General features: G+C 51.8%; 6 protein-coding genes and 2 long non-coding RNA genes across 14 annotated transcripts in view; 5 read left to right on the top strand and 3 right to left on the bottom strand.

Moving 5' to 3' along the window:
• SLX4 (SLX4 structure-specific endonuclease subunit) overlaps positions 1–7419 on the top strand; it is a 19486-nt gene extending 12067 nt beyond the window's left edge. Inside the window, exons 12-15 of the mRNA XM_032591670.1 lie at positions 536–2730; positions 4866–4965; positions 5513–5833; positions 6394–7419. Of these exons, the coding sequence (XP_032447561.1) occupies positions 536–2730; positions 4866–4965; positions 5513–5833; positions 6394–6862 (3085 nt within the window). The 3' untranslated portion in view covers positions 6863–7419. The remainder of the gene's footprint in view (positions 1–535; positions 2731–4865; positions 4966–5512; positions 5834–6393) is intronic.
• A 2626-nt stretch (positions 7420–10045) lies between these two features.
• On the top strand, positions 10046–38703 carry NLRC3 (NLR family CARD domain containing 3). Of its 6 annotated transcripts, none has more exons than XM_030300632.1 (21): positions 10049–10136; positions 10303–10716; positions 19216–19308; positions 19694–19755; positions 20007–20208; positions 20305–22039; positions 23038–23124; positions 25865–25948; positions 26407–26490; positions 28115–28198; positions 29396–29479; positions 29888–29971; positions 30631–30714; positions 31249–31336; positions 31819–31902; positions 32385–32468; positions 34534–34617; positions 35030–35113; positions 35794–35877; positions 36257–36340; positions 36661–38703. In XM_030300632.1, exons 5-21 carry the CDS (start codon positions 20031–20033, stop codon positions 36742–36744), a joined length of 3180 nt encoding a protein of 1059 aa, XP_030156492.1. In that variant the 5' UTR covers positions 10049–10136; positions 10303–10716; positions 19216–19308; positions 19694–19755; positions 20007–20030; the 3' UTR covers positions 36745–38703. The 6 variants fall into 6 exon arrangements, with proteins under 6 accessions (XP_030156494.1, XP_030156493.1, XP_030156495.1 ...); XM_030300630.1 differs by having other exon boundaries at positions 10050–10136; positions 31249–31332; XM_030300631.1 differs by lacking the exons at positions 10049–10136; positions 10303–10716 and adding an exon at positions 14922–14961 and having other exon boundaries at positions 31249–31332.
• A 4646-nt stretch (positions 38704–43349) lies between these two features.
• CLUAP1 (clusterin associated protein 1) lies at positions 43350–81819 on the bottom strand. Of its 2 annotated transcripts, none has more exons than XM_030301047.1 (12): positions 81611–81819; positions 78626–78737; positions 77233–77317; positions 76209–76388; positions 73542–73637; positions 70760–70843; positions 65996–66129; positions 61867–62008; positions 57251–57323; positions 51179–51286; positions 48458–48513; positions 43350–44383 (listed from the first exon to the last, which is right to left on the bottom strand). In XM_030301047.1, exons 2-12 carry the CDS (start codon positions 78724–78726, stop codon positions 44237–44239), a joined length of 1206 nt encoding a protein of 401 aa, XP_030156907.1. In that variant the 5' UTR covers positions 78727–78737; positions 81611–81819; the 3' UTR covers positions 43350–44236. The 2 variants fall into 2 exon arrangements, with proteins under 2 accessions (XP_030156907.1, XP_030156905.1); XM_030301045.2 differs by lacking the exon at positions 81611–81819 and adding an exon at positions 81349–81487.
• On the top strand, positions 81516–87538 carry CE3H16orf90 (chromosome E3 C16orf90 homolog). Its single transcript, XM_030301543.1, has 3 exons — positions 81516–81606; positions 86553–86975; positions 87381–87538. Exons 1-3 carry the CDS (start codon positions 81516–81518, stop codon positions 87536–87538), a joined length of 672 nt encoding a protein of 223 aa, XP_030157403.1.
• A 3385-nt stretch (positions 87539–90923) lies between these two features.
• LOC115503654 lies at positions 90924–92264 on the bottom strand. Its single transcript, XR_003965471.1, has 2 exons — positions 92172–92264; positions 90924–92084 (listed from the first exon to the last, which is right to left on the bottom strand). It is a non-coding gene; the product is annotated as an uncharacterized LOC115503654 (long non-coding RNA).
• An 843-nt stretch (positions 92265–93107) lies between these two features.
• NAA60 (N-alpha-acetyltransferase 60, NatF catalytic subunit) lies at positions 93108–116692 on the bottom strand. The gene is given in 9 exon segments (XM_030299913.1): positions 93108–93227; positions 93230–93360; positions 94434–94670; positions 95724–95824; positions 97161–97290; positions 99211–99244; positions 99247–99270; positions 99273–99391; positions 116548–116692. Coding segments are annotated over 8 exon segments (726 nt in total). The 5' UTR covers positions 99319–99391; positions 116548–116692; the 3' UTR covers positions 93108–93204.
• A 219-nt stretch (positions 116693–116911) lies between these two features.
• LOC115503655 lies at positions 116912–120924 on the top strand. Its single transcript, XR_003965472.1, has 2 exons — positions 116912–117280; positions 120642–120924. It is a non-coding gene; the product is annotated as an uncharacterized LOC115503655 (long non-coding RNA).
• Positions 120925–124785: 3861 nt separating this feature from the next.
• On the top strand, positions 124786–137379 carry ZNF597 (zinc finger protein 597). The gene is given in 3 exon segments (XM_030299911.2): positions 124786–124908; positions 126690–127747; positions 127749–137379. Coding segments are annotated over 3 exon segments (1140 nt in total). The 5' UTR covers positions 124786–124895; the 3' UTR covers positions 127818–137379.
• The last annotated feature ends 2881 nt before the right edge of the window (positions 137380–140260 follow it).

The raw sequence follows: 140260 nt of genomic DNA, 5'->3' as shown, positions 1-140260 counted from the left end.
GCAGCCGGGAGGGGCAGCGTGCAGCTCCACAAAACGAGGGGAACCGTGTCCATCCGAGGCCGTGTCAGCCCTCGGGTGCGTCCTTGGGAGAGGACCAGCCTGCCCCTGGGGTTCTGAGTGTGCCAGTCAGACCACAGAGTGTTCAGGGACACGGCAGGTGGTGCCCCCATCGCCCCGGCTGACCTGTGACGGGTTCGCTGTCTTTGGTTTGCATCGGTCCAGAGCTCCGGGTTCCTCTCAGGGCAGCTCCAGCCGGGCCGCACCACCAGCTGCTGTCCTCCAGCTCGGCCCGATGCACCTTCCTGTTTGCGCAGCGGAGTCCAAGATCCCTTCCTTAAAGTCCCTGAGTTCCTTCTAGAGCTGAGTGGTGTGTGTGGGACGGGGGCTGCTGGGTGTGAGCATGGGCGCCGTCTGGAATAGAGCAGGGAAGAGGCCAGGACTGAGTCAACGGCTGTCCTCCCCATGACCCTCACCTGTGCCGGGGCACCGGCCGCTGCCTCTGTGGGGTAGTGATGCGTGGCGTTTCCTGTTGCAGGTTCGGCGTTAGCGAGCTTGTTCTTCTGTGCGAACAAGAGCCTGATGTGATGGGTTCAGAGGACAGGCCACGGAAGGAGAAGGAAGACGAGGACTGTGAAAGCCGGGCGGAGAACTTCCAAGAACTCTTGAGGTCCGTGTGGATAAAGGAAGAGGAAGAAGCAGAGGCTTCATTGAAATCCGAGGGCTGTGAAGAAGACAGAGAAAAAGTGGATGAGGCAGAAATGGAAGAGATTTATGAATTTGCAGCCACTCAGCGCAAGCTGCTCCGGGGGGAGAGCACTCCAGAGGTCAAGGAAGAAACGGACCGGTTCGGGGAGGATGGTCCCTTCTCTGCACAAATCTCATTAAGTGTTCAGGTTCACGAACAGCCGGAAAATGCAGAAGAGATGGAACTGTGTGACCAGAGAAGAGATGAGGCCCCAGTCAAATGGAAGAGCGTGGGACCGTCCACGCCCCTGCGACTCAAGGGCCATGGTGCAGATGTAGAGACAGCAGGGTCCCCAGAGGAAGCACTGGGGCGTCCCGGCTCCTCTCGCCCTTCTCGGGGCGGCCGGACAGGGAGAAAGGAAGGTGCGTTTTGGTGCTCGGCTGCTGCTGCCGCTGAACAGCCCTTTTCATCGACTCCCAGAAGATGCCCTGAACCGTCGCAGACAACAAGTGAACTCCAGGAAGACAATGGCACGGCCACGAGAAAGGGGGCGGAGAGTCCTTGTACCCCTGCCCACCGGCAGTCACCCCCGTTGCGCCCGTGCCTGTCGAAGCTCCTTCAAGGCAGGAGCCCTGGCCGGCCACGCCCTTGCCCTCGCCCTCATCACACCGGCCAGTCGCCCAGCGGAGCTTCTAGGGCGGCCTCCCAGGACTCACCATCCAAGCAGAGGAGGGGCAGGAGCCTCTGCAAGCTACTTAAAGATCCAGGCCTTCAGAAAGGCAAAGAACGTGGTTCCTTGTTGGAATGCAGAAATAAAGGGGCTCTGGTGTCCCCAGAAAAATCTCCATCCATTGACCTCACCCAATCAAAACCTGGTCATTTGAGCTCCCGATCTCAGAATACTCCATCCAGCAAGAACAGAGAAGATGAGATTATCCTTTTACTGGACTCAGATGAAGAGCTGGAGCTGGAACAAACCAAAACAAAGTCAGTTCTTGATGGTCCCCTGGAAGAAAGGAAAGTGCTAGAAGTTAGCACCAAGTCTTCTGAGCTGTTTTCCGTCATCGACGTTGATGCAGATCAGGATTCTTTCCAAAGCCCACCACGAAGAGAGGCGGAACTGCTGTGTGGGGAGGAGAGGCCGCCAGGGAGCCAGGGCTCAGGGGAGGGCAGAGGGACCCCTCAGCTGTTCTGTGACCCCGAGAGCGGCCCTGAGGAGGACAGCACCACAGACGCCTCATGGCTGGTGCCCGCCACCCCCCTGGCTAGCAGAAGCCGTGACTCTTCATCCCAGACCCAAATAACAGGCCTCAGGTCCAGGGCTTTAGTGGATCACATGGCCCAGTTCAAACCCTGGGCCTCCCTAGAAAACAGGGATAGACCCGAAGCTGCAAATACGTGTTCGATAGCCAGGCCCCAGATGTCGCCACCGCACTTGGGCCCCATCATCGCAGGAAGCCCCGACAGCAGGGGCCCATGCAGTCCCCACCCTGGGCGCCTCCAGCACTTTGCTCTTCTGGCGGCCTGTCCCATCTCAGGGGGCCGCGCCGATTCCACGGGGCAGCTCCGGAAGCGCTCGCCCCTCGGGCCCAGCCTGCTGAATCAGGCCACCGCGAGTGAGGTGGTGGAGGTGGAGGACAGCGAAGACGAGCGGGAGGTGGCCAACAGCAGCCCCCTGCCGGACAACGACCCTCCGATCCCTGTTGACGACTGCCACTGGCACATGGAGCCCCTCTCTCCGATTCCGATCGACCGCTTGAATCTTGAGCTGACGGGGCCCCTGAGCACCAGTAGTCCCAGCGGTTACGGCCACTCCCCGGCCCTCTCGGGCACCACCCCCAACCGAGGAAGCCTTGCCGGCCAAAGAAAGGCTCCAGAGAAGTCCCCTCGGGCCGGCTCGCCTGGGAGCAGCAGGCAGAGCTTTCTGAACTCCGCTCTGTGGGACCACTGGGATGAAAAAGAACAGACGTCTCCAGAGCTCCTTCCTGCGGCCCAGACGCCGAGTGCTGATGAAGCTCAGAAATCAGAAGGGTTAGAGACGCCAAGTGAGTAGCGGGGCGGGCTGGGGGGTGGGGTGGGGGTAGTTGGCTCTTACACTGTTTTACACTAAGGGGCTGGAGGGGACGGTGAAGACAGCGCAGGGCCGTCTGAGCCCTCCCTTCCACCTTCCGGCTCAGGGACAGCGGGCTTGCTTCCAGAGTACCCCTTAGCCAGTTCGTATCCTTGCCTGGGTCCTATGGCTCCCCTGGGCTCGAGTGAAAATTGCTGTCTTTGGACCCTGCTCGGGACTACTGAGCCAGCACTTCTGAAGGCCGACACGAACACCTCAGGTGCACCTCAGAATCGGCCAAGCGTGGTTCCCCCCGAGGTGAGACAGAGCTGCCGCGCCGAGCCCGCAGCTCCACTCCTGTGAGCACGCTCAGTGGAAGTGCAGTCAGGACCGAAACAGATCCTCGTACCCAAGTGTTCACGGCAGCCAAAGCGGGGAAATAACCCAGGCGTCCCTTAGCTGACGTGCAGGGGTAAAGGCAATGCGGTCCCATCCACGCAGTGGGGTATTATCAGCCACAGAAAGGACAGAAGTACTGACCTGGTACGTCATGGATGAACCTTGAACACACGATGCTCGGTGAGAGACCGGAGTCACGGGAGACCACATGCTGTGTAATTCCATTTCCGTGACACGTCCAGAGGAGACACCTCTGTTAAGACAGGAGCAGACGAGCAGTTGCCGGGAGCGGGGGCGCAGAGAGAATGGGCAGCGTGCTGGGTACGGAATTGCCTTTTCGGGGTGACGAAGATGCTTTGGAGCTAGATAGAGGTGGGGGTGGCACCGCACTGGGAATGTCCAAAGTGCCTCTGGATCGTTCACTTTAAAATTACACGTGAATTTGCATCTCACTGAAAAAAACAAGAGGTGGGTAAGTGGGGGAGGTCCTTCCTCATCGACCATCCCCCAGCCCCGTGGGGGGATGCCGTTTCCCAGCTCATTTCAGTCAGAGTCCCCCGTGCCAGTCCCTGAGGTGTTGCCGCCCACCCTGTCCCCTGCCGGGCAGATCCTGGGGGAGCCGGGAAGGGCAGGGTTGCACCAAGCACTGGCTGGTAGCATGGAAGCAGCCTGCGGACAGAGCGTCTGTGTGCGACCGGTGTTTCATTTCCTCCTAAAACCCGAGACCATCTGGGCCTTGTTGACCAGCACTCCCAGCATTGAATGGACTTGAGAATTGCCTGGAGAACGTCTTAACACATACACGGCCAGGCCTCCCACCCCACAGGTCTGGGGCTCGGCCAAGAATTTGCATCTCTAACCAGCCAGTTCCCAGGTGGTGCCGTGAGAACATCAGACGGGGGGGACCTCAGTCTGAATTTGAGGCGGGCTTCCACGAGGTGACAGGCTTTCTCAAATTATACAAAGACTTTTGTGCTTTTTTTCAGGAGACAGCCTGTTTTCATTGGAGTCTCAAAGGACTCCAAGCTCATAAAAAGGATAAGAACCAAGTATATTCCTAAGTTGTCCCGTTTGTCTTTAAAATACTGACTTCTTTTCTAAAATAACAGCTTTACTGAGCTGTTATTTACACACCATAAAGTTTACCCTTTAAGATGTATAATCCAGTGGTTTTTAGGACATTAACAATGTTCTGCAACTGTGAGGGGCTGGGTAAAACGGGAGGGAGAGTGGGAGGTGCAGGCCTTATTCCCAGGACGAATGAGTAAGTCCTGGGAATAAAACAGCACAGGAACAGTCAGTGGTCTAACAGTGCACGGTGATAGACAGTAGCTACGAAACAAAAACGAAACCATACCCCTCGGTGGTTTTAGTACATTAACAGTGTTCCGCAAGCATCACCACAAATCCCAGAACATTTTCATCATTCCGTCAGCAGCCACTCCCGCTGCCCCTTCACCCCAGCCCCTGGCAGCCATGAATCTGCCTTCCTCCCTGTTCCCGCAGCATCGGCATCGCACAAGGGCTGTGGCCCTCATCACGTGCCGTGCGATGCTTTCCGAAAAGACACAATTCTAGACTCAAACGATGAAGGGGTGAACGTACTGCTCTCATGCACAACGGTGGCTAGGCTTCCTTCGAAGGCAGGATTTCTCTTGGTGATCCTACTGAGCTCAAAAGAGGTAAATCCAGGTCCCTTGTGCTGATACGTGTTTCTTTTGTTCTACCTAGAAGGTGCTCATTGGAAGAACTTGCCCCCGAAAGTGCCCATAACCCCAATGCCAAGGTATTCCATCATGGAGACCCCGGTACTGAAGAAAGAACTGGATAGGTTGGTGTTGTTCTTGAAAACTTGCTCCTGAGTGGTCCACTCCCTCCTGTGAGCGTCCAGGCTTTAGTGAGGCCGGAGATGAAGGTCCTGCTGTGGGGCTCTGGTAGCAGGAGCCGCTGGGGGTGGGAGAGTGTGTGACGTCTGGCTCTCCGCACACTGTTCCCGGAGAAGCTAAGAGAGGAGACTCCGTCAGGTGATCCATCGGGTGACAGGTCTCCATGAGCCATGTGGATGGAAATGGGACACTTGCCTTAACAGTCTGAATAAGGAGATCTGATTTTTTAAAAGAACATCAAAACTATCACATCCCAATCAATGCTGCTCCTCACCTTGGGCACAGAAGGTGTTCTCACTACCACCATCGCTCAGAACCTGGGAATGGCCCTTCTGGAATATTCTGCAATGTAAGCTCAGTTGGCCTGCAGAGTAGACCTCTCTGAATGCTCACAAAAGTCAGGCATTTAAGATTTCAGTTACACAAAGCCATTAATTTGATTTGTTGATAACTGTTTGCTCTTTGCTGAAGTTCACCTGTTTCCCCATTCAGGTTTGGCGTCCGCCCTCTACCCAAACGCCAGATGGTCCTGAAACTGAAGGAGATATTCCAGTACACTCACCAGACTCTGGAGTCGGACTCCGAGAATGAGAGCCAGTCCTCACGGGTGCTCCTGGAGGCGCCTCACAGCCAGACCCAAGCCAGCAAGACGTCCAAGGGCTCCTCCCATCAAGAGAATCCTCCTGGTGGAAGCCTCCCTCCAATGAGCAGGGAGGAGCCTCCAGGCCCTGATGGTGACGCCCAGCTCCCAGCCTCCCAGGAATCAGTGGCCTCCTCCGTGGACAGCAGTGACGGCTCCTTTAACTCACAAAGGTAACGGGACCGAAGGACAGGGCGAGTGGCTTCATAAGTCCTCCAGCCAGTGGGTCCGTGAGTTGGCGGAAGCAAGCCCAGCTGCCTTCTGCATTTGAACTGTAGGAAACCCAGCTGGGGTTACGGGCAGTCCCCCGTGAGCCTCCTGAGCAGACCTCTGGGGCTCCCGTATCCTTGCCCTCAGGATACTCTCGTGAGGGGGCGGGGCTGGCCTTCCCGGGAGCACCTGTTGCTGCCGGCAGTAGATTCTGGCCGAGGGTAGGATCCTGCCCCCGCCGCAGCAAGAATGGCAGGATTGCAGCGGCCTGGAGCTTCCTGCCACCCTGGGAGGTCATCCGTGCCACGTGTTGGGCTCTGCAGGGGACACAGAAACGCTCTTTCCCTCAAAGAGACTCCTGGTCTCGGGGTGCTGGAGAGGAGGGTCACAAAATGTTTTTTGTCTGGTTCTTTGCAGTTCTTCCTGTGAGTTTGGAGTGGCCTTGGAGTCTGCAGGGGATGAAGAGGGTCAAGAGGAGATAAGTGCATCACACACAAAATGTTTTTTGTCTGGTTCTTTGCAGTTCTTCCTGTGAGTTTGGAGTGGCCTTGGAGTCTGCAGGGGATGAAGAGGGTCAAGAGGAGATAAGTGCATCACAGACGGCCGCCCAGGCGGCAGCCACGGAGGAGGCAGTGAGGCGCTACATTCGCTCCCGGCCGGCCCTCTACCGCAAGGTCCTGCTCTATCAGCCCTTTGAGTTGGCCGAGCTGCAGGCCGAGCTGAAGCAGCATGGCATCCGCATGGCCCTGGGGAAGCTGCTGGATTTCCTGGATGCCCACTGTATCACCTTCACCACCTCCGCGGCCCGGAAGGAGAAGCTCCAGAGGAAGAGGCGGCAGCCCGTGGGCAAGAAGAAGCGGGGCAGGGCCGCGGGCCGGTCCGCCCCTCCCCACCTGCGGCCGTCCGCAGCCTGTGAGCGTCTGCAGCCCCCCTCGGCGAGCCAGGACTCCACGGGCGTTTCGGGGCCTGGGGACCACATCAGCCCCCCGTGAAAGTGACGATGGCACCGAGGTGGTCGGCTTTCCCCAACTCCGTTTCCACGGTCCTCAGGGCCCCAGCCCCTTCCTCTTGTCAGTGCCCATGGTTTGTCTCCCTTTGTCTCCCTGTGACCCCGCCGTGGGCGGCCGCCAGCTAGCCAGGACGAGGTCTTTCGGGTACAGGGTGTCCTCGTCCTGAGGTGGACATCCAGGGCCAGCTTGCCCTTGCCCTGCCTTCCTTCTCGACACTTGGCCATAACCCCAGCCTCCACCGGCAGACCAGGTGCCCACAAGCCTGTCACTGCCACATGTTAGGTGCTCTGCTGGCCTACCCATCCCGCCTAGATACCTGTCATAGTCACCAGCAGTCTCCAAACTGGGCAGTGCGGGCGGGCCCGGCTTTGCCGGGTATGTGGGGGAAGCTATCTCCAGCCTCAGGAGCGGTGTGGAGTATGGGCGAGGGCCAGAAAAGAGGAAAGGTCTGGGTCTCTACATCCGTGTGAATGCCTCGTCTGTTTTAAATACGGTGCAGTCCATTTTATATGATGTGCAATAAAAACAAAAACGCTGTATAAAAAGTTTCCAGATACTACACTCTAGGATGAGGGAAGCTGGCTGGCAGCTGCCCCCACACCCACGTCTGCAGGTCTCTGTGACGGTCCTTCATTGCGAGGGGTGACCCAGGCCTGCTGGCTCATTGCTCTTTGGTTCTTAGGTAAGAGGCGTGTGCATTCGTTCATCCATGACTGTGAGTCCGTAGACCCACACTAAGCCCCTACCAAGCAATGAGCTCCAGCCCTCGATGCTCAAAGTGAGGCCTGGGGCCCAGCAGTGTCACCCCGGGGTGGGGGGAGGGGTTGTTACAGATGCAGGCTTGGGCCTCTCCAGACCCACCGAGTCAGAATCTGCATTTTACTACGATGAGTTTGCAAAGCCTGCCCTGGCCTCTGCGCTGGGCCCTGTGGAGAGAGGTCAGACACAAGCCATCAGTCATCAGACTAGGTCTAGTCATCAGCCAGACCCTGGCCTGTCCTGAGCTCGGTCAGTGCTCAGGTGGCCCCCAGCGATGGCCTCCTGGAAGAGGGGCATTGCGAGCTGGGCCTCAGGTGCATGCAGCATTCAGGGAGGTCAGAGGGGCTTCTTGAACACGTACTGTGTGTCCTGGTTTGTGCCCTCGGGAAGAGGGCCGGGCAGGGGTCAGAGGGCAGAGCAGGCTGCCAGGGCTCAGATCACGGCTGACTGACTGGAGACGAGTCTGGCCTGGTTTCGAAGCTACCATGTGTTTCTTACACCAAAGGCTTGCTCTCCTGCCCTAGTAGGGACTGTGTGAGGGAAGGGAGGTGGAGTTTGGGAAGCGGGAGGCGACTCAGAGCCCTTACCCGGCTTCACCGGCTCCTGCTGGAGACCCTGGACTGGGATGAGCAGCTTCGGATGCACTGCCTCGGGACAGGCCTGGGAGCCCTCAGTCCTCAGAACGCAGCCCAGGACGTCACCAGCTGCAGGAGGGGTTGAAACGGAAAAAGCCTTGGGCCAGGAGAGGGGTGGGGGGAAGGGAGCTCCAGTGGTAGGAGGCCTTGGCCAGGTCAGGTCTTCACCGCGGGCCCCGGGGGGCCCCAGGGGTCGGCAGTGGGCCCAGCAAGGGCTTGAGCCCCGAGCCTGAGCCCGTGCACTCTCGTGGCAGTGGGGGACCAGCCACAAGCAGAGGACTGGCAGCCTCCGGGAGGAGAGCCCTGAGCTTTCCGGACAGGTCACACCTGGCTGGGGAACGGGACAATCAGGCCCAGCTACCTGGTTGAGAAGGAAAACGGTGTGGAGGAGCTGCCTTATCCCAGCACCCGCGGTGGGGCTGGCGGAGCGGGGCCGGCAGTGGGCCTCCTGCTGCACAGCGGGCAGATGTTCCAGAAGCTCTGCCCTGCCTCGTGATGGGTAGTTAGCACAGATGAGAGCGTGCCGAGCCCCGGAGCAGTGGAAAACCAGGCGACACCCCCACTTTGTTTGTGCTGTGTCGAGACCTCCCAGGCCTTTCCCGCGTCCTGTGGCGGGCCTGGCCTGGGCATGGTCACTGCAGGCAATCAAAGGGGAGCCACGAGGCCCCCAGGGGCCTGTACAACACCCCACACCCACCCCACCCCCGCCAGAGGCCCCTGCTCCTGCAGGCAGGAAGCCTCGGGCTGTCTGAGTTGGGAAGGACTGAGGCCGCTGCCCGTCTGGCTTTCCCAGTTCCGGGTGGACAGCAAGCGCCAGAGACCCCGCCGCAAACGTACAAACGCCCAGAAGAGTCGAGAGGAAGGCCTCCTGTGTGTCATGGGCGGTCCGTTGGAGGTGGGGGAGAGTCCCGGGGGGACAGTGCCCCGAGACCCCCAGGGAGGAGGGTATTTCCTCCTGTGCTCGGGGACCACCTTCCCTGAGCTGTGGAGGGGGGAGCAGAGCAGGCCTCTCGGTGTCTTTCACATGACGGATACCCACCAAGCCCCTGTGGCTTCCAGCATCCTGTGGGCGGCCTGGTTTCAGACGCCTCCACTGCACCCTGTGGCCGGGCTACAGCCTCCGGTCTGCGCTCTGCGGGCCTGGAGCCTCAGCAGGCTTCTTGAGGAAAAACCTGTGCGTCTCCCCCAGCGCCTGGCAAGTTGCCGGGGGCCCCGAAGGCACTGGCACAGGGGAGGGCGGGAGGGGCACAGAAAGATGTCACCGCACGGAGCACTTCTGTCCTGCCACCTCAGTCCCCTCTGTTCCCCTCCCCACCCCCACACAGCTCTCGAGAACAGGCTGCTGTGAGCACACATCCCCTCCCACCTCCCCTCACCCTCAAGTCACGCCATCTGAACCCACCACCTTCCTGCTCTACAACCACTCATGGCTCCCGGTTGGCGTGCTTAGGAAACCTGAGGCGCAGGTCACTCGGCTCCCACCCGGCCACCTGCTTCTCTCCACGGCCCCACAGTGACCTGCTCCCTGACGCTGGAGGCTGTCCTGCACTTGTCCCCTGCTGTAGCGTTTCTCCTATTGTTCACTCTGGGCATGTCCTGCCCCCTCGTCCCTTCTTGGTCACTGCAGCCCACCTGCAGGTGCCCCGGTGAACTGCCACACTCTGCTGTCTCAGGGTGCGGCTCACCTCCTTTGGGACCACATCGCAGGGTACAGCTGGGTGGCAGGGGCCTGCTGGGCGTTAGAAGGAAGCAAGGGGGGCCCAACAGGCCAACGAGGGCCACAGCCGGATCAGAGCGCGCCAGCCCGAGTGAGAGGACTCCGTTCCAGACGGAGAAGCCAGCTCCCTGCTGTGTGGCCTTGGGTAAGTCACCGAACGTCCCCGCAGCTAGCCTGGTTTCCTCCCACCCCGCAAAAAGCAGAGGCCTGCTCGTGGTGAGTCCCTTCCCTGTGGCCTTGGCTGGACATCTCTCCTGAACATCAAACAGACCTGCAGGTCCCGGCGGGACCCCTGCCTCTCTGAATTACAGGGTGGTGACAAAGCCGAGCCGGGGCAGCCGCGGCTCATTGATTTGTCTGAGAAGCTGTTGGCTTTTGAAATGAGACAGGAAGGAGGGTTGAGGCGGAGCCCTGCACAGGAAGAGGTGAGGAGCCCAGCTGCCGTGACAGCCGGTGGGCTTGGGGGACTGCAGGAGCCGGCAGGCCGGAGCCCCCCTGCCCTGTGCAGTCAGTGCCTCCCCATCCCTTCCAACAGGGCTTTGCTCCCGCCCCGCACAGATCCCGAGGGCTCGGGGCCCAGCTGACCGGCCACAGAGAATCTCAGGACATCCTCGCCACCACGCAGCTGCCTCTGTCCCCTGGAGCAGGGCTGAGCCCGGGAGCACCAGGATGGAGAACCCTCGGCCCCCCAGTCTCGGCATCCCTAGGGAAATGAGGTCTGGGAGGTAAGTCGAGTCCAGGCTGCCTCAGTGCAGGATGGGGGAGGAGGAAGAGACTGCCGGCAGGAAGGACCGTGACTTTTAAGGCCTGAGTTGCTCTAGGGAGTGGTGGCTGGGTGGCACCGGGAAGGTGTCCCCATGGGGGCCGGGAGCTGCTGAGTAGGACTAGTTCACCGTACGGAATAAAGAAACATGTGCCCAAGGGCAGCCCACGATGGGCCAAGGGGACAAAGCCCAGCTCCCCAGGTACCAGTGATGGGCTGGGAGGAGCAGGAAGTAACCAGAAACCGCTGCAGGCATGCAGAGTGAGGTTGAGCAGCCGAGGGGTTAAACTTGGCATCGGCAGACCCGGGCTCCATCCCTGGCCTCACCTTCCACCTGTAAGATGGCAGTGACCATACCAGACCTGCCCCGGGGTCCTGAGGGCCCAGGGAGATGGCGCAGGCAGGCTGGGCTCTGGCACTCAGTGCCTGCCCCACAGACACCACCCTCTTGTTGGGTGAGCAGCCCCCAGGGGTCTCTTCTAGCCACACCTTTGGGTGGACGCGAGGCTCATCATTCTGAGAGGGCCAGTAACCAGAGAGGCCTTCTCAGAAGAGGTGTCACCGAGCTGTGCCTGCGGTGGCTGCTGGCCATGGGGTCCTCCCCACGGTCGGGCTCCTGGGTTCCTGGGGCGCCTCTGGGTCTCCTCCACGGGGACACACGCTTTCCCCAGGCCGGGGCCTCACTGTGGCCATCACAGGCCACCCTGTGGCTGGCTCCCGAGTAGGGGTGTAGGCCGGCAGCACCTCCTCTGTCCCATGGGCAGTGCAGTATGAGAAGGGCTGTGTCCTGCGGCAAAGCCACCGCTTCCTCCCACCTCTAGGAAAGGCTGCTTGGTCTCGAGAGGTCCACGGCCACGGTGCTGAGCCACCTCAAGGGGCTGAGAACTGAACTCTTGGGCCCTGGGAGGCGGGGCGGGGGCAGGAAGTCTCTGGAGACAGGAGCATCCGAGAGGCTGTGGCCTGAGGTGAGGGCGGCCCAGGCAGGTCGGCGCTGCAGGGTCCGAACGTACAGTCCCCAAGTGCGGGCGGGCAGAGAGAGGCTGGCTGTCTTGCAGGCCCCTGGGAGGGCAGCACGGGACAAGACAGGACTTGCCGGCAGAGCAAATGAGTAGATTGGGACCTGTGTCTTCTCTGGGATGCGACGTGAGCTCCGCTGTCCGTCCTGAGGGACGGGGACTGAGCGACACCAACGCCAGCGAGCACAGGTCCTCGGCTGCGTCGCACCCCACGGGTGAGGCTCTGGAGGATGTGGGGGTGTGGGGAAGCCCGCTCCAGGGGGCGGCCGTGGTCTGCAGCTGTCTGGCTGGCTGGCCCTGCCCACCACAGCTCAGAACGACTCTGGCCTTCAGATGGCCCAGGGCAGCCCAGACCACCCGCCCGTCTTCCCCTCTTTAAGCTGGTTGCAGGGCCTCCTTCCGCTCTCACTGAAGGCTGTCCGCACTGGACACGGCCTGACTGTCCCTGGCGGCGCGTGTGGCACTCGGGCCGTGGCAAGCTCCACCCTGCAGGGGCAGATTCTGGGCTGCACACAGGGCCTGTGCGCCCACGCGGCCGGGTAGCTGTCCCGTGGGGGGAGCACCCTCACTGGCCTCTGAGGTTGGCCCTGGGTTTTAAGGTATAAGCACATCCCACGTAATACTTGGGATATACTTACACTGAAAGAACGCTGTTTATGCGAAATTCAAATTCTAGTGGGTGTCCTGTGTCTTAATTTGCTAACCCCGGCAACCCTAGCCCTACGGTCAGCAGGGCAAGAAAGATGAGTGTCTGACCCGGAGGAAGTGTTGGCTCCCAACGCTGCTGAGAGGCACATGGGACTGGAGGCGGGGGCAGGGGGGAGCTCCCTCCTGCCACCTTCCCAGACACTACTCTGCCCTGCCTCTTCTCCCCTGCTGTTGTCCCTCCTCTGCCACTCGCCTGGCCTTTCTGGCCTAGCGGTTCCCAATGCTGGCTGCTCATTACAATCACCAGGGGAGCTCCAAAACACACACGCGTTGACTGGGCGCATGGGTGGCTCAGTCGGTTAAGCGTCTGACTGTTGATTTCGGCTCAGGTCATGATCTCGAGGTGTCTAAGTTTGAGCCCCACATCAAGCTTCGCGCTGACAGTGAAGCCTGCTTGGGATCCTCTCTCTCTGCCCCTACCCCATTCACACTCGCTCTCACCCTAAATAAATAAACTTAAAAATTTTTATTAAAAAAATACATACATGTTGAGGCCCTACCTCACACCAAATAAACCTCTAGGCGGTTGAGCTAAGCAGTGGCTTTTTAAAAATAGTTCTTCCTAGAACGACCATAAGATTCAGCAATTCCACTGCTGAGTATATAAACCCAAAGGAATCGAAAGCAGGGACCTGAACAGGTATTTGTACACCTGGTATTCGAACAGGTATTTGTTCGCAGCAGCATTTATTCACAAGAGGAAAAAGGCGGAGACAACCCAAGTGTCCATCGATGGACGAATGAATAAACAAAATGTGATCTAACTATAAAGACAGAACATGACTTAGAGTGAAATTTTTAGACGTGTTACAACAAGGATGAACCTGGAAAGCAGATGCAAAAGGACAAATACTGCATGAGGTCCCTAGAGGAGTCAGATTCGTAGTGACAGAAAGGAGAAGGCTGGGTTCCAGGGGCTGGGAGGAGGGGAAAGGGGAGTTAGTGCTTAACAGGGGCAGGCTTCCCATCGCGGGGATGAAACATTCCAGAGGTAGATGGTGGTGACGGTTTCACAGCATTGTAAATGTACTTAATGCCACAGAGTTGTACGCTTTAAAAATGGTTACAACGGTAAACTTCATGCTGTGTATATTTTACCCCCCCCCCACCACACACACACACACACACACACACACACATAGTGCTCTAGACACTGTCCTGCCAGAGCCGAGGAGCCCTGGGCCCGGCCCTTCTTCCACATGGTCCCCTCATTCCCCTAGCCACCACCTCACCCCCAGTAGCAGCAGGGGCAGGGTGTCACCTGTGGGTGTACCTGGACAACCAATGACAGGAAGCCATGTCCGCCGCCAGGCCACGCCCTGACATCACCCAAGCCAACAGCAGGACACAGGCCCTGCTGTCCTGGCCTCACGTGCTAAGAGGCTGCAATAACACTGCTTGGCCTTGGTTTACGCACATGGGGAGATCTGGATGGCTGCGGAGGTACAACTTACAGAGCGCAAAGTGAGCCCAGCGGGTTTTTACATCTGTAGGCACCTGTGTGTCTGCACCAATCGGTGATCATATCGATCGCCCAGATCAACGTATTCAAGGAGGTGACTACTGCTATTCTGACTTCTATCATGTCAGATTGGTTGGGCCTGACGTTAAACTCCCCATAAGCGGATTCACAGAGTATGTTCTCTTTGGGGTGACATTTTGTTCACTCAGTGTGTCTGCAAGAGTCAGCCACTTGAGTTTGTCAGCAGTTCCTTCGCTGTCATTACTACCTGGGACCTCATTGTTTCAACTTTACAAAAAATACATACATATACATATATACATACATATATATATATACATACATACATATACATACATATATATGTATACATATATATGTATGTATATGTATATACATATATATGTATATATGTATACATATATGTATATATATACATATATGTATACGTATATATACATATATGTATATGTATATGTGTATATGTATATATGTACATATATGTATATGTATATATATGTGTATATATATGTGTGTGTGTATACACACACACACACACACACATACATATATCCCATTCTATTGTTGATGGATATTGGCAGTTTCTCCTTTTTTTTTGGACACTATGAATAAAGCTGCTAGAACATTCCAATACTGTGTCTTGATGGATATAAACACTTGTTTCTGTTAGGTATACAGAGCCAGGCAGAGAATTGCTGCGTCACAAAAACATGCCTATTTGGCCTTATCACTACCAAACACTTCTCTGAAGTGATTTCACTTTGCATTTCTTTGATGACTAAGGGTATTATCTTTTGTGACAGATCTTCAATTTTTTGGCTCATTTTTAACTGGGCTGTTTCTTACTGATTTTTAATGTTTATTTTTTTTATTTATGAGAGAGAAACAGAGCGTGAGCAGGGGCGAGACAGAGAGACAGAGGAGGACACAGAATACGAAGCAGGCTCCAGGCTCTGAGCTGTCGGCGCAGAGTCTGACGTGGGGCTCAAACTCACAAAAGGTGAGATCATGACCTGAGCCGAAGTCGGACGCTCAACCGACTGAGCCATCCTGGCGCCCCTGTTTCTTACCGGATTTTTAAATGTACTGGAGACATCTCCTAGTCAGTAGTTTGCTTTCTCGCCCTTTTAAAACTGTCTTGTGTTGAACAGATATCCCTAATTTTAATGAATCCAAATATGGCACTCATTTCTTTCACGGTTAGTGTTTTGTGCTCCACTTAAGTCTTTACCTAGCTCAAGTTCCTGAAAGTATTCTGTAACTGTTCCTAAACACTTGGTGGGGCTAGCATTCACGTTTAGATCTATGATCCAGCTTGAATTAATCTTTGTGTGTGGTGGGAGGACGGGGGTCAAGGTCCATTTTCCGATAGGAATATCCCATTGGAGCAACACAATGTAATACAAAGACCATCTTTTCTCCCCTGACTTGCAGTGGAGCCCCTGTTGTAAATGTGCTGACCACACATGACGTATGGGTCTGTTTCGGGACCCTCTGTCGTATTGCACCGGGCTATCTGCCAGCCCTGTGCCAAAACCTACAGCTCTATACTAAGCCTTGATGTTGGGTAGTAGAAGTCGTCTAGCTTTGTTCTTCTTTCTCAAAATAATTTTGGCTGGTCTAGGGTCTTTTGCTTTACATATATGTTTTAGAATCAGCTTGCCAATTTCTACCCTCCCTTCCTCACCAAAAAAGCTTGCTGGAATTTTGATTAGGATGTCGTTCAATTTATCGATCAATTTGGGAAGAAATGACATTTTAATAATAGTAAGTCTTCCAATCCATGAACATGGTAAATCCCTCTTTTAGGTCTTCTTTCATTTCTCTTAGTATTGTTTTTAGTTTCCTGTGTAGGGGTCTTGCAAATTTTTTGCTGAATTTATTCCTATTTTTTTTTAATGCTTATTTACTTCTGAGCTAGAGACAGAGCATGAGCAGGGGAGGGGCAGAGAGAGAGGGAGACACAGAATCCGAAGCAGCTCCAGGCTCTGAGCTGTCAGCACAGAGCCCAATACAGGGCTCGAACTGATGGACCGTGAGATCATGACCTGAGCTGAAGTCGGACGTCCAACTGAATGAGCTACCCAGGCGCCCCTAGATATTTGCTTTTTAAATATTTCAAACTTTTACTTTCAATTTCATTGTTGCTAATAAGCAGAAATAGATATGACTTTTTTTTTTTTTTCAACGTGTTTTATTTATTTTTGGGACAGAGAGAGACAGAGCATGAACGGGGGAGGGGCAGAGAGAGAGGGAGACACAGAATCGGAAACAGGCTCCAGGCTCCGAGCCGTCAGCCCAGAGCCCGACGCGGGGCTCGAACTCACCGACGGTGAGATCGTGACCTGGCTGAAGTCGGACACTTAACCGACTGCGCCACCCAGGCGCCCCAGATATGACTTTTTTAAACCGACCTTGTGTTCAAAACCTTGCTAAGTTCATGTATTAGTTCTAATCAATTGTAGACTGTTTTGGATTTTCAATGTATATAATCATGTCAACTGTGAACAGTGAAAGTTTTTTTTTTTTCCTTTTCCAATCCTGAAATCTTTTATTCTTTCATTTTCCCTATTGCACTAGCACCTAATTGAAAAACCACCGGGGGGGGGGGGGAGGGCCTGGGGTGGCTGAGTCGGTTGAGCGTCCGACTTCAGCTCAGGTCATGATCTCGTGGTTTGTGAGTTCGAGCCCCGCGTCGGGCTCTGTGCTGACAGCTCGGAGCCTGGAGCCTGCTTCGGATTCTGTGTCTCCCTCTCTCTCTCTGCCCTACCCCTGCTCATACTCTGTCTCTCTCTCTCTCTCTCAAAAATGAATAAACTTCAAAAAAAAATTTAAAGAAAAACAACCAGGGCACCTAGGTAGCTCAGTTAGTTGAGCCTCCGACTCTTAATTTTGGCTCAGGTCGTGACCCCAGGGTTGTGAGATCCAGCCTCCTGCTGGGCTCCATGCTGAGCATGGAGCCTGCTTAAGATTCTGTCTTGACTTCCCTCTGCCCCTCTTTCTCCGTCCCTCTCCCCCACTGATCTCTAAATAAAAAAAATTTTTTTTAAATTGAATGTTATTTTTTTCACATTACCAAACTCCTTCATATGCAAGTAATATAAATATGTATTTGTTCCTAAGCTCTATATTATGTTCTGATGACTTCTGTATCTATTCTTGTGCTGACCCACCCTGTTTTACACAGCTTAATACACGTGGAAGATAGTATTCAAGAACCTAAGGTTGGTTCAATGTTAGAAAATCTGTAGTGTAGCTCACAGATTAAAGGAGACACTGGATATGAATCCAGCACGTCACTCTCTAGTGACTTCCCACCACACTTAGTACAAACCCAAACGCATTATGGCCATTATGACGGTGGGTGGGTCTCAAACGTCCTCTTATCCTGTGAGCCCCACCCCTACCCCCATTCACTGTGCTCCAGCAACTGGCTTTTTCTGCCCCAGTAATGCACAGGGCATGTGTACTTGCCGTCCCCCTAGCTCTGTGTGTAATTAACGCTTTCTCACTCTTCAGATCTCTGCTCCTAAGTGGCCTTCTCACAGAGGCCTTCCCTGGCCACCGTGACAGCCGACCCACTCCGCCATGCACCCTGTGTGTTTCATTCACAGCGTTAATCATGTCAGATGGCTCACTCATTCGCTGGGTTTCTTTACTGTCATGTGCCCCACCCGGATCACACTCACAGGGTCAGGACCTTGTCTAACTTGTTCCCTTCAGATCCCCCAGTGCCCACAGGCCACAAAAGGCCCTCAGTAAATACCTCCTGATTCAATGACTGAAGGGAAATAAATCATGTGGTTGGGTCAATACTGCTAGAAAGGTATTTGCTAATTTAACAGACATGCCTAATTTTTTAAATGTGGGGACGCACAAGGGGAACCTCAGTGGCTCAGTTGGTTGAGCATCCGACTTCGGCTCAGGTCATGATTTCACGGCTCGTGAATTCGAGCCCCAAGTCGGGCTCTGTGCTGACAGCTCAGATCCTGGAGCGTGCTTTGGATTCTGTGTCTCCCTCTCTCTCTCTGCCCCTCTCCTGCTCACGCTCTGTCTCTTTCTCTTAAAAATAAACATTAAAAAATTTTTTTTAATTAAGAAAAACGTGGGGACATACTATAAGAGGCAGGAGATTGTCCAGCACAAAGGCTGGTGTCAGTGAAGCCTTGGTTTCTCTGGCAACTCAGCTGCTCCCCAGCTGTGTCGCCTCGAGCCAGTCACTTAACCTCTCTGAGCCTCAATGTCCTCGTCCATAAAACGGGAGCGGTGACAATTTAATAAGGGTTGTTACAAGAAGTGAAATGATGTAAGTACAATGTTTAACAGATCGTCGTCTGGAGCACAGGAAGCCTTCAGGAGCAATCATGTGGCGTTATCTGAATGGTGCTAGGACATAAGGAAGCGAAGGAATCTTTTCCAAGAGGAGAGAACAACTTAGACACGATCACAAACATGAGGCCTGACGGCTTGGGCTCGAACCATGCCTGGGAGTCAGACGAGGATGCCCAGTGTGATTCCCGTCACTCACCACTGCGTGGGGGCGGTGGAGGGTCTGACCCACGTGGGAAAACTTGTTCAGGATAAGTGTTGCGATTTTAGGAAAGAGATGAAGTTATTCATGCTGCAGTAAGCATTCACTGAGAAATGATGGGAAATGACATGAATACTTAATATTTGATGGAAAAGGAGATACAACGCACCAAGACTGTCTTCCTCAGTGACACCCACACCGATCTATCCACATTAGTGAGACTTCACTCAGAACCCCATCTGGTTTCTTTTCCCCTTGGATTTGACGCCAAGAAGAACAAAAGAGGGGGGACAGCCAGGGGGTCCGAAGAAGAAGAAGGAGCGAGGCCTCCCCCTGGCCTCTTACGAACGCTGCCGGACTCCCTCAGCTGGGCTGGACACGGCCTGCCCTGAATTCATTGCACTACCTAACACTTCAACAGCGCTCCGGACGGAACGGCTGGAAAACGCTATTCTACTTGTTGTCAAGCCCCTTTTAGCATCTTCTAGGTAAAAAGGTTCACCCCGAGTTAGAGTGCCAGGAAAGCCCAGTGCAAGCACAAGGTCAGGGAACATGTCGGATCCTTGGGGCTGGAGTCAGGTGACCCCTCCCCTAAGCGACGATCGTTGAGACCCAGAGAACCGCCAAGCTAGAAGACACGGGCCAGACCCATTTCACTGAGCGGCTGGTATCCGGAGCGGCAGGTGTAGCCTCTGCTCAGCCCTGTCCTGTCTTCTCTCCTAGACCCCTGGGCGAGGGATGGCCGACCCCCACCCCCTGAGTTCGTGGGGCCCTGCCGGAGGAGCTGCTGTGGGCCGGACACCCCGCCCGCTGCAGGTGAGGAGGGGGCGGGGGCGCGCCGGGGGTCCTGGAGCGCCCACCGTAGCTGAGGGAGGGACACACGGGATCCACTCGGAGCCTCAGGGAAAGCGACGGGAGCAGGTGGGGCCCCGCACGGCTCCGCCTCTCGGTGGCCCCACACTGCAGCGCCCAGCAGAGAAGGGCGCTGCTGGGGTCAGGAGTCCCCAGGGGCTCCCTCCTGACTCACTCACCCCTCCCCTCCTGGCAACCACGGATGATCTTTTCCCTTTCTCCACAGTTTTGCCTTTTCCAGGGGGGTCACAGAGCTGGGCTCACAGAGCACGCGGCCTTTCCAGATTGACCTCCTTCATTCTCCCCTTCTCGGGAGCAGACCTGCTCTTAACCCCGTCTCCACTTCCAGGTCACAAATGAGGACAGCACAGCACGAGGAGCTCAGGCGGCCTGCCCGGTGCCACACAGCCAGTAAGTGGCGGAGCTCAGGTTCCAGCCTGGGCCCGGTTCTTATCCACCACGCTCCTGGCGTCAGGGACGACGCTCGCCATCCAGGAACGAACAGCCCTTCCTGGCCCTTGCTGGAGGCCGGACGGAGGGGGCCACCGGCAGCCTGGGGAAGGACAGGGAGTGGGGTCCCTCCCCATCCCTGGAGGCTCACTCACCTGTCCCAGGCCAGGGTGGTGATGCGGCACACGGCACCTCAGGCCCTCTCTTCGCAGCTGCTGGCGGCCATCGCGGACCCCATGAGGAAGCAGGAGGTGCGGACCGGCGGGGAGGCAGGCCAGGGCCGAGGCCCCGGCTCCCCGGCTGGGCAAGTGAAAGCCCTCGTGGACCTGCTGGCCGGGAAGAGCAGTCAGGGCTCCCAGGCCCCAGAGCCCCTGGACAGGGCGCCACAGGCCCCCCTAGGGCCTCACGGTGACGGTAGGCGGAAGGAGGGTGTCCCTGGGCCCTCCCGCTCCCCGCTGCCCTCCCCTCCCCCACCCTCCACAGCCCTCCCCTTCGGCCTCTGTCCCGCAGACTCGAGGACACAGAAGTGCCGGGAGGCTCTGCTGAACAGGGCGAGAGGCGGCCCCCCGCCCAGGCTGACCAGCCTCCTGCTGCTGGAGGGGCTGACAGACCTACAGCTGAGGGAACATGACTTCACACAGGTGGAGACCACGCGTGGGGCCTGGCGCCCGGCCAGGAGCCTCACCCTGGACAGACTCTTCCTGCCTCTGTCTCGGGTGTCTATCCCCCCCCGAATCTCCATCACCATCGGGGTAGCTGGCGTGGGCAAGACCACCCTGGTGAGGAACTTTGTCCAGCTCTGGGCCCGGGGACAGGTCGCCAAGGACTTCTCCCTGGTGCTCCCCTTGACCTTCCGAGATCTCAACACCCACGAGAAGCTGTCTGCGGACAGGCTCGTCCGCTCCGTCTTCTCGCACATCGGGGAGTCCGGCCCGGCGGCGGAAGCCCCACCCAAAACCCTCCTGATCCTGGATGGCCTGGATGAGTGCAAGACGCCTCTGGACTTCTCAAACACCGTGGCCTGCACGGACCCCAAGAAGGAGATCCAGGTGGACCATCTGATCACCAACATCATCCGGGGCAACCTATTCCCAGAAGTCTCTGTCTGGGTCACTTCCCGCCCCAGCGTGGCCGGCCAGATCCCGGGGGGCCTGGTAGACCGGATGACAGAGATCCGGGGCTTTGACGAGGAGGAGATCAAGGCGTGTCTGGAGGAGATGTTCCCCGAGGACCACACCCTCTCCGACTGGGTCCTGAGGCAGGTGCGGGCGGACAGGGCCCTGTACCTGATGTGCACGGTCCCAGCCTTCTGCCGGATTGCGGGGTCGGCCCTGGGTCACCTGCGCCACAGCGGGCCGGGGCCCCAGGACGCCGGGCGGCAGGCTCCGAGGACCCTGTGCGAGCTCTACTCTTGGTACTTCAGGATGGCCCTCGGCGGGGACGGGCAGGAGAAGGGCAAGGCGAGCCCTCGCATCGAGCAGGTGGCCCACAGCTGCCGCAAGATGGTGGCCACTCTGGGGCGGCTGGCCTTCCACGGGCTGGTCAGGAAGAAGTACGTGTTCTACGAGCAGGACCTGAAGGCGTTTGGCGTGGATCTCGCTCTGCTGCAGAGCGGCCTGTGCAGCCGCTTCCTGCAGCGGGAAGAGACGCTGGCCGCGTCGACAGCCTACTGCTTCACGCACCTGTCCCTGCAGGAGTTTGTGGCGGCCGCGTATTACTACGCTGCCTCCAGGCGGGCTATCTTCGACCTCTTCGCCGAGGGTGGCGTGTCCTGGCCCCGCCTCGGCTTCCTCACACACTTCAGGAGCGCGGCCCAGCGGGCCATGCAGGCCGAGGACGGGCGGCTGGATGTGTTCCTGCGCTTCCTCTCAGGACTCCTCTCCCCCGGGGTCAACGCCCTGCTGGCAGGCTCCCTGCTGGTGCAGGGGGAGCACCAGGGCTACGGGGCCCAGGCGGCCGAGCTCCTGCAGGGCTGCCTGCGCCCCGACGTGGCGGTGTGCGCCCGGGCCGTCAACGTCCTGCACTGCCTGCACGAGCTGCGGCACACGGAGCTGGCCCGCGGCGTGGAGGAGGCCATGCAGAGCGGCAGCCTGGCGGGGCTGACCGGCCCCCGGCACCACGCGGCCCTGGCCTACCTCCTGCAGGTGTCAGACGCCTGCGTCCAGGAGGCCAACCTGTCCCTGTGCCTCAGCAAGGGCGTCCTCCAGAGCCTGCTGCCCCAGCTGCTCTACTGCCGGAGCCTGAGGTGGGCGCTGGGGTGGGGGTGTGCGCGGTGCGGGTCGGAGGAGACAGCGGGGGCCTGGAAGGCCGTTCCCCTCCACCACGCCCCCCCCCCCCCCCCCGGTGTCAGCATCCTGGGGGCCGCCTGCAGGGCCACAGCACGGATGGCTTAAGGCAGCAGAAACTTGTTCTGTCACAGCTCTGGGGGGGCACGGTCCAAATTCAAGGGGTCGGCAGGCCTGAGCTCCCTCTGAAGCCTTCCTGCCTCGCTAGCTCGTGCTGTTCACTAGCAGTCCTCAGCTTGTAGACGCATCACTCCGATCCGGGTGGTCACACGGGCGCCTCCTCCGTGTCACCGTCTCCACGTGGTGTTCTCTCTGACAAGGACGCCAGTCGTACTGGCTTACGGGCCCGCCCCCCTCAGAATGACCTCATCTGGACTCATGACATCCGCAATCACCCTGGTTCCAGATGAGGTCATGAGCTTGAGGCGCTGGGGTGGCGGCGGGAGGTCAGAACACCGACATATCTTTCCGGGGAACGCGATTCAACCTACGGCCCTCTGTGAGCCACCCCTCTGCCGACAGAGGCCGCGCCCACTTACTCCACCACCACCCCTCCCGCCCATCACCCATCCTGCTCTGGACTTCAGTGTCCCTAAGACCAGGGCCGTCAGGACCTGAGAGCAGCTGCCACACCCTTAGAAGGAGAGCTAGCAGCCCGTGTCCCGCGGACACGTGATGTACGGGGCTGCCGGGGAGACGCCCTCTGCGCAGGAATCCTGGGGCTCACCACACCGAGGCTCCCGGCGTACCCTCCCGGGAAAACCTCGAGCCTGGCGGGCGCGCCAGCACGGGTCCCCGGGCCACCTCGTGGTGGGGGCTGCGTGGCGATGCAAACGTGGGCCAGGGAAGGGATGCCAGCCTGGGTGTGTCTGCTGCCCTGAGGGCGGCCCTTTGCCGGGGCCTCGTTCCACCCGCCTGCGGGCCGTGGTACCACTCATTATCGCTCTGCCTCCTGCAGGCTGGACAACAACCAGTTCCAGGACCCCGTGATGGAGCTGCTGGGCAGCGTGCTGAGCGGGAAGGACTGTCGCATTCAGAGGATCAGGTAACGCTCACCCGGGAGACCCCACCCGGGGTGCCTACCTGTCGCCTGGGGTCCAGGGCTATTTTCCCGTCCTCCTCTCTGCTCAATCGGCCAGAGGCGCTTGCAAGGAGAGGTGCCTTGGAAACACGTGGCTGCTTGTTTCTGCCCCTTCCGGAAAGTTCCAGAGGCTCAGGTCCCTCACCTGTAAGAAGAGGGAAGGGATATGGTGAGGGTCAGGTGCTCTGGTGGACATGGGAGCATTTCCGCAGATACTCAACGTTCCGAAGTACTGCGAGGCACAATGTTCTCTAAGCTCCTCTCAATGTTTGCCCTCAAAACAGTATTACAGGCACAGGATTGGCTCTTGAAATTAAATCAGAAATTTTTTAATTTAAAATTTGGATTTAAATTTGAACTTTTATTTAAACGAGTACAAAAAAATAAAATTTAAACATTGAATCTTTAATGGTGTGATGAGACACAAGTCTGTGTGCTGACGGCAAAATAGAGTTTCGTGCTTGTGAAATCTCCTGTGATCACATTTCCAAGTCTCAGTAACACTGAGGAGTGGGCTTGTGACCTGGGGGTGGTTAGAACTAGGGAGAGGAGTCTGGAGAACAGGGTCCAGAGAGGAATTCTTCATCCTCACTTAAGCCTCCCTCTGGGTTCAGGAATAATCTCTGAGAAAACAAACACAAACACGGAGTGAGTCAGGAGCCAAAAGAAGTCACGGAAGACAGTGGCGAGCGGTGGGCTGTGTGTGACCCTGTACAGTCAACTCTGTGCCAAAGGAGTGTAAACATGGGGTTAAAACGTATCTGTGAGTCTGGGGTCTCCGGGACCCCCCCCAAAGGTTTAATGATTCACTAGAAGGACTCACAGAACCCAGAAGAGCTGTTGTACCTGCACTTGTGGCTCAGGACATCAAAAGGATACGGATTTAAATGTGCAGAGGGAAGGGTGCATGAGGCGGGCCCCAGAGAGACAGGGGCAAGCTTTCAGTTGTCCTTCCGCTGTGGTGGTGCAGACAGGGCCCGCCTCCCCAGCCACCACGCGCAACAGCACACTTGAAGCGTTCCAACCAGGGAGGCGCACCCGGGCTTGGGTCCAGACATTTTACTGGAGGTGGGTCATGGGAAGCCCCTCCGGAGGTAGGGACGTCAGGCTGCCACTGCACGGCCCAAGGGCCCCAGGTAAACACAGACAGACTTATCAGGCAGGACATTCCAAGCGTTCAGAGGTCACCTCTCCGGAACTGGGGGCAAGGTTAACCCTTTCCTGCACATTCCCCCTTCCGGTTGTTGAAGCAGCTTCAGTGGGTTAACTCAAGGCAAGCGGTGAGGACGGGCCAGGCACAGAGGAAGCACTGGATGAGGGCCGGCTATTAGCAGGATCCCCTTGGGCTAGCAGCCAGAGATAGAAATGCAATCCCTCTGAAAGAAACACAGTAACGTTAATTAATTTCATTAATATTCTTCCTTCACGGGAGCCTTCAGCAAAATAGTCAGCTTCCAGAGTTTTGCATAAAGGAGTCTGGATAACGCTCAGAAAATATTCTGCACAAAAGCCAGAATTTCTTCTAAGGCCACGTGCTCTTCTTCCCCTCTCTGTAGTTGGTCCTCAGGGGCCACATCCCGTTTGAAAAGGCACCCTTCAGAAAACACACGCGGCTCATGAGATATTATTTAAAAACTCTTACAAAAGTCCTGGGCGGAGAGGGGACAGAGGTTCCAGGACTCGAGGACGGTTATGTAGAGGGCGGTCTGGATGAATGACCTTCAAACTCTACGCAACAGAATCCCTTTTAAAAGTGGCCTATCAGCCAGAATGCCCACAAAAGACGGGCACCCGGGAGCTTCTGGACAGAAAGAGGAGACGTGGAGGCCCAGAGCCCAGGCACGTGGTGCCCCCTCAGCCTCCGGGACTCCTAAAGCTGTTCTGAGGAACACGGGTTTTTGCTTTTTGTTGTCTTTTTTTGTTTTCAATGTTTATTTTTCCGAGAGACAGACAGATTGCAAGTGGGGGAGGGGCAGAGAGAGGGGGAGACCCAGAATCCGAAGCAGGTGCCAGGCTCTGAGCTGTCAGCACAGAGCCTGATGCGGGGCTCAGATTCATGAACCGTGAGATCATGACTTGAGCCAAAGTCAAGACACTTAACCGACTGAGCCACCCAGGCGCCCTGTTTGTTTTACTTTGAAGTTAATTCTATAGTTAGGACCATTTTCCTTCCCTGTGCTAGAGAAGGACAGGGGCCAGTGGTGAGCTAGTACTATGAATGCAGCCACAGTTCATGAGAGCAGGTTTTTAAAGTTTTAGGAACTTTTGCCAGCTGGGACTGCTTGAAATCGGCCGTGGTGAGAGTATTTACACCATGCAAATCGGCCAATGCTACAAATCAGTATTGTTGTACTTTTCCGGCACACTGCTGCCGGGGATCTTTGTGGGAAACTTCTGTAACTGCCCATGCTCTTTGCTGCCCTGTTTGCATAGAAGCTGTCGAACTGGATTCTGGCCAGACTTTGCCTTGGGCATCTTTGCCAGCGTGAGGGTCTGTCCCCTGCACTCTGGCCTTACCTTACTTGGCTCAGAGGCTTTCCTGGCCTGGGCGATTCTGCTCCAGGGCTCACGTCATCTCCACCTGCGTCCAGGCCCTCATGATGCTGGTGAAACCGGGAGGTTTGCATCACAAGCCTGGTGTCGAGGAAGAGGCCACGACAGTTGTAGACCTGCAATAACCACTCTTCTCCTTCTCCTTGGGCAGCTTGGCTGAGAACCAGATCAGTAACAAAGGGGCCAAAGCTCTGGCCAGATCCCTCCTGGTCAACAGAAGTCTGACCGCTCTGGAGTAAGTAGGACACCAGAGGCCAACGTTCTACCACTGGGACAGGGAAAGCTTGTCAGCCATCTTGTGAAGTCCCCCAGACCACACTGTCCCCTCGGTCGGTTGGAAGGACAGCAGAGTGAGCAAATTCCTGGCTCCTCGTCAGTTGTGGGGATCAGCCCAGGGAGGCACCAGAATTTTGGCCCTGAAGCTGGTATGATTCTCCTCTCCATACTTGGCCCAAGCCACGTCCATCAGATCCTGCTCCAACCCCCCCCGCCGCCCCCGCCGCCCCCCATCACATGGGGCCATACTGGGGAATTCCTTACTTGTTCACCTGAATAAGGATCTCCACAAAACACGAGATCTTAAACCCCGTTATTTTCAAAGAGCGTAGATTTAAAGGTCAGTGTAACTTCTTTCTTTCCTCCCTGGGAATTGGATAAAAGAAAACGGTTCTTTCTCTCTCTTCTTCCCGCCAGCCTCCGCAGTAACTCCATCGGACCTCAAGGGGCCAAGGCTCTGGCAGATGCTCTGAAGATTAACCGCACTCTGGCCTTTCTGAGGTACGTGCCATCTGCTCCACATCCCGATATAACCAGCAGAGGGCCCACAAAACCCTCTCCCAGGTGCCAACCATGGAGTGGGAGATGATTCAAAATGGCAGGCATGCTATACTGGCTCCTGTCTAGGTGGATGCCACATGATCTCGTATCTCTACAAGTTTCAGGTTTCAGTTCTTCTGTGCTCATTGTCCTTGTGTGTACAGCCTAATCCAGGGATAGAGGAAAAGGAGGATGCGGTTGTATAGAGGTGGAAAAGCAAAATAATCTATGAGGAAAACCTCTTGTCTTCCATCGAATGGGAAATCCAAGGCCATGGTGTCAGGATGTTTCCCTGAGGTGTTTTCCGGGACGCTGAAAGTGCCATTCTCTAGAATGTTCCTATGGTTTGCTGTGCTCCTTTTAGGATTTGTCATATGTGGTTGTATCCATCCTTAGTTGAGTGTGTACTGCTATTTGTTTCTTCATTTATGTATTTTTATTGGGGTGAAATTCACCACTTTAAAGTATACATTTCAGTGTCAGTACGTTCACAGTTGTTCCTTCATCACCTCTATGTAGTTCCACAATATTTTCACCACCTGAAAAGAAGACTGTATTCTTTATCAATCACCTCCCATTCTCCCCTCCCCCCAGTCCCTGGAAACCACCAATCTGCTTTCTGTCTCTATGTTTACCATGGAATCATACAATAAGACCTCTTGTGTCTGGCTTCCTTCACTTAGCATATTGCTTTGAAGGCTCATCCACATTGTGGCACATGTCAGTGCTTCATTCCTTTTTCTGGTTAAATAACATTCCGCTTTATGAACAGACCCCAACGTACCCATTTGTCAGCTCACGGACATTTGGGTTGTTTCCACCTTTTGGCTCTTGTGGATAATGCTGCTGTACACATTCATGTGCAAGCATTTGAGTACCTGTTCTCCATTCTTTTGGGTAAATACCTACCAGTGAAACTTCTCAGTAACTCTATGTTGGACCTTTTGAGGAAGCGCCGGACTGTTTTCCACAAGGTCCGCACCATTTTACATTCCCACCAGCAATGGGTGAGGGTTCCGATATTTCCACATCCTTGTTAACATTTGGAGGCTGTGGCTTTTAGCTGTAATTAAGACTACGGACGGGGCGCCTGGGTGGCGCAGTCGGTTAAGCGTCCGACTTCAGCCAGGTCACGATCTCGCGGTCCGTGAGTTCGAGCCCCGCGTCGGGCTCTGGGCTGATGGCTCAGAGCCTGGAGCCTGTTTCCGATTCTGTGTCTCCCTCTCTCTCTGCCCCTCCCCCGTTCATGCTCTGTCTCTCTCTGTCCCAAAAATAAATAAACGTTGAAAAAAAAAATTAAAAAAAAAAAAAAAAAGACTACGGACAACCTAGCTATCGTCATCCAGATAATATGCGCACCCTGTCCCCAGCCAGCAGACAAATGCTTAGAGACTCAGAGGGAATCCTTATGATTCCCTGGGAGAAACCAACTGTTCCCAAATCCTGTGTGGTGGGCAGCAAGGGCACGTAGTGGTCAGCTGCTACCCCCACCCCCTGGGCCTTGGTAACACTGTGGTAGGGGTCTAGGCCACCATTGGGCCCTCTCTTGTGCCATTGGTGATGTACCTCTTCCTTGCCTCCACAGCCTCCAGAACAATGCCATCAGGGATAACGGTGCCAGGTTTGTGGCTGAGGCCTTGGCCGCCAACCGGACCCTCTCTGTGCTACAGTAAGTGGACGTGCTGGCCAGCAGAGATACCCCCCCTTCTCCCCTCCTCCAAGGGCCTGTTTCCTGCAAGGAAGGATGATTGGGGAGACGGCCTGAGACTTCCGGGCCCATCTAGATGACCCCTGGAAATCTTGATGTCCACTCTTCCACAGAACAGGTATTGGGGAAATAATTAAAAATAAAGCCTCCTGCCAATGCAGAAAATCCTCTCTGCAAAGGTAGAAAAGAATGAAACAGTTGCATTATTTGAAGAATCAACCAGATTGCACTGCACATCATTGGCAATCCAGCAGCGAGCTGGCCAGGACAGAAAGAAATCTCACCCTTTTCTACAGCCAAGCAGATACAACCCACGGCACGTGTGTTCTCAAGATAACTTGTCCTCAAGTAAGAGGACTGGACAGCACCGTCTGTCACCCACAGTGTTTCCTCAGTTTGCCTGGTGGTTAAGGTAGTCAGCTGTTCAATGATTGCCTTTACCCAAAGGAAACGCCAGGCTCCTCGTGCCATTATGACAAGCAGACAATTACAACTTGGAGTGGTGCTACCTTCCTGGATGCGCTCCTTTCAGAGACGTGGTTCTGAGGTCCCTTGGGGGCCATCACTCTGGCAAAAGGCTTATTTAGCTTTTAAAAGGATTTATACGCTTCTCAAAGGGACAGATTTACAATCCCAAGTTTTCTCAAAGAAATGCTCTGAGGGAAAGGATCCCTTTTGGAACCAGGGAAAATTCCCTTTAGTTGAGACTGTATCTGGCCTTACACAGGACAGGTCCTGCCCTGCCTGCCCTTCTGGGATGCGCACAGAGGTTCTCTTGTAGCATCTCCCTCCTCCAGATTTAGTATGAAGGGAAGTAGCTTTCGGAGAAGAGCGGAAACGGAGGGTCTGCCCTAGGCAGGACTGCAGGGGTGGGAGGTAGGCTGCGGGCTGGTCGAGAGGGAGGACGACTGTTGAGTGTTGGGAGGGTTGCCTGGGCAAGGAGCCCAGCTGTCCTTGCCTCTGACCCCCCACACAACAGTGTCAATCTGCTGGCATCGTTTCGGCAATGATGCACAGACTGTTCCTAGAGCCCCCTCTGCCCACCCGGTGGGGAGAGCACCTGAGTCGTCTCTGAGCTCTCGCCCTTCCCCCAGACTGTCCCCAGAGTGGGAATGGCTGTGGCCAGCTTTGCTGAGGGACCCCTCCCCTCTCCCACAGCCTGCAGAAGAATACCATCGGGCCTCTGGGAGCCCAGCAGACGGCAGATGCCCTGAAGCAGAACAGGAGTCTGAAGGAGCTCATGTGAGAAATGCGGAAGGGCTACATTTGTATCCTCAGTGACCGGCACAGAGCCCAGCCCATCACAAATATTTGTGAGCATGGGGATGGATGGATGGATGATGGATGGATGAACGGATGGATGGATAGACGTGTGGGTACTTCACATGAAGTATCACAAAACCTCTCACCAAACAGTTGGCCCTGCCCCTGCTAGGGAGTCCAGACGTACTTTGCTAGGTTGATCTCTTACAGGCAGTTGGGAGTCACCTGCAGAGGCCACCAACCAGACTCAAGAACAGACTGTGCCCTGGGCACCCTTAAGACAACAGAGAGAGCACTGCCCTGGAGGGCTTCCTGGACCCTGATCCCCGGGGCCCACCCGCCAGGCTGCTCCAGAAAACCAGCCCACCCTTATCTTATCTCTTGCAGATTCTCCAGTAACAGCATTGGTGATAAAGGTGCCGAGGCCCTGGCTAAGGCCCTGAAGGTGAACCAGGGCCTGGAGAGCCTGGAGTGAGTCTGCCTGACCACACTCAGGAGTGGCCGTGGGCAGTGGGTGACATCCCTGGGGGGGTGACAGATGGGTCTAGGCGTCCCATCTAGAAGGTGGGCAGGTCCCGGAAGAGGGCTGTCAGTCAGGGCCACCACCCGGCCGGGATCCAGCCAACCGCCAACCCTGGGCACACTGTGATCTCGGTCTCTCTCCACGCCTACCTCACTGTTCCGCCCCACCCACCAGCTCCATTTCCCTGGACAGCAGAGGTTGGTGTTGGTTCTGGAGTTTCCAGAGTCACAAGCACCAAGTCCCCCTAGGCTGGCACTGGCGACTAAAGAGGGTTGCAGCTGCAGCAGCCTTGGTGGGGGCTGGGGGAGCTCAGCGCTGCTCCCACCCTGGCTGCAGACACAACGCAAACCCCTTCTCTGGGCCATTTGGAGCCACTCAAATCAAGGCAGAGTCTAAACTTTGGGGGCTGGTCACACTAGAGCCACCTGCCCTGACCTAGCAGGGTCTGGAACAGGTGGGGGATGGGGACAGGAAGGAGGGATGATGAGAAGAACACCCAGGGTCCCCCAACTCTGTTGAGCCCTACACCTTCAGTCCCCAAGCTGGAACAGTGGCTCCCTGGGGGTCCGGGACAACCGTCCCAAGCGCTGCCCCGTCCTGTTTGCAGCCTGCAGAGCAATTCCATCAGTGACGCAGGTGTGGCGGCGCTGATGGGGGCCCTCTGCACCAACCAGACCCTCATCAGCCTCAAGTAAGTCCCGCCTTCCCTCTCCGGCCGGGGTGTCCCTTTGGTCAAGGGGTCTGAAGGGCCTTTGGGACTTGGGAGGAAAGGCTGGGGCTGGGAAGGCCACTCCTCCCTCTGTGGGTCCGTTAGGAAGACATCTGTGGTTGGGCAGCTGGGTCCCGGAGCCTGTGGCATCCCACCCGCTCTGGAGGGCAGGGGACAGCAGGGGACAGCCGGGGTCCTCAGCTGGCCGGTTCTGCTGCTCCCTCTGCTACACGAGCTTGTGAGGCAGCCGAGCATGCTCGCCTGCCCCCGTCCCCTCACCTGAGGGCCCATCAACCGATCCGCTCCCTCCTGGGTGGCCCCACTGTCGGCAGTCCCACAGGGAGATGCTTGGCCGGCCGGGGAGCCCTGCCTGTCGGAGGCCCTTCGCACCCGATCGCTCAGGACGCCCAGGTCACCCCTGAGGTTCCTTGGGTTTGAGAAGCCTGAGTGCCAGAGGTCGTGTCCCCCAAGTCCCCACGTATCTGGTCAGCAGTTCAGGGTCTTCTCTCTCCCCAGCCTGCGAGAAAACTCCATCAGCTCAGAGGGAGCCCGGGACCTGGCTCAAGCTCTCTGCAGCAACAGCACCCTGAAAAATCTGGAGTACGTGAGTCGGGGGTGGGGTGTGCTTCCTACGGCCCCTTCAGGCCCAGGGTGACAGGGGGCTGCAGACCCTCGTCGCCTTGTCATTTTACAGGCTGGAGGGGGACCCGGTTGGGGAGGGGAACCAGGAGACCTGGCCTCTGGGGGCAGCCCCTCCACTCTCATGTGATAAGTAACCTGCAGATGAGGTTCGTGGGGACGCTGCCTGCCCCCGTGCCCCACTCCCCGTGGTGACGTGAGGGGGGCCAGATCTTCAGGGCGGCGCAGTACAGGGATCAGGAGTGAGTCCTCCAGGGGGGATGATCTGTCCCGGGACCCTGTCCCTGTGGCTGTCAGGAAGGCACGTGCTTGGCACACACCAGCGCTCAATCAACACGAGCTAGGTGGGTCCTCGGGGAGGAGGGGGCCTGGATTCCCAGGTGAGCAAGGACGGGGGCTCCACGCCAGCAGGCTCCTGCTTACTCGCCGCTGATCCCTTCCTCCCAGCCTGACAGCCAACCTCCTCCACGACCAGGGCGCCCAGGCCATCGCGCTGGCAGTGAGAGAAAACCGGGCCCTCACATCCCTCCAGTGAGTCTACGGTGCCCCCCACCCCTCCCTGTCCCCTCTGCAACGCTGCGGGGCCATCATACCCACTGGCATCGGGCTCCCCCACAACACGGACTCGGGGGCTTCCAGTAGGCTGCGCCCTGCCCCCCTCCAGCACCCCCCCCCCCACTCCCTGGGGCTGATCCACTGAGAGGCCAAAGGTGGGAGGTGGGCGCCCACCTCACGCCTCCAAGTGCCACAAGCCTCATGCAGGGGCCATTTGGAGTCTTCATTTGAGCCCGTCCCTGTGCCCACCCCTAACCAGAGAGTGCTGACTGACCCCTTGGGACTAGACCCGAGGCGGGGTGCAGGAGTTGTGTCCACCAGTGGCCAGGACCCCGTCCTACAAGCACTCCTTCCCTGCCGTCAGACTCTCGTGGGAGGAGTCCCCTCTTTCTGCACCTTCCAGAGCCTCCCGGGCTCTGCTCTGGCCCACGCGGTCACACGTGTCTGTGTCTGCCCAGCCTGCAGTGGAACTTCATCCAGGCCGGTGCGGCCAAGGCCCTGGGACAAGCACTACAACTCAACCGGAGCCTGACCGGCCTCGAGTGAGTGGGGCCTCGGCAGGGGCGGCGGGAAGGGCAGGGCGGCAAGGAAATCTGAAATCTCGGGGTCCACCAGGCACAAGGCTTGGCTCGTGCCAAAGGCCCTCAGCACACAGCCTCCTCTGCCCTAAGGCCAGCGGGCATGTTTCTGTTCTTAGCTGTTTTGTTGTTTTTTAAACGGCTTTGTTGATATGTAATCCCCCTACCACAAAAATCTACCCAGATAAAGCGTACAATTCGCTGGCTTCTAGTATATTCACAGAGTTGTGCGACCATCCCCACAATTGTAGACCATTTCCCTTAAACAAACCTTAAACAAACCCCCACACTCATCAGCGGTCACCCCCCATTGCCCCCGTGCCCCAGCCCCTGGAAACCACACGTCTGCTTTCTGTCTCTACGGAGTTACCTGTACTGGACACTTCACGTACGTGGGACTGAACAGCGTGTGACCTCTTGCCACCAAGGTCTTTCGTTCGGTATCAGGTTTCCAAGGTTCACCCAGGTTGCAGCAGGAATCAGGGCTTCATTCCTTTCTGTGGCTGAATCCTATTCCGCTGTGCAGATTGACATGCCATTTATCCCCTCATCTGTCGAGGAACATCTGGGTGGTTTGGACAGTTTGGCTCTCGTAACGCTGCTGTGAACGTTCGTGTACAAGCTTCTGCCTGGACATACGCTTTCATTTCTCTTGGGCACATGAGCGAGTGGAGCCGCGGAGTTGAATGGGAACCCTGTCTCTAACCCTCTGAGTCTCGCCTGCTTTGGACCAGGCCCATGGCTTCTCCCTTGGCATTCAGGATAGCCCATTTCTGGCTGGTTCTTCTGTCTCACTGACATCCTGGGGCTCCTCAGGGATCTGTTCTAGGCCATCTTGTCTCGAACGAGCTCTCTATTCCAGAAGCTGTCCTCTCGCACACTCCTGGACTTCAAAGTCCCGGTGCCCCCGCGTCTAGACCCCTCTCTCCTGAGCCGCAGACCCACGTAATCACTGCCCACGCTGACTCCCCACGAGTCTGTTCTCAGCTCTGCCTCACGAACGGGCCCGGCCAACCCGGCCTGCAAGCTAGAAACATCGTCTCTGTTCTCGCTTCCCACTTGCGACTCTCCTCCCAAGGCCCGTCTCCCTCTACCCTCGCGGCCACCGTCAGGCCACCAGCTCCACTCACCCTGCGTCCCCGTAGCAGCCTCCACATCCAGTCCATCCGCTCACACTGCTGGCCAAACATCTTTCCAAAATGTGTATCTGTCCCCGTCCTGAGATGCTTCAATGGCTGCCCAGTGCCTGCAGAGTGAAACCCACCCCTCGGTGTGGCTTCTAACAAAGGCCCCAAAGGCCTGCTTCCGACATTTCACACGCCAGCCACTTCATGCCATTTCTTTGGGTTCCGTGGATGTGCCAGGCCCCCTCCCCCAACTCTCATCCTGCAGGTTTCAGTTCAGACCTATTTCTCCCGGTGGCCTCCGTGACCACACGGGGGCAGGAGACCCCACGGGCTCCTCCGTCCCCCCAGCACGTGGCCCACGGTGCCGGCTCGTTCAGTCACAACTGCCCACCTGAGACAGGATCAGGCCAGGGCACCACACGCACTAACACGTCTGCTAAAATCGCGAATGCAAACTGCTCCCTTCAACACCCCAATGCCCACCCGACGTAAACTCTCCATCATTTACTGCGCTAGGAACTGACTTTACTCCAATGTGGAAGGGAAGGAAAAAAAAAAAAGAAAAAAGATGTAAAACCCTGATGAGCAAGAATGGTCAGGGACTAAGGGCTTCGACTGAATTCTCTGGCTGGCACGCCCATTTTTTTGTCCTCACCCTTAAGCGTATTTCCACGCATCCCTTTTCTTGTTTGCTTCTGATGATCCAGGTTCATAGAGACCCCAGAGCCCTCTGCATGTTAATTAGGAGGCCGCGGGGTCGGTTATCCCCTCGGCAACCCTGGGAGTCTAGTCTGCGGTGTGCGTGGTCTGAATGAAAACTAGAAGGTCCAAGTTCAGGACGTCATGCTGGAGTGCCACTAGCCCCGTGCCCTGTGAGCCCGGGGGTCACGCTCTGTGTTCAGTTTGCAGGAGAACGCCATCGGGGACGAGGGCGCCTCCGCACTGGCCAGCGCACTAAAGGCCAACACGGCCCTCACCGCTCTCTAGTAAGTGTTGACGTGCACGGCCGCCCAGGCATCCGGCCCTGAGCCCTGCTTTCATACCAAACATCAGTGTTGCTTCCCAGCCAAGAAGGTGTTAAATTTTCCTAATGTTAGCAATTGGGACAAAGTAAGAAGCAGGGGTTCAGGGAGTGTTTTTCCTCAAACCCTCCAGGGAACCTCCTCTCCTTCCCGTACCCGTAGCATCCCGATCTCTGTCCTCGGCATCAGGGGAAGCCGGAGGCGCGGCGCTCTCTAGACGGATCACGGGCCAACAGTTTTCAGCGCTATGTTGTCACTTGCAGCCCTCAGTCCAGGGGTGGAGAAGGAAGGACAAGGATGCACAGAAGCTGGGCCAGGCGGGGTGCAGGCCGGAGCGCCCCAGCCTGTCCGCACTGACCCCATCTCTTCTGCATAGTCTGCAGGTGGCCTCCATTGGTGCCCGGGGGGCCCAGGCGCTAGGGGATGCCCTGGCTGTGAACAGGACCTTGGAGATTCTCGAGTGAGTATTCCAGTCTCTGGTTGCTGTCTCTTACCCAAACGAACCAAGCTGTTGATTCAAAATGAAGATACAGAAGGGAAAAAATGTCAATTTACATGGAAAGTCACAAACCACTTAAATATCGTCACTGAGATGAAGCTTTCCCCAGCTTCCCCGCTGCCACCTCACACCTCTTCCCTGGGAGTCACCGCTGTGGCTCCTGCTCTCCTCGGTCTTGCCCGGGCTGCGCACATCCTGAGGTCCTCTGTAGGGGTCCTTGGCCACTGACCTTGGTCTAGGAGTAGATCCAAACCCCGGGCGGGGGCAGGGGCGACTTAAGCTCAGTGGGGGTCTCAGGCATGTCCCAGTCATTCCTGCTCTTGTGGTCCTGTGACGCTGAGCATGTGGGGACCGCTGGAGGAAGTGTCTCCTCTCTCACCTCAGCCCCACTCTCCTTCCCTTGGGATGGAGGGCGAGGGCTCCAACGAACCACCCAGGTTGGGCCAGCTTCACCCCTCCTGGTGCGTCCTGCTCCCCAGAGCCGATCTCTGTTTTGGGCCGGGGAGTCAGGAAGGAGGAACCGCCCCCCGTGGTTGCTGCGTCCCTGCTGCCTCTACCCAGTGGCCCGTGCTCGTCTGAGGAGGTACTGTTTACACCCCACAACTGTCACTGTGCTTTAGGCTTCGTATCTTTCCTGACAGCTTAAGAGGAAACGCCATCGGGGTGGCCGGAGCCAAAGCCCTGGCAAATGCTCTGAAGGTCAACTCAAGTCTCCGAAGACTCAAGTGAGTGGTTGCAGAGACCTACCTCCGCCCTGGCACAGCAGACTTCTCTGCTGGAACCTCCCCACGTAATGAGACGCTCTTGACTTCCTCTGTAAGCCGCTTCCCTCTGACTAGAAATAGCACTAGAGTCCACGTTGCAGATGAGTTTGTTCATTCTATCTAGCTTATGTCAGAGGTAAGCCATTCAATGCCTGCGTTTTTGGTCTTCCATCCTCCATGGCGCTCGGACGGGACCACCTGGCTACCGGTAGACACTGGTCTCAGGGGTAAAGGCCACCTTGCTCTTGCTGGGGCACCTGTGATCGATGCGGCGCTGCTTCCCGGCGCGTGTTCTGTCCCGAATGGCTCACGATGGTGTCTGCATCTTTTCTCTGCCTAGTCTTCAAGAGAATTCCTTGGGGATGGATGGGGCGATATGCGTTGCCACGGCACTCTCTGGGAACCATGGCCTCCAGCACATCAAGTGAGTGGGGCTCGGCCCTTCCCTGCCATTCTGGCCCCCGCCCCCCCCCCCCCCGCAGGCTCACGGCTCCCAGGTCAGGCCCTGCCTTCAGCCCAATTCCTGGAGCTGGCAGACTCCCAGGTCTCTCAGCGGCTCTGCGGGGCAGCCCGGTATAAGAGGGAGCCATTCTGGGCCTTCCCCATAGGAGGGATCCTGGAAGCTTGGTCTTGCCTGGAGTTCTGCATTTCGTGTAGTGACTGTCTGCTCTTTACTAAAGGGACTTGCAGGCCTCTGGCCCTTGAGCCCCTCTCTCAAGCCGGGTCCGAATCCTTCTCTTCCAGCCTCCAGGGAAATCACATTGGGGAGTCTGGCGCCAGGATGATCTCGGAGGCTATCAAGACCAACGCTCCTTCGTGCACTGTTGAAATGTGAGCGCAAACGTGCCTGGTGGATCAGGCGAGAGAACACAGAAGCAACTGGAAGCTTTTGAACAAAAACTCCCCGTCCAAGGCCCGTCCCTGTGGTCTGGGAACGATGCTGACCTGCACAAAAGCTGGTCTCCTGCAAGAAGCAGGAGGGATGCTGCCAAAGGGGTTGGGAGCACCTCTCCCGGCCCGGGTTTCGACCAGGCAGGGGTGACGCAGATTCCCTGCTGTGGCACAGAGGAGGGAAGGTGTCTGCCACGGGACGCAGGGACATAGGCCTTAAAACCCAGGCGGTGAGAAGCGGGCGTGAGCTTCTTCATACCCCGAGGTCTTCACGCGCCCCTTTTGTTTTCATTGTCTTTTTCCACTGGTTAAAATCATCCCCTCACTCTAAAGTGAGCTGTCACCTTCAAGCCTATGCAGAGTATCCGTTTGGCACGGGTGACAGAAGGGACCTTCCTTTTCTCAAGAAGAACAGAAGGTTTTAGGAGTATGATCCTCAGAGATACACGGAAAAACTGTGAGAATTGTTTTGAAGAGAAATTAAGGCTTTGAGTTATAAAATTCCGGACACAGAGACTAAGCTCTCCAAGGTTTTTGCCGTCTTTGATCCGTTACCAAATCTCTCAAAGGCAAGGATTACGTCCGACACACGTTATGTGGGGTCTGGCACACTGGTCGTCAATAGCGTGTTACATGTTGACGCCTCAATGTTATTCTACAGCCGGCTTCCCAGACCGCTGCTGCGCCTGCAGCGTCCCCATGAAGGCGACATCAGGCTTCCCAGACCCCTGCTGTGCCTCTCGTGTCCCCATGCAGGCGAGCAAGCTGAGTTCCATGTGGCACAAATTCCCTCAGGGGTTGGTTGGTCTGTGATGAAAGGAAAAAGTTCCCAAGTGGACACCACAGTTCTCACCAACTAAAAAACCAAGGAAAATGCTTATCAAGATTTTACAGTTTGAACACGAATCGATGTTGTTCTCAATGTTCCCTTAAAAATGAGTATTCGGGCAAGAATCCTCAACGTACGCTAAAACCATGGGTGACAGCCTATCGAGGAAGAAGCTATCCACCCCAAAGGGATACTTACAAAGGAGAATTATCAAAATATCACCCCACATGGGGCATTTACAAAGGGGAAAAAGATATCTTTAAAGATGGAAAATTTGGCAAATGCTTTCTTAACAACGTGGTCAAACTTACCATCAGCACGAATGGGAGAAATTGCCATCACGTGCTCCTGATGGGAGGTGCTGACGACACATCGCCGATGCAGTATTCTCACCAAAAATATGGATTTGACTCTAATCGGGAAGGAGCAGTCAGACAAAATCCAAATCGAGAGGCATTCTGCAAAAAACAATAGCCTGACCTCTTCAAAAATATCAATGTCATGAAAAATACAAAAGGCCGGGGACTGTCTTAAATTGTAGATTAAACAGACATGACAACTTAACGCAGGATCTCTGACTGGATCCTCGACTGCAGAGAAACAATCAGCTGTAAAGAAAAGTATTTGGAAATGGGAGACATTTGAATATGGGTCTTGGGTAGTATTTATTTGGATTACTGGGTTTTGAAAGTTATTTTTGCTACATATAGAACTTCAGAATGGTTTTTGGCCCTTAGTACTCTCAAGGTGTGGCCATGCTGTCTTCCGGTTTGCGCAGCTTCTGGCTGAGTGGAGAACTCGACAGAAAAAAAGATGTGGTAGCCAAATGCCGGAGAAAGCCGTGCCCTGCAGGAACCTAGCCACCAAAGAAACCTCAGGGGCCAAAGCAGCGGAGAAAAATCGTGCTCTCCAGGGACTCCGGGAGCAAGCCACCTCCCTAGCAGCCTACTGACAAGGCTCTATATGTCGCCAGCCAGCAAAGGAGAGAGATTTACAAGGAATAGCTCTGTTATCACAGAGCAGACCAAACGGTGAACTGGAGCGAGGCAACAAACCCATAAACAGCACGGTGGGACTTGTCTTTTTCTTTTTCATTTTGAACAGTTTCTACTGCTGTGTCTTCAGGGTCAGTATGTGCTCTTCTGTGGCGCCTCATCTGCTCTCAATCCCAATTTTTGTTTTTGTTTCTTTAATCTTCCCAAGTTTGAGATTTTCTTTAGGCCTTATCTCTTCTTAATATGCTCCTGCCTCCCTCTGCCATCTCAATATAGGGAGTACAGTTAAATGTCTGAATGTCCTTTCCTACTAATTCTGTCATCTGTCATTTGAGTATGGGGGGGGGGAGTATGGGGGGGGCATTCCTTGGTCTCTTTCTAGATTCTTATTATGCCTGGTAAGTTTTGATTGGACACCAGACACGGGGAATTTTATCTTGTTTCGTACAGACTATTTTTAAAAAAAAATTTTTTTTTCAACGTTTTTATTTATTTTTGGGACAGAGAGAGACAGAGCATGAACGGGGGAGGGGCAGAGAGAGAGGGAGACACAGAATCGGAAACAGCCTCCAGACTCCGAGCCATCAGCCCAGAGCCTGACGCGGGGCTCGAACTCACGGACCGCGAGATGGTGACCTGGCTGAAGTCGGACGCTTAACCGACTGCGCCACCCAGGCGCCCCATCGTACAGACTATTTTTATATGCCTTCCGATTCTTGAGCTTAATTCTGGAACACATTACTTAGAAACAGCTGCATCCTGGGGCGCCTGGGTGACTCAGTCAGTTAAGTGTCCAACTCTTGATTTCGGCTCAGGTCGTGATCTCACGGTTGGTGGGATGGAGCCCTGGGTCAGGCTCTGTGCTGATGGCAGGGAGCCTGCTTGGGATTCTCTCTCTCTCTCTCTCTCTCTCTCTCTCTCTCTCCCTCCCTCCCTCCCTCCCTCCCTCCCTCCCTCTCCCTCTCTGCTCCTCCCCTCCTCACACTCTCTCTCAAAATAAATAAATAAACAACGGAAACCAATTTGACAATAAACTTCATATATTGAAAATAAATAAATAAATAAACATAAAAAAAGGAAGAAAGAAAGAAACAGCTGGATCCTTTCAAAGCTTCCTGCTTTCAGCTTTGTTGGCCAGGACCAGCCACCCTTAAGTTCAGGGCCACTGTGGCCCAACTTGTGAGGCAATGTCTCAGTATTCTGGGTGCTCTACCTGATGCCCAAGTCAGAAAACTGTTCTGGAGCCTTATCTACAACGGATGCTCTAGACATCCAGGTGTAAAAGATCGTGCAATCCATCTCAGCCTTCGCACTCCTAACGGGAGCATCAGCCCAAGTGCGCCTGATGTTTCCAATACACAATATGGATTTAAGCAGGACTCCTAACGAAGACTTTGCTTCATCAGTTATGCACACTCTCTCTTATAGAGTCAACCCTTCCCATTCCACAAACCAGTTCCCTCCAGCTAAAAAAACCCCTCGTTTTCCTCTCAAAACACAACACAAAGCTTCCTCTGCCCCCCCAAAATGTTCTTGGCCACACTCTTCTCCCCTGGCTGGGCCCTCTCTTTTCACGTGGGACCCCCCCCCTTGCAGAACATTCATCAACATTCCCCGTGTTGGCTTCGCATTCTGACCTCTCTTCGACCCATCGCGTGCCGACTGCTCCCGGCTGAGGTCGCCACAGATTTCCTAAGTGCCAATGTGGCCCGTTGTGACTCCGGCCCGTTGAGGAGGAGGATTTAGCTTGCTCACCCCTCCCTTCTGTGGAAATTCTCCCTGCCTTGGCTTCCCTCACACAACCTTCCAGCCCTCCTACCTTCTCGTCACTCTTCTTCAACAGTCTTTGGAAAATAAAACATATTTCCCCCGAATTATTAAGGCAAAATACAGTCACTTTAGAACATTTAGCAAATACCTTCCCAGTCTCTCTTCCTGGCTCCTTGTGGCCTTTGCCTCCGAGACACAGCATTTCTCAGGCTTCCAACCTAGGCTCTCTTCCCACCCCACGTGTTCTCCCCCGAGCAATCTGAGGAAAATGATCTTCAAACCCCAGTCTCCAGCCCTTACCCTTTTCCTGTCTGTAGATTTACCTTTTCCGAAATTCATTTCATCAAAACAACACAATACACGTAGTTTAAAAAGCCAAAAATGACCAGGCTTATAACGGAAAACAGCAGCCTTCTGTCTTGTTCCTCCCCTTCCTGTACATTCCCACTCCCAAAACTACATACCCTACATACACTGTTTCTTGCTTTATCATCTTCGAGGTTATCTAGTGACCTCTACATGGGAAATGGCACTTGGATGTACGTCAGCTTATATTCCCACTCTGTTTCTCCTTCTTTCCGACGGAGTTAGAGCATGGTTTTTGTTTACATCGTCAGTGTCCGTCTTTTAACTTTATTACCATTGATCACTCCTGCGCCATTTTCTCCTATTGACTTTATCGTTCTTAGAATGAACGGTGCATCTTTTTTAAAAACTCCATTTTCTGTGTCACTATGGCTTAATTCTTTCCGATTCGCCCAAGAGAAGTGTACAATCAGAATACCGTTTCACAGACACACTGGTTTTTCCATCAGTTTCGTTTTCCCCTCACGACATCCCTGCTTGAGCTCTCCCTCCTCCTCTTCCACTCACATCCTCATTGCAAGGACTTTTGTTCCGCGCAGTTTGAGTTCTCTTGCAATTCAACCAGTCCCGGATTCCAGCACCTCGGAGTCTCCCGGGCCGGTCTAACCACTGTGATACTTATGTGGTGTGTTGCTAACTTCAGCCAAACCCACTTCCTTTCAGACATTCGGCACGACACGATGTTACAGTTTAAAATGCGAATGAAAGAGCGCTCGCAGGTATTCTGCCTGGCCCAGCCGAAACAGCAAGTTCTTCAGACCTCCCAGTGTGAGAAGTCCTTGGACTTGGTTCTTGATGGCTACCACCAAAAAAAATTAACTACTTAAAAACTTCCTTGACATTGTCAGTCAATACACATCTGGAAAGCATTTTAAGAGGTCCTTTAGTTACACGGCTAAAAACAAAGAACTATTGGCAATGATCTAAATGAGGGTTTTTCATTGACCTAATCAGACAATCTTCTTTGGGGCCCGAGTCTGTTCTGACGCTTGGCCCAAAACAAAAGACACGAGGTCATCAAGCTCTTGTACATATCTGACTCCTGGATCTGTTACAGTGACAGACACACACTGGTAACTACGATCAGGTACTTGAAGCTCCTTTGCTGACAGAAGCTGCCCAAGGAAGGAAGTGCCACTCCATGGGGAGACTGTGCAATAGCTAACCAAGGGATGAGGGACCACGAAGGAAGAGGTGAAATAATAAACCGCACACGGCACTGGAGCCTCTATTGGAGGAGGGGTTACCTGCAGCTTGGGTCAGGCTCCCCTGTTAATGCCCATGAGAAGAAAGAATCACGTAAGGAAGGGGCGCCTGGGGGCTCAGTCGGTTAAGGGTCTGTCTCTTGATTTTGGCTCAGGTCATGATCTCACGCTTCATGAGTTCTAGCCCTGTGCTGGGCTCTGAGGTGACAGCGCAGAGACTGCTTGGGATTCTCTCCCTCCCTCTCTCTCTCTGCCCCTCCCCGGCTTGTTCTTTCTCTCTCAAAAATAAATACATACACATTTTTTAAAAAAAGAAGAAAGCATCACAAAAGGAAAAGAGAAATACATTTTTTGGTTTTTTGTTTTTTGTTTTTTGTTTTTTTTTCCAAAAGATAAGTCAGGTCAGAGTCAGGGAAACCAAAATGAGAACATCCAGGACGATGCAGTGGAAGGCAGGGCTCTGCGGGGGTTAGCACAGCGCCCACACACCCCATTCCCTGTGAGTGCGTCATTTCAAAGAGGGCACATCTCCATCACTGCCGAATTAACCGAATGCCGTTTTAAAACAGGAGTAATCTCTTGGGAATGCAAGCTGGTGCAGCCACCGTGGAAAACAGTATGGAGGTTCCTCAAAAAACTAAAAATAGAACTACCCTACGACCCAGCAGTGGCACTACCAGGTATTTACGCAAGGGATACAGATAGGCTGTTTCGAAGGGGCATACGCACCCCATTGTTTACAGCAGCACTATCAACAACAGCCAAATGATGGAAAGAGCCCAAATGTCCATCGATGGATGAATGGATAAAGAAAATGTGGTATATATATACAATGGAGTATTACTGGGGAATCAAAAAGAATGAAATCTTGCCATTTCCAACTATGTGGATGGAACTGGAGGGTATTACGCTAAGCGAAATTAGACAGAGAAAGACAAATATCATAGGACTTCACTCATATGAGGACTTTAAGAGACAAAACAGATGAACATAAGGGAAGGGAAACAAAAATAATATAAAAACAGGGATGGGGACAAAACAGAAGAGACTCAGAAATATGGAGAACAAATGGAGGGTTGCTGGAGGGGCTGTGGGAGGGGGGATGGGCTAAATGGGGAAAGGGCATCAAGGAATCTACTCCTGAAATCATTGTTGCACTATATGCTAATGTGGATGTAAATTTAAAAAATAAAACTTAAAAAAAAAAAAAAAAAAAAGGAGTAATCTCCGGCACAGGAGTTGGGAAAAGATAGAGTAAACAGCAAAGATGATAGAAATAATCATCACATTATCTCCTAAAAGTTGACATGTACACAGTAACCTGTGAACTTTTCTTAAATAACTATTTTACATTATAGGTGAATATAAACAACGTAATTATAGTTTCAAGTAAAACTCATTTAATAATATAAAAATACGGTATTAAATACATTTGTTAAGAGTTAAGTAACTTCAGAAGTCTTCTGCGTTCATTACGGAAAAATCTGTGAGAGCTGCTCTGCGTTTCCATATCAGAAATACGACACAACTCCACCTGTCACTTCTCACTTCACATCAGCGACATTATCCTAGTGCTACTCATCCTAATGCAATCCTGGTTAAGTTTTTTAGTCAGAAACAGCTTTCCTTTAACTAGCTTTCCTAGGAAGGGATGTCAACCTTCTGAGAGAAAATGAAGTACTTCTATTCTGGAGCGTCCCTCTGTTGCCTGGATTCGAAGGAAAGTGGGTTTTCATCTAACTTAGCTAACTTTCATTCAGGAAATTTTAGTAAAATACATTTAAAGCTTGGTATTGCAAACATGCAGAAGAAAATAGGACCATACAACGAAATAAAAGCTAGAATTAAAAGCCGAAGTACAGTAAATGTTCTAAATTGTACAGGTCAAGAGGAGTCAGGTGCCTCCCCACCCTCTCCCCGCCCAGCCAATTCCTAAACTGAGTCCTGTGCCCAGCCCGGGTCTATCCCCCCCACCCCCGACTCTTGGCGGAAACGCTTGACAACAACTGCCAAGATGAACAGCGTTGGCCCTTATTTCTCCTCGGGTTTTCGTCCTGTGGAGGTGCATCTCTTAGAACACAGGCGTTTCCCAAGTTCGCTGAAGCTCTGTGGAGCAACCCGGAGGAGGCTAAAGACCGAGGTGTTGCTTCATTAACAAGTCCAGCTGGTTTAGTGCGTGAAATCGGTTTCCCTCCTAACCTTCTAACTTCCCGTTTACCTACAGATCTGAGGGATTTAATCTGTCCGGTCTCTTGGCACAAAGGTCAGAAGTCATTGTCGCTCTCATCCAGGGGCTCAGGTTTCCGGACCCTTCGACTGGGCTTCGCTGGCGAGACAGCAACGCTCTCGTCTTCCAAATCGTCGTCTTCTTCATCGCCCTCCATGTCAATCTCACTGTCCTCCGAGTCCTCCTACAGGAAGACGGCAAACACAGCTGACGGCCCGTCTCTTTCTGACAGCTTGTCAGCAGAGGCCCCTTTCCACCAGTAGTTCAGTTAACTAGCAACACCCACATGTGAAGGAAGAGCTCGGCAGAGAAGCAGTGGGTCACGGGGCATGAGAAGGGACCTTTGTTGGCTCAAAGACCAACATAAACGGATCATCTAAGCAGTGATCCTCAGATACGAGCATGCAGTCTACACCCGGTGCTGCAGGGGCCGGCTTTCCCACTGAGGTCTCAGAAACACCACCGGATGCCGCTCTGCTCCGGGGGCCCAGAGACCCACCAGTGGATAACAAGGACCGAGGGGCTTGGAGATTAGGAAGGGGGTTTATTTTGGCTTTTACCAGACTGGGGGTGGAAAGCCACCCGGGAATTGGACAAAATAAAAGGAACACTGTGTCCCTCGCCTAGATCTGGGGTGACCAGCTCAGGCGGGCTTTAAAGCTGCAAGTGCTGGGGCACCTGGGGGGCTCGTTCAGTTAAGCTTCTGCCTCTGGACTTCAGTTCAGGTCACGATCCCATGATTCGAATGTTTGAGCCTGCCATCGGGCTCTGCGCTCACAGCACAGAACCTGCTTGGGATTCTCCCTTTCTCTTTCTCTCTGCCCTTCCCTCACTAGCGCTCTCACATGCGCTTTCTCTCCCTCTCTCTCTCTCCCTCTCTCTCTCTCTCTCTCTCTCTCTCAAAATAAATAAACTTAGAACCCAAAACTGTAAGTCATGCGTCCCAGGTAAACCAAGATGGCTCGAGCCAGACCACTCCCACCAGCATACATTCATGCTGCAATTTCCTTCTTAAAAACACAAAACAACAACCCTCAACTTAATCCCATCTTCCTTGCCAGCTACTCTGCCCTGTTCCTCTGCACCCCCCTCCCCTGGCAACAGTGAAACTCCTTGAAGGAGTTCTGAACCCACCACCCCATTGGCTCTCCTCTCACTGTGTCCTCAACATACTCGGCAGGCTTCACCTGCCAATCCCCCGACTGCTCTTGAAACAGAGGAATTCAAATCCAACGGGCGCAGCTCCGGCATCGGGGGTGACCTCCAGGCTGCGCCTTGTTGCTTGAAAGCCACCCTGTGCTGCAGGGCGCCCTTCTCTCAGGTGCTCACCCCACTGCACTCCTGCATCTTCCAATCTCACGCGCCCCTACACCCTCCGTCTCTCTGACTCTATGACGCGGCTCAGCTCAGAGCCCTGCGGCTCCCTCCTCTCCTCTTTCTACTCTCTCCCCTCACACAATCACATGGATCCTTGCAGCCCGAACACGGCCTAATATGATGGCTTCCCAAACTCAACTCCAGCCCAGGCCTGACCCTTGAACTCCAGACTTGAATTCCAACTGGCCGTTCGACCCCAGCACGTGGATGGCTGGCAGGCACTGCATGCGTAGCATGTCCCAACCCCAACTCCTGCGCTGCTCCCCAAGCCCCACCCACCACGGGACATGCCAAGGCTACCTGTGCCGTCAGCCAGTACGCCACAAGCTGCGGCGTCCCTCATTTCTCGTCCTCTCACACCCCGTGTCTAGTTAACACAACTTCACGGATCATACCACGGAAACATCCAGGATCCGACGACTTCTTAACACCTTCGCTGCTACCACCCTAGGCTGAGCCGCCAGCCCCTCCGGCTCCCGCAAGTGCCTCCTGACTAGGGTCTCTTCAATGCCGGTCGGCTCTGGCACAGCCGGGCTCGCGGTCCCCGGCCCCTTCCCACGGCACTCAGAGAAAACCCCGGGTCCTCACCAGGTCCTGCAAAGCTCTGGCGGCCCCCGCTCCCCGTCCTGCCGCTCCTATCTGCCATCCACTCCGTCCCAGTCGCACCACCGTGTCTACACCGCCAAAGCAGAAGCCACATTCCCTGTGTTCTGGATGCCCTTCCCTGCACCACGTCCTTCCTTCCCACGTCCCTCCTTCCGTTCAGGCCTCTGCCAGATGGCATCCGATCACAGAGACATTCCCCGACCGATCAAAAGACACCAACCTCCTCCCTCAACCCTGTCATTCTGTTCCCTGAACTGCTCTCTTTTCTTCTTGCCACCATGACCCGACGTATTCCCTTGGTTACTGCCGGAACGTGAGCTTCCTAGAGGCGGGGACGCATTCCCCACCATCTGTAACACCTGCACGTAACAGGCACTCTGCAAGTGTCTGTCGTGCGGACGAGTGCGCACACGAAGGACAAGCCCGTGCGCCTGGGCCAGGCGCGGAGGCGGCCGCCCTGAAACCAACAAGCGACAACAGGCGCAGAGGACGTGTGAGCTGTCACTCGGGCATTTGTTCTGAGACGAGAGAGCTACGCTCCTGAGCAAGCAGTATCATAAGACAAGGGAGCCGACGGTGCCTTCCAGGCCTCCCCAGCCCCCACGCCAGACTTCCTGTTCGTGCCTCGAATGGGTAAGACGGGTGGGCAGAAGCTATTTGAGCACCCAGCCCGACTCTGTTAAACACGTTTGAGGTGGTTTCTCTGCTTCTCGAAGACTACCTTCTGCGATTCCAAGGCCCCACCTTCTCTGCGCATCTTGCCCAGCAAACCCTCTCCCCTGTGGATTTCGGTAACAATACACAACGTTGGCACTAAATAGAGGGATCTTTTGTACAAGAATGTCAACTCCTGCTCTGTCCCTGTGCAGCCACTAGAGCCATACTCCAGACACAGGTGGCACACGACCTGATAAGGAGGTCTGTGCTCTGTCAGCCCAGTCACCCCTTGTTTCTGGGGCCTCACAGGCTTGCCAGGGACTGCCACCAAGGCAGGCCCGGGGCAATGGACGGTGCAGCCCCACCTGTGGGGCCCTGGCAAGGACCGGGTTCCCCATCCCGGTTCGTTTCCCCGTCAGTATTAAGTCAGTGACACTCAAGGCACCGGCAGCCTGATGTCCCAGCCTCTTGCCCAGCCTCTCTGAGGCCCTGGTCTCAGGACAGCCTCCTTTTCTGTTCCCTCCCCAGAATGGAACTGAAGAGAGGGCTGGTCTTGACCCCGGGACCTCAGCAGGTTCCATTCTTTTCTAGGTTACAGTTCAAGGGCCTAACGACCTTTCTTGTCTCGTGGCTCGCACTCACCCCTCCTCCTCAGCATAGGGAAGTTCTCCGATCTCTGTGGGACCCGGATGGCGTGGCTTTCACCCAGGAGACAGAGCCATCACTGGGAGGGAAGGCTCTGCTGGCCCTGAACAGGCCAACACAGACACACACACACAGACACACACACACACAGATGAGGTGTAGGCCCTGAGCAGGCCAACACACACACACCACACACACACACACACACACACACACACACACACACACACACGAGGTGCAGCCCGGAGCAGGCTCACACACACACACACACACACACACACACACACACACACACAGATGAGGTGTAGGCCCTGAGCAGGCTCACACATCCACACACACACACGAGATGCGCCCCTGAGGAGGCTAACACACAACACACACACACACACACACACACACACACACACACACAGATGAGGTGTAGGTCCTGAGCAGGCCAACACACACACCACACACACACACACACACACACGAGGTGCAGCCCAGAGCAGGCTCTCACACACACACACACACACACACACACACAGGTGAGGTGTAGGCCCTGAGCAGGCTCACACATACACACACACACACAAGATGCGCCCCTGAGGAGGCTAACACACAACACACACACACACACACACACACACACACACACACACACACACAGATGAGGTGAAAAGAAAACCAACCTGCTTCTTGGAGCTGGAAGTCCTGCACTGACCTAAGAGAGCTGGTGCTGCTTCCGTCTTTGGAAAGCGAGAATGGAAAGAACAGGGAGAAGGAAAAAAAGCGGGGGTGGGAGGGAAAGCACATTCATTGGAAAAGAAAAGAGCCATCAACACATCAACAAGCAGAGGACAGTCCAGCTCCTGGGGGGCCCAGCTCTGTCGTACGCCCAGCAGCGGGCTAGGCTGAGGCGCACGGCTCATCTACAAAGCCAGCCCCGGAGCAGGAAGAACAGAACAGCTAAGGGGAGCTCATCAGGACTCACGTCGTCATCGGAGTCTCCACCCTGCATTGTGCCCACGATGAGTTTGCTAGGTCTTCCTGAGGAGAACCAAAGCATGAAGAAATTAGGAAAACCTCATTTAAAAAAAAAAAAAAAAAAAGGCGGGGCGCCTGGGTGGCTCAGTCGGTTGGGCATCCGACTTCGGCTCAGGTCATGATCTCGCGGTCAGTGAGTTTGAGCCCCGCATCGGGCTCTGGGCTGACCGCTCAGAGCCTGGAGTCTGTTTCAAATTCTGTGTCTCCCTCTCTCTTTGACCCTCCCCTGCTCATGCTCTGTCTCTCTCTGTCTCAAAAATAAATAAATGTTTAAAAAAAAAAGGCAAGAAATGGTTTTCAAGATTTGCTTTCCTTTAGAAAATTGGGGAAAACAAGAATCACGCTAAAAAACTTACTTAGGTAGCATCCAAGTAATCAAAACTATAATAAACCACAAGAGATTTTCTAGATTTCCACTTTGAAAAAAAGGAAAAGGGCAATAAAATATAATCATTAACTCAGAAGTCAGAAAAATATATATGCATCCTGTAAATGTTGTAAGAAAAATCAGTGAATCCCACTATGAGTAACAGATAGCTGTGCTATCCGTTGGAAAAACAAAGTCTTCCTCCAGGGACCAACGTATTTGAATCTATGAGCTTCAAAGAGAAAAAACTAAGTATCACACTTAGTTCATCTTTCAAACCTGCGTGCCCCCCACCGACTCCGTTATTTCAGGGATTCTCCTCTCTCCTCTGGAAGTCAGGGTTGCTGACAGGGGACTTCTGCCAACGCTCAGGAGCCGTCCTGCACGGGGCAGAAGCGGACAGCTGCATCACACCCGGAGGCTGACAAAGGAACAGCCGTGACCCCAGGTCAAGGCCTCGGGGCAAGGGCAGCGAGGGCAGCCCAGAGAGGAGCTCACTCGGGACAGGCCTGGGGTGACCACCAAGAGCTATTTAAGGAAACTTTCCCTCACTCAGATCAAATGCAAGTCTTGTGTTGTCCAAAGCCCTTATTTATAATTTTTAGAAATGGACTTTGTGACTTGACTCCTGCAGGCTGAATGGTCAGCAGAATTCAGGAGCCCCCAGTGCCTCTATGAGATTCTCCTGAGCCAAACATCTACCTTTCCAGAGCCTCAGCTCCCATCTACAGAATGGGAGTCATAACCTCTAACCTCTATTTGTATCATAAAGCTGTTAAAAATAAAAGGAAAAGACATCAGAGCATCTAAGTAACTTATGTAAAAAGGAAAATGTAATAAAGAACAGCCGAACCTAGAATAAGGGCAGTGAGCAGGAAGAGTTAGTATCAAATGAAGATAATTCACTTCTTAAATATGTTGTGTATATAAAAACGCAAACCGCTCCCAAAATTAACAAATGGTAGATAAATGTTTTTAAAAGCAAGTATAGGGGCGCCTGGGTGGCTCAGTCGGTTGAGCATCCGACTTCGGCTCAGGTCATGATCTCGCTGTCCGTGAGTTCGAGCCCCGCGTCGGGCTCTGTGCTGACGGCTCAGAGCCTGGAGCCTGCTTCGGATTCTGTGTCTCCCTCTCTCTCTGACCCTCCCCCATTCATGCTCTGTCTCTCTCTGTCTCAAAAATAAATAAACATTAAAAAAAAATTTTTAAAGGCAAGTATAGGGCAATGTAGTAATATCTATCAAAATAAAAATTTACATAACCTTTGACCTAAGAATTCCCCCTTGAATGGTACAAACACTGAAGATAAACAGAAGGATGTATCTACGAGGAAAAGAAAAATAAAATAAATATCTTTCAATATGGGAATGCCTGAATAAACCCCAGGTATGATCACACTGTGGAATACTATGCAGCTGTCAAAAAGAACGAAGCAGAATTGTATTTTCCTGACACGGGAGGAGTTCTAATATATTTCATCATAATGTTTTTAAAAAGCAAGTTGCAGGAGGTGCCCGAGTGGCTCAGTCAGTTGGGTGTCCAACTTTGGCTCAGGTCAGGATTTCACCATTCACGAGTCCGGGACGCGCGGTGGGCTCTGTGCTGACAGCTTGGAGCCTGGAGCCTATTTCAGACTCTCGGTCTCCCTAGCTCTCTGCCCCTCCCCCCCCCCCAAAATAAACATTAAAAAACAAAAAGCAAGCGGCAAAACTATGCACAGAGTCTGGCCCCATTTAGGTTAAAAAATGTCTCAGGTGATCTTTGTGTCTAAGTTTCACTGTATGTGTGTGCTTGCCTCTGTGTGAAAAGGCAATGTGGAAGGACCACCCCCCCAAGCCACTGACCGGGACCCCTTTAGGATGGAAAGTGGGACCTCAAGAAGATCCCAGGGGAGCACCCACACTTGTCCAGATATTTTATTGCTCTTTAGCAGTGAGAAAGCAGAAACTACTAGGTTTTTTACAGGCAGAGATGGTTGTGTGAGTCCCTTCTCTGTGCATAATTCTCTGATTACACGGGATGCAAGTGCACTGAGAACAGTTTGGACCCAAAAAAGGACAGAACACAGCTCAGTGGCAGAAGCAGTGTGTTCCCATGGCCTCTGTGACCAGGACACAAAGAACAATCAGCTATTTTTGAGACCACAGGTAAGAGTATTAGCAGCAAAGGTGACCACACAGAGGACTTTAAGAGTTGAATCCTGATAGACAACAGAGCAGGATAAACCCTGGAGCAGGGGCCACCCAGAGTGTTCCATGACAGGGCACGGGAGGTGGGGACAAGAGAAAGAAGTCGTGCTACCTTGCATGAGCACCTCCATGGCCGTCCGCGGCTTGGACAGCCGTCTCTCCTCCAATTCACTGTCAGATTCGTCTTCCTCCTGGATGTCAACGTCCGAGTCGTCATGACCTGGGAGCAACACAAGTAGGCAAAACAAAAGGGCGGCTCCATCATTACCTCTGAAACAGCTTGTATCCAAAAGGCTCTTGTGCAAAACCATTTGCACTTCTCAGCCTTCCTTCTGCTGCATTAGATTTTATGAGACTCTTAGGATTGGCCTGTAGATACTTAGAAGGGTTAATGCAAACAAGGATATACTGGGTTAGTTTTTTAACTTTTTTTTTTTTTTTTTTTTTCAACGTTTATTTATTTTTGGGACAGAGAGAGACAGAGCATGAATGGGGGAGGGGCAGAGAGAGGGAGACACAGAATCAGAAACAGGCTCCAGGCTCTGAGCCATCAGCCCAGAGCCTGACGCGGGGCTCGAACTCACGGACCGCGAGATCGCGACCTGGCTGAAGTCGGACGCTTAACCGACTGCGCCACCCAGGCGCCCCTATACTGGGTTAGTTTTTTAAACAATTTTCCAAAGCAAGACAAAACTGGGTCAGAACACTATTCTGGTAGGTGAACTACAATTTGAATCACCAGCTGTCAAGGTATAGCTGGAAGTTCTTGGTTAATTGGGGGCAAAGTCCATTCTCTGTTCAGGATTAGGTGGCGTTACCACAACTCGAGCTCTTTGTGGGTAACAGAGATGAGGAGACAGAGGTGAGGTGAGGGATTGCATCAAAACGGGCCTGCAGGCGACGAGGAGAGCAGGCCAGGAAAGGCTGGCCTGGGAAAGACGGTGACCTAGTGAGTGGCTGTAAGAACTCGTGCTCACGATCTCCTTTCCTGGAGAAAATTCCCTTACAGAGATACACAAAGAGAGGGCGTTCTCACATTGTGAGATGTGCGACAGCCTTACACATTAATTTCTTACACGTTAATTTCTTAAATACTCTTCCAGAGTCTTGTGTGGGTTAGACATTTCCTAATGGGAACTTACAGGAGGAGAGTTTCCACAGTGGAGAGAAAAAGCTTTCACTGCCCAGCTGACTCCCTGTGACTGGGGAGAGACAATGGTTTTGGAAGTAAAGAATAGGAGGAGTTTGCAGTCGCTGTGCTGACCAGTGAGTCAGAGGTCAGTTTGGAAGTACAGTAATTGTCTGTCTACGGAAAGGCTTTGCTCAGCCCCTGCTCTAAGTGGGTGAGTGGGTGGCTGCGTCTGCCTGGGCACCAAGGGAAAGTTCTCTGCTTTCTTCGCCGTGGAGAGAAGAGCTGTGCTCTCCAGCATGGAGGGTAAGCTGGGAACCAGGGATGTGTTAGTAATAGATAGCATCCTGCAAGGACTTCAACACAATCTGTCTGAGAACCGCCACCGTACAAAAAGCCTATACAGAGAATATAATTAAAAACTAACACAAATGAATCACTACAAAACGCAATTACTATTCTTCTGAGTTCACTTTTTATGGACATTTTATTATGACATTGTATCATTACCCCTTGCAATATAAATCAAATGATATCATGAATTTTAAAATAATAATAATACATGTTTCTCAGGCTCAATAGGATTTCTTCTGACAAGTTCAAGCCAATACACTAAATTAGTGCATGCGGACATGGAAATCACCCAGTTATCAGTGACACGTTCAAGTTAGGATAGCAGACAAGAGTGCCCATAAAATTCAGAGAGGAAAGAACAGTCTTTCCAACAAATGGTGCTGGGACAACCAAAGAGCCACACGCACAACGAGTTGGACTCCTACCTCACACCATATGCAAAGACTAATTCAAAATGGATAACAGTTAAAACTGTAAAAGTCTTCCAAGAAAATATAGGGATAAATCCTGGTGACCTTAAATTAGGCAGTGGTTTCTGAGATATGACACAAAAATGCAAACAACAGAAGAAAAATTAACAGTGTGGACTTCATTAAAAGTTTGTGCAGCGGGGCGCCTGGGTGGCGCAGTCGGTTAAGCGTCCGACTTCAGCCAGGTCACGATCTCGCGGTCCGTGAGTTCGAGCCCCGCGTCGGGCTCTGGGCTGATGGCTCAGAGCCTGGAGCCTGTTTCCGATTCTGTGTCTCCCTCTCTCTCTGCCCCTCCCCCGTTCATGCTCTGTCTCTCTCTGTCCCAAAAATAAATAAACGTTGAAAAAAGTTTGTGCAGCAAAAGCCAGCACTAATGAAAAGACGGCCCAGAGAATGAGAGAAAAATATCTGCAAATCAAAATTTGCATAAGGATCTAGTATCCAGAATATACAAATAACTCTCACAATCCAATAATAAAAAAACAACCCAATTTAAAAACGTCCAAAGGACTTGAACAGACATCTCTCCAAAGATTGGTACGAATGGCCAACGAGCCAGGAAAAGATGCTGCACTTCATTAGCCATCACAGGAACTTACATCAAAGCACAGCGAGACACTACTTCATACCCACGTAAGCTACAGGCAGTTTCTTTTCAGGTTTCTCTTTTTATTTATTATTATCTTTTAGATGTTTATTTTTGAGAGAGAGAGAAAGGGGGTGCACGCAAGTGGGGGAGGGGGAAAGAGAGAGGGAGACAGGAGGTGAAGCAGGCTCCATGCTGACAGCAGCAAGCCCGACGTGGGGCTTGAACTCATGAACTGCAAGATCACGACCCGAGCAGAAGATGGATGTTCAACCGGCCGAGCCCCCCAGACGCCCCCAAGTTTCTCCTTCTACATCAGCACAGTCCAACAGAAACACAATGCCGGCTGACGGATCTAATTTAAAATGGTCTAGTGACTACATTAAAGTAGAAACAAGTCAATTAATTCCAGTAATGTCTTACTTAACCCAATGTATCCAAAATACCATTTCAACAGGTAAACAACGTAAAGTATGAGTAATGAGTAATTTAACTTTTCATCCATACTAAGTCTTCAAAATATTTTCCACCAACGGCACTCCTCAATTTGGATGAGCCACACTCGAAGTGCTCAAGAGTCACACATGGCTTGTGGCTACGAACTGGATGTCACCATTCTGGCCTCGGCTCCCTGAGCGCCTTATCTGTCACCGTGCCCCCAGTGCTGGTACAAGGCCTGACACACAGTAGGCATGCAGCAAGTAAGTGTTGAACGCAAGAACATGCGCTCTCCACTATATCATAAAAACTAAATCCCAGCAAGGTTACTAAAGTGCTTTCTAGAAATTTGTGGGTCATTTTATGAAATCAGAGGACTCTACGTTCCTTACACTCCAGTGCTGAATCCTGTAGAGAGCACAGTTATAAATTTACCACGAACAGTGAGGTTTAAAAGGACGGTGGGAAGATGAGGGCTGTCCTTACTGTGACCACAGGGCATGTGAACAAAGTACTTGGCCTTTTTCGTCTCTGAGGTCCCCAGGGCAAGGACCTGTCTCTAATCACTCAGACTTGCTCTCTCTTACTCCAGGCCCTTACTCCAAACCCACAAAGCCAATTTGGTGACATCACCTCCTGCGTAACAGAGAAGACAGGAGCCATCAGATGGGAGCCCTTCAGCACACGACCCATCTTCCAGCCTGAGCTTGAGTCCTGCACGCCCACACGTTTCCTCACTCGGCAAAACTCATCCTCTCACTGAGCTCTGGTTCTCACCCTTTCTTACAGACCCCCAGGACTTTCCTCATCCGGTACCTCCTTCCTCTCCAAGTTACACTTTTCAGCCTTTGCATAAATAGCATCTCCCAAGGAGGCCTACGTTGACCCCCAATTTAAAATACAATTCCAGGGCATCTGGGGGGCTCAGTCAGTTGAGCGTACAACTCTTGATTTTGGCTCAGGTCATGATCCCACAGTTTGTGAGTTTGAGCCCCGCATTGGGCTCTGTGCTAATAGTGGACAGTCTGCTTGGGATTCTCTCTCTCTCTCTCTCTCTCTCTGCCCCCACCCCACTCATGCTCTCTCTCTCAAAAAAAAAAAAAAAAAGAACTTAAAAAGAGTAAACGCGGGCTGCCTGGGTAGCTCGGTCAAAGTGTCCGACTTTGGCTCAGGTCACTTTGGCTCACGGCTCATGAGTTCAAGCCCCACATCGGGCTCTGTGCTGACAGCTCAGAGCCTAGAGCCTGCTTCAGATTCTGTGTCTCCCTCTCTCTGTCCATCCCCCACTCGCACACTGCCCCCTTCTCTCTCAAATATAAATAAATATTTAAAAATTTTTAAAAAAAGGTAAACACAATTCCACACACCCTCACCATCTCCCTCTCTGCTCTACTTTACCCCGAAAGGCATTTTTCACTTTCCACGCACAGTTTGCTCATTGTTTGTCTCCTCTCACTGGCAAGCAGCTTAGTTAAAGCAATGATTGCTTTTTTTGTTTTCCTAAATTTTTTTTAATGTTTTTATTTACTTTTGAGAACGAGAGAGAGTGTGCACAAGCGGGAGAGGGGCAGAGAGACAGGGAGACATAGAATCAGAAGCAGGCTCCGAGCTGTCAGCACAGAGCCTGACACAGGGCTTGAACTCCTGAACTGGGACATCATGACCTGAGCCGAAGTCGGACGCTTAACCGACTAAGCCACCGAGGTCCCCAGAATCCCTGTCTCTTGTCCACTAAGGAACCTTCTTCGCACCCAGAATAGATACTCAACAATGGTTTACTGTACCGAATCAGCTGTCTGCACGGTGGTATAAACAAGATGAGCTCTTTCAGCTCCTGGATTTTGCTCATTCTTACCCTTCATTTGCGTCCGTGTCCTATTTGCCTTTTCTATTCAGAGAAGTCTTTCAGAAAAGTGTCCTTTTATCTAACTCCCCGCTGATCCCAACCCTCTGGCCAATGTTCCCGCATACACAGAAAAGCAAAGAAAGAACATCTTAACAACTTTAGGACGGTTCTTCTCATTTTCCTCACTTCTTTGCCCTCAAGCTAATTAAGTGCTTTCCTTCATTAATTTGGTTTAAACGGGACATTATTTTTCCAAAAAAAGCAAAGTCACAGATGCTCCTAAGAATATTTGTCCTTCAAGAGATCCCACACCTGTGGATCACAAAATTAAAGCGTGAGTTCAGAAGAATAAAGACCAATGACAAAGGTCTTACGGTTGGCCCAGGCACACAGCAGGGTGCAGCCAACCAACCAGGGCTCTTACTTGTGCTGGGCCTCCTGGGAGGGGATAAACTCCATGCAGGCTTATCACTTAGGGCTGCCTCGGGCTCTCCGGCCTGACCTGGAACCACAAAGGTGAGGGGGGCTGCTCTGGCTAGAGAGGCCCCTGGAATTTCCTAAACTTGCCTCTAAAGGATTTCCCAGCACTCCCTATTCTCCTTCCAGAGTTTCCTGAAATTTAGGAGAGAGAGGCAGAGAACAAGTACAAAAGGAGAGAGGCCCAGAGACAGAGAGGGAGGGAACGTGTCCCAAGTCCCACACACGGCATCCTCAAGCATGAGAGAATAAAATACTTCATCATAAAAAAGAGAGCAATAAGCAAGAGGAGGAGGAACTGAGACAAAGCCATTGATTCGGCATTAAGACCATGTGCTGAGGCCGCCCAGACACCTCGGTGAAGTTCGTGGAGGAAACGTGCTAAGCAGTCACGGAGAACACTCCTCCCCAGCACGCAGCTCTCACATACGGGTAGCCCCCACTTGCCCCCAGGTGACGGCCTCACTGCACAATCCTGGATTACTGGGGACACAGGACGGGTGTGTATGGGAGGGGACTAACTCTAAGCAAGTGCCCCACTAACATGCACTGCATTAATGACACCTGCTTTCTATCGGTCCTAAAATAAGGAACCTAAAGACCTCCGAGACCACATTTTCTTTTATAGTTACATATTATACGTAATTCAAACTGTATCATTTAAACAGGGAAAAACAGTATTTTAGTTGATAAGAAAATCAAACGTGCTTTGAATGCTGTGTAATTTGAACCAGTCTCTTGAGCTCGAGTGAATTAAAATGGTACTTGATAGAGAAGTTTTGAGAAAATCGCCTTTTGAAAATAAATTAAATACACGCATACATTTGTCAAGGCTAAAAACGCTGGTCCAGAAGAAACAGCCCGGTCTACCCATGTGGTCTTACCTTCAGTCTTGAGCAGACGCTTTTCTTCTTCCTTCAGCTTGTTCTGCATCAGACGCAGAGTGTTCTCAGCTTCCTATGGAACAGCGAGAACAAGATTCAGAAGAGATCACCCTTTGGTGGACTGTTTTATCATTCTCTACCACGTGGATAAGCAGGGCCGAGTCTGTGACGCAAAAGCAGCAAAGACGTAAAGCACACGGAGACAGTGAACGCTGCCTGAGAACCAGGGCCGTGGTCCCAAGGCCTCCTCTCTCCAGGATCAGCCAGCAGCCCAGCCAGGGGAGGCCGCCTGAAGTGGCACCGCGGGCCCTCGAAGCCCTGAAAAAAACCGAACCAGACAGGGAAATGCCCGTGTGTCTGTGTGGGACGTCGACACGGGGCAGACGCATCGGGAATGGGATAGTACGGGCCTCCTGCTCTCAGAAAATAAAGCATGAATTTTATTGTTTTTCTGCTCTGTGCTATTCCAGCCCCAGAAGATGCTAAATGGTGAAACTGATCTGGGTGACAAGAGAAAAGAAATAAAAACTAGTCTAAGTCCTAGGGGGATAAAAGCTAATACCTCAGCTAGGTGACAAAATGTGGCCCTGATTACGGTCAAAAGAGAGAATGGGGGAGGACAGTGGCTTTTAAAACTTTGGTGTCATTCTACACATCAAGAAACAAGCACTGTTTGAGGCACGAGCTACCTTCAGGGCGCAGGAGTTATGAACACACCGAGCAGGTGTGAGCAGAGGAAGGAATGCTCGTCCCCGGGCCACGTCTTCGGCACGACCTCCACACCTGGGGGCGGCCCCGCGTGACACCACAGAATGCTCACTTTACGTTCACGGCCCTTTTCTGCTCTTCCCCAGACACTGTCCTCACCACGGGCCTGTCCTGCACCCTTGCTGCTCCGTGACCTGCCCCTGCCATACAGCAGTGGTGGCAACCGGCTCCGTGTCAAGATAAAGGTGTCCCCAGGAAAGCATCAGCCACCCCCCGCCGGCCGTCCTGTACAACCAAACAGCTCCACCTCATTCAAACACCCAGCTTTTAAGAAGGTGGCATAACCTTTATGCCGAAAGCTGCCAAGGACAGCGTGAGAGAGGGAGGTTACAGACCAGTTTCAGCATGAACACGGATTCCAAGGGACCATTCTGGGGTTAAGCAGAAATATCCCCAAGAGATAGTAGCAATTCAAAACACGAGAGTAACTTGGTCCATTTCTCCTTTGCTCTGAAATCCGTATTTACCAGCTCATGCTAGGACCTGAACCACTCTTTCCTAAATGGCCTGGAACAATGGGATGAGAGGAACCCGGACGACCGCTTGCTCTGGGTCACACACACTTCCCACAATAATCAATAAACTGCGTTTCCTCTTTATAAAGCAGTATCTGATAAACTACTTTCAATTAAGCAGGGCCTGAAAATCTTTCAGTGACCTGACCAAGCAAATTTTTAGAAATCTACCCAAGGCCAGTCACCTACTCCATGGAACTCAGTGCAAATTAAAATGCACTTAAGAATTATTAAGAATTCAGATGAAGTCAAGCTTTCGCTTTTTGCAGATGACATGATATTATACATGGAAAATCCGATAGACTCCACCAAAAGTCTGCTAGAACTGATACATGAATTCAGCAAAGTTGCAGGATACAAAATCAATGTACAGAAATCAGTTGCATTCTTATACACTAACAACGAAGCAACAGAAAGACAAATAAAGAAACTGATCCCATTCACAATTGCACCAAGAAGCATAAAATACCTAGGAATAAATCTAACCAAAGATGTAAAGGATCTGTATGCTGAAAACTATAGAAAGCTTATGAAGGTAATTGAAGAAGATTTAACGAAATGGAAAGACATTCCCTGCTCATGGATTGGAAAAATAAATATTGTCAAAATGTCAATACTACCCAAAGCTATCTACACATTCAATGCAATCCCAATCAAAATTGCACCAGCATTCTTCTCGAAACTAGAACAAGCAATCCTAAAATTCATATGGAACCACAAAAGGCCCCGAATAGCCAAAGCAATTTTGAAGAAGAAGACCAAAGCAGGAGGCATCACAATCCCAGACTTTAGCCTCTACTACAAAGCTGTAATCATCAAGACAGCATGGTATTGGCACAAAAACAGACACACAGACCAATGGAATAGAATAGAAACCCCAGAACTAGACCCACAAACGTATGGCCAACTCATCTTTGACAAAGCAGGAAAGAACATCCAATGGAAAAAAGACAGCCTCTTTAACAAATGGTGCTGGGAGAACTGGACAGCAACATGCAGAAGGTTGAAACTAGACCACTTTCTCACACCATTGACAAAAATAAACTCAAAATGGATAAAGGACCTAAATGTGAGACAGGAAACCATCAAAACCTTAGAGGAGAAAGCAGGAAAAGACCTCTCTGACCTCAGCCGTAGCAATCTCTTACTCGACACATCCCCAAAGGCAAGGGAATTAAAAGCAAAAGTGAATTACTGGGACCTTATGAAGATAAAAAGCTTCTGCACAGCAAAGGAAACAACCAACAAAACTAAAAGGCAACCAACGGAATGGGAAAAGATATTTGCAAATGACATATCGGACAAAGGGCTAGTATCTAAAATCTATAAAGAGCTCACCAAACTCCACACCCGAAAAACAAATAACCCAGTGAAGAAATGGGCAGAAAACATGAATAGACACTTCTCTAAAGAAGACATCCAGATGGCCAACAGGCACATGAAAAGATGTTCAGCGTCGCTCCTTATCAGGGAAATACAAATCAAAACCACACTGAGATATCACCTCACGCCAGTCAGAGTGGCCAAAATGAACAAATCAGGAGACTATAGATGCTGGCGAGGATGTGGAGAAACGGGAACCCTCTTGCACTGTTGGTGGGAATGCAAATTGGTGCAGCCGCTCTGGAAAGCAGTGTGGAGGTTCCTCAGAAAATTAAAAATAGACCTACCCTATGACCCAGCAATAGCACTGCTAGGAATTTATCCAAGGGATACAGGAGTACTGATGCATAGGGGCACTTGTACCCCAATGTTCACAGCAGCACTGTCAACAATAGCCAAATGATGGAAAGAGCCTAAATGTCCATCAACTGATGAATGGATAAAGAAATTGTGGTTTATATATACAATGGAATACTACGTGGCAATGAGAAAAAATGAAATATGGCCTTTTGTAGCAACGTGGATGGAAATGGAGAGTGTTATGCTAAGTGAAATAAGCCATACAGAGAAAGACAGATACCATATGGTTTCACTCTTATGTGGATCCTGAGAAACTTAACAGGAACCCATGGGGGAGGGGAAGGGAAAAAAAAAAAAAAAAAAAAAGAGGTTAGAGTGGGAGAGAGCCAAAGCATAAGAGACTGTTAAAAACTGAGAACAGGGGGGGCGCCTGGGTGGCGCAGTCGGTTAAGCGTCCGACTTCAGCCAGGTCACGATCTCGCGGTCCGTGAGTTCGAGCCCCGCGTCGGGCTCTGGGCTGATGGCTCAGAGCCTGGAGCCTGTTTCCGATGCTGTGTCTCCCTCTCTCTCTGACCCTCCCCCGTTCATGCTCTGTCTCTCTCTGTCCCAAAAATAAATAAACGTTGAAAAAAAAAAAAAAAAACAAAAAACAAAAAACTGAGAACAGGGGCGCCTGGGTGGTGCAGTCGGTTAAGCGTCCGACTTCAGCCAGGTCACGATCTCGCGGTCCGGGAGTTCGAGCCCCGCGTCAGGCTCTGGGCTGATGGCTCGGAGCCTGGAGCCTGTTTCCGATTCTGTGTCTCCCTCTCTCTCTGCCCCTCCCCCGTTCATGCTCTGTCTCTCTCTGTCCCAAAATAAATAAAAAAACGTTGAAAAAAAAATTTAAAAAAAAAAACAAAAAAAAAAACTGAGAACAAACTGAGGGTTGATGGGGGGTGGGAGGGAGGGGAGGGTGGGTGATGGGTATTGAGGAGGGCACCTTTTGGGATGAGCACTGGGTGTTGTATGCAAACCAATTTGTCAATAAATTTCATATATATAAAAAAAATAAAAATAAAAATAAAAAAAATTAAAAAAAAAAGAATTATTAAGAATTCAGGGGCGCCTGGGTGGCTCAGTCGGTTGGGCGTCCGACTTCGGCTCAGGTCACGATCTCACGGTTTGTGAGTCCGAGCCCCGCGTTGGGCTCTGTGCTGACAGCTCAGAGCCTGGAGCCTCATTTGAATTTTGTGTCTCCTCCTCTCTCTGACCCTCCCATGCTCACGCTCTGTCTCTCTCAATAATAAATAAACATTAAAAGTAAATAAATACATAAAAAATTATTAAGAATTCCAAACCAGTGACGGCACAGCATTAAAGCAAGCACAGGCCCTCCTAAGCTAAGTCTTGTGCGATTGCGCAGGTCACGTGGCAGCCCTGTCTGCCGCCCTAACGGACCAAACCCATCAGAGATCCGACCAGCCTGGAGTCCAGGCCACACCACCAGCAAAAGAGAAGAGCTGCGTGAGCGATCCGCAGACTTGATCAGGGAGAAGGACCATCCAGGGAATGTGTTCCCCCACGACAACATTTACAAACCGACATGCCACCAAGTACAGAATCCCACGCCAGAAGGAACGGTCTGTAGAGAGGAGCGGGCTAAGCGCTCACCTCAAACCTCTCTTGCTCCATCCTATGATGGTCTTCAAGCTGCTGTTCCAGATAAGCCAGATTTCGAAATTTCTCCAGATAAATGTCATACTGCTTCTGCAACTCCTCCTCGATCTTCTCATATTCATCCATAAAGGCCGGCCTACAACAACCAAGTGAAATAAAAAGTGAAAGATTCATCAAAAGACAGTTGAGATTAGTATGCTGAGCCCCAGGCCCCAGCATGGTCTGCTGTGGAAAGCCTTCATGGAGAAGTGTCTTCATCTGGAAGCTGCTTAAAGCTCATTTGCCTTTCCTCCTCCCTCCCCTCAAAAGCAACAGCTTAGTTTGTTTGTTGATCAAAAGCTCTTTGTAAAAACTTGAAAATAATCTTCAAAGTATGAAGAATAAGGTAAAGATTACTCATAATCCTATCACCAGGTACAAGCACTGAATATTTGATAAACATCCTTCCAGACTTTTCTGTGCATAGATATATATACAGAGAGAGAAATGTATTTTTTCTTTGTTTTGCGAGAGAAAGAGAGAAAGGTGGGTGAGGGGCAGCCAGCAGGTTCCATGCTCAGTGCAGAGCCTGAGACGGGGCTCAATCCCACAACCCTGGGATCATGACCTGAGCAGAAATCAAGAGCCGGACACTTAACCAACTAAGCCACTCAGGCGTCGCAGAAATGCATTTTTATTATTTATTTATAAATCTTTTTTTTTAATGTTTATTTATTTTTGAATGAGAGAGAGAGAGAGAGAGAAAGAGCATGAGCAGGGGAGAGGCAGAGAGAGAGGGAGACACAGAATCTGAAACGGGCTTCAGGCTCTGAGCTGTCAGCACAGAGCAGAGCTCGAACCAAGAACTGTGAGATCATGACCTGAGCCGAAGTCGGACGCTTAACCGACTGAGCCACCCAGGTGCCCCTCTCTTGTTTTAAAAATATACAGAGAGGGGTGCCTGGGTAGCTCAGTCAGTTAAGCTTTCGACTTCAGCTCAGGTCATGATCTCGTGGCTCATGAGTTCAAGCCCCGCATCAGGATCCTTGCTGGCAGTGTGGAGCCTGCTTTGGATTCTGGTTCTCTCCTCTCTCTCTGCCCCGGACCTGCTCACACTCTCTCTCAAAAAACAAAACAAAACAAAACAAAAACATAAATTAAAAAGTAAGAGATTATCTTTGGGACTAGAGCAAAAACAAACTTTTCTATTAAAAGGATATGAGAAATCTAACCAAAGAGGTGAAAAATCCATACATTGAAAACTATCCAAAGCTTATGAAAGAAATTGAAGAAGGCACACACAAAAAAAGGAAAAAGATTCCATGCTCCTGGATAGGAAGAACAAATATTGTTAAAATGTCAATAGTATCCAAAAGCAATCTACATATTCAATGCAATCCCTATCAAAATACCACCAGCATTCTTCACAGAGCTAGAACAAAAAATCCTAAAATATGTATGGAACCAGAAAAGACCCCAAATAGCCAAAGCTTTCTTGAAAAAGAAAACCAAAGCAGGACACAATCCCGGACTTCAAACTGTATAACAAAGCTGTCATCATCAAGACAGTATGGTACTGGCACAAGAACAAACACTCAGATCAATGGAACTGAACAGAGAACCCAGAAATGGACCCACAAACATATGGCCAACTAATCTTTGACAAAGAAGGAAAGAATATCCAATGGAATAGACAGTCTCTTCAGCAAGTGGTGCTGGGAAAACTGGACAGCGACATGCAGAAGAATGAACCTGGACCACTTTCTTACACCAGACACAAAAATAACCTCAAAATGGATGAAAGACCTAAATGTAAGACAGGAAGCCACCAAAATCCTCGAGGAGAAAGCAGGTAAAAACCTCTTTGACCTTGGCTGTAGCAACTTCTCACTCAACATGTGTCCAGAGGCAAGGGAAACAAAAGCAAAAATAAACTACTGGGACCTCATCAAAATAAAAAGCTTCTGCACAGTGAAGGAAACAATCAGCAAAACTAAAAGGCAACCGGCAGAATGGGAGAAGATATTTGCAAACGCTATATCAGATGAAGGGTTATATGCAAAATCTATAAAGAACTTATCAAACTCAACACCCAAAAAACAAATAATCCAGTGAAGAAATGGGCAAAAGACATAAACAGACACTTCTCCAAAGAAGACATCCAGATGGCCAACCGACAGATGAAAAAATGCTCAACATCGCTCATCATCAGGGAAATACAAATCAAAACCACAGTGCGATACCACCTCACACCTGTCAGAATTAACATTAACAACTCAGGCAACAACAGATGTTGGCGAGGATGCAGAGAAAGAGGATCTCTTTTGCAATGTTGGTGGGAATGCAAGTTGGTGTAGCCACTCTGGAAAGCAGTATGGAGGTTCCTCAAAAAATTAAAAATAGAACCACCCTATGACCCAGCAATTGCACTACTAGGTATTTATCTAAGGGATACAGGTGTGCTGTTTCGAAAGGGCACATGCACCCCAATGTTTATGGCAGCAATGTTGACAATAGCCAAAGTATGGAAAGAGCCCAAATGTCTATTGATGGATGAATGGATAAAGATGATGTGGTGTGTATATATATACACATACACACACACACACACACACACACACACACACACACTGGAGTATTACTCAGCAATCAAAAAGAATGAAATCTTGGGGTGCCTGGGTGGCTCAGTCAGCTGAGCATCTGACTTTGGCTCAGGTCATGATCTTGTGGTCTGTGAATTTGAGTCCCACATCGGGCTCTGTGCTGACAGCTCACAGCCTGGAGCCTGCTTCGGATTCTGTGTCCCCCTCTCTCTGCCCCTCCCCCACTTGTGCTCTGTCTCTCTCAAAAATATATAAATAAATGTAAAAAAAATTTTTTAAATAAAATCTTGCCATTTGCAACTACATGGATGGAACTAGAGGGTATTATGCTAAGCAAAATTAGTCACAGAAAGAAAAATATCATACGACTTCACTCATATAAGGATATTAAGATACAAAACAGATGAACATAAGGGAAGGAAAGCAAAAATAATATAAAAACAGGGAGGGGGACAAAATATAAGAGACTTAAATATGGAGAACAAACAGAGGGTTACTGGAGGGGGTGTGGGAGGGGGGAGGGGCTAAATGGGGGAGGGGCACTAAGGAATCTACTCCTGAAATCACTGTTGCGCTATATGCTAAGTAATTTGGACGTAAATTAAACAAAATTAAGAAAATTAAAAATCTATGTGGGAAAAAAAGGGTACGAGACTTAACAAAAATGAATTTATGCTTGAAAGGCAGAATTTTTTAACGAGACAAACATATTAGGTGGGCCACATTCCAGAGGTGGAAGGACGTGGTCTTGCCCATGGCTGGGAGGAAGCCTGCAGTGCTCCCTGGGTTACCCCAGGCGCTGCCTTCCCTCAGGTCTCAGGACAGCAGCCAGACTGTGGCCCAGTCACCAGTATCTCAAAACGGCAAGACATTCAAACAGGTGCAGGAGCTACACGGAGGAAGAAGCAAAGAGAGAAAAATGAAGGGACGACGGAAAGGGAGAAAAAGTAGTGGCACGGGAGAGAAAATGACAAAGAGACACAGCAAGCAAAGGAGGGTACAAAATGAGAGAGAGAGAGAGAAAGAGAAAGAGTGCCCACAGGCTCCAAGAAAACGTGAGAAACACACTTGGAAGGCTCCAACGACCTAGAAGGCGTTTGGCGCCCCCATTATCATCCATATTCCCTGGAAAAGAGGTTTTCGGTGATGGAAAGCCAAGAGAAAGATGAATTACCGGTGAAGAATGATAAAGGTCTAAAATCTACTCACACTGAGAAAGGGGAGCGTGCTTCTGTTACCCCTCATTTACGGCAAGGCCCAGATCTCAGGAGACGAGCCTCGCACAACATTCACCATGTGGACTCACTCACTCGGCCCTGCATTCCGAGAAGCTGTAGAAGCCTGAGGGGAGGCTCCGGGTACAGTGAAAGCAGGGGGAGCACGAGCTGCACAGAGCGCTCGTTACCGTGAGCGTCGCCCGTACACCGGGAAGCCGAGACAGTCCCACAGGAGGCCGTCCCCGCTGCCCGTGTGCCGCTCGCTCACTCTGCTGGAACTTTCAAAGACGACAGTCTACTCATCCTTCAGGTGTTCGTATCTACCTGACACTCTGCAGAGTCTGGAGTCGCTTCCGATTTCTTTCCAGTTCTAATTTCCTCTTCTCAATTTTGGCTTCTAAATTAGCTTCGTCAGAGGCCACGTTATTGAGCAGGTCTTTAGTCTTCTGAACCTGTGCCTACAGTGAACAGGAAGTGAATGAGGCGGGTGCCAACAAGGAACACCAACCCGACTCTCGGCAAGGAGGGACTTCGCGACTCGGCGGGCACCGAGACACAGGCTACGGGAAAGCAGAGTCAGCGAACAGGGCAAACCCGCCCCTGGCCATCACTCAGTTAACCAACTCGTTGCAGAGGGAACACCACACAGGCCCAGAAAAAAATGACCGTCCTTTTTCCACGAGAAGAGGTGGTTTCTTGCCAGGGAAACAAATGAAGACGGAAAAATCAGCGTCCTGGGCAGAGGGGAGAGGCTCCCAAGGCCTCCTGCGCAGCTCACTTGTTTAGACTGGTCACCCAGCTACTGCTCTGAGTTGGTAGTCTGCCTCTGTTTACACCGGTCAGGTTACTCCCCTGCTTACAAACATCTGACTCACAAAACGTGTGCACACGCAAGCATGGCTTTATTTAGAAGGCGACAGAAAGAAACCTTAGGGGGTCCCAGCCCTAATCCTGCCTGCTGGGACCGAGACAGAAGGCACCTCTTCTCTCCCCGGCAAGTAAACCTCGACTACAGACTAAAACAGAGAAACTACCGCGTGAAGGCAGTGTGAAAGCGGCCCCCTCAGCGGACCTGGCCTTCGGGCCGGAGCGTGGGTAGCAGGGCCTGGGAAAGAAGGCGAAGGGAAAGAGAGAGATCACGGACAAACCGCAGGCCTCCCTGTTGTCTCACGCCAGTCTGGGAAGCCGGCCGGGCCGGGCCTGGGCTCCGAGCTGCCATCGGCCGCAGCAGGAATGGTGTCCGGGAGCGTGGGGCTGCCTCCCAAGTTCTGACGTCCCAACTCTGCCTGTCCCCGACGCCTGAGGCGGGCTTCTGCCCACCAGGACCCCACACACATGTCCTCACCCACGAAGGCCTCGTGTCTGCTCACCTGCAAGTCTATGACACGCTGTGGGGTCCACAAAGAAACCCTCTAAGGAGCGTGGACACTCCGTGACTGTCAAAGACTATATATCTTTGGAAGCAACCACCTCTATTGTTTATTTATGGTTTCATTTTTTTCTACTAAGTACACTCATCATTTCCAAGGTGCTTTCATGAAAATAATCGTATCACTATCCGTTTGCTGCAAGTGCTTTAAAAATCCCAAAAGAGATCTAAACTCACTCACAAGAAGACAAGGGGAGTTTCTAAACAAAAAACTCAAGTTGATGGCAACTATTTCTCTGACTCAAAGTCAGATTAAGCCTAGTGCATTTATCTGACTTCAAGAATAAAAACAACTTGGGGCCCCTGGGTGGCTCAACGGTTGAGCATCCAACTTCAGCTGAGGTCATGATCTCGCAGTTCATGAGTTCCAGCCCCACATCGGGCTCTGTGCTGACAGCTCAGAGCCTGGAGCCTGCTTCGGAGTCTGTGTCTCGCTCTCTCTCTCTGCCTCTCCCCCACTTGCATTCTGTGTGAGTGTCTCTCAAAAATAAATAAACTTAAAAAAAGAATAAAAACAATTTTTTAGGGGCGCCTGGGTGGCTCAGTCGGTTGCACATCCAGCTTCAGCTCAGGTCATGATCTCACGGTTTGTGAGTTCGAGCCCCGCGTCAGGCTCCGTGCTGACAGCTCAGAGCCTGGAGCCTGCTTCTGATTCTGTGTCTCCCTCTCTCTCTGCTCCTCCCCCACTCGTGCTGTCTCTCTCTCTCAAAAATAAATAAACATTAAAAAAAATAAAACAAAACAATTTTTTTAAAGGTATGCACTCCTCAAATAAGAAACACCAGTGTGATAAATACAATTTCCCCTAGCCTGAAATAAATGGCCTATAAATAAATAATAACCCCTTTTAAGTATCCACGCTGTTGTTTTGGTTTTGCTTTTAGAATTATCAAATATCATGGATACTTTGCAACACTTAACAGACACCTGAAAAGGTGTTCACCAACTATGTCGCATACCTGAAGCTAATGTAGCACTGTGTGCCAACCACACTTCAATTAAAGAAAGGAAATAATAAATAACACATACAAGCATGCAAGCGTGCATAGAGGGTTCTCCGGGAAATGAACTGGGCCCTCATTTGGCTACTGTACTCCTAATACATACGTAGTGCTAAAGGCACATTCATGCCATGTTAACTCCATCCAGCCAGAACACGGACAAGCAGTTAACTTTTCAACTGAGAAGCCATCACAACTTACCAACAGCTGGTGTAGAACACGAAGCATTTTCTCCTGGCCTAGGTCAGACACGGTTGCCGACTTGAGGCCCCATCACCGCTAAATACTTGACTCTGTATTGTGCATGAATGAGGTTCTCTCCTCCTCAATCACTGGCTCGTGAAATGGACACGGATGCACTACCACCATCCAGTCCTCAGACCCTCTCAGGTCTCCCCACTTGTCCCCATGAAGTCCTTAACACCAGGCGAAAGTCACCCTTGGCGTCCCGTCAGCACACCTCCTCGGGCTTTCCTGGACTTCCGCGTACTTTCCGCTGGTGAAGAGTACGAGCCAAGTAACCTGCAGAATGCCCTTCAATGTGCCTTTGTCTGATCAGCTTCCGAACACGCAGCTTCAGCAGGAAAGCACAGATATGACCGTACCTGGTGCATATTTCCGGGGGCAGAATTCTGATTTGTTCCATTACCTGTGATGTTCACTTTGACCACTGGATTAAGGGGGTGTCTGCCAGGATTCTCATGGGAAGTTACTCTTTTGTCCTCTGTAATTAGTAAGTACTTTTGTGGGGAGCCTTTTTTTTTCTTTTTTAAGTAATCTCTACACCCAGTGTGGAGCTCGAACTCACAATCCCAAGATGAAGAATCACTCCCTCTTCTGACTGAACCAGCCAGGAGCCCCTGTGGGGAGCTACTTTGAAACTATGTCAGATACTTTCTCTTCATCAGCTTTCAATATTTTTTATATCAGTGAGAACTCGTGGTCTCCCATTTCATTCAATGCTCTATAAGCCATTACTATAATTTATTCTGAAGCTTAAACTGTCCCTAGTTTAACCAGGGGAAGCCCACTCAAGCTGCTCCTGTGTCCCCCCGACAGACCCCTTTCATTCTTCGGGCACTTCCTTCCTTGCTGGCCCAAAAGGATCTTGTGCCTTCCTGTCCCAGCTCTGGACTCAGACATTTCTCCTCAAGAGCCTGGTTCCTTTTAGTGGAGAATGGCATTTAGAAGCCTAGATGTGGGTGCCAAGCGTGCTCAGAGGTAAGAAAGATAGGAATGTGGACGTGGGTGTGCATGTGTACGTATATAAATATGACATAAACTTACGTGCACAGACATACACGCAGGGAGCTGGCTACCTACCTAACTAGCCAGTGAAAACCATGCATTTAACCAATAGCTCCAACTTCAGGGTTCATTCTCATTTTCTTCTCTTTCTCCTCCACTAACTCTCTTTTCCAAGAGTGAGAACCTAGGCATTCATCACCTTTAATATAGTTACCTACTTATCCATCTGTCTATATGCACTCAACCTCCCATCTCGGCTGCTCTGCCCTTCTTACCTGCTGAGGCTGCACCCTGGTGCTGGGTTCAGGGAGTATTACTGTTTTAGGACAAGGATATTATAAAAACCTACCAATCTTAGAATTGACAGCTCTCAGCAAATTCTTGTTTTATGCTACTCCTGCTTTACATAAGCCTCCCCTGCCTGTGTGTACTGAATAAAATGAATCGCTGATAACACAGGAATACCTACTATGGGCCAGACTGTGTCTGACACACTGTTACAACGAATACACAGAAGGACCCCATGTGGCAGACACTGCCTTTCTCCCTGTTTTACAGACGAGGAGAGTGAAACACAAGGAGGTTAAGCAACTTGCCTAAGATCACAAAGCGGGATTGAAACCCAAAGTCATCGGAGTCGAGAGTCTCCCTCACTACTACCCTCCAAATGAATGCCTGAGATGAGATGAGCACATAATTGACGGCGGGTGAGCAGTTAACGGTGGCGGCCATTCTATTCGTTACGGCGCCATTTAAAAATCTCCGTGCCTAGGTTCCCACACCAAAAAAAAAAAAAAAAAAAAAAAAGGAAAATCTAAAAATCATTTAAATGCCCAACTGTGATGAATTAAATGATTAAATAAAGTGTGAAGAGTCCATAAGAGAGAGCATTACTTATGAAAAGTATTGAAGAATTTAAGTGAATTATGAAATTATTAAAACTGACAAATTTTGAAGGAGAAATTTTTCATATTTATAACAAGGGGGAAAATAATAAAAGTAAGCAACCTACGTATCCTAGAATGTCCTCTGCATTTTTCACTTCCCCACTTTCATATCCCTTCTCTGTCAACAGGACTAGGGTTGCTCTGTCTTAAGAAGGCAGGGACTGGGGCGCCTGGGTGGCGCAGTCGGTTAAGCGTCCGACTTCAGCCAGGTCACGATCTCGCGGTCCGTGAGTTCGAGCCCCGCGTCAGGCTCTGGGCTGATGGCTCGGAGCCTGGAGCCTGTTTCCGATTCTGTGTCTCCCTCTCTCTCTGCCCCTCCCCCGTTCATGCTCTGTCTCTCTCTGTCCCAAAAATAAATAAACGTTGAAAAAAAAAAATTAAAAAAAAAAAAGAAGGCAGGGACTAAATCAATTATTTTCAAGTCCCAGGCACAAAAACTTTAAATAAAAGCAAACAAGCTTACCAGAATGTCTTTTATTGCAATTCTCATCACTTTTTCAGTCTCATTTATTTCTAGAGGTCTGGCAATTGCTTCTGTTCTCAGTTCCTGTGAGAAACAATGAAATGAAGTTCCTTTTTAGAAGAGGAATTCTCAAAACCAATTCCTAGATGTGGATACAGCTTATGGACTAGTGCTCTAAAGTCCCATTACATTGTGGACCTCTGATGCAAAACCCCTTCTTCTAGCAATTCCTCCAAATGTTCTTCTAACCCTAATGCCAACCTGGCCTCCCTCCAGCTCCCTGGGCCTTCCTCAGTTACAGGCCCCACGTCCCCACAACGCCACAGACAAAACTGAGCCCACCTCTATCATCTTTACTCCCAAGTTTGCTTCTTTACCTATATTCATTCGTGGGAACCCCAAACAAGTGCAGCTCAACCTGCCGTCTGAACCCCCTGCCAGCCTCTAGGATCTTTCCTATGATTAATTCCCTCTAAGTTGCCTGTCACCGACATCTGCAGCCAACAAGAGGAGTCACCTTGGTCCTGCCCCCTAGCATTAACCACTAATCACGGGAGGCATCTGTGCCTATCATACCAGTACCAGGAACTTCTCTGAGCCGTGGGATTTTAACATGGATGCAGTTCTGAGGTTTCTGCAGCACGTTCCCAAACTGTCTTGGGCTTCCTTCATTCCACAGCGCCTCTCATCTCCCCCACTGTGGAAAACTACAGACGGCAGGGACCATGACCTATTCAAGGACACAGAGCATGGTGCCTTGCCCGTGACTGATACTAGTCCTCGGTGAGTACATGAAAAACAAATACTGGACAGGGGATCCTCCTCAGACCACGACTGTATACAGAATTTGAGAAGTTCCATATTCATGGCTCCCATGGCAACAGTCCGGCCACTGATTATTTCAATTCATTAGAGGATGGTGCTGAAAGAGTCCCCAGTGGAATTCCGGTTCAAGTCTCACAATGAAGCCACAGCTCTGTGGCAATTAGCAAGTGACCAGCTCTCGTCTCTAGGTGTCTTAGAATCATGTGTAGACACACGTGCCCTCCTGCACTATAAAGAGAAAACACAGGTACCTGAGGGGCTCGGTCGGTTAAGCATCTATCTGACTTCGGCTCGGGTCATGATCTCACAGTCCGTGAGTTCGAGCCCTGCATGAGGCTCTGTGCTGATGGCTCGGAGCCTGGAGCCCGCTTCGGATCCTGTGTCTCCCGCTCTCTCTGCCCCTCCCCCACTCACGCTGTCTCTGTCTCTCTCATTCTCTCAAGGGTAGATGTTAAAAATTAAAAAGTAAATAAATAAAATAAAATAAATAAAAAATAGAAAACAAAGAACCCAGAAAGCCTAGAGCTGCCTTGTTAACTGAATGAGCTATTAGACGGGAGCGGCCGTTGTGTTCTGCCAACTGCCCTTCACCGGGCGGCCACCACCAGGTTACCGAATCGAGAGCAGGGACGGTGAGCTGGTACCCAAGTCCCCTGCTTCCAGACCACTCCTGGCGCAGAGATGAAAAGCAAGAGAAAAAACACTATCATACTTCATCAGTGATGCCAGAACATAGACCAGGAAGTGAGAGGCCACGGCTGACATACCAGACCAGAACGAGATGAATTAACCGCATTGAACTTAAAAACGTGAGATGTGAGCACGTGTGCTTCCAACGACATACGTCTTTACACGTAAGAGTTAAACAGCATCCATTTCTTCTTCAACCAGTGGCTCCCAAACTCTGCCGCACATTGGAATCACCCGGAGATCTTTAAAAGCTGGATGCCTGGCTCTTAGCCCCAGACATTCTGACTCACTGGTTTGGGGGACAACGTGGACATCAGGTGATTTAAAAGGACTATAGGAGCTCTGGAAGGGTTTTAGGAAGCACGCTCTTAAACAGCTCCTTACATGTAGTGGATGAAGCATTCTCCTTGATGGGCGCTGGCTGAAACAAGCATTGCAAATGAATTTTAACCATAACATCCACTTCAGCTGAGTGGTTGGGACTGCCTAGGTCATGGGCTCCCCAAACCTGCTGCACATCAGAATCATCCAGAGACTTCTAACTTCCAATGCCTACGTCATACTCCAAACCAATGACATCAGAACAGAAGCTGGTATCCACGCACACGTGATTCTACCGGGAAGCAAGGTTTGGGAACCATGGGCTCAGAAGAGCACTATATAGACAAGAATGCTGAGTTCCCCTGGATAAAGCACCACGATCAGCAAAGGCTGCTATGGGCACAAGGAGGAAAGTTCCAGCAACATGCTACATAACTGCTATTTGTGAACTAGAAGCCACAGCTATTAAAAACAGACCAGTGGCCCTAGAAGCAAGAATGGCAGCTAACGCTGTGTATTACTTCCCAGCACGGGATCTCATTTAAGCAGGTACATTTATATGTATGTATATATGTATGTGTGTGTGTGTGTGTGTGTGTGTGTGTGTAGATATACACGTATATATACACACTTAACGTTTACTCATTTTTGAGAGACAGAGAGAGAGAGCGCAAGCAAGGGTGGGGCAGAGAGAGAGGGAGACACAGAATCCGAAGCAGGCTCCAGGCTCTGAGCTGTCAGCACACAGCCTGACGCGGGGCTCAAACTCATGAACCGCGAGATCATGACCCGAGCCAAAGTCGGACACTCAACCAACTGAGCCACCCAGGAGCCCCAGTCAGGTATGGTTTAATGGAATCAGAAGGACCGGGAAAAGCAGAACTGGAAAGGAAACGCTGAAAAATGCTTCGTTGAGGAAGTATTCAAGCATCTGAATACTGCTTACCCTCAGCTCCACCTCCTTGCCCAGCAGGTCATACAGAGAGGCCCCTCTGGATGTGATCTCAGAAGCAAGCTGCCTGGCTGCTTTCAAGTCTGCAATCTGGAAGGAAAAATATCAAAAACAGAAACCTCGGTGACAGGTTTTTAACAGACATTCAGAATAACCATTGATTATTCTGTTTGTTTATTATTTGATTATTTGTTAACATCGATTCCTGCCTCCCATCAGGATACCTGACTGACTACTGAACATGTTTTGCACGGGACACATTACATCCCGCGGAGGCGCACTCCCAGGACACGTGGGGCTCTCTGAAAATCCAAATGCCAAGTCAAATGTATTCCTCAACCAGGAAGTGTAGGAGGGTGAAAGGGACATGCTTCCTATTCCGACTCGGTCCCAACAGGGGACCCCGAAGGTAGCAGGGTGACCACAGGAGGGACAACCGCAGAGGCACACGTCCTACCGCAGAACCCTGGTGCCCCGTGTTCATCGCTCCCACCCCCCGAGCCCCCGCCTCTGGACGGGCCGCACAGGGCCGCTAAGGCCCACGTGACGTAACGCGCCCACAGCCCCGCAGCAGCGCCCGGTTCCCTCAAGGGTGGCAGCTGCTGCCGTGAAGATGACGACCCGTGGTCTGAGCACAAGCTTCTTTCTTAGGGTTCACAGGTCACCCCCTCTTCCTTGCATCTGCTACGTTTTCCAAAGAGCCCCAATGCTTCCTTGCTCTGCTCCCTCTGGCTCTCTTGCAATTACATGTCACCCCCTCTTATTCCCAGACCACCAGCAACAAGGCTCCCTCTTCATTCGCAGCTGAGGACTCTCTTCCCGCTTCTGCTTCCTCCAGCCCCAGCTGCACCCGCCGCACGGCAGCAAAGATCTGGTTTTCTCCGCGGGAGTCTCACCTCCCCCACTTCCGGGCCTGGAGTACATCAGAGTCTGGTCCCCCAAAGTCCTTCTAGTCACACTCCCTCCTGAGTTCTAGCCCTAACGCCATCTATGACCTGAGGCCCCGACACCTCACACTGAACGTGTTCCAGACCAAACGCCACACCTTTCCCACCAAGCCCGCTCCTTCCATGCTCCCCTCCGTTTGGGAAACCGGCAATCGGTCGGTTCCGGTGCTGAGACCAAAGACTTTAGAGCTAGGATGTCTGATACCGCACGGACTTGCCACATGTGGCCATTTTCAATGTTAAATTGTTTAAAATTAAATAAAATTTAGAAAAGAAAAAAATGAATAAAGAAGTAAATTAAAAAATTTAGAACCCACCCGGCTGTGCTAGCTACGCATGGCTAGTGGCTGCCGTACCGTGCGGTGCGGATAAAGAACCCATCCATCATCACAGACAGTTCTACCGGACAGTGTGGCTGTAGGATCTTCCTTGCACTGTCTGTTTTCTCTCAACTCATATCCAAGCCCCCAAGATCTACGTTCAAAGAAGGTTCTAACTTCCGGTCACTTCTTTCCACGGAGGCGTCTCACCCCTGGTTAAAAACCTAGGTGTGGTTTCTCTGGCCTGACCACGGGCAACCGCCAAGGTTTTCCCTGGCGGGCCCCATGGGGAGAGCTGCGCCCACCGCGCACCAGAAGAGACTCCTCGCTGCAGGCTCTGAAGGGAGTGGCAGTCAAGGACTCCGGCCCCCTGACCCACCGGCTCCTACAAAATATCCGCCTTCCTAGCCCCAGGGCCTCCCCTCCCAGGTCTCCCATCCGCGGGCTCGGGCTGAGGTCCTCTCTGGTGCCTCCCAGGCTTCCCTGTTAGGGAGCTGGGGAGAAAACCCAAGGACACTCTCCCCAAAGACCCAGCACCCACCACTCTGCCACTCCTGGTCCTCCCCCACCTCAGGGTGAAAACTGCTGGAGCCTTTTGTTCAGAGCTCCCTCAGGACACAACCCTCGACTGGTGCGCCCTCTCCTGGGAGAAAAAGGAATGGCGTCAGGGTGGGGGGGGGGGGGGACACTTCCTCTGCTTTTAGCCCCTTGCCCAAACCATGACAGTAAGTGACTCAGGACTTAACTTCCACCTCTGACTTGCTGCTTGAACCAAGACTCCGATGCCTGGCAACTCAGCTCCCTCCTACCTCAGCTGAGCTCCTGACGTCACCCGCTTGGTTCAAAGTCACTGTCATCTCTTGCTTTGTAACAGGTCCACCTCCACCCTCACCTCCCCCCTCAGTCTGGTGAGAACCCCAGCGGCCAGAGTGATGCTCTTAACACAGAATTTCAAATCCCTTCCCGTCCTCCTGCTGAAGATGGCACCTCTCCCATCTCCCTACTGAAGACACCTGCCCCGGCCCTCCCGCCCCTGCCCTGCTTTACAGTTCCCCACACATCGGCCACCTGTGACCTGACATTCCTTCTGCTGTGTGGTTTAGTCTGACGCCCCTAACTGAGCCACAGGAAGAGCGGGCTTCCGTCCTCGATGTTCATGCCCGCATCCCCTGCGCCTGAACTGTGCCTGGCATATAGCGGGCTTTCGATAAGGAGCTGGATTAATTTACCGCGGCTTCTGTTTGTATCCAAGTGCCGACGAGTGCAAAACTGAAAAACTGCTCTCAGTTAAGGCGTAAGGAAAGAAGTGGCGCCGGGAGTATGTGACAGGGTCCATTTCAGACTCTAAGAAATAAATATCCCGTCCCTCACCAGGAGCCTTTCATGGTCCTCACCTTTGAGCCGAGATCAAACTTGAATTTGCTGACGTCCTCTTCTCCTATCTTCGAGCCCTCCAGCCCTTTGGTCTTCATGGCGTTATAAAGGACAGAGGTGATCTTGAGAAGTTCTTTCACTGCATACCCATCTGCCTGATAAAGCTTCTTGGTATTGAGTTTTATATGTGCCTTGGTGGCCTATTTTCAGACAAAAGAAGGGTAACAGTTTAAGGCCCTTTCCACGAAAAATCTAAATCAAATCCTATGTAGGTAATTTGAAAATCTCTCTTCAGTAACCTGACTGTATTAAGGGTCAAACTTTCAAGCGGCTCAAGCACTGCAAGCGGGTGTGTAAACGGACATCATCTGGATGGAGAGCAATTTGGTAAGGGACAAGAAAATTACAAATGCACATTATCTTCGCCCGAGCAATTCCAATCCTAAGGACTTATGCTAGAGACGCAGTCATGAAGAAAATGGTATGTACAGGTTATTCACGACAGCGCTGTTTCAGAGAGCCAAAGTTACAAACGTCTGAATGCCTATCTGTATATAAACCACATAAATCATGGTATACCCAAAAAAGCACTACTACTCAGCTATAAGAAAGAATGAGGAAGCTGTATTTGTATTTGGAAAGTTCTCCAAAATGTACCATTCAGAAAGCAAGATCCCAAACACCATGTGTGTAAAGGAAGGGCAAAGAATGTATATTGTATTTGCTTACCTATGCATAAAGAAACTCTGGAAGACGCGACTGGGGACGGAACTGGGTCAACGGGCAGGCAGGATAAAAAGCCATTCTACTGTTTCACATTTTTAAAAAATGTTGAACCACGACATCTATTACCCATTCAAAACTAACGAAATAGAATTCTTAACAAACAATGAATTAAAAACAGAACCCCAAAACTCTGTGCTGGTGAAACGGCTACCAGAAACCTGCTAACGGGAGGCGGTCAGAAACCCGCAAGCGGCCCTAACGAGGACTCCTCTCCAGTGGGGTTAGTGTTCTCACTCTGTCACAAAGCTGGGAACTAACCATGAACTGGGCAATTGCCTTAATGAAGAAAACTCGGTCTTGTTCAGTCTCCACATCTGAAGGGATGTCAGTGTGAGGTTCATACCTTTCACAGAAAGAAAAGACACAAGTTAATCAAGTGGAAAGTTAACACAAGAGAAAGCAGGCAGCTGAGGGGATCTGTGACAATTAGCTCTTGGAGTCCCCAGCTAAGGGGGCAAGGTTAAGAGAGACCTCAAAAGCAGCATAAAATGCTAAACACTCAAGGGAGTGAGTCCTCACCTAAGAACAGATTTATGGGATTCCAAAAATCAAGTCTGGGGCTCAGCATACAAACTTAAATCTGTCTCAGACCTGAAAGTGTAATTAACATAATCAGAACTATTACTCTAGCCGACAGCCCTTGACATAGGGCTAACGCGTGAGATTGGGAAGCGCCGAGTTACAGGTGCCACTGACGACCCGCCAGGGGTCAGAAGTCAGCAGTCTCTTTCTAGGCAGCCTGCACGCTAAGAAGGGTTTTTACACTTTTCAAGGATTATCTATCACAAACAAAACACGTGTAAGAATTTGCAACAAAGATCTTATGTAGCCTGTGACAGCTAAAATAGTCACAATCCCCTTAGAAAAGTCTGCCAACCCTGAATCGTGGTAGATTTCTCACACAAAATGAAATTTAAATCTTGGTAATTTCTACTCCAGTACTCATCAGAGTGTGTGGAGAGACCATCACTCCCTGTGAAGTGAGAGCATGAAGATGCGCTTGGACCTGAGCGCAGTGCATGCTTCCGACTAAGAAATCTTTTACCACTGCCTGGTATATTCCCTTCTCCCATGGCGTTCTTGGTACTCCACTGATTTTTTTTTTTTAACATTTATTTATTTTTGAGAGACAGACAACAAGCAGGGGAGGGGTAGAGAGAGGTAGACACAGAATTGGAAGCAGGTTCCAGGCTCTGAGGTCTCAGCACAGAGCCCTATGTGGGGCCTGAACCCACGAACCATGAGATCATGACCTGAGCTGAAGTCAGACACTTAAACGACTGAGCCACACAGGCGCCGCTATACTCCACTGATTTTTAACAGGTGACAAAGGAGTCTGTCAAACTCACAATTTATTGAATTCTTGGGGCGCCCGGGTGGCTCAGTTGGTTAAGTGTCCAACTTCGGCTCAGGTCATGATCTCACAGTTCGTGGGTTTGAGCCCCGCACTGGGCTCCACGCAGACAGCCAACCTGGAGCCTGCTTTGTATTCTGTCTGTCTCTCTCCCTCTCTTTCTCTCTCAAAAATAAATAAACGTTAAAAAAATTTTTTTTAATTTATTGAATTCTTCCTTTTGCTTTACAAAGGTATCCTATTCTTGGTAGCTATGGAATATGGTATTCATTCTTAGACCTCAATAAAAGTTCTAACCGTTTCACCAGCCAAAGAAGCACTTCAGACACAAGTCCAAAATTTGGTGTGCGGAAATTTTCCATAGAGATATGTCGAGGGTATCCCAAGGCTCTCATCATCTCTGTGAAATCTGTCCAAAGGTAAAACAATTCAGTCAGTTCCCCATCAAAGACCAACCACTTATTAACTTCGACATTTCCCTTGCTTTCCCTGGTTATTCCCAACATATTGACAGTTTGGGGGACTATTTATCAACTCTCTAAGAGGGAAAGTAAAAAGGAGATGAAAGTTGAAATACCTCCTCTGCTTCCTGAAAAACATTTAAGTTCAACGGGAGGGCAAAGTAAAAGCTTTACATTATAACAGAGTTTAGGGACCGGCTGCGAATCTGTCTTTGATAGGTCATTTCTCTTGGATATCTTTCTCTGTACTATTCAAAATGAGAATTACTTGTGGGGCAGGGTTCCCTCCCTAAGGAGAGAAAAAAAAAACCAAAACCTCAAGGCAACCTGGCTATACACGTACCACACGTACGTGACGACATCCGTCACGACCTTGTAACAGGAGACCCCTAGTTCAGACTACGTGTTTGTGTCTTACCATATATGGGAGACAAAGAAGTAAAAAATAGATTTAAAAAACTACACCACGAGGCACTGGGGGCTCAGTTCTTCGGGTACGAACCCAACTGAGCAGTGCCGGCAAGAATAAAGTTGCTTCCCGGAAAGGAAAGCCTCAGTGTCACGACTCTGCCCGAGGATCCCGCTACACCTGGCTTTATACAAGGTCATAAGCAAAAAATACATTACATGTGAACAGTGGTTATGTTTAGAGGTGATGGTGGTCAGGGAGAAGTTCACCTGAGTTATTGTGGAGTTGTCTTTTTTATCTTTGTTTAGTGAGCATATAGGACTGAGGTCCTATATAACCCAAATTTTAAAGGTTAATTGCATATTTAAAGAAATCTTAAAGAGACTGGTGGAACTATACAGCAATACTTAGATTTTTTTTTTATACACCAGAACAAGAAACACTACTAATACTTTTCGAAACCGGAGGTGGTGGTCACTAAGCTTTGAGCAGAATGAGCAAATGAACAAAACAAACGTTTTTTGCGTTTCCACTACGTGCCAAGGTCTATATTCGGTGCGCTTCTGGCTACAGAATGCCTGTCCTCGCCCTTCCTGAAGGTTCGAAATATCTCAGCGACATTCACAAATAAACTTCCTGGGCACCGGAGGTTAGGTTGGATGTCAGCAGGCAACAGAAGAGAAGGTACGAGCAAAGGAAAGAGCAAAGGCACAGAGGGCCTCTGTCACTGTTTCCTGGGAAATGTGAACAGAGCGGGGGTAAATAATGTGGCAGTCTTCCCACCACACAGCCAGGAACTGCCTAAATCCGTCCTCCTATTGAGTTGTCAGGTTCGGTTAATTCCGCAAAATGGGGACAATTTGAGACTCTTACCATAAACTGCACACACGTTTGGCATTCACTAAGGGCAAAATGTTCAGAAATTCCCTTCTTATACCTTCCCCCGCAACACAACTCCATTGAGCGTCCCCTAGCAGAACGCTGGCCTCGGCCTCTAACTGTGGGGGGGCAGAAACTCTACAACGCACAGTCCCCCCAGACCCCGCAAATCCCAGAAGTCGTAATTCACACCATGGTACTACCAGGGGTGTCAATAAAACGCGATGCCTCCAGTCACAACTGAAAGGAGTAATCGTTAACGGTGACATTTCCAGCAATTCGGTTGGAAAACTGGCAGTAAAGACTCACCCCAAACCACCACATTGGCAATCACCGGCTCCACCCACGCAGGTGGAGCCAGTCTGCTCAACCGCTTCAGATTCAGAAAATGACGGTGCATAAAAGGCAAGAGAATTCGATTCACGCAGTGCCAAGTCCGGATCGTTGGTTCCACCCAGTTCTAGCTGCGTGACCTAAAGCAAGCAACTTTACCTCTCTGTGGCTCAAAGTATTTCATCCCGATTACACTACCTACACCTCACTGCCAAAGCGAGGACTAAAATACCGTATTGAATGTGAAACGCCTGGTGTGTAACAGGTGCTCCAAAGAATTAGTAACGAATTCTCTTATCCGGATTCCACTTTCCCACCCTTCCAGCAAAGGCGTCTGGGCTCCCTTCTCCTCGCCAGCTTTGTTAGGAAGCACGCAGGCTTTGGAAGTTAGACAACCTGAATTTAAACTCCAGCGCCAGCTCTCACTGCCTGTGTCCTCTGACCGAGTTACCTGACCTGGCTGCCCGTTTCCTCCTCTCTAAATACAGGAGCACAGAGTAGCTCCGAGGAGTAAATGAAACGATGCACACGCACAACAGGAACTACCTGGCGGATCGTAAAAATTCGGTATCAGCCGCAACTATTATCAATCACCAGTCAGTCCCCTCCTCGGTTTTCTGAGCTCTTAAGCTAACCCCACTCAAAAACGTCTCATCGTCTTCCAATACGGCAGCGAGCAGCCCCGTGTGGCAATACAAGTCCTATGAAATTAGATACAATTAACCCCGGCTCCTCAGCCGCACTAGTCGCACGCGGCCGCGGGCACACACACAACCCCCCGCCATCGCAGAGTCAAAGCTAGGGCGCCCAGCCTGGAAGGGGGTGGGGGGCGGCAGCGGGCAGGGGCACCCCTGAGCCGCACAGGCTCGAGAGGGGGTTCTGGCCGTGCAAGCCTCGGACCGAGGACCCGCAGGTGACAGCGGGCAGGTATGCCTTACTGCGGAGGTCGCGGAAAGACATGGCGCTCTGATCCCCAGCAGCCTGGAGTCTGGGTCGCTCGCCCTCAGCGCTCACGGGTTTCTATGGCAACACACCCAGCCCTCAACGGCGCGCGGCCTGGGCCAAACAAGACTGGGCCGGAAGGGGCCCGGTCGCGCGCGTGCGCATGCGCAAGCGAGAGGGCGCTGGGCCGGGTGCGTCCGGCGACGCCGAGGGATTCCGGTCGCGGCTAGGGGCTGCGAGTGTGCAGCATTTGCGTACCCTTCACACACGTTGCAAACAAACATGTGGCCCTGGCGGACACATTCTGATCACCTACTACGTGCCTGACACTGTGCTAGGCGCTCTACGTACTGCTTCACATTTCTTCCTCAACTCCCCTAGACAGAATGTACGGTAGTGTTACGAAGCCGGGTCTCCCTCCTGGGTCCCGTGCCCAGCACATTTCTCTCTGCTATGGGTAAACTTGCTGGCTTCACCGGCGACCGAAGGCCCAGAGGAGCGGCAACAGCATGAAGGGGCGGGCCCGGGATGTAGCTGAGCGAAAACCCAGGCTGACCACCAGGCGGCGACAGGCGGCTCTGGCGCGACCGCGCCTGCGCAGCTGGCTCGGGCTTCACAACAGGCCGGAAATCGGCCCCGGTCCTTGCAGGCCGGGGATTGTCCTGGCAACCGTGGCTTTTGGGGCGTGGGTGTGGGCGTGAGCCCGTGGAGGGAGTGTGGGGCTGCTAGGTGAGGGATGCGCGTGACACGTGGCCTGGCCGCTGGGAGATCCCGTGGGAGTCCTCCCTGCCTGGCTGCCAAGGTGGGAGGCAGGCGACCGAGAGGGGCTGGGGGCGTGAATGAAGTGTGCCGAGTCCGGAAGGGCGGGCCAGGAGGAGGTAGTGCCACCCTCTGGCCACCCTCCTCCCTGTTGGTGTGGGCTAAGGAACCGACGCACAAAGGCTCGGACCTGAAAGAGAGGGACCTGAAAGAGAGTCGCGAAATAGAGCCCACACACCTGGTCGCGCTTCCGTGGAGAGTTTTGTTTTTCCCTAAACGTAAAGCTTAAAATCTATAGTTTTCTAGAAGAAAACTTAGGGGAAACGTGTTGTGACTGTGTTGAGCAAGATCTCTTAGATACACCAGAAGTATGAGCCCTTTAAAAAAAAAAAAGTTTAGAAAAAAATACATTGGACTGCAGCAAAATTTAAAACTGCTCTTCAAGACACTTTTAAGAAAATGAAAAGATAGCCCACAGTCTAGAAAAAAATATCCACGAAACACACGCGATAGGAAGATTTGTATCCAGAATACATAATGAACTCTCAAAATCAGTAAGGAAGCACATCAGTTAGAAAGCAGACAAAAAGGGGGCGCCTGGGTGGCTCAGTCTGTTGAGCCTCCGATTTAGGCTCAGGTCATGACACGTGGTTGAGGAGTTCAAAAACCCTGACAGTGCCACGCTTTCAAACAATGTGGAGCAACTTGAACTTTTGTATATTACTGCTGAGCATCTAAAACAGTGCAGCCACTTTGCAAAACCGGTAATTTTTTAATAAAATTAAATATATATTTAACATATGGCTGGGGCGCCTGGGTGGCTCAGTCGGTTAGGCCGCCAACTTTGGCTCAGGTCGTGATCTCACGGTCTGTGAGTTTGAGCCCCGCGATGGACTCTATGCTGACAGCGCAGAGCCTGGAGCCCGCTTCCAGTTCTGTGTCTCCCTCTCTGTGCCCCTCCCCTGCACATGCTCTGTCTCTGTCTCAAAGATAAATATTTAAAAAAAACAAAAAACAAAACATATGGCTGAGCAATCCTTCTCCTAAGTATTTGCCCAAGAGAAACAAAAACTTAGGTTCACACAAAAACCTGTACACAAACATTGATCCCAAAACTTGAAAGCATTCAAACGGACATCCCTCAATTTATGAATGGATAAATTGTGATACATCCATATAATGGATTACCACTCAGCTGTAAAAAAAGAAACGAACTGCTGATATATATAGGAGGACAATGCTGAAACTCCAATGCCTTATGCTAACTGGAAGAAGCCGGACTCAAAAGGCTACGTAGTGTATGATTCCATTTACATGACAGTCTGGATAAGAAGACAAATCAATAGTTGCCAGGAGAAGGTAGGTGCAAAAGAATATTTGGAGGGTGATGGAACTGTTCTATATCTTTTTTTTTTTTAATTTTTAACGTTTATTTATTTTTAAGACAGAGAGAGACAGAGCATGAATGGGGGAGGGTCAGAGAGAGGGAGACACAGAATCTGAAACAGGCTCCAGACGGGGCGCCTGGGTGGCGCAGTCGGTTAAGCGTCCGACTTCAGCCAGGTCACGATCTCACGGTCCGTGAGTTCGAGCCCCGCATCAGGCTCTGGGCTGATGGCTCAGAGCCTGGAGCCTGCTTCCGATTCTGTGTCTCCCTCTCTCTCTGCCCCTTCCCCGTTCATGCTCTGTCTCTCTCTGTCCCAAAAATAAATAAACGTTGAAACAGGCTCCAGGCTCTGAGCTGTCAGCACAGAGCCTGATGCGGGACTCGAACTCACGGACCACGAGATCATGACCTGAGCCAAAGTCAGCCGCTTAACCGACTGAGCCACCCAGGCGCCCATGAACTGTTCTATATCTTGATGGTGGTGCTAACTATATGACAGTAGGTGTTTATAAAAACTTACAGAACTATGCACAAAAAAAGGTCAGTTTTACCATATCTAAAATTGTATCTCAGTAAGCATGACTAAAATCAAAAAAGCTTTAAAAAAGCAAAACTAGAGTGCCTGAGTGGCCCAGTTAGTTAAGTGTCCGACTCGATTTCAGCTCAGGTCATGATCTCACGATTTGTAAGAACCTGCTTGGGATTCTCTCTCTCCTTCTCTCTCTGCCCCTCCCCCACTCTCGAAATAAAGAAATAACCTATTGTCAATTCTTTGGGGTATATACCTAGGAGCGGAATTACTGGGTTGTATGGCAATTCTATGTTTAACTTGTAGAGGAACTGCTAAACTGTTTTCCCACAGTGGTTGCACCATTTTACATCCCCACCAGCAGTGTAAGAAGGTTCTAACTTCTCCAACATTTTCATTAATATTGTCATTTTTTTTCTTATAGCCATCCTCATGGGTATAAAGTAGTATCTCACGATCATTTAAATTTGTAATTCCCTAATGACTAATGATGTTCAACATCTTTTCATGTGCTTACTAACCATTTGTGTATCTTCTTCGGGAAAAATGTCTATTCAAGTTCTTCATCCTTTTTCAGATTAGGTTTTTGTTGAGTTTTTAAGAGTTCTTTATATATTCTGGATACTGTGCTTATCAGATATATAATTTATAAGGTTATCCCATTCTGTAGTCTTTTCACTTCTTGATAGTGTCTTTTGTAGCACACAAATTTTCAATTTTGACGAGGTCCAATTTATCTATTTTTTCTTTTGTTGCTTGTGCTTTTGTTATTATATCTAAGAAACCACTGCCAAATCCAGGGTCGTGAAGTTTACCCCTGTGTTTTCTTTAAATAGTTTTACAGTTTTAGCTCCTACAGGTAGGTCTTCATTGTATTTTGAGGTAATGTTTGTAAATGATGTGAGGTAGGGGTCCAACTCCATTCTTTGCCATCTGGCTGTCCAGTTGTCCCAGCACCATTGTTGAAGAGACTATTTTTCTCCTATTGAATAATCCTGGCACCCTTGTTGAAAATCAATTGACCAGAGATGCATAGGTTTATTTCTGGACTCTCTTTTCTATTCTATTGGTTAGGACGTCTATCCTTATGCCAGTTCCACACTCTGGGTTACTGTAGGATTATAGTAAGTGTTGCAAACAGCGGTAAGGAATCTTCAAACTTTTTCTTTTTTGGAGAGTGTTGCTGTCTCAACCAGGTTAAAACTTCAGTCCATGAACAAGGATACACACACACACACACACACACGTGTGTGTGTGTGTGTATGTTTCCCTTTTTTTCTAGCACTTTTGTAGTTTTCAGTATGTCTTCCACCTCCTTGGTTAAATTTATTCCTGTTTTATTCTTTTTCTTTGCTACTATGTAAAAATACAATTAATTTTTGTGTGTTGATCTTCTGTCCTGCAACTAATGAGCTGAATTTTTTATCTCTAATGGTTTTATCCAAATAGGTTTTGTTTTTACATGTGACTTCATGTTTTCCCTATATGAGAACAGGTATCTGTGTATGAGAAGTTTAACTTTTGAAGAAACTGTCTCCCAAAGCAGTCATATCACTTTACATGCCCCCCAGCAGTGCACAGAGCCCCAGTTCCTCCACATCCGTCCTTACGCTCGGTACGACCCACATGATACCCCATCATCAACTTACAGGGCAATGGACGGTTAGAAAAATTAAGTGACTTGCGCAGCCACCCCAAACCACCTTCTCAGCAGGCTCAAAGCACTCGCTCAGATCTCACCAAGTCTGTGCCCTTAGAGCCTCATTTCCCACCCACGGATGAGCAAACTGACACCCCAAGAGGTCACTGAGGGAGTGACTCTCCGGCCTTCAAGACCTGAGTCTGTTTTGTGTGGCCTGTCCCAAGCCAGAAGATCAGGGACCTCCTCTAGGATTCCACCCCCTTCCCTTGCCCTCCACCCATCCTTCCCCTACCCCGGGGCATCATGCTCTCCCAAACTTGGGGGTCCGGGAAGGCTGGGAGTGTTCCGTTTGACATCACAGAGCCGGTTGCCACGGGAGACGTGCAGACACAGGCAGGGGAGAGCTGAGCCCTGCTGCACAGGAGGCCCAGCAGCTCCTCCCCCACCACGCTGGCCCTCCATGGAAGCCTTGGTCTGTGCGTTCTCTGAGCTGCGCATAAGAGAAGGTGCCAGGCTGCAGGGAGGAGTGGCAGGAGGAGAGATGCCCTCCTGTCCCGACCTGGGCCCAAAGCCACCGGAGTGGCCTCAGGGACATGCATGCTTGGGAGAGGGGAATGGCCAATGGTCTAGGCTGTGTGATCCCACAGTGGGCCTGGATCCCACACTGTGCAATTTCTATACTGACACCGGAATGCTCTTTCTAGGCTAGGGGGGCAAAAATGGGTGGCAGAAAGGGCTTGAAAATCCTGAAAAAAATCTTTGTGCCACGGTCTCGGGCTTCTCCGACCTCCCTGTCGGATGGGAAAGGGAAGAGGAGTAACATGTTGGGTGAGGGTTGGCGGGAGGCAGGGGACTGAGCCTGTTACGCGAGCCGGCCTTAAAGCACGTGACTGTGTTCTCCCCTCGTGGCTGCCGCGGCCTGCGAGCCACCACCCTCCTGCTCTTCCCTCTGCAGATGCAGTGAGCTGGGCCCGAGGACATCCCAGCCACCCCGACACGCCACCCAACATCTACGAGGGGGGCCTGGGGGCCCAGCAGCAGTGCCCCGGTGCCCAGGGAAGCAAGCCCAAGAACTTCCGGCTGCGCCACCTCCGGGGCCTGGGTCTCTACCTGCCGAGCCACATGCAGCCCGCCGGCCAGGGTGAGAGCCACTGGCTGGGCCAGCTCATGGCCAGGGGCTGCCTCCCACCGCCCGAGGGTATGGCCTGGCCCCTAGACCTGCCACACGGGACTTTGGGCCCAGGGGACAGCCACCGCTCAGTTCTTCTGGAAACTCAAGTGCCCGGGGACAGCCTGGAAAATCCAGGTGAGGCAGGGCTGGGGACAGGAGGATAAGACCCAGAGAAGGGTTTGTTGGGGACTCAGATGGACCCAGATGGGCCCTTCTTCACTCCCAAGGTTCCTGGGTTCCTATCCCAGCTTTGCCTTCAATGAGGGACCTTGGACAACTTCACCCCCACCACCCCACCCCCAGCTTCAGTTTGCCCATTTGTAAAATGAGGGGGCTGAGTTAGACAAGGGTCCTTCTGGCTTGAACCATCCATTTCCTTCTTTCTCCTCCCTTCCTTAGGGCTCTCTTTATGGAGAACTGCTCCTCCTTTCCTGTTCTGAAGAATGCCAGGTTCGGGGTGGGGGGTGCGGTGGTCATAGGATGGGCTAGCAACCTCCCTTCAGTCCCTCCGAGTGATTCCTCTCCGTCCACTTTCTTCAGCTTCCAGTTCCAGCGTGGACCCGGCCAAGGGTGCCGCCTCCCAGCCTGGTCCGCCAGAAGGCTTGGGGCTCAGGCCGAAGAGGTCCTGGGGGGCCTCAGAGGAGTCCACATGTCCCTTGTGCAAGAGAACCCGCTCTGGGGCTCTGGAGAGACCATAGGGATCTGATGGCAGGACTGGCTGTCCCAGCTCGGGACGGGAGAGGAAAGGATGGCTCAGGAGAGGGAGGCAGGTCCAGAGAGGAAGGGCTCAGCCCCCACCAGGAGTCACCCCACAGAGACACCCCAGCAGCTGCCCAGCACCAGAGCCTGGGCCTCAGGAAAACACAAGTGGGGGGGGGGGGAGGAGGGAGGAGGAGGTCCCGTGGGAGGAACAGAAAAAAAATAGAAGCCCTTGAAGCCTGCTCCAACTCAGGTCAGCCACCTGTACCTGGGAGGCCAGGTTGATCGGAGACTTGGGCTCCCAAGAGGCTGGGAAGCCCACAGGTCTAATTTTAATAAAAGCCAAGGCCTGCACCTTCTTGTCCCTGGGTCGGTCTGTGGGGAGGTCAATGCACAGAGTCTCTCAGAGAAGCTGCCAGCTACACTGAGAGCAAAGTTCTGGGTTGATGCCAGGGAGGATCCAAGGTGCTCCCACCCTTGGTTGAGGAGCGAACACCTTCTTCTGGGTGAGACTCCCAGAAGGTTTCCCGGATGGGCAAGGTCTCGACAGACCTAAACGCGAGGCGTGGGATTCTGGCCGAGGCAGCAGAGTACAAACGCAAGCAGGCCATGTGTAGGGAGCGTGCCAGGAAGAGAGCAAGTTCCCAACCTGGGCAGAGATGCTGGCCTGAACCCCACGCTGCCGCTCACCCAGGCCTTGGTTGAGTTCACTGCTCTGTGGGGACCCCCGGCCGTCCTGTCCCTCCAGGCAGGATGGGCACAGCCCTTCTCCATGCTGGGCTGGACTCCGGGCACCTCAGCTTGGACTCCTCTGTACCAACGTGTGTCAGCATCAGCTCTGTTGACATTGGGGCCGGATCTTTGTCGCAGCAGCCATCCCTGCATCGTAGGATGTCTAGCAGCCTCCACCCATTGGATTCCCATAGGACTCTCCTCCCAATGTGTCAACCAAGTGTCTCCAGTGTCCAGTGTCCCCTGAGGGAGACAGAATCACTCTGGTTGAGACCCTCTGCTCTACATCACTAGAACTCAGCCCAGTAGGGACAGGATGGGAGGACCTGGGTTCATCTCAATGCCCCCGGTGTGGCTGACTTCCAGTCCTGGCAACCCTGCTCGGGCTAGGGCTGAGCTCGTCCCACCATGGGCTCCTGGGTGATGACCCAGGACCAGACCACATGTGATGATGTCAAGGACACTATGGATATCTGGGTTCCTTTCAGATGCAGGTAAATAATCCCTCAGAGCCCCTCCCTGCCCCTGTACCCCGGTCCCACCCTTGGACATTTTGTAGGCCCCTGGTCAGCAGATTCTGGGGACTCAGGTCCCTGGGTGGATGTGGACTTGGGCAGTGGGAGCCTGAGGTGGCAGCAGCCAGACAGCAGCCCCAGGAGGACTGAAGAGAGTAGGTGTTTGAATCCTCCAGCTGGACTGCGACAAGGACACGGCCGCCTAGCGGATCTACCAGATGAGCCACTGGGCAGTGACAAAAAAGGCGGCTCCCTGCTGCCCCAGAAGGCCAAGGCCAGGTGGACTGCTGAAGACAGATGTTAGGGAGACTGTCCTGAGCACTGGGCAGAAGTGAGACCTTGCCAGAATCCACAGTATATGGTCCTCGGAGGCAGGGCCCCAATCCCTGCACTTTTGGATGAAGCTGTTGGGCTCAGGGAGGAGCACAGGCTGCCCCGGGGTCCAGATCTTGGGATGTGGTCAGTGGCCACCGTGGCCTCTGATGCACGTGTCCTGGTATTCTCGCTCGTGTAGTCCCCACCTGGAATTGGGACTGGCTCTGGGTCTTGCTTCACCAGCAGAATGTGGCAGAAGGGACGTGGTGTCACTTGTGGCCTGAAGGAGGCCTGGCAGCTTCTGGTGTGTGCCCCGGAGGAGCCCCCCATATGATGGGTAACGAAGTCAGCCCGGGGGAGGCCACGTGGAGGGAACCGCGGCCACAGGCACGGCCAAGCTCTGGGCCTCCTGGAGCGGGTCCCTTGGCCCCAGTCGAGCCGCCCCACTTGAGGTCACGGAGACCAGACAACCTGCAGTCCCAGCTCTTCCCTGGGAGAGACATTTGCTGCAATGACAAGCTGGCTCCAAAGAAAAGTCACTTAGCTCACCTCTAAACGGCTCTTGCCTAAACCTCCCAAGGTTTTCTTGAAAAACACACCGAATAGGCCAAAAACAGCGAAGCCACAGTCCTAGCGTCCTGGGGACTCGGAGTTGATGTGAAGGCACATCCCAAACAAGTCGACACTCGTGGAAACGTGCACCGAGCGCCCTGGGGCGCCCCCACCCCATTCCCTGAACAGCTAGGAGGCACCCAACTGGGCCGCCAGGAGTCCCTTTCGGCCCTTTGGACACGCGGTGTCCTCGACACCTGATGTGGGAAGGACAGCCTGGGAAGGCACAGCTGTTCTTAGGGAAAGGCTCGACCAGAACCCCCACCCCCCAAGGAACAGTGATACTTAGCCACACAACTGGGCAGGGACCCCAGGGAGTCACCTCCTTACTGCTGAAGCTGACCCATCAGAGGAAAGCAGCCGGACCCGCTGGCACAAATGACCCAGATGTGACCTACCAGCAGCAGGTGCTGCTCAGAGCTCCCCGTGGGAGCATCGACCCCCGTCCCCATCCCAGAGGCTCCCGCCCACCCAGCTCTGCAGGCGCCGCAGGCCCTGGCCCCAAGGGACGGCCGTCTGGACGATGCCCGACCCTTGGGGAGCAGTGCACATGCGCTCTGGAGAGTCCACACCTGGGCTGGGCTCCAGGGCCACCGTTCACTTGCTGTGCAGCCCCGCAGTACTTCCCAGGCCCTGAACCACTCTTCCTCATCTGTCTAGTGGAGTGACAAACATGATCCCCTACCCCGGGGTGTCCAGAAGCCCCAAGGAGAGGCTGGTGGAAGCACCCGGTCCTGGACTTGGCCCATTAGGGACGGGGACACGCTGGCACCCTGCCGCAGGCTGCCACGGTGGGGTGTCCCGGCCCAAGGCTCCCACCAGGCTCCTGTGGCGGGGGCACCGGCCCAGAGTCCCCACCTGACAACTGTGTCGAGTCACCTGCGGAACCTTCTCTAAGCCAGGACAGTGCCTCCCGAGAGGACCGGGCCCCAGCTCAAGGCCAAGAGCCGCTCAGAGACCCCGGAACAACAGGCAGCTGCTGAGGACCTTCTGACTGTGCTGAAGCCAGCTGTGCCGCTCAGCTCTAGAACCTCTGCCACAGGACCACATTCTCTGGCAGATTACACAAAACAAGTGGCCCTTTCAGCTGGGAGCCATCCTTGGGACAGGGCAGTGCACACCCAGTCTCTGAGCTGTGCTCAGCCACGGGAGCTGAGACCACAGAGGTAGGGCCAAAAGTGCAGCAGGCCGACACTGGAGAAACAGGATGTGACCAATTAAAGTCTGTTTATTTGTTTGTAATGAGACAAAACACTACAATCTGTTCAACACTGGGCTGGACACTGCAGTGATTGGGGGCAGGGAGGGAGGGGGCAGGGCAAGGCCTCTGAGCTCAATTATGAAAGTCCAAGGCAAAACCTTCCAGAAGACTCTGCCCTTACCCCTCGGGGCAGAAATAAAAATCATACAATCACCGTTGGTTCAGATTAGAGAGGACACTAAACTGGGCCTCAGCATGAAGCTAAGGTCAGTGCACAGGCGGGGGAGTCTCACCCCGAGAGGCACCACCAGTCACGAGGTGGGGGAGGGGGGAGAGCGTGTCTCCTGCCTACGGCTTCTCCTCGTCTCGAGGATCCCTCTCTCCTACCTCATGATGGAGGTGGTCCCAGACTGTGCAGTTCTGAGGGAAGGAAGCGTGACTGCCCCGGAGGCCCCCCAGGCCTGGCTGTTCCTCCTTCTCCTCTCAGGCCGGCGCGCTGCGGCCACGCCGGGGCCTGGCCCTGCTACCACCCTCTCCTCTGGAGAGAGCTTTGGGGAGCAAGCAGCTTAGGGGAATGGGGGTGAGAGTGACGCCAGAAGCAAGTGATGTTTGCGCGCACCTCCTGGCGCCGAGAGCCTCTCCTGTCGCTGCCCCCAGGGGCTGAGGGACCACAAGGCACACGACAACCCCCAGCCCCGAAGGCCAGGTCCCTTTCGACAGACATCCTTTCGGAGCTGCAGCTGGTGGACTTGGGGGACTGGGGAGAAGACCCCCAGGAACCTCCCTGGCACCTGTCCTCAGCCCAGCTCCCCGGGGCAGCCCCGTGCCCTCTGCGACAGTATGAAGCCCCCCGCGGGATGCTGCAGAGGGCCTGACCTCCCAGCTGAACAGTGGGGAATTGTCGCGTTATCTGACCTCTTCGTGTCAGGGTCCGAGCCCCAGAGCTCTGTGCCTGGGGGAAAAGCCTCCCTGGCCCCGCCCACCGTGAGCCAGCCCTCCATGGACAGGCAGGGGCTGCTCCCCGTACCCCGGATTTCTGGGAGCCAGTGTTGGACAAGGGTCTGGCACTCCCTTTATCTCACACCCTCGTTGTTCTGAGGCTCCTCTGTCTTCAGGGTCAAGTCTGTCCACAACACTTGGGTTCCTGCCGTCCATTAGTTCATTCCGGCTCTGGAGGAAGGAACTGGAAGGAATGGGCATCGGAGGGGAAGGGAGCAGTGGAAGGAACAGACCACAATGGATGCTGCCGCACCTCACCTGGCCAGCGGGGCCGGTGCACGCTCATGGGGGCAGGACCAGGACACAGGCAGAGGCGGCGGTTTCCACAGGTTACCAGAAAAGAAAGGAGGACTGGAAAAGCCTGTGGAAAAGACGAGGGGAGCTGGGGTGAAGGGCTCCAGGGAAACGCCCTGCTCAAGCCTGCACTGCCCCGGCCTGGGGCTCCCAGCTGCCCTTGGTCCCTGCACAGATCAGGGCACCGATGAGGATTCAGCCTAGGTGGCCACGGCCCATGTGAATTGGCCCAAACCACCCAACTGCCCTGGGCTGTGTCCCGTGGAAAGGGGTGGGTCTTGGGAGTCCCCATGACTCCTGCTCTGTGTCGGAGAGGCCAGCTCTCCTTAGCACGCATGGCACTCAGGAGTGGCCGTGTATGAGCAGAGCCCCGGTCACGAGGCCCCGCCACCAGCTGCTGTTAGCGCGGGCCTGGAAGCACGGCCATGACACTGAAACACTGGATGCTCCTCAGAAGGGGAGCTGAGTGGTTGGGGAGGGGTAGGAGGGGCCTGATCTGGTACCTTTTTAATTATTGGAACCACATGAACACATTCTCTTCTTGTAATCGGAGCTCAGAAGTGAAAACACAGAAGTCCTGGCCAAGGGCTCAAGGACCCTGCTTTCCTTCCTGAAGTTTCTGAAAGTCAGTCAGACTACTTCAGCTCTTGCCACTACTCCCCAACATCCCTGCGCAGCAGGCGCCCATTCAGGCCCCTTCTGTTTTTGGTGCGGAAAGAGCCACGGGCTTAATGTCCTGGCACCGCCATCCCCCCATCCCCCGGGTTCTGCTCCCGTCCCCCGCCCCACGTGCTCCAGCTTACCCATCCGAGACCAGGCATGCCCACGACGCTCTGCTCCGAGCCCGCGTAGCAACCGGGCCTGCAGCTGGGCAGGCCGACGGGCCCGGCGAGCGGCCACCAGCTCTGTTGCAGAGGGACGGAAGTCGGACGGCCAGGAAGGCGGGTTCCTGCGGGGTGCCGGAGGGTGGGGCCTGGCGGATGCCGCCCAGCCGGCGTCACATGGTCCGGCTATACTCGGGCCACCCTTGGTGGAGATGCTGGACCACGGCAGGAAGCTGCAGAGCAGGCTGTGGGCCTGGCGGTAGAGCCTGTGCGGGATGGAGCAGGGGCTGAGGTTCGCTAGAGCGGAGCCCAGGTGCTGAATGTAGTCCGTGCTGGCTCCGTTAAGGAAGATCGACTCGCCCCGTGTGCCCACGCACCCCTGGCGGCACGGTCAGCAGGCCCACGCGGTAGGCCGCAGGGCTGCATGCAGACCCGCCATTCAGGAAGGAGGCCAAAAGCCCGCTAGCCTCTGTAGGGTGCTGGAAAGCCTCGTGAGCCGGAGGGGCTCCACCGTGCAAAAGAAATAAAGGGTGGCACTGGGTCGGAGAGCACCTCCTGGTTGAGCAGAGCTCAGGCACGTGGAAAGGGGACGGGGGCGCCAGGGGGAGAGTTCTGGCAGAGAGTAAGTGTCCCAACTTGACCCGTACTCAGGCATCGGACGGGAGAGCCCTGGGACAAGGAGGGGGTCACGGTGCCGACCTCCCGGACAACTGGACAAGAGGCCCACGTGCACATGCACGGGGGAGCCTGCAGGCCTGCAGGCCAGGCTTCTCCCTCCTGTTTACGTCCCCGTAAAACGGATAAACCCTAGCCTCGCTCGCTTCATCGGCTTCTGCTGCTCACCCTCACACAGAGCATTCTGGAGCCACAGTCCTGAACTATTAGGAAGCCTCCTGGCCTCCCAACTGCCCATTCTGCCCAGAGAGGGCGAAAGAGGAGGGAGCGGCGTTGGGGGGTGAGGGGTGACACAGCTCTGGGCGACACGCCTCAGGAAAGGGAGGTCCTGAACCCCAGGGCTGCAAACAGCCAGCAATTCTTTTCACCTTGTTTGTTTCCTCCCCTGACTGACGGCACACGGGCCGGGCCCCCTGACGGCAGGGGACCCACTGTTGTGTTGACAGCTGCGTGCATCTCCTGGGCACCTGGAAAAGGAGGCTCCTAATCGGTATCTGTTGCAAGCATGGATCGTTGGACCAAGGGGGTTAAAACCCACACCTCGTGATGGGTGAAGTCTGAGAAACACTTGAGTACGACCAGATCTACCCACAGCACGTCCCGTGAGCTTGGCCTCCTGAGTCATGGGAAGGCAACGGCGGCTCCATCTGGTGCATGGGCCCTGGCCCTGCGAGCCGCCCTTGTGGCTAGGAAGCCATATCCCTCACCCCTGAGAAGTAAAGGATATAGGATTGTCCAGGGAGGGTGGCCACCATTGATGTAGAGGACATAGGTGAAGCCATCTTTGAAGGACGCCTCGGATGGAGTAGTATAGGGGATATAGTGATGCTGCTTAAAGTCCTCTGTTTCGTAGAAGTTTATTGCTGTGTTGTTGGTGGTGAGGACGTGCAGGTAGATGGCTTTGCAGTGGTCCTGGGCTGTGGTTGATATGTGATCCTTTAAACTCTCGAGTAAGAGGGAACCTGCAGGAGAAGGGACGACAGTCACGCACGGCAGGGCAGGCAGGGAGCAGGAGGCAGATTGAGGAAGTGAGACTGCCAGAGATCTCTACAGATCTACAGAGATCTCTGCCATGGATCCCAGATGGAACTCCCGCAACCGCTCTGTCAAAGCCCCCAGAATGCACTGCCAGATGGGGCTCGTTAGCTGCAGACCATCAGGCATCCGGAACTTGCAGATGGGGGTCAGGCAGTTCCCTCAGTGGGGCTGGGCCCATGGCGGAGACTCACTAACCTTCCAGACATCACCAAGTGCGAACCTGAGTGGAGGGAAAAGGTAGAACGGACAGGCCTGAGTCACAAAGGGAGACTGCTGCCTGCGGGCTTGGGGCAGAGCAGGGGCTTGGAGCGGCACCTGGGGCACAGCCCCCTGCACATGACGTGCATCTGGTACATGGCAGCTAGGACCGGCTGTCAATCGTTGTTCCTACTCTTAATCAGCAATACCTCATGACCTGACATAACTGTGTGTGTGGTGACAGGTGCCATTCCCCGACGAGGACATCGGGAGTGTTGTGAATCTGATCGTTTGGGGGCGCCTGATGGCTCATTCGGGTTGAGCTTCTGACTGGGCTCAGGTCATGAAGCTCGGTGGTTCCTGTTCCTGAGTTTGAGCCCCCGCATCAGGCTCGGCGCTGACAAGTCGCACAGCTTGCTTGGGATTCGCCTCTCCCTCTCTCTGCTGGCCCACGCCCCAACCCCCGCAACGCTCTGTCCCTCTCTCAAAATAAATAAATACACTTTAAAAAAAAGTCATATTTGGGAATGAAGCCATCACCCAGAACGGCCTTTGGCTGTTTGCAACCGGCAACGGGTGCTAGGGAGCCGGGGTCGAAGGCCAATGGGGTGGAGGAGGTAGGGCCGGGGACCTGCTGGGAGGGTGGGAGGCTGGAAGTCACACGCAGGACAGGGGGAAGAGCGGGACGAGGGACATTTACAGGCACATCACCAGCACATGGGACATGACGTGACACTGGGGCTGGAGCACACGCCAAACACGGTGAGCACGGCTGTGCCTTACCGAATGCCGTGCTGCCCTGAACTCCTTGACAACTTCCAGACTCAGAATGTATGCGACCTGTGTGTCAACAGAGAAGTTGGAGGCTAGAATATCTCCATCCTGAAGAAAAGTCAGAAAGAAAATCAGGTTAACGGCTGAGGGGCCTGGTCCCTGGTGCTGGCACATCCCACGGGCCGACTCTCCCCGCCACAACCCCTGTGGGGGTGCTGGGGTAGGAGGGGACAGAGCAAGATGATGGACAGGGCTCCCACCCCCCCACACCACACAGAGACAAGAGGGCGCGAGGCTTGCGGCGCAAATGGCTAAATTGAGGACACACACAAAAGCTTGCTCCTCTCGGGGACGTGTGGGGGTGGCAGGGACCATAGGGTGTGAGGTTACAGCAGTAACAAGGGAACAACTGCGCGGTGTGGGCACGTACTGGGCACTTGGGACAAGACAGCCGGTGGGTCTGAAAAGGTTTGTCTCAAGGACCTTACACTGGCCCCCAGGTGGTCTCTGAGTAAAGGCGGTGGGGGGCTCGAGTGCCCCCCCCAGCACCCCGTGCGGCCCACACCGGGCAGAGTGACATGGCAGGCCAACCCATGCGTGCTCCTTGGTTCCGGGGATGGCATTTGGGTCCAGGAGTCATGAATCCGGCCACCGTGCAAGACGAACCAGAAGCAAAAAGCCCAGGAGGAAGCTGGGATAGAAAGTCACTCCTAACAGAAACTACCTTTGCCACAATCTAGTCACAAGCAAGATGGGGTCCGCTCGAGTGGGTCGGGTCTGTAAAAGGGAGCTGTCCCTCTTCTACTTTTAAAGAAGTAACCGAAGCTGAACAGACAGAACCAATGCAGGCTGTCAGCGGGTTCCTTCCTGTCCTTGGAGTAAATACGCATGTGGGAAACACAGCTCAGTCGCTAAGATGACCAAAATCAGGCACAATCTTGATCCAACTGACGACGTGCAACAATGTATTTGTGGCTGTGGCCTCGCACTGTGCGTTCAGAGCAGAGCTTGCTGACACGGGGCCCACAGACCCCCCAGTTCTCAGATCGGGGAGGGGTCTGTGAAGCCGGATGAAAGGAAATTCTCCATGTTCCCTAACCTCTATCTGGAACTGACCGTGTCCTTCAACCAACCACGGCAGAGGTGGCAGTTCCGTGACACTGCTGCCAGTACAAGTCACAGATCTTTCCAGAGCCCCTGACAACTCCAGGATTCTCAGGGCATCACTTACACCCGCCCCCACTTTGAAATGACAGTTGTTAGGAGGCCTGCGGTAGGTCCTTCGTTTAACGCGTGGGTAACGGTGCCACGTACACCCCCGAGGCTCATACTCGGTCTGGGCTCCCGGAGAAAGGGCCACAGAGCAGGGCGCGTGCTTCGGTCACAAGCCCCAGCAGGCCCGGCCGGCGACGGGGACCACCAGCTCCTCACCACACATACTCACCTCCTTGTGTATCTTGGTCCTACTTTTTATTTCAGCTACTATCATTCCCACGATGGCGCCCCGGTAGGTGGCGGCGAGGGAAAAGAACTTCTTATTGGAGGTGATATCACGATACCATGAGTCTGGGTACCTGAGGGGGAGGACAAGGTCAGGTGAACACGCTGATGCTGGGCTTCTGGCTGCGGAACCACGGGGGACCCGGGGCCGCTCTGCCCACTGCTCCATGACTGAGAAGGAGCCTGTCTGTCCACCACTCCATCTACACCAAATGGTCTTCTTAAAGCAGGAATCTGTCTAGACGGCACTGGGGATTTCTGACGGGAAAAATGATTTTTCTATCCTCACGTAAGAGATGAGAGGAAAAAAACTCCCAATGACGTTCTCTCCATGAGAGCATGACGTGCAGGGGCAGCTGGAAGAGGTGACCCTCAGACACTTGGGTCATTTCCAAGAATTCTACGAGACCCCTTCAAGACTGGAGGTGTGGGCCAAGTTCACAGCCAAGTGCATCTGGGTCCACTGCACCTCCCAGGTATCGATGGGGACGAGCCCTCAAGGGCAGAGTGTGGCCAGGGTTGCCGGGGGCTGTTCACAAGACTCCCCGCCCAGGGGAGCAGGAAAGAGAACATTTTGTGCAAAGGCCCTGGAGCAGTAATGAAAAGGCAGACTCAGCCACAGCCAGGAGACACAGTCGGGAGGGCTGATGGGGGTGTACGTTCGTTTTTTAACTTGGGACAGACAGCAGGTAACCCTGAGATGCCTTTCTTGAGACCCAGAGCTGGAAAAGGGTGCCCTACCCTCGCGGTGACATAGCAGAGAGGCCACTGACCACCCACTGGCACGTTCGATGGGACCTGAGCATCGCCCACACCCCTCCCCAGGTCCTCCCCGCACCGTCATCTTCTGACCCCAGAGCGCTCGGCTGGTGTGGCAGCCGGGACACGGAGCTGCCACCACCACGCAGCCCATGGGACTGCAGCTCGCTTCACCGTCATTGGAACCTGAGGCCTCGGGCGCAGGAAGCTGTGAGGAGAGGCAGAGGCTCCAGCCCAGCACGGCTCCACCTGGTGCAGGGTCTGACCCACGCAGGGGACCACGGGGTGAAAGGACGGTACCCCCGTGACCCCTGAAGCCGCTGCGACCACACCCCGAGAAGGCTGCCGCTCGCCCTTCCCCTCCCTCCCTGCGCGCGTGGCCGGTGACACAACCCATCAGAGGGCGGGACTCATGGAAATGCAAGATCTAGTCCGTTTTTAATTTTTAAAAGTTGTTTTTTTTTTTTTAAATGATAAATCCTTGCGATGAGAACTGAGGATTTACTGTCGGCACAGCTCCCCGCACAGTGCCCGCTGTGAGTTCACCCCTGGCACTTACCCAGCTCCCAGCCGGGAGCCTGTAAATACGAAGTTGCACCTATCTCTCCCACCGCAACCGCTGCACAACAGTTAGAGGAGCAGGACAGACGGACAGACGAAGCTGCAGCTGCAACCACCTCCTCACAAACCACTGACAACACCCCGTGACGTGCTGTATGACCTCGCAGGCTTTTATCGTGTACAGGTCTTTAAACAGCAGCAGGATGGGCACAGTGCTGTCTCCTACTCTACTTTTCTCATCTGCCAGCTCATTTGAAAAACAAACACAAAAAACCCCTCCTCGACCAACATACCTCTTCTCTTCCACAGGGTTTTCCCCGGCTGAATACTACACTTGCAGGCCCAAGCCCGACGTGTGCAGCGCGAGGCCTCACGTTACACTTAAGCTGCTTCTCCGTTTTCTGAATCGTCACCGGCAGCTGCGCTCAGCAGCTTTTCGGCTAAAGATTCTCCGTAAAGCCCAGGGCGGAACTCTCCCACAAGGGACACGGTGAGGTGGAGGGACCCGATGGCAGGCAGGGCCCGAGGCCTAGCGACAGGCAACGTGACCCCGGGCCGCCACGGCGCTGCCAGGCCGTCCTGGCCTTCGCAGCAAGTCTTCGTGCGCGTCCCCCTGCCCGCTCCCACCCCACCCCGACCCTCTGCAGCGGGGGCGGCCGCACCGCTCGACTTACTCGATGGGGAACCAGTCGCCACACAGATGCTTCACGTGTCTATGTCATCGTGGCAGAGGAGCGCAGGCTGACCTCGCTGAGGGCGCTGGACGGCACCACCTCTGTCATTCACACCTGCAGGGCGGGAGGCAGCGGTCAGGAGGCGGCCCGCACCCCTTCACTGGCCAGCCCCACCTGTCACCTGTGAGGCAGCAAGACAGGAAAACTAGTCTCATCCCCCGTGGGCGGACGTCTCCTCGTAACCGCACCGAGCGTTTCCGTCCCTCACAACAGTCCCAGCACAGGTGCCAGTTGCCCCAGGTTGCAGACTAGGACCCGGAGCGCCCACACCTGCCTGCTTCTCCCCCTGGTTCCTCTTGCCTGTCACCGCCCCCCCCCCCCCCAACCCCAGCCAGCCGTTGCTGAGTCTCCACCACGGAGAGCTCAGGGGCTCACACCCGACTCCCTGCCCCTGGCCCCCTCTGGGGCTGCGTGGCTAGGTTTCCAGGGGAAGTGGCGCTTGCTGGCTGAGCTGTTCCCCACCCCCACCCCACCCCCCCATCCCCCCCGCCCCAGCAGACAAAGACTGAGCAGGAAGAGAGCCCGTGAGACAGGCTGAAGTTCAGATCAGGGGTCATGAGTTGCTAACAACTCTTTTTATTTTTGTATTTTATTTATTTTAAGAAAGTTTTAAGTTTATTTTGAGGGAGAGCTCATGTTCCCGAGCAGGGGAGGGACAGAGAAAGGGAGAAAGAGAATCCCGAGTAGGCTCCACACTATCAGCCAGAGCCCGACGCAGGGATCCATCTCAGGACTTGTGAGATCATAACCTGAACCGAAATCAAGAGTCAGACACTTAACCGACTGAGCCATCGAGGTCACCCAGGTGCCCCTATTTATTTTACAAAGGATCTTCCATTCCTATTAAAAAAAAAAAAAATGTTTTGTAAGTAACCTCCACACCCAATGTGACACTTGAACTCACCACCCTGTGATTAAGACCTGAGCTGAGATCAAGAGTCAGATGCTTAACTGACGGAGCTACCCAGGCGCCTTTAAAAAAAAATTTTTTTTAAGTAATCTCCACACCCAACATGGCCCTTGAACTCACAACCCCGAGATGAAGAGTCACACGTGCTCCACTGACTGAGCCAGCCTGGCGCCTTGCGAACAACCCTTTTAAAAGACCAGGAAAGGGCGCCTGGGTGGCTCAGTCAGTTGAGTGTCCGACTTCAGCTCAGGTCATGATCTTACAGTCCCTGAGTTCGAGCCCCGTGTCGGGCTCTGTGCTGACAGCTCGGAGCCTGGAGCCTGCTTCGGATTGTGTGTCTCCCTCTCTCTGCCCCTCCTCCACTCACACTCTGTCTCACTCTGTCTCTCTCTCTCAAAAATAAATAAAACATTAAAAAATTTTTCTTAAGTCAGGAAAGTATGTTCAGTCCAGGCTGCTGATGGAGCGGCCTCTTTGTGTCAATTAACGAAGGTAGGCAGGAAGGCTGGATTCTGACAAGCGCCTGCATCTCCAGGATTTGCTGACCCCCGGAAAAAGCCTAACCTGCCAACCCAGGTCCAGCAGCCCCACGTGCCCCCAGTGACAGAGCCCGCCCTGTAACCACGAGGTAGAATACACTGACCACTCAGGATTCTGCCCAAAACGCTGGCCTGAACTCAGCACACAGGCTTCAGTTTAACGGCACCACGACAGCCACAAACACGGAATGTGGGCATCTTACAAGGCAAGTGGCCTGGTGTCTTCCAGAGATCATGTTGTGGAAAGAGAGTGTGTGAGGGAGGGAGAGAGAGAGAAGAGATGGGGGGAGGGAGGAGGAAGGAAAGAAAGAAGAAAGAAAGAAAAAGAAGAAGAAAGAAGAAAGAAGAAGAAAGAAAGGGAAGGAACGAATAGACTAAAAAGACAGAACCCACTACCAAATGCAACGTGTAAACCCCCACTGGGAAAAGAGAACAAATCAAAAGTAACCTGGGGAAATATAAACAGGGCTGGAGAGCAGACAGTGTTGTGAAGCTGCTACTGGCTGCCCTGGACATGAAAGGGCGTAACTACGTAGGAAGCCTTGGGAGATGCGCACTGAAATAGGCTGGACAGAGGCATCGTGGGGTGTGAAATGAACTTTAAGTGGTTCGAGAGATTTCCCTACTCAGGCAAACATGGACACGGCTAGTAACCACGGGACCCGGGTGGCAGATAAGAGACAGTGTGGGAACTCACCGCCCACACATTCCATTCCTCGACATGGTCCAACTTTTTCATAATAAATGTTGGGGGATGGGACCCCGGAGAGGACCGTCATTCCCTACTGGCCCCAACTGACTCTAGCAACCGTTCTGTGAGTGTGCACCCAGACAGTCCTGGTGATGCTCAAAGGTCTCAGGGACCCGGAAGTTCAGCCCTCGCCACTCAGCCAGCCCAGTGAGGGCCTGTGACAATGCTTCAAGGTCACCTGCTCCTGTTGCCCTGACATTGTTAGGGCCCGGTTCCCATGAACTTCAGGCGTTCCTGTGTGGGTCTCCAGGAAGGACATGTCCTAATGTGCCAGCTGCCAGGACTGATTTCCACTGCCAGGCTTGACCACTGGGATGGTGGGGACCCGCTCACCCTCTAAACCCTGGACACATAACCCCAGCACGCTCTGCTCAGCAACATGGGCCCCTCTGAAGGCCGGCCATGGACCAGGTGCTGCTAAATAAGCCAAGCGCCAGCCAAGGGCTGGTTGAGGGCAGGAGCCCCTCCGGCTGGGAACGGCAGGGGCTGTGCGGTGGTCTGCAGGGCTGCAGGAGGCAGGGTACTGTGGCCACACTGGGTTCCAACTTTCCAGCACACGCCAAACTCCCAGGGTGGGGACCATGCCACCCGACGTGTCCCTCTCGGAGCACTGGCTCGAGTTGAAATGAGAGGGGACTTGCTCTCTCCTCCTCCCTCCGTGTCTTCAACCAGTGCCTGCACACTAACCGTGTGGGTCTGCAGGGTGGGGACCCTTCCTGTGGCCCTCCCGGCAGCACCGGGTGCCCTGACGCAGGGATCTGAGGGGACGGAATGGGATACCCCCTGGGACAAGAACGGGTTTGTCCCTGCTTGAGGCCTGGTGGACCCCAATAGGTCGTGGGTCAGGCGGCAGTCAAGGTAGCACCTGCACCTTAGAAACTGGCGTTTACCGCAGGAGCCCTGCTGGAGACCTGTCACTCAGAAGGGACAGAGCTGGTCCCTGGATACAAGAGCTTGACGGAGCCCCCAAGAGCTAAGCTGACCCAGAAAAACCCTCCTTCCGGGCAGGGCACAGACAGCCATTTGTGCTGACATAACAAGGGACACGAACCGTCACCACAGTTAACTTGGGAGTCCTGCTGGGACGAGGCAGCCCCATCTGTGGGTCGGCATGTATCTGAGTTCTCAGAACCAAACACAAAACGAAACCCAAGCATGGGGCGCCCGGACTCCTGGCTGGTTCAGCCGGTAAAGCACACTACCCTTGATCTCAGGGTTGTGAGTTCAAGCCCCACACTGGGCATGGCCTACTTAAAACAAAACAACAAAAAAAACCACAAACCAATACAGCAACCAAGCAACAAAAATATCACCAGACTAAGCAAATCTGACCTTCCCACACTGCTTGCTTTTTTTCTTTCTTGGAATGCGCCTTCAGAAACAAAACTCTGTCCAGCCTGATCTCTGGGTCAACAAGAGATCCACTGTTTGTTTGGTTCCTAAACAGTGGGGCTGTTCCAGTGCTCCGCTCGTCCGCTCCAACCCGTCCTCAATGGTATCCAGGATGCGGCCTGTGGCCCAGAACGTTCCAGTGTGACACCAGGAACCTCATGCCTCTCAACTGGCCAGCTACCTCTTGGGAAATGGACCGGTCAACCGAAAGTGTCAAATCCTGAGTTTTATGAGTCATCCCCGTCCAAATATAGACTAGCGGTCACTGGATAGGCTGTGGTTCCCCAGTCATCCCAAGCAAAGGGCTGTTTTGTCCCAAAGAACCTGAGTGTACGGGCTTGAGGGGTCCGCCCACCAACGGCAGGATGGACCCCCGCAGTCAAGTCGGGTACAAACTGCCACTCCCCTGCAGGTTTCTGTACAACCCGCAAGCAAGGGTAACTCTCCCTTGTCCCACAAAATGGATTCGGACATTGAGCCTTGACTTGTCTCTGGCTTGGCCTTAGCCAGCCAGTCTGAGTCACCTCTAAAATAGAGAGGGTGAGGCCCCACAGGGCAGTGCTGACGCTGGAACGAGCCGCTGACGCCAAAGGGCTGGGAGCTGAAGAGGAAGAGCCCATTAATGTGGGCTGCTGGTGACCACCAGCCGCTAACCAGCACCGTCTGGCCGGTCCAGAGACATTCCCTTGAACTTTATTGAACATCGATCCTGGTTCAGGGCTGGAGGCACCAAACCAGTTCAGGCTCACCTGCTGACCCCCCATTCCCCTTAACTGGATTCTGAATCCACGCAGTATACCTGTGACACTTAATTTTTTTTAATGTTTTATGTTTATTTTTGAGAGAGAGAAGGGGGGAGGGGCAGAGAGAGAGAGAGAGAGAGAGAGAGAGACGCAGAAACTTAAGCAGGCTCCCGGCTCCGAGCTGTCAGCACAGAGCCTGACACAGGGCTCGAACCCACAAACCGCGAGATCACGACCTGAGCTGAAGTTGGACACTTAACCAAATGAGCCCCACCCAGGTGCCCCTACCTCTGACATTTCAAAAAAAAAAATTCTCCGGCACACACACAACCACACACACACAGTCTCTAAAACAACAACTGAAGGTGCCATTAACCTTGTAAGGTATAAGATAGTGTTGTACAGAAAATGTCTATATTCATGTTTTAAATTTTTTAAATACTTATTTATTTTTGAGAAAGAAAGAGACAGTACAGTGGGGGAGGGGCAGAGAGAGACACACACACACACAGAATCCGAAGCAGGCTCCAGGCTCTGAGCTGTCAGCACAGAGCCCGACACGGGGCTCGAACTCACGAATTGTGAGATCATGACCTGAACCGAAGTTGGACACTTAACTGACTGAGCCGCCCAGGCCTCCCGAGAATGTCCATATTCTTTAAGAGATGCATACTGGATATGCAGAGGCAAAACGACAGAATATCCTGTAACTTAACTTAGTTGGAGCAAAGTTAGGGTTAGGGCTAAATGTTAGTAACCGTCCAATTGGATGAGAGTACGTGAAGGGACTGTTTGAAAATGTTCCTAATTGAGTAAACGACTTTCCCACAGAGGCGGAGCGTCAGATATAGATGGCAGGTGTGCCAGGCGACGGATTTAAACGCCTCTGGCACCTGGAAAAGCAGCACCACACCCCGAAGCGACGCCCGCCGCCTCTGTGCACCTCCTCCCCCGAAGAGCGACTTCTCTCAAACCAGGGCTGGTTCACTGACCCACACTCTGGATCCCAGGTGAGTGTGGCGGCCGGTCCAGAGAGTTATGGGCTCAGTGAATACTGCTGAGGACCCGAGTTAACCAGCCCTCAAACTCCTCTGATGTTTTAAAGAGCGACAGGACACTCACCATGTAGTCCTAGGACACAGGGCACTGTTTTAGGAGCTGGCTTGAAGCTGCCCAAGATGCTATGCATGTGCCACAGGGTCAGTTCAGGGCAACTCCTTCCCCTTCCGGCCAAGAAAACTGGGAAGTGCAGGCAGGCCCGGCCAAAACCCGGAGCCTCTGAGTCACACAGGTCAACAGCCCCACATCATCCAAGGCCAACGACAAGCCTTGTCCCTCAGTGCAGTCTTTCCAGAGAAGGCTCCTGAGACGAGGGGCACCCCCCTCTCCCTGCTGCAACAATCTCAGGGGAAAATCCTGGTGGACAAACCCCAAACGTCACCAGCTGCCAATCCAAGTGGCCAAACAGGATCTATAAATATCAACACCCCAACAAGGACACAATTCCTCCCCTAAATTGAGCAAAGGAGGAGGGTGAGCGGGAGTCCAGCACGGACTCACCGAAAACAGCCCTAAAGTGGAAGCAACCCAAACATCTGTCAATGGATGACCACATCAATAAAATGTGGTCTGTCCACACACTGGACATTTATACTGACCCCGGCTACGACAGGGATGACACTGAAGACATGATGCCGAGCAGAAGCCAGACACAAAAGCCACCTATCTTAGGATTCTAGTTACAAGAAATGTCTAGAACAGGCAAATCCAGAGAGACGGGAAGTAGAAGTGTGGTTGCAGAGGCTGGCAGCACTGGAGGGTGGCGGCTACGGGGATGCGATTTCTTTCCCGAGCGGTGAAAATGTCCTGAGCCGAACGTGGTGACGGATACACAGCTCTGTGAGCGCACTGTAGACACTGAATGGCACTCTCTCAGCAGGTGGAGTGGACAGCATGTGGATGAGATCTCAATCAAGCTGTTCAAACACAACCGAACTAATCCTGACAGGGAATGCTAGAGTCTTTCTGAAGGCAGTCACGGTAGATTCTGGAGGCCATCAGAAGCTTTCCAGCCTGCAAGTCAAACTGCAGGGACCCACACCAGTGCCCACTGGAGGGGCGAGGGGGACCCAGACCTTGCCACCGTCTGTGCCAGCCCGGTAGGGTGGGGACCCCTGGGAAGACAAAGCTGAAGACCAGGGCCCGGCAGGAGATACAGACCTGCCAGTGCGCCAAGGCCAACCTGGTAGCTTACCCCCGATTTGGGCCGATCCTAATTAGTTCACGCTGGAAGGGAAAAAAGTCGGTCACTGTGCAAGAAGCGATCACAGGAAGCTACTGAGTCTCAGCCAAGAATATCTGCGCTGTCTGTGAGTTTTCACAGGGTAGCAGCTTAAATGCTTTTGAGAAAGGAAACATCACACTCACACCCCATCCCACCCCCCAGTGAGAAATCAACACAAACCACAAATCACCAGATGAATCTAAAAATCAACCTTCAGCTCCAACATTTGGCCTGTGCCAGGAAAGTTCACGTCCTCCTCTTTCCAGGAACAGCTCTCTAGACAGTTCATCTGGTGCTGGATGGGCTCGAGCCAGCCCGAAACGGGGTGCCGTGACTGCCTGCCCTCACTGCCCTTGGCAGAGCCCCAGGGATCTCACTGGCCGCGCCCCACTGTGCTCTTGGTCCCCGGCAAACGTGCTCTGAGCTCCCACGGAAAGGAGGTGCGGGACAGGACGCAGTCAGCACGCTCCCACCAGACCCTCCAGCACAGCGAACGGAATGAGTAGAGCAAGCGGCAGCCAGCAGCCAGCAGCCAGCGATCAGGGTCCGGATGGCCACAGCCAGGAAGCCAGGCCTCAACTTGTCAGGTTGCCTGAGGCTGGGGAGCTGGGAGGCTGGGGGCGGGGCACTTCGTGAGGGGACAGGATGTGGTCTTTCTAGGTGGCGGTGGTGGTTACACACACAGATGTGCGTACATACACACACACTGAAACTCATCAGGTGCATTCTGTCGTGTGTGTACTGAACTTCGATAGAACTGATTTTATTTTAAAATTTTTTTTAATGTTTATTTATTTTTGAGACAGAGACAGAGCATGAGCAGGGAAGGGGCAGAGAGAGAGGGAGACACAGAACGTGAAGCAGGCTCCAAGCTCTGAGCGGTCAGCACAGAGCCCGACGCGGGGCTCGAACTCGCGAACCGTGAGATCATGACGTCCGAAGTCTGACGCTTAACCGACCGAGCCACCCAGGCACCCCCGATAGAACTGATTTTAAAAGTTTTTTTAAAATTTTTTTTTTTTCAACGTTTATTTATTTTTGGGACAGAGAGAGACAGAGCATGAACGGGGGGGGGCAGAGAGAGAGGAGACACAGAATCGGAAACAGGCTCCAGGCTCTGAGCCATCAGCCCAGAGCCCGACGCGGGGCTCGAACTCACGGACCGCGAGATCGTGACCTGGCTGAAGTCGGACGCTTAACCGACTGCGCCACCCAGGCGCCCCTAAAAGTTTTTTAAAAACCCCCTACCGTGAGGCCTGATAGCAAAGGATGACATCCACAATACACGAGCATCTCTCATATCCTGGGATTTGTCAATCTTTCCCTAGTACCCTTGGGACAACAAGGCTCTTGACCAAAGTGGCAGGATCTGTTCCCGGTCTGACTTTCAAGAAAACCACTGGGCTCCAAGATACACACCTATTTGTGGATTCTCATGTCCCTGTTAAAAGTACTTCCATGTTTTCATAAGCCTTCATCTAAAAATAGAAAGTCACTTTCAACTAGGGGAAAATGCAGCATTTATAGTGCCTAGTGTGTCCCAGCCCAACTGACAGCGGGTGGAGAAAAGGACAGGAAGGCAGCGAAAGGGAGAACGCGGCTCACGGTTGTCTGACAGGAAGGAACGGAGTCAGAGGACAAGCGTAGAGATGGCAGCGGTGCATGCGAGATGCTGGGGTGGCAAGTGGATGATTCACAGACAGAGAGCAGGACAGGGAACCCACCTCTGGCGCCTGAAGGAACCCCCACTTATTCTTCCAGAACCTTCCACCATGTGCCAGTCTCCTATTGCTATGGGCTACTCTTAGGGCTTATGGAACAAGGATCCTGGTGATTCACTAGAGAACAGGGGCCCACGGGTGAAGCCAGAGCAGAGGCCCCTGAATCGGGCCTCCATCTAAGCCCTGGGATGCTGGTGGATGTGACACTGAAGCCGCAGACACAAAGGCCACATTTCAGCACGTCTCCCTACAAGACACAGGAACATCTACACTACAACAGCAGGGACCCCTTATACAAGGAACCCAAAGTTCGCTTGGATTGTGAAGCTAAAACATGAAGCTGCGAAGGTCCAGGCTTGTGTGACGATTCTTGCCCAGGTTTCCGGGGTGTGCATTCTGCCCCTGACCTCTGGGGGGCAGGGTGGCTGAGTGGAGCAACTCAGGGAGGGACAGAAACCAGATTCTCCAAGATGCAAATGAAGGGCCTGCCTGCTCACCTGCTCTGTCCTTTCTCGGTCCCTGACCACATCCTCAGGAGGCTGTCTGCAAACCCTGTCCTCCTTCTCTGCTGAAATGACCTCCCTGGTCCCTGTATGAAAGGCCACTTTTCCCTGAGGACTCCCAGGTTGTAGGAGAGGGTGGTGTCTGGACACCTGGGCACTGCCTCTGAGTGCTCAGCCAGAGGGACAGAGTGAAAGTGGAGGAAAGGCCACCAAGATGTCCCAACGTCCGCCGGGGCACTTTCCATCTCCCTTCCACTGCCAAGTGCTGGGAACTCAGAACCTGCGTGCTGAGAACGGACTGTTCCACTTCCCAGAGGGGTTCCAGGCCATCACGAGGTCCACAGGGCACTCCACTCCCGCTCCAGGCAAGGAGGCCGGGACAACCCTATTTCTGGATGCCCCTTCCCTCATGCCCCAATGCCCCAGGTCCACAGGGCTTTGGCCTTCTTCAGAGGCACTGCCTCTTGGTCTCACACAAGCCACATTCAACTTGTAAAAACCACCCCATTCTCTTAATGCTTGGCAGGTACTCTGCCCTCTCCCCTTGCCCTTAGCCGGATATTCGGGCCAGCCATGACCACACTGCACCCATTAGCACTCCTAGAACCTTCCCTTCCTTCTCTTCTTTTACTCCCACTGGTTCAAAAGGGTCCTTCCTCCTTGCCGAGGCTAGACCACCCTCCACTTATGCTCTGGATGCTATGCCCTGTGCTCTCAGACCCTGCAAGGAGGCTGGGGTCACTGTGACCCCAAGACAGCTGTCCTGTATGTGCCTCTGCTTTCTTACCTGCAGCTGGGAAGATGAAATGAGATGGCCCCTTCCCAAGGGCCACCCACATTCCTGTCCCCGGCCCAGCTCCACATCCCCTCCCGCCCCGCCCACCCACCCCCTACTCTGGGGACTGTGTGTACCTGCTCTTGGACAGGCCTTCCCGCCACCAGCTTCCCTTCAACATGACCCGCGCGCCACCTTCCTGCTTTATTCCTGACCGTCTCAGGCTGGCTTCTACCCCAGCACACGCGCACAGGGCACCGGCAGCTCCCCTCTCTTGGAAGCCAGCAGCCTCCTCGAGAATCTCCTCCCTAAACCCTCTAAAGCTCACGACTTCGTCCATCCCTTTTCTGAACCCTCAGTCCGTCACCCACGACGAAGTACCACCATGGTCTTTCCTGGAACTCCAGACGTCTTCTCAAGTGAGGCTGGAGGGAAGATTAGCACAAGCTCGCCCACAGTGCGAGCGTTAGACACAGGGCCCTCAGGAATGTGAAATTCTGCAGACGCCAGGGTTATAGGCTTGAAAAACCCAACAGTAATGAGCTAACCTCTCGCCTTTAGGATGGGTAGGGGGACGGAAACTAAGGCAGGGATGGATTCAGGACCCTGCCTTGCAGCACAGCAGTAAAATGGGCTACAGGGTTCAAAGGAGCCCCAAGGGGCACAGGGAGCACTCTTCACAGCCCAGCTGTTCACACGGGCAGCTGCTCCGGCAGGCTGGGCTCCTCCCAAAACCTCGGTGCAGGAGCAACATGTATAATTTACAAGGGGACGCAAACAGGCACCTGGCGTTCCGGTTCCAAACAGCCGCCCTCTGAGAACCCACTCCTCACGCCGAGGGGAGCCCGCAACTCTCACATACAATTTTCTCCAAACGCAAAGTGATGATACTGGAGGATTCCACTTGTAGGACATTCTAAAACCAGCTAAAGGAATTGATGGTGACAGAAATCAGAAAGTGGATGGGATGGGGGAACTGAGAAGGGGCAGAAGGCAACTAGCTGGGGGGATGGTGATGTTCTGTGCCTCCTTCAACTACGTCAAACCCATGGCTCTGCTTAAGATCTGGGCAGGGGGCGGGGCGCGTGGGTGGCTCAGTCGGTTAAGCATCCGACTTCGGCTCAGGTCACAATCTCAAGGTTCATGAGTTCGAGCCCCACGGGCTGTGTGCTGACAGCTGGGAGCCTAGAGCCTGCCTTGGATTCTGTATCTCCCCCTCTCTCTGCCCCTCCCCTGCTTGCATGCGCACGCTCTCTCTCAAAAATAAATATTAAAAAGAAAAAAAGATCTGGGCAGGGGGCTACACATTAATTATAAGCTAATGGTAAACATTACAGTCAGGTGCCAAGTTCTCAGCCAGGGGCCAGAGAACTTGGGGTACAGGCACTTGACAGCTGGGACCTCCTCCAGATTCTCAAGGATGAGAAAGCAAAGACAAAAGCCTCTGTCAGGTTCAGAGGACCTCTTGCATTTTGGAGCTTTGCTCTTCAGTTTTACTTTGTGCCTCAAGACGACATAGATCTTATTTTGTCTTAAATGTGTTTTTCCATTTTGTTTTCCCTCATGTCCAGATGTGGAGGGCATACGCTCAGACCACCCAAGCCCCCTGGGAAGGCTATGTTGCTCAAGACAGTCGGAGAGAACCCTCTGGCTGTTCCAAGGGCCTGCATCACAGCAGTCGGGCCAGCGAACTTCCACAAAGGTGGCAGACAGGCAGCCGAAGGACTATTTGCCTTTTGTGTCCCTACTTGGTCAGTGCCAAATCCGGAGAACAAAAGCCCAGATCTAGGGTGAGACAACGATGAAGAGGAAGATCAGACAAGACTATGAGCTGGGAGAAAAGGGGACACCGGAACAGGGGGCCAGAGATGTGGAGCCATGAGCAGACCCCCATGGTCACCTCGCGGGAAAGCTCCAGATGTGTTTCATCTTCCCAGAACAGAAAATGAGCGTGGAGATGAGCCTCTGCTGCCAGCTCGGACGTTCTCCAAGACCGAGTTCAAGGCTGGAGACAGCAGGGCCAAAGGATGGCCTGGTAAAGAAGCGCTTTTGCCCCGAGGCTTTTTCAGCTGGGACCGTGGTAAGAGGCCGCCTGACAAGGTGCACCCAGAGTGTAACTCCCAGTTCTGACCCAGGGAGTGGTCAACTAGTTTGGTTTAACAACAAAAACACCTGTAAATACCACATTTGGGGAGAGAGGGGAAATCAAAGGGTAACGTATTTAAGAATGTATTTAACCTACGTTCTTTTTTTTTTTTAAGTTCACTGATTTTTGAGAGAGACAGAGCATGAGCGGGGGGCGGGGGAGAGCGGGGGCAGAGAGAGAGAGAGAGAGAGAGAGAGGGGAAAAAGAATTGCAAGCAGGTTCAGTGCTGTCTGCGCAGAGCCTGACACGGGGCTTGAACTCACAAAACTGAGATCGTAACCTGAGCCAAAATCAAGAGTCAGATGCTTAATGGACTGAGCCACCCAGACGCCCCTAATCTGCATTCTTGACTATCACCCAAGACTGGACCCTGTCTAGGGCTCAAACCCAACCAAGAGTGTTTGTTCCCCGCAGGCCACCAGCAATTCTCAATTCTCAATTCTCGGCACTGCCAGGGGCAGTGGTGACACAGACCCAGGTGGTAGCTATTCACTCTGAAAGGAAAAAGTACTCCAATGGGGGAGTCAGGTATCGGTAACCCTGCCCGCCCCCCCCCACTGCCCCCAGCAAGCCAGGCCTCCCTGCCTTCCTTCAGCATTGCCACCTCTGCTGGGTTTTGTTGTTGTATGGTTTTTAATCTCTGCTTCTCTGGCTTTGAGTCTAGGATCCTCCAGAATCAAAGAGACGTTAATTATGAAAGTGGGTCAAATTTGGTATAAGTTAACACTTGATCATGAGGTTAACTTATTATTTTTTAAAAGTTAATTCGACCTCCTGTCAGCATTTGCCTCTGGAATTATGGCAGACGTCTGTGTTCCACATCACTCATTTCTGCATTACTTGAGCTTTTTTTTTTTTTTTAATGAGCTTGAACTATTTTATTTTCAGAAAAAAACAACTGTCAGATGGTATGTGAAAATCAAAATCATGAATATGCTTTTATTAAAATTATCTCATGGGCTTTTTTTTAATTAGCAACAACTGGGAAGTTTTACAGTGTCTCTTCAAATTATAAGGCGAATGGTTACCCATTTTGCTCCAAAATACTATCTCTTAGTGCCAACTTTTAAACCCTAGATCCTCAAAATAGCAGGGCATTTTGTGCACCAATACCAAGAACAAATGTTCTAAACACAGACTCAAAGTTGTAATGGAGCAGAGAAGGTAGTTGTGGATGAGGATGCCAAACAGAATTATAAACATATTTAAAAAGCACACCTGTAATTATTAAAAAACAATTTTAGTGGCTATATAAAATCCAAATAAAAATTATAAGTTTTAGATGACCATTTTTTAAAAAGGTTAAAAAAGAAAAAAAAAACCATTCCCAGAGCACTGACTGGCTGGCTCAGTCAGTGGAGTGTGCAGCTCTTGATCTCAGGGTCATGAGTTCGAATCCCACGTTGGGCATGGAGCTTACTTAAAATAAAATGAAAATAAAAAAATAAAAACATTCCCCTTTTCTTGAGGGAAGGAAATGCTCTTATAAACCTTTTTGTTTTACTAAGAACACACGTTCACAGTAAAGAAATTCACGTGCCATGTAAAGCACAACTAAGAATCCCCTATATACCCTGTGGTTTCTGGTGTTTCCTACAAGATAATGATTCTCCCCCTCCCCCCAACGGAAAGGGCTTGGCTGGTAAGGGACCAAGGGGCCTTTTGGGGCCCTATGTACACAGGTACATTTATGCCGTGACCATTTATCAAGCAGTGTGCTTTTCTGCAGACACTCATCAACGAAGGTGTTAAAAATGGGAGGCCAGAGGAGAAACCAAGCACTGTAATGTGAAACTAAGAATAGAACCCGCAGGGGCTCTCTGACCAGCAAGCCCTGCCGAAGAGTTCAAAGAAAGTCAGGAGTGGCTCCAAAAAGAAACAAGTCTGAAAGAAGTATCCAACAGCCCTCCCATGAACACAAGAGAAAAGATGTAAATACTGCTGCATTAACATTTTCCAGTTAAGAATTCTTTCGAGTACCTAAAGGACGATTACCCACAGGCTATTTTTATATAAAACTGCTTTCTCTTTGGTTATTTTCAAGATGGGCTCAAATTCCAATATGCTGCTGCCCAAATAGATCACGTTTCAGGAATTCAGGAAATAAAAAAGAGGGACAGGATTTGATTTTTAACAACAGTAACTATTCGACAAGAAACAGAACCGGTAGAATTTCTTTTTGTAACGTGGTTTGTTGCAGATGACAAAATACTTTTCTCTGGTCTTCCTGTGGAAGCAGAGGGAACAAAGACTTCCTCAGACCGTTGTACTGTGTCCCCTTCCACAACCACCTCCTCTGCTTCTCTACAACTGTGAATCTGTGTTTACAAGGTTTATTTCTCGCATCAGTACACAAAATGCCACACTATTCTGAGGCCACGGGGTTAAAAGCTGGCACTAAGAGTCCATTTTGGGGCAAAATGGGTAATCATTCTTACAAGTTGAAGAGACATTTAAAAGTCTCTGCGCTGTCACATTCACAGGTGGCTTCCCCCCCCCCCCCCCACCAGCCACATGGGCCCTGCCGGAGCTGGAAGTCAGTCTCAGGTGAAGACATGAGGAATCTGAGATGCTGACAGGATGCAACCAGGGACTGGTCCCCACTCGCTGTTACTCCTTCTCTACCTGACCATCTATCTCAGCTCCGTGCTGTGGCCACCACGGGTGACTGTGCATGCCGGCCAGCCTTTTCGGCACGCAGGCTCCATTGGGCACCGGTTCGATGGTTGACCTGGACCCCAAACCACTTCATGCAGAAAGCCCTGCCTCCGTGTTCACACTTCCTTCCTATCATTCCACAAGCACTGAGCAGACGCCTTAAGGTTCATACCAGAATGCTAACTACCGTATGCTCACTGGGGTTCCCAATGCATGGGTCTCTCTTTAATCAGCAGTGTGAGATAGCTGGGCTTCAGCTAATCCTGAACTGGCCTGCCAGCCAGCTCCTATCAAAAGTCACGCTAATAAAGGATGAGATTTAGGGAAGGAGGCCCGATCCTGGCATTATCAAAGACACTTACAGACATTTGCTGGGGGGGGGGGGGGGGGAATCAGCATTTAAGCTTAGCCAGAAAGAAGTCCAGCATCACTTTGCAGATTGAAAGCAACGTGCACGGACGTAAGCAAGACCAGCTGTGACACAGAGTCGATCGCCCAAGCTCACTTTCTGGAAACAAGGGATGGACATTGAAAAATCACGAGGGCTTTGTGGCTTCCTTCTAGAAACAGATGTCGAGGGTAGATAGTGGAGGTAAAATGTAAACATGGAGCCACCACTTCAGAGAAGACACTGCCTCGGAGGCAGCCAGCTTTCTATCCAGTAGGAGAACTGTCACCAAGAGCCGAGACCTCTGGCTATCTCAGCACTGCAAAGGCACGTGCCACCCTAAATGCAGAGCTCTGAGGACTCTGAGCTGTGTCCCAGCAGCGGCTGCACCGTCAGCGTTCTGGGTCCCTCTAAACACACCTCAGGGTGCCAGAAACCAAATGCTGTTAATGGTACACTGAGGCTCAGGCAGTCTCAGGCCGAGTCCCCAGGGCAGTGAGAGCATCACCTCGTAGGTATCTTTTATCTCTCAAATCTCTAGCATCCAGGAATTTTTTTTACATCCCAGCCGAAGGCATGCTGTCGCTAAGTAACTTCAGGTCAGATCTGAAGTCTGCGAGTGGGTCTGGTTGACGTAAACAGGTGACAAAGTCACCGCAACTTATACCAGAAGAAGTAAAGCTACAAACAGACCTTTTGAAAACACTTCAGTACTTTTTAAGCAGTGCCTGGTGGCTCAGTCAGTTGAACATCCGACTCTTGATTTCGGCTCAGGTCAGGATCCCAGGGTTGTGGGATCAGGCTCTGTGTCAGGCTCCGTACTGAGTGTGAAGCCTGCTTGGGATTTTCTCTGTCTCTCTGTCCTCTGTCCTGCCCCTCTCCCCGCTCATGTGCTCTCTCTCAAAAAAAATAAACTTAAAACAAAACTCTACACTTTTTATTCTGGCCTGTTAACACTACACCACGCCTAGACTTAGTTTTGTACAATTTTAACAGTCTACATAGAATCCCAGGGTGTCTGCAAGCTCAGGGGGATGGAGTTGTAGCAAACTATGGCCCGACGAGGAGGCCGCTCAGGCACGCTGCGTTTTCAAGGGCCGATCTGCACACTGATTCTAAACAAAAGACCTATGTGCACTGCCATGACTGATCTGTCCATCTGGAAAGATGACCCTTGAGTTTCGCCACCTGTGAATTTCGTCTAGTGTGTAATCCCTTCTCTTCTAAACTTAAAGCAATTCAGAGACTTTCATGAGAGAATAGGTTTTTGCTCCAGCCCCTTTTAGTTCAATGTTGCTCAGAACTCCCCTTCTTCATGCCTCACGGGGCAAACAAATAACTTCTCACTTATCTCTACATCACAAGATGCCACAGGGATTGTGGTATTTCTGTAGATGACCCGGAGTCACACGAACTTTCCTGGATCAGTTAATCATTAACTAGAAGTTTTCTGCCTTCAGCCCTCTGGTGAGACTTCTGCAACCAGCAATGTTCTCTCCAGTTCTGAGGCTCCAATTAACCACCACCTGGGGACACAGGGAGCTACTGTGTGGGGCTGCTATCCTTCCATCAGGACCACTGACTAACAAAATCTTATGGCTCAGGACTTGGCAGAATTTAACAGATCGATGAAGCCGCCAATGCCCACGTTTATTGCAGGGTAACTCCGGGTCCTGGGCTCTGTCACCCGCGGGGCACACAGATACGTGTGTGCTGTCAGTGGTTCAGAGAAGGCTCACAGCCTCCCTCACAATTTTCCCACCGGGCCACATCACAGGGGCTACAGACCCCCACCCTTCCTTGAGAAGTGCCCGATCTGGCGGAGAAGCTCGGAGCTGTCCTACGATCTGCGTGCCGGTCTGTAAACCACCAGAAACGAAAGAAATTGATTTGTCTTAAAAACAAAAGGTACAGCTGAGGACGAAAGAGTCGGGATGAGGAAGACAGAGCCCCAGGCTTTCAAGAGTTCACAGGAGGGCAAACAAGTCAGCAAAAAACTACAATCCGTGCAACAAGTACCAAAGCGAAGGTAGGGCAGGCCAGGCGGCGGCAAACCGTCGAACTGTGAAAAGGCCAGGCCCTTCACCAGGAGGGAGACCCGGCGGGTCTGCCCTCTGGTCCCAGATTTCCCCACGAACTCGTCCAGGGCCCTGGCCCGGAGGCGCCCCGGGAAGGGGTGCTGGGGGCACGCGGGGAAGCGCGCCGGGCACTCTACAGGCCCTCTTTACCCCGGGCCGGCGCGAGCCCCGCGGGCCCCTCGGCACCCCGCGGACACGCCTGGGCACCCAGCGGTTGTGGGCCGCGCGCGCCCCGGCCGTCCCAAGCCCTGCCACCGCCACTCGCGTCCCCCCCTCCCCCAGCCGGCTCCCCACTCCCCCCCCCCCCGGTGCGCGCTTCCCCTTCCTCCCTCACCCCCCCCCGCCGGCGGCCGAGCGCTCCCACCGCAGACCCGAGCCGGGGACCTCACCTCTGGCAGGAGCCGCGGCAGCGGACTCCGTCGTGGGGCTCAGCGCATCCTGGGTCACAGGCAGCCGAAAAGTGAGGCCGCGCGAAGCCCGCAACGAGTTATGTAACCGGCAGGGGCCGCAAGCCCGGACGGAGGCTGCGGCCCGCGGCACTTTCCGCCTCCCGCGCCCGGCCGGCGACGCAGGCCGAAGCCCATTGGCCACCTGCCCCCCGTGGGGGCGCCTCCGCCCGACGCCGCAGCTGCCCGAAGCCGCCGCCGCCATCTTAGAGCTTGCAGCCTTCCCGTTGAGGCCCGGCGGTCCCGCCTTCTCAGGTCGCATACGAGCCGATTCCGACCCGCCGCCTCTGATTGGCTGGAATGCAACGCGGTGGAGTCTCCGCTCCTCGGGACCTTTTAGTGCCGACTGAGCACCCCGCGCGCACATACCCGGCTCCGTAGACCAGGATTGCCCTCTGCCCTGCTAACGCTCCCCTCGGCTGGCTTGGGGCTCGGGCTTTCCGCGTTCGAGCCGGGGAAGCGTGGGTGACGACCCGCCGGCGGGCAGCAGCTTCTTGCCGGCGACACGCCTGCAGCCAGTCCGTCTCTCACAAAGGTTTTGTTGAGAACTGTCGCCGTGCCAATGGGCAGGGGTCGGTCGCACTCAAGGGACCGGAGGCTCTGTGTCACAAGATCGAACTCAAGTTCTATTCCTAGGGAACCGTGCCGAGCAAATCTTACAGTAATTTTAAGTCAGGTATTTATTCTTTGCCTTCAAGTAAAAATGGTCCACATAGCCAAAGATGAAATAAGAAGGATGTGCTTAAAGCCAAAGGCTAAATGATTCACCCTAAAAGAATTCAATTTACATCCAAATGAATAAACGTTATGACGATTAAAAGTCTAAATAAAAGTAACACTATCTTAGAAAAAATTAAAAGCATATTCTTTTAACATTTTGAAAAGCAAAGGTATCTAAAGTTTTAAAGGTAATTGGTATAAATATCAAGATAGTAAACAATGCAATGTAAAACAACAAGGAATAATCCGTTGTCGACATAATATGCGTTAGTCTGGTAGAATCTTGACTTATGTAAAGCAACCTTATATTTCCTTTTTTTAACGTTTATTTATTTTTGAGACAAAGCGCGAGCAGGGGAGAGGCAGAGAGAAAGACACAGAATCTGAGGCTCGAGGCTCTGAGCTGACAGCACAGAGCCTGAGCCGGGCTCAAACTCACAGCCACGAGATCATGAGATCACGACCCGTGCCAAAGTTGGATGCTTAACCCAGGCGCCCCTAAAAACACTCTCTAAACACAATGAGAAAGTAACTATTTTCCTAAGGCTTACTATTTGCCAAACACTGTGCTAAGCTTCTAACACAGGATCTCTTTTATTCTCGGACAAGGATACCACCTATTGCTACAAGGGTTATGCAAGGTAGTTGTCCTCTGAACAAAAACATTCCACCCCCAATTGGTCCCTAATTGGTTTAATGGTTTAAGCTCGGCCCCTTCTCTCCTGGCTCAGTGATTTGGGTAGTGTGGTTATCTGTCTCCTCTAGTTCTGTTTCACCAGGAGCGGTTATCTGTCTGAGAATCCAGTCTGTTCTCCTCCCTTGGGCTGCAAGGCCTCTTCGGGTGTACTGTTTTCTCTTGCCTCCCGCGTGGCTCTTTTCACCCCCTGGCCATGGATCAAGCGGAGAGATTTCTAGAGGCACTACCCTTGAGGAGAGCCAGCTACTGCTGTAGATTAGCCACATTCCAAGCTGCCAAGCACAGGCAGTACTCCAGGGAGTACATGAAGGGAAACCCTCAATTCCTGCTTCCTCTGCTCCAGAACTCTTTTCCAGCCTTGGAGATAGAGGTAATCAGGCTTCTCTGGGCCAGAGTGAGCAGCAAAGTACCATCTACATGGGCTGGCTCTGCCCTCCCCGAGCCCTGGCTTCATCACTCTAATTTTGGAAGTAATACATACTTATTGTTCTATGAATCTCCAAGGTCAAGGTCTCTCCAGAAATCAAGGCATTTAAATTTTCACCTCTCCCCTCTGGTCCCCAGGCTGTCATCTGGCACATAGAGGAACAAAGTTGGGTATTACTCTCTTACACCAATCCTGAGTGATACTACCTACGTAGGGCCTTATTTGCTACTCAAATGGACCAGGGTTGGGGAGGGGGATAGCAGAGGCCGGCGATCAGGTTTCCCCAGCAATACACACACATTCAGGTTATAAACAGTATTACTATTGCAACTAACAACTTTGTACAGAAACATGCACACACTGCAGATTATTCCTTTTCTTTATTATTGTTTTTGTTTAGAGAGAGAGAGAGAGAATGAGCCAGAGAGAGGGGCAGAGAGAGAGAGAGAGAGAGAGAGAGTGAATCCCAAGCCCACTCCATGCTCAGTGCAGAACTCGACATGTGGCTCCATCCCATGACCCTAGGATCATGACCAGAGCCAAAATCAAGAATCAAATGCTCAACTAACTGAGCCACCCAGGTGCCCCATTTTATTCTTTAGGAAAAATTCCTAGAACATTGGTTAAAATTATTTTTTTTAAGTTTATGTACTTATTTTGAGAGAGACAGAGACCGTCCAAGTGGGGAAGGGCAGAGAGAAAGAGGGACAGAGAATCCCAAGCAGGCTTCACATTCACAGTGGGGCTTGAACCCACAAAACTGTTGAGATCGTGACCTGAGCTGAAACCAAGAGTCAGAGCTTAACTGATTGAGCCACCCGGGCACCCCAAACTTACTTTTAATTGGCCACATTTCAATTGGAAACAAACTCCTGCCAGAACAGTTTTACTGTTTATTCTGACACCAAGCCTGAGAACGCTCCTGTCCCACACAGCATCACCAACATGGGGTATTATCATTCCTTACCTCTCTGCATCTAAGTGATAAGATCTCATTTTAATGTGTATTTCTTAGTAAGTGCGATCACTTTCCCTATTTTTATTAACCATTTATATCTCTTTATCTGATTTTCACTAATGTGTCCAACATGTTTTTTGGTTTTGGTTTAACAGGGGATGGCGATCTTCTGACATAAAACATTTGTTTGAGAAGTATGTGTGCCATGCCCATGGTACATTCTCAGAAGCACAAACCGAAGGAGATATGGTGACACGTAGGTTCCCTCTCTCTGACTCTGAGTGCCAGGGTCTCGTTCTCCATTTATATCGGTGTACCCTAAGACTGGGATTACAGCTCGGATTCACAAGACTGGCTGAAGCCAAATGCTGGCCCCTGTTCATGGTTAAGGGTCACTGGAGTACTCCTATCCCCACTCAGACACCAATTCCTCTACATGATTCCTGGGAAGCTACGTTGCGAATCAGAACGTTCTTGGTAAACAGGGTATACGAGGAACGGAAACAGAGTCTTAAGGGAGATCTTGTCTAGTGTAGGAATGTTTGCTCCACACGTTCGACGTTCCTTTGTCTGAGCAATGCCAGAAGGGTGCCAGACTCTTGCTGACTCTTCTTCCACTTGGTTCCACTGACTAGACCCCTCTGTAAATACATCCCTTTTCAGACCCTTAAATCAGAACTTGATTAACTTTCCAGGCTTTGCTTGAAGTTACTTCTTTTTTTGTACAGAAATGTGATTTCATTTCCATTTTCTCAGTGTAATTCTCAAAGTTCAGCCTTAATTCTCCTTCTTCCAAGCTCCCGGGAAACACATCACTACAGGAAGCTCTGTGTGGACTACAACAACGTATCTAATTGCTAAAGAACCAATGTATCATCATCTTATTTAAAAACCTTTTCAGGGGCGCCTGGGTGGCTCAGTTGGTTAAGCGTCCTACTCTTGGTTTCAGTTCAGGTCACGATCTCGTGGTTTCATGAGTTTGGGCCCCGTGTTGTGCTCTGTGCTGGCAGCACAGAGCCCGCTTGGGATTCTCTCTCTCCCTGCCCCTCGCCACTTGCGCGGTCTCTGTCTCTCTCAAAATAAATACATAAACTTAAAAAAAAAAACCTTTTCAATTATGAAGCTCATACTTTCTGAGCACTTCTATTATGCTCAGGTGTTGTATGACATAGTATCTCATTTAATCGTCCTAATAATGACATGAGGTAGTTATGCTCATTGTTCCTATTTTGCAGCTATGGAAACTGAGGCCTCGAGAGGTTAAATAAGGAATCCAAGATGTTAGAGCTGTTAAGGTGTTGGGAGCAATTTCAACCCACACCGCCCAACTCCAGACTCCTGCCTTAACTGCCGTGCTAATTTTGGAAGAAATGCACACCCACTGGAATAAGAAAAATATAGAAGAGCATAAAGAGAAAAAATTACCCTTGGCTCACCAACCCAAGATGAACACTCAAAATGTGCACGTGTCCTTACTGCTCTGTTCGGTATGTTTTTAATAATGGCATTGTCTTACATTATTTTGTATCCTGTTTTTATTTATTTTTTATTTTTATTTTATTTTTTGGGAGAGAGAGAGCACGAGTGGGAAAGGGGCAGAGAGAGAGGGAGACACAGAACCTGAAGCAGGCTCCAGGCTCTGCACTATTGGCACAAAGCCTGACGCAGGACTCGAACTCACAGACGGTGAGATCATGACCTGAGCTGAAATTGGACGCTTAACTGCCTGAGTCACCCAGGCGCCCCTGTATCCCTATTTTCAAAAAAATGTTTATTTATTGGGACACCTGGGTGGTTCGGTTGAGCATTTTCACTTCGGCTCAGGTCATAATCTCACGGTTCGTGAGTTTAAGCCCCACATTGGTCTTGCTGCCATCAGCTCAGAGTCTGCTTTGGATCCTCTGTCCCCCTCTCTGCCCCTACCCTGCTTGTGCTCTACCAAAAAAAAAATTTTTTTTATGTTTATTTATTTAATGGGGGGTGGGAGGCTTACGAGCTAGGGAGGGGCAGAGAGAGAAAGGGAGAGAGAGAATCCCAAGCAGGCTCTGCACTGTCAGTGCAGAGCCAAACACGGGGCTCAATCCATGAACCGTGACGTCATGACCTGAGCTGAAATCAAGAGTCCGACACTTAACCCACTGAGCCACAGAGCTGCCCCGCAAGCTTTCAAGCTCCCTTCTTGATCTACTTGCATAGTTCTGGTAGTTAGAAGGTCTAGGGAAGATTTTGTTTCCTCTCCCATTTCAGAGGTAGCCCTCTCTCTCTGGTTATTCATTGAGTTAATACCACAATTTCACTTCTGGTCATTGGAAACTGTGCTTATATCTTTGTAATGAGACCCAAGTTCAAAGGAAAGGGCCAGGAGAGCCTCTTATTCTTGGTGAAAGGGCCAGAAATCAAAATCAAGAGAATGTGAGCCCCGAATGAGATATCCCTGATATAAGAATAGCGTTAAATAAAGGCCCAAAGGAAGAGGGGGAAAGATGACTGCTCGAGCACTACCATGATTCTATGATGAATGTGCTTTGAGTCTAGACCTCCGCGTACCAGGCTGTCAGCTGTTCTTGCACATCTCTGCCTTGACTCCGTCTGGCGAGTAGCCGAGTTTGTCCTTCTCATTCTTCCACCTCTGCTTTCGCAACCTTTCTCCTTCCTCCCGGGACCCCCAGATACCTCTTTTGTAACCCATTCCCAGAAGGCCTAGCTCTCTGCTGTCCACAGATGTCATTTGTGGCGGACGCTCTTAGTTATCTATTCGACATCTGTTCTACTGCTTTCTCTTTCTTTTCCAACGGAGCCATGATTTTGTGAGGGTCAAAGGCCAGGGGAAGGTGGGTCCTTCCACCAGTACTAGGCGGTGGACCACGGTTGATCAAAATCAATTACGGTAGCTATAGTCTTTTTGCTCTTGAGAATGACTGGTTTAGGATGGGTAGGTACCTGGTACACTGCACATCTGCATGTATTATGTGGATTCCATTGTCACCTCCGCCAACATGCTAAGAATGGCAGAGGAGAAACATGGAGGCATTGGGACCTTGGTGTCACCGACAAACCAACCTTTACCTGCCCTACTTTTGAACATAGTTTTCTTGGGTTTTCTGTTACTTGCAACTGAAACCATACTAGCTGATATTCCTCCCATTCCCACTGCTTATTTTGTCAATTCCAATGACACTGTTTCTGTAACCATGCAACCATTTCTTGAGGAACCCTTCAGCTACACGCACATGCTTGGCACCAGAATAAGAAAGCATACTGAGACTTATCCAGAATTTTCTATTACTTACTATCTCAATTGTTTTTTCACCTTTGTATATCGACACCTTTGTAAAGCGACAACTTACTTGAAACCACTCTCTGAGGAGAAGCATCCGGAGCTCTTTGAAGCCGAGAAAAGCAAAGTTGTATATTAACCAAGGTAACCCAAGCAATTAGTGGCAAAGCGTGGGAAGGAGGTCAATTTTAAATTCCAAATCCCTACACCACGGCACCCAGTCCGTCAAGTGTAAAACTATGTGGCGATGGGGCCGGACGCATGTGAGGTATTAGGAGGTGTACGTGTCTCACGCACGAAGCAAGCCCACTGCTCTATTCCCGCTTGAGCTTCGCTGGGGCTGAGCTCGATCTGGCTCAGCTGGGCTGCAGCCACAGGTCACGAGAAAACATCGCATGCGAGACTAGTAACCGGCCGAAGCTGATCTGAACTTTGGCCACGCAGAAGACACCCCTTTTCATTCCACCGCCCCACAGTCCGTCCCAGATACAGCGGACTTTATTGCACAGGCCGAGACTAGGACGTGCACTCCTGGCCACTCCCTCACTTCACCCGGTCCGCACCGACGTTTCGGATCCACAGGGGACACTGCCGCTCGAACCCACATTTCAGGGCCGACAGTCTTTCGGGTTCTGGAGTCTCCCGGTCTTGCTTTCTTTATTCCCTGAAACGTTACGTCGCTCTGGGATCACCCTATCTCTTCACACCCTACCTAGTCACTTACCTGCCTGCAGGTAAGCGGGCAGGAGCTCACCCCGGAGACCCAGGAAGCGGATCCGGAAATACTTGCTTCGAGAGATGGATGAAAAACCACATTTCCCAGCACGCTCCGTGAGAGAGCTGTCCCTTAGCGGGCTCGATTGGTCAACACACGAGAAGGACTGCCCCTTCGGAGGCAGCGATGGCCAATCACAGGGCAGAGTTTCGAAAACGCAAGGGGGCGTGCCGTTTCCGGAGGCTTTCCCGGCAGCTCCCACGTAAAGGAGCGTGGGAATCTAGCAGTGCCTCGGGCTCTAGGTCTGGAGAGGCAGTGGGGCGTCGGCCTCTCCTGCTCTTCTCTCCGGGTACGGGAGATTGTCTAGGATCGTTAGTCTCTCAGCGGTAGGTGGCACCTGGCCGGCCCGGGATCGGCCCCTCCGAGGCTGAGCCACGAAGAGCGGTCGGCTCAGGTTTTAAAGGGGTTGGAAAAGCGAGGGAGCCCTGGGAGTGCAGCCAATTGGCCCCTCGGGGGATTATTCTCTCTCCTCCCAGATCTGTCCCGAAGTCAGTGTGTCGACTTGAGGAAAGCATTCCCCTCCCCCACCCCCACCCCGAGATGGAGTCCACGCTCCCGACAACCGGGGCCCAGGTAAGACTAGGTCCCTTCTCGGGGTCCCCGTTCCTCTCGATATTTTCCAGCCTCTACCTGTCCTTCTTTGGAAGAGGGTTAGGAACGCCTCTTTCTGTGGGAGGGCTCCTCATCCCCCAAAAGCCCTTTGACCAAGCTGTCTTTGTTCCTAGACCAGGCGCTTGGGAGAAATGGCTCCTCAAAATCTTTCTGAACCACCAACTGGGAGCAGGGCCCATTGGTGAAGGCTATGAGTATTTCAAAGTGTCTTTCTGGAATGTTGCTCCAACTGAAGATTTCTAGGGTCACCCCACACCTTTTGAATAAATACAAAAACAAACACAACAAACCCCAGGTGATTCTTAATCACATCGAGGCTCTATTGGTTTATAACACTGGTAAACTGAACGAAGGAGGACAAGGCCTGGATGTGATTCTAAAGAGAGCTTAGCAGTGAGTGTCATGTGGAAGAAGGAGAGAGACTAGCAAGGAGTAGAAGTCTCTTCTAGAACTTCTCACAGTTCACCGTCTTGGCCCTTATACCACTGCCGTCAAAAATTATGTCTATTTTCACTCCTTTGCGATTTACACCACGCTTCCCCTCCTCCCCCCCCCCCCTTAGAACCCTTTATACATCATCCTCAGCACTCAGGAACCTTTGACACCAAGCCTCTTTCTTCCTTGTCTGATGTTTCTAGCTCTTCCCCACCTACACTGAGTGAGGGGGTGGCCTTGGGCCTTTTGTCCTGAGATGGCTCTAATGTTGTTTCAGGGACCGATGCGTTTGAGGATCTGGCTGTGTTTTTTTCTCAAGAGGAGTGTGTGTGTCCTGCACTCTGTCCAGAGGTCCCTCAGCAGAGCATTACACAGGATTGTTTCGAGGAGATGGCCTTGATGGGTAAGGCAGTTATTTTTCCTGCATTTTGGAACTTTGGTCAGTTCTAGGAGCAGGATTTCATGTCTCGTTGACATGTTGGTATGGGGCAGTGGGACCTAATCTGGGTGATCTATGTGGATATGATAAGAACTTGCATGACAGAACTTTGCGGTTTTCAAAGGATGAGTTGATCGCTTAAGACAGAAATCCAATCTAGTACAGTGACTATGGTTTTTGCATGAAACCTGGCAGTACCTACTAATCTTTCCCAAATATTTGTTATAGTCAGTTTTACAGTTTTACTTGCAAAACCTCATGAGTGTAGGTTACTATGATTTGTTAAAGATTCAAAATTATTTACTCTTAAGGGGTGCTATGCCTTTTTCACCTAAGGGAACTGTATGCAGAAATGTTCCCATGCGGAGTGGTGTTTGTCTCTGACTAGGATTGACTTTTAGAACTATATCGTATCAGAGTTACAGGTATTCTAACATTCTTTCTATTTTTACCATCTGTGTCATTTCTAGATCTGTTTCTGTTAATTGATTGTGGCTCCTACTTATGGGTCATAGTTTTCTGCTTCTTTAACCTGTCTAATAATTTTTGTTTGGATGCTGGACATTGTCAGTTTCATGTTGTTATTTGAGATCAGTGTGATCCTTTCAGGGCTTGCTTTTGCTTTGTTGGGGTGTATTCAGAGCAGCCTTTAGTCTAGGGCTGATCTGACCTGCTGCTCAGGCAGTCTTTCTGAGGATACTGCCCAATGCCTTGTGTGTTCCACTCTGGCTGGTGGGGAACATGAACTATTGAACTATTGTGTGAACTCTGAAGCTTGTTCTATCCCTTTTTGATGATTCTTTTTCCAGTCTGGGGTAGTTTTCTCACATGCACTTAAAGACTAATACTCAGCCAAAGTCTTAAGGGACCCTATCTAGATGCCCAGAAGCTCTGCCTGGGCAACTGTCTCGTCCCCGTATTTTGCTGTCAAATCCTAGCCATCTGGCATCCCTGAATTTGGTCTCCTCGAGTCAGTAAAACCATTGGGTATCATTTGAATTCCTACACTGCACTGCAACCCAGAAACCCTTTCTGGGCAGGGCACTGGGACAATCATAGGGCTGTTTCTCCAGAAGGACAGACTCTTTTTGTATTGACATGTTGGCTTTATAAATTAAGAATATTTGGACAGATTTAAAAAGGAATGCTTTTTGGCAGGCCCAAGGTTTGTTAGCCAGTCCTAGGAGCGGACTGGTTCTTATTTGTCTGCTGCATGCATGGCAGCTCTGCATTGATCTTTCCTCGGGGAGGTAAGAAATTTTGAAGAACTCTCCTAGTGACAATAAAACTATTTGTAATAAGCACAGTGTTTCTCTGCTAGGTAGAAAAAATCCTTACTTGCTCTCATCTTTTTCTCTCTTCAAAATGAACCCCAGTCTCTCTTCCAGTTGTGGTTGCTCAGCTGTCACTTGAGATCGCATAAATGATGAAAAGTTCTGGAGACATAGGAGACTAACTGGAAACCCCCTGTAGGCAGTGTGTACCAAGAGTGCCCTTAGTTCCTATCCCACTGGACCCTGACTTAGTTATAGCTCTTTTCTCCTTCCACCCCTCACAGGCTCACCTACCACCAGATCCTTGGGGAAGCCAGTAGAGCCTGCTGGCCTGATTTTGTACAGTGTATCAGTGTCTGGGTTCTAGGATAAGCTGTCTACAGTTTCTCAGTCCTCTGTGTAACTAGCTTCTTTCCCAGTACCACCTGAGGGTGCTGTCTATGTTTTGCTTTCTTTTGTTTTTATCTGCAGGAGGGAAAGGCAAGACTGGGATTACTCAGCAGTTAAATCTAGACTCTATGGGAGTTGAGGAACTGGCCCCAGAAAACTCCTCCATTGCTGTGCCCCTTGTCTATTACCCAGAAAAATCTTCTGAGACTGGAGGTGGAGACCCTGAAAGAAAAGTATCAGGTGGAACTCCTGCTTGCAAGAAAAGGTTCATAAGCCTATTAGTTACCATCGAAAACCATACCCCATTAATAGACCCACCTCAATGTCTAGAAACTACAGCACTTTCTGAAATTCTTGAATTTTCTGGGGAAGAAGCCAAAAGTTTGTATAAGTGTCCTGAATGTGACCAAAGCTTCAGTGATAATTCATACCTTGTTTTGCATCAGAGAACTCATTCAGGAGAGAAGAAGTATAAACGTGGTGACTGTGGGAAGATTTTCAATCACAGAGCTAACCTGAGGACACACAGGAGAAGCCACGCTGGCGAGAAGCCTTATAAGTGTGGTGAGTGCGGCAGCAGCTTCCGCCAGCACTCACATCTGTCTCGGCACATGAATAGCCACGTAAAGGAGACGCCCCACACATGTGGCATCTGTGGGAGAGGTTCTTTGTGGCCCCTAGGGTTGGCACAGCATCAGAAAACCCACGCTGCCAAAAAAGCCTATGAATGTACTGACTGTTGTAAAGGTTTCGGTCAGAAGACAAATCTTGCTTTGCGTGAGGAAATGCACACGTCAGCCACCCAGTACCCGTGCACTCAGTGTGTGCAGTGCTTTGGACAGCCCTCACACTCTGTCCTCCCCGAGCAGGGCCACGAGGACGACTGTGAGGACGACGCCGAACACTGCGGTGACTGCAGAGAAAATTTGCTTTTGTTCTCAAAATTCAAACCCTTAAAATGTCCCGAGTGCGCAGTGACCTTCCTCCGTGTCTCTGAGCTTATTTCCCATCAGAGCGTTCACAGAGGGGAAAAGCCCCATAAATGTAAAACATGTACAAAGAGCTTTATTTTGGACTCAGAGCTCGCATGCCACCAGAAGAGCCACACAGGAGAGGAGCCTTTTAAACGTACCATGTGTGGGAAAAAGTTTCAGGTTGAATAGACATCTCGTTATTCATCAGCAAACCCATAAGAAAACCACCATGTAAATATAGCCAGTTTGCATTCCTACTCTGCTTTTCCGTATCTGTACTGAAAACCAGGGAGGAGTTGTCCTTTATATGCCAGACGCGTGACACACATTCCATGCCCTGCACCCCAACCTTGCTTTGGGCACTGTGATTTCTACTTTATAACCGAGGAAGCATAATCATTGTCACAGCCAGTGAATGAAGCCAGGATTCAGTAACTCACTCACTGTTCAGATACCATTTGGATGAGCCAGATAATGATACAGAACTTTTTTTAATTCAGTTTTCATTAAACTGAAAGTTTTGCTGGAGTTGTTTTAATTTTGTTACATGGTTTGTAAGTTAACTTCTGGAAGGAGAAGAATTTTGTTTTATTTTTTGCCAGTTCTGCAGATCTCGTATCTAGGAAAGTAATGCACCTCTGTGTTAAGCTTTTTTTCACTATAACTATCTGAATGTAACATTTGTTCTGAGAGCTGATATTTCACGTGCTAGTTTCTGAAGTGGTTTGGAAGCTTGTATTTCTGGTGTGGAAAGTTCCCAAATAGGTGGACAGGTTGGTGTTATGATGCCGATTAGTATCTTTGGAGTTCCCATTCTGAGATCTGATGCCACTGGCCTTTCTGACTCATTTGCAAGGAATTTTGACTGTCTGACTGTAGCCCTTTCTGGTGCCTGGACTTGAGTGAAAGTTACTTGCTTCCCTCTGAAAGGATTTACCTCTAGTCTCTACCAAAGCACATTACCTGCCTTTCTATGAGTAATAGTAACTGGTGTTTAGTGAACCTGGTATATTATCTAATTTAATCTGCAGGATAAAGCTGACAGAGAAAGGGCTATCCTTGTTTCATAAATGAGGAAAGTGAAGCCCACAGAGGGTAAAGTCAAAGTCAGTACGTTGCCCAAGACAAAAATAGCAATGTACTGAAGCCGGCATTTAACCTTGGGTCCCTCTGACGGTAAAGGTTGTGCATTCTTCAATATTGTTGTGTGTTGGCTTTGTGTTGGGGCCGCAAGCCACCAGGGAGGCCGAGCTGGGTGGATGAGAGCGGTCATCATGGAGGCTACCCCGTGCACATGCATCCTAGAACCCCTCCACTGCCCTGTGCTTTATCCCAAGCCTGACTTACATGTATGGTTATAAAGCAAAAGAAAGATTCCCCAAGACTTCCAGTTCAAATTCCCATCCCTGTGACCAGATCAGAGACTGCAGACTCTACAGAGTACAGTCCTTATGGTTTCAGTTGGGTTTTGGTTTAAAAAAACAAAATGCCCTCTTCATCTCCAAAGAAAAATGCATGCAGAAAACGCTTAAGAGTTTCACCAAACTACCTGACACCACGTAAGTCTTTAGATACTGCCGTTACATATAAATATTGGAGCAAGATATTCTTAAATGGGTTGGTCATTCATGTTAAAGAATCAGGGAATCTTGTAAAGATACATTCATACACAATTTCTCTTTAAAGAAAAACTGTGTACGTATCAGCAAAGCTGTTTTTAAATGGACTTTTGATCAGGATGTGAGAATGGTCTTACTCTACTTAAACAGTATAGAAGTATGGCATTGACTAAAATGGGGTTGTCACTGGGAAACCACGTGAGCAATAGTACGCCTCTTTAGGCAAGTAGTACTTGGAAGATGTGGTTTTTCTACAGGACAGCAGGTTGAGAACTGAATATACAAAATGATGGAGGCTGCTGCTCTAAGCTCTTAACACTGTGCAGAGGCAAGAAACTATTCCTGGGGAGTAAGGGAAATGGAGACCCCAACCCAGCTCACTCCTAACTCCCTTTTTGTTGGTCTTGTTTCTTGTTTGCAGCTCCACAGTTGAGACCCTGTGACCTGAATGTCAGGGTCACGTTTGACTCTCTGTTTTGGATGTCTCCACTCAATACGAGACACCAGTCTGCTGGGGCTTTCGGATCTTAAATTAAAAAGTGAAGTTATCTGCAGGGTTTTCTTCAGCAAGTCTCTGGGGAGCTTAGAATTGTGTAGAAAGATGGTCTCTAGTTGGATTTCTTATCAGCCAACTTTGGGATGTACTTTGCTAAACACCAGAAAGTAATATCTGCCAGCTCCCCTGCTTCCGCCTTTGGTGGGAGCATTATCATGTATTAGGGGCTCTCCTGTTTCAGCCGAATGAACAGGGTTGCAGGGTGGGGAATGAAACTGGGAAGAAGCCCCTGCTTGCAGAGTTGCTGCAGAAAGAAGTAGGGAAGGCTATCTTAGAAGGCACTTGTGCAGAATGGGGCTGACATAGGACATGGAAGCTGTCATCCTTCCCTTTGCTCCTAAGACAGTAAGGGGGAGGGTGAGCCTTTATGCTGTAAGTGCTGTTCTGCACCTGTCTGTGGGAAGTCACCTTTCCAGATGAGGCTTCCTTCACAATTAAATTCAGGTTTTACATTTTTGTTTATTCTCTAGATTTTGTAAGATTATGTCAAGCCTCCATAATTGATAAGAAAAATAGCATTTTTATAAAGACATTAATATACACAGAAGTGTAATTAAAATGACTTTGTGGTGTAGTAACCATTGCTAACGACCAGTATGCAGGAAAAAAAAAAATGAAAAACCAGTTTGAGTGTCAGTTACTGTGAAAGAGGCATATTTTCAATTGTTGCCTTATTGTGCATTTGCACGTAAACACACTTCCTGGAAGCTGCTCTGAGCCCAAAGAGTTGGAAGAAAGGTTGAGTTCACCAATGAAATCCATGCTGTTTTTATGATGCTGGCTTTTTTACCCTTCTGTTTACAGTGTCAACTGATGGAGATAGATTTTGCAGTTTGTCATGAAGTCAGAGATATTAGCCAACTATGTTAGTATTGACAAATACTGGATAAAATGATATATGCAGGAGTTTATCGTTAGGAGTGGTTGGTTCACTACCTTTTGCAGCGTGGATGTTGACATACTATGCAGGGTGAGAACTGTGTACGAAGAAATTGACTTTTGCACAAATTTGATTTCTGTTGATGGGTAAAAAAAAATGTGTATCAAACATGTCTTTAATGTGATTGCCTGAATATCATGGCGCATTAACAGCCATCATTGCTACAGACAGCATTATTCCAGTAGAATTCAGATGTCCAGTTTATATTTTATAACTAAAGAAATGGTGGAATTTAGTTGTTAATCCCAAAGGAGTTGGACTCAAAATAGTTCTGTTTAGAGCTTCCTTACAGTAGTTAATAGGCTATTCACATCTCCCCATTTAACACAGAAAATGACTAACCCAGTATAAAGGGAGTTACAACTAAAAAGTTACATTTCACAGTAAATGGTGTTTTGAGTCTTTGACTTCTGAAATTCCATGTAATTACGTGGCATTGTTCTGATGACTGCAGCGTGTTATACGGTCTAATACCCCAGATTTTGCTTAATCTGCCAGTACTGCACATGTGTACAAAGTAGATTATAGTTTATCTAAATAGTCTATTTTGAATTGTTCATTAAACTTGTTGTCTTTATAGGATTTCAGTAGTAAAGTGTTTTTTGCTTTGGCCATCTGTTTAAAAAGCAAAAGTAACTAAATGGTCTTATTTGAAGTATGCCTACTCATCTGTTTTGTTTTGTAGACTGAGAGAACTAATATCAGGATGATCACTACCCATCTTTTCACCGCCCATCTGACTACAGGTTTTTTGTCTTTTAGTTTTCAACATCCCTCCTTGCATTAACACTCTCGGGGGCGGGGGTGGGGGGTGGAGGTAGTATAACATATACGTACATTTGTATAACCCTGAGAAAATGCTGCAATCTCTAGTTCCTCTGAATACCTCAGAAGTATGTTTGTTGTGTGCACTTGTACTGTCTAATGTTTTGATTTTACAGATTTTGGTATATTCTCATCACTCTTAGCTCCAGAATGCACGCTGTCACTAGGCTGTGATTGTCTATCTGACACGCGATTTGGCATCTAATAAATGCTATTCTTGATGATGCAATGAAGTGAACTTTTTCTTTTACACTGCAGTGGTTTTACATGGCAGCGAATTTTGAAAACTGGCGGGATTGTGGTTTGGAGTGTAAACGAGTGACTTCGAGCCACGTAATAATGGAGGTAAAAATCGCAAAGAAAAATTCCAGCGCGAACCGTGGGACCGCCCTGGACTTCGATGCCCCCTCCCGCCGCGGCGGTCCGGAGTCCGGCACCTCCGACCGCGCAACCAGGGGAGTGCCCTCGTGCTGCCCGCCCAGCGCCGGGGGTACGAGCCGCCCTCGCGCGGTTCGGCTCCCAGGGCCTCTGCGCGTTCAAGGAGCGCAGGCCGGCGGGAATGCCAGCGAGATGAGACGCGCTAGAGCGGCCCGCCGGGCTGGGAACAGGAAGTCGCGCGCTCACTTCCGGTGCCCTCTTCGGGTGGCGCGGCTGCGCGCTCCCGGGGCGGCCGTGGCGCGAATTGTGGCGGTTATCCGGAGGCTGTCCTGGCGGGGCCCCTGACCCACCCCCGTCAGTCAACCGCGGGGTGGTCTTCGCAGAAATTGGGCCGCGGCCCGGGAGAGTTTGCTACGGGTCCCTCAGGTCTTGCCCTCCGCGCCACGGGTGTGACTGCCTGGGACCGAACGATTCTCTGCCCCGCGACTCTAGGCACCGACCGCCCCGAGGGCAGGAGGAGCCCGTGCTACCTCCCCGGCCCGAGCCCTGCTTTGACAGTGCGAAACCGCGGGCACGCCTTGCTCGCGGGCCTTTGGCTTGTAGAAAGGGACGCTTTGTGCTTCTCTCTAGACCCGGCGCCAGTCTCCGTCTGCCTTCTGTGTGCCCCGCAGCCGAATTCTAATGTGCTTCTGTTACGTAGAGTATCCCGGGCTCACCTGACTACAGGGTCCCCCCGCCGCCAAGCGAGCTTCGCCACTCCTATGACTGCGAAGACGTCGCTTTATGTGTAGCCCAGATTTCTTCTCTCCCTGCGCTCCAGATCCCTATATTCAAGTGTCTGTGAGACATCTTCCTTTGGATGTCTCCGACACATCAAAGCACATGCCTTACCCTGAACTCAGGCTTTTTAGTCCTTGATCTGTTTGCCTCCAGTATGTGGCGCCACACACACACAATTGCTCACACTACCAACACGCTCCCTTTCTCCACTCGCGCATTCCATCAAGTTCTGGGGATTCTACCTCAGAACTGTCTCTCAGACCTGACTGATTCTCTGTGTTTCCACTGGCTCCACCTTTAACTACTGGCTGAGGTCGACGGAAATAGCCCTCTGACCTCTCACATCACTGGGTCTCTGCCAGCACAGCCAACACCTCCGATCATGTCACCATCCAACTTGACATCTATCTAGATCCAATGGCTTCTCATCGTCCTTAGGGTAACATCCAAAATAGTCAATGCAACCTTCCTAACCATTACTGCCCTGCCAACTCCAGCCACTTTCTTTATTCTCTCTCTTTCTCTCTCCAACTGCACTTTCAGTTCAAATACACCAAGCTCTTTACTTCTTAAGAATTGTTAACACGCTTTTTCTTTTAGCAGTAACCACCCCCCCATCCCTACCTTCCATTACCAAATTAAATAGTAATTATAAAACGGATGTTTTAATGTCTGTGGGGGCAGGGACCAGACACATGGCAAGTGCTTAAAATTGTGCATAAAGGACATTTCTGTGGCTCTGTTACTTTTACACTGTTGATAACAGCTACAAGACTGACTGGAAGAAAGGGAATAGGCAGTGGTGTTGTCAGTTCAAGTAGGCAGGAGGTTTAACAGTGGCCGAGAAAAGCTGTAAGGAATTTAGCAAAAAGCTTGACTAAGCTAGTTCTCAGGATAAAATGTTAAAGATGTTCTATTGCCTGGCAAGAATAATTCAGCAAAGATGCACAACTGCTACAAGCCACATTTGAAGGAAGTGAGGTAAATGTGGTTTGAATTTCAAATAGAATTGTGTTCTGCACAAACAGAGAGGGAAACACAAAAGAGTTGGGTCTGTGTCCTACTGCCTTGAACCTTTCGGGACTAAAGCCTTAGTGATTAAAATAGCTCAGATCACAGGCACAGAGGGATCCGGCCGATAACATTTCATTTCCTGTACCGTTCCCATCCTGGAAGAGCCCCTGAGTTGGGGAGGAGTAAGCACCCAAGTTGGCAGGCAGAATGGTCCTACACTTGCAGGCTGGACTGCCCAGGAAATTACCAGAAGGGGAACTGCTGTCACCCTGACAACCCTGGAACAAAAAGGAACTTGGCCAGCAGTTCCACATTCCTCTTAGAAGTTAAGTTTCACTTGACTGAACTGGCTCATGAGCCCATCCCTGGACCAATCACTGTGGCTGGGAGGATGGAGCACACTGGCTAGGCCTGGTTCTCATGCACTCTCCTGGAGCTGTGGTTGGGGTCAGCCCCACCAGTATCCCATGTCCAAAGTGGGAGAGAAGAGGTGACTCCAAAGGATACCAGGATACTGTAGGAAGAAGAGAGGCTGGGGGCTGGGGTCAAAAGTAACAGGCAAGTCAGAGTAGACAGACAGGCAATTGGAGTAGTGATGAAAACGGCCAACACTAACCAAAGACTCGTTCTGTGCCTGGTCCTCCGATGCTAAGCACTTTTCCTAGATTATTTCACCATTGTTATGTACATTTTCCGCATGCAGAAAACAGGGCTGGATTGTAGGGTGTGTTATGAAGTAGGAGGAGACAGGAAGGAATTCTCAGGCTCGTTATGGAAGGTTGGAAGGTGTGCTGTTAAAGCCCAGCTACCTATGATTGGTGCAAAATTCAGAAAAAGATTCTCAATCTCCTCGAAGGGCCAGAGAATAATCATGAAGTCTACCTTAAAGTACACTTAAACGTGTGTAACGGTTAAGGGAGATGTTTGAGGTATCTAAGGAATCACTGACATCAAATGACGGCAGGAGAAAGCTGGGAGAACCTGACCTTCCTCTCTTAGGTAGAGCCTTCCCCAGTGACTTCCCATCACGTGATTCCTGCTCAGTTGTTTTTTTTTTTTTTTTTTTTTTTTTTTTTTCCTAAGTAGTTATAGTTGCAGTTTTACATTTGTTGGTGCAATCACTTGATTCATGTCCGTTTCCACCAATACACTGGGCTTTCTAAGACCGCAGATGGTCTGGGTTCACAACAGTACTTCCAGCACCTCGTGATGCCTGGCGTGTAGAAGGCATTCAATAAGGATTTGTCACAAGAGTGAATGAGCCTCCAAGACAGTCCTTTAGTTTGAGGCTAACGGTCGGTCCCACGCAAGCACGCGCGTTATGCCTCCCGTCGTGGGCTGGAGGCGGAGCCGTCTGGAACTACATTTCCCAGAGGGCTCCGCGGCGGCCACCCCCGGGAACGGACGACGTACGTCCTGTCGGGGTGCCCCCCCCCCCCCATTCTCGCCCACTTATGCCGAGGTTGCCAGTGGCAGCTGGGTCCGGCTGGGAAGTGTCGACCGGGGTCGCTGGGCGAAAGGAGACTTTCGGGCGTCCTAGGGGGCGCTGGGGAAACACCCCTTACGCCAGGCAAATCCCTGGCCCCGCAGAGAAGACACCGCTCCCGGCTCCCCGCTCCGTCTTCTGCGCCACCGCGGGTGAAGGGCCCCCGGTGCCGTGGTGAGGACGGAGGGACGGGGCGGGGCTCGGCGTGACCTGCTTTGTGGGTGCAGATTAGGACAGGGGGGTGCAGTGGTGTGAGAGAGCAGGGCCTGGAGTAGGCAGGGGTCCTGGAAACGAGGAAGAGGGGGTGGCCTCCAGACAGATTCAGGAGGCAAAAGTAACGATTTCGTGGGGTGAGAGCAGACAGGCAGAGAGGACTTGGAAGTTTCTGGGTTGGGAGACTGGGTGGCCAGCAGCTTTGTGGAGAGAAGACGTCTTGCCTCCTCTCGAATCTACAGTTTTTCTAAACTTTCTAGGGAGATAGGTTAATCACAAGTGTGACAGTGCAGCTGTGGTAAACGCTTCAGAGGAGAGGTGTGTCAAGCTACGAGAGGGATTTCACCAGGCCAGGAAGCTGAGGGAGGACACTTCTGAGAGCTCAACAGTGACGTGGGAGTTTAGTGGTTGGAAACCTCTGGAAAGGGCATAGGGCGGTGGGCGGCTGTCTCTAATGGAGAACCTCAGGCAGGCCTCTGATATGTCGGCTGACTCCCTGTATAGCAAGCTTTTCCTGCTCCAGAGAAACACAGCCAGAAACTGGAGAACCCAGATGCCTGACCACACCCTGCAGAGAGACAAGGTGTGACGTTTCCAGGTCCAGTCCCACCTGGTATGAGACTGTCCCTGGAGCCATGAGATGGCTGCAAACTTGAGTGCCCTGGACCTCCCCGTCCCCTAGAACTAGAAAGCCTCCTGATAAAAGATGCCACATGGGGGTGGGAATCTCACCTGCAGACCCATGATCTTGGTCCCCAAACACTGTTGTCACTGTTGGTCCTGAAACTCTGCCACGAGGAGGTGGCTGGGCCAGGGAGGCTCTTGGTCACCGTTGGGGATTGTGCCATCAGTGGCTAAGGCCAGAGATGCCTCCCAAGGAGTGGATCCTTAAGCTACTGGAGTGCTCGTAACCGTCCTGTCCAAGAGACCCACGTTAGGTTCAGCATGAGCACCCAGAGGGTGACAAGAGGTGGTAATCCTGATGGAGGATTTGCAGAGCGAGCCTAGGAAGCCAGGATGCTGGGTGGGAAGGGCCAGAAGAAGCCTAGAGAGTCTCTCGTGTGATGGCTGATAAGCTCCTCTCCTTGGTGGGGGCGGGGGGTACCCTGAACAGATGTTACCCCTCTGCTTCCTCTTCCCCCCAGAGTTCCTGTCCAAGGCTTCCAACAAGAATCTGCAACATTGAGTTCTGGGGGGGGGGGGGTCACCTTTACTTTGCCAGAACCACACTTTCCAGGTATAGAAGGACAGCTAGGAGGAGAACTGAAAACTAGACAGCATTTTGTCTAAGCACCTGATTTTCTCACAGGGAAACTGAGGTGTAGGCCTGTTAGAGCTCAGTAACTGGCTAGCTGAACACTGGAAATTGAACCAGGGTCTTCAGGCTCTTGGCTCAGTGCCTTTTCCATGGTCCCGAGCCGTCTCCTGGTCAAGTTGTGCTGCAGCAGCATTGCTAGCTGTGTGATCAGCTAACTCCTCGTGAAAAAGGAACTTGTGTGTCTCTCAGAAAGGTATTTGTGAACACACTAAAAACGAATGGAACTGTATCTACTTTAAAAGGATGTCGCAACGTGGTGAATGCCCTAAAAACCACCGAGCTGTATATATTTTAAAAGGATGAATTTTATAGTATTTGAATTGTATCGCAATGTAAAAAATAACCTTCGTAGTAAAAAAGTTGAAATATGTATTTTAAAGCTGTAGTATATGTTTAAATGTAGTACAGAAAATAACATATCAGAGACATGAAAATGATTTATGTGACCAGCTTATTTATGTGCAGACCTGATGGCAAAGCTGCTTTTGTCTTTTCTGTGCAAAATAGTAGAGTATCTTGTAAGATGAACTGTTAAAACTCTTAGCATTTGCAATAATCTGTGTGAGTTAGAATTTGCTCAACACTGTAAATCAAAGTGAAAATCAAATAAGCTGGATGTTAATATAAGAACGCAGTTCCCGACAAGATAAATAAACCATAGAAAGATGGGTGTCCTGGTTTAGGCGCTATTTCTTTCCACAGAACTCACCTGTTGCAAAGGGAACAGAGGTCCCACAGTTTCACAGAACAGCGTGGGAGGGTTCTCGCTGGGGCGTGGGGGTAGAGTCTGGCCCTGAGTGGAAAATCCAGATGAGAAGGGGAGCAGGTGCACATCGGCCTTGGGAGGGGCACTTCCCACTCAGCACCTCAGCCCGCTCAGGGTGAGTAGTCCCCTGGGACAGAACTAGACACCCGTCCCCTCCGCCTGCCTCACGAGGTCCCTTACCGTAGGAGCAAACTTCTCTGTCAGAGAACTTCCTTCTCAGCTCCGATTTCTTCCTGACGGCAGGTATCTCATTCCGCTGTCATTGTGACCTCTGATTCCTTCACATCCTGGATCGGACAGCACTCTTGTGCCCTCTTCTAGAACAGGACCCCTTTCCCAGGGAAGTATCTGCTTGGTGCCGTATATGCCTCGGAAGTGAGCATACAGGGGCGTGCTCTCCCGAGGTGTCTCTATCCTTCACCCTGAAAACACCATCCCTGGTGGGCTCCTTCCCCGCACTAGAAGAGTTCAGATGAACAGATGGTTACCAAGCCTTCGTGTGGGGCACTTGAGAGGCTACGGCATGATCCCTCATCCCTGGTCCCCCTCATCGGCCCATCCCTCTCCAGGGTATTCACGGAAGCAACCAGGACTCCAGGGGCAAAGACCTGCATGGCTCCAAATCCAGCATCTTAGAACCGAAGAGCACTGGAGGCATACAACTTGGGTCCTGTCGTTTAAACCTTACCGAGCCAAAGAAACACATTTCAGAGCGGACCCAGAGCCACGACTGGATGTAGGTGTGTCCAAAGCCAAAGTTTATGCACACTTGGTGCTGTGGTCTGAATGTCTGAGGCCCTCCCAAAGTTTGTATGTTGAAATCTGAACCCCCAAATACAACGGTATTAGGACGTGGGGCCTTTGGGAGGTTCGGAGGTTCTGAGGTTCATGAGGGTGGAGCCTCATGAACAGGATTACTGTCCTAAAAGAATCCCCAGAGAGCTCCCTGGCCCCTTCCACCATGTGAGGACACACTGAGGGGAGGGCCGACTGCGAACCAGGAAGAGGGCGATCACTGGAACACGACCTGCAGGTGAGGGCACCCACACCTCCAGCCTCCAGCCTCCAGGACAGGGAGAGGTAATGTCTGTTGTGTGTAAGCCACGGGGTCTGGTACTTGGTTGCAGCATCCTGAACAGACCAAAACACGGCTACACCCAAGGGTCTCCCGTCACGCCTTTCTTAAAGTTTTCCAAAAGGTAAGGCAAGTGCTTTAAAACGCCTCCTGCGAGCACTGTCTTTGGCCTGAACATCCACGTGCCCCGTGAACCACGCTTCTCTCCAGCGTCCCTTCCTGGGCTCTGCCATTTCCTGAGACCGTGTCACTCTCTGAATCCATCAACTCAGCCCTCCCCTGCCCCCCACTGGTGAACACACGGCTCATGTCCTGTCCCAGACAAAGCTGAGTCCCAGTACAGGTGTCCTCCCCAATACACACCACCCCCAGACATGACATCACTCCTCCCAGTGGGACACGAGTAGCCCCAAATTTTCAACATTCGTTTCGGATGTTCGAAAGGTGCTTAAAGCCGCTCCTGTTGGGGACACCCTCCCTCTGCCACCCCGGTCTCTCTCCCTGCCCCTAACCCTGGGCTCCGCCTTCAGAGCAAGCCCTTCCCTAGACCTCGGCCCCATTCCTGCGTGCGGGCACTCCGGGAACACTACTGCGGGTTGCCTCCCGCACGAGGCTCCGTGGCCCAGTGGCAAACTTTTCATCGGATTTCTGAGAATGACGTATTTACAAAAAATAAGGAACACATTATTCACGATAGCCAAAAGGTGGAAACAACCCCAGTGTCACCTGACGGGTGAGTGGATACACAAAGTGTGGTCTCTCCATACGGTGGAATATCACTCAGCCTTTAAAAGGAAGGACATTCTGACAGCTGCCGTGACATGGATGAACTCTGAGGACACTGCACTCAGTGAAAGAAGCCGGTCACGAAAGGACAAATACTGTGGGAGTTCACTTACATTAGGTGCCCGGAACAGACAAATTCCCAGAGCCACAAAGCAGGAGGGCGGGTGCAGAGGGAGGGGGAAAGGCGAGTGGGTGTTTAATGGGGACACAGTATCAGGTGTGGGAAGACGAAGTAGTTCTGGGGAGGGGTGGCGGTAAGGGCTGCAGGACGGCGTGAACGCGCTAAATGCCATGGGACTGTACCATCGCAAATGGTAAACCTGTGTAAATTTTCTGTATGTTTCACCATAATGAAATAAATTTAAAAGACAAAGAGCAGGATGAAGGGCCACGGTAGAACGGGGTGCCTCAGCTTTTGGGGCCCCTCTCTCTGGGACACACCCATTTTTATTCATAAACAGCCCTTTGGAGAAACTCTTCTTTCAGGACGTGATCTGGGACTGTGGATTAAAAAATGCTAAATTCAGGGGCACCTGGGTGGCTCGGTTGGTTAAGCGTCCGACTTCAGCTCAGGTCATGATCTCACGATTTGTGAGTTCGAGCCCCATGTTGGGCTCTGCGCTGACAGCTCGGAGCCCGGAGCCTGCTTCGGATTCTGTGTCTCTCTCTCTTTCTGCCACCCCCCCCACCCCCCGCCAACATGCTCATGCTCTGTCTCTCTCTCGCTCTCTCAGTAATAAACGTTTAAAAAAATTAAAAATACATAAAAATCTTAACAAATGCTGAGTCCAGGAAATAGGACCTCTCCTCCCTCGAATTGCTATGGCCTCTCTGCCCTTTCTAGGATCTGAGGGGCTGATGGGAGGAGAATTTAAAAAACTACATTTTACTTGACACCTAGTTCGTCTTCCTTTCATAGGAC

This window comes from Lynx canadensis, chromosome E3, assembly GCF_007474595.2.
Source record: "Lynx canadensis isolate LIC74 chromosome E3, mLynCan4.pri.v2, whole genome shotgun sequence".
NCBI lineage: Eukaryota > Metazoa > Chordata > Mammalia > Carnivora > Felidae > Lynx > Lynx canadensis.
The sequence above is the reverse complement of the archived record's forward strand: the minus strand, read 5'-3'. Positions and strand labels throughout refer to the sequence as shown.

Bases quoted from the DNA above. Each gene is read 5' to 3' on its own strand.
- CLUAP1 (XM_030301045.2), bottom strand. From the start codon at position 81,370: ATGTCTTTCCGCGACCTCCGCA. The intron at 77,318-78,625 runs GTTAGAACTTTT...TTTCTGTGAAAG, and splicing joins CTTCTTTGGCTGGTGAAACG to GTATGAACCTCACACTGACA. The intron at 44,384-48,457 runs GTGAGTCCTGAT...GTCTTCCTGTAG, and splicing joins GTGGAGACTCCGATGACGAC to GAGGACTCGGAGGACAGTGA.
- NLRC3 (XM_030300630.1), top strand. From the start codon at position 20,031: ATGAGGAAGCAGGAGGTGCGGACCGGCGGGGAGGCAGGCCAGGGCCGA. The intron at 22,040-23,037 runs GTGGGCGCTGGG...TGCCTCCTGCAG, and splicing joins CTCTACTGCCGGAGCCTGAG to GCTGGACAACAACCAGTTCC. The intron at 30,715-31,248 runs GTAAGTCCCGCC...CTCTCTCCCCAG, and splicing joins CAGACCCTCATCAGCCTCAA to CCTGCGAGAAAACTCCATCA.
- CE3H16orf90 (XM_030301543.1), top strand. From the start codon at position 81,516: ATGCGCAAGCGAGAGGGCGCTGGGCCGGGTGCGTCCGGCGACGCCGAG. The intron at 81,607-86,552 runs GTACCCTTCACA...CCGGCCTTAAAG, and splicing joins TGCGAGTGTGCAGCATTTGC to CACGTGACTGTGTTCTCCCC. The intron at 86,976-87,380 runs GTGAGGCAGGGC...CACTTTCTTCAG, and splicing joins GGACAGCCTGGAAAATCCAG to CTTCCAGTTCCAGCGTGGAC.